We start from the raw sequence: 113,979 nt of genomic DNA on the forward strand, positions 1-113,979 counted from the left end.
GAATTTAAAATGTATATATTATAATTTGTTTTTTATTATTATTATTTTTTAATGAGAGATGGGAAAATCGTGGAATGGATTTTTTTCTGACCCTAGGGGAAACGTTTTAAGAATAAGCTTACATATATAAGTTTTAATGAGAAATAAGATTAAATAAAGTAAAAGTGGATGATTAATTGGTGAAAGAAAGAATGGGAAACTACAGTATAATAAGATAAGATATAAGGATAAAAATAAGGTGAAGGATTTGCTGAAATATCTATATGAATTAGAATGCAAAGAGGGGAGGTGTGAGGAGGTCAAGGAGATAAGTTAAGAAAGGGAGTTATATTAAGGTTTAACTTGTTCTTTTGCTTTTCTTTTTTGTTTTTTGGATTGTGTGTTTTTTTTAGTTGTTTTTGCTTTTTCTATTTTTCTATTTTTATTTTTCTCTTGGATATTGTAAAGGGAATTGGGGTTGCTCGTGCGTAAGTGGGCTGCTGCTCTAGGCAACGTTGTCCGGCTAAACCTTTCCCTGGCTGGACAGCCCTTTCTCCGTGGCTGTGTCAGTCACTGGCAGTTCCCTGACAGATATGTTTTGTCTTTACATATTGTGTTCTTTTTTGTAACCTTTTAAAACTTGAATAAATATTTTTTTTTTTTTTAAAAAAGATATTCCCCATCAGATACACTGCACCTCAGGGTGGGGCGACCTCAACTTGAGACACAATGATTTTCAAGAAAAAAAACTATAATAATTTATAGTTTTGGCCTGTGTGGCTTTTTAAAAAATCCTCCATGGCTTAGCTATCTGTTTATTTCATTCTCTCGTGTTTCCCGAAGGTTCTAAATGAAGGTCTCCAGTTTTAAAGGGGACCAGAGTTCAAAAGATCTCCTTCCAAAGTCGATATCCAGCAATCCTTGTGTGGCCTTTCAGACCACACACAAGCTGTTTTATTGCACGCAAGAGGCAGGCTTCCAGAGGCGGCCGAAGGCCAAACAGGCAATCACAGAATTAACCATAACTGTTAAGCGTAGCTCAGTGCTAGAGGAACAGCTTTACGGGCAGAATGTTGCAGGTTCAATCCCTACTATCTCCAGGTGGGACGAAGAGGGATCCTTTATCAGAATCCCTGGAAAAGTGCTGCCACTCACTGCAGTAAGTTTGTGCATTTAATGTTGGGAACTATTATGAGATAAAGGTAAAGGGACCCCTGACCATTAGGTCCAGTCGTGACCAACTCTGGGGTTGCGGCGCTCATCTCGCTTTATTGGGCAAGGGGGCCGGCGTACAGCTTCCGGGTCACGTGGCCAGCATGACTAAGCCGCTTCTGGCGAACCAGAGCAGCTCACGGAAATGCCGTTTACCTTCCCACTGGAGTGGTACCTATTTATCTACTTGCACTTCAACGTATTTTCGAACTGCTAGGTTGGCAGGAGCTGGGACCGAGCAACGGGAGCTCACCCTGTTGTGGGGACCTTCTGATCGGCAAGTCCTAGGCTCTGTGGTTTAGCCCACAGCGCCACCCGTGTATCTGTGTGCAAAAGTCGGAAATTGGGCCTAGCTACCGGAATATTAGGGACGCGGGTGGCGCTGTGGGTAATACCTCAGTGCGTAGGACTTGCCGATCGTCAGGTCGGCGGTTCGAATCCCCGCGGCGGGGTGCGCTCCCGTTGCTCGGTCCCAGCGCCTGCCAACCTAGCAGTTCGAAAGCACCCCCGGGTGCAAGTAGATAAATAGGGACCGCTTACTAGCGGGAAGGTAAACGGCGTTTCCGTGTGCTGCACTGGCTCGCCAGATGCAGCTTGTCACGCTGGCCACGTGACCCGGAAGTGTCTTCGGACAGCGCTGGCCCCCGGCCTCTTAAGTGAGATTGGCGCACAACCCTAGAGTCGGACACGACTGGCCCGTACGGGCAGGGGTACCTTTACCTTTACCTTACCGGAATATTATCAGCAAAAGTTGATATTAGATTATTATTAAACACAGCTTAAATTTCACTTAGTGTACAATACACTTTCATATTGTCAACCTCAGTCCCAAACCATTTCACACACTGCCATATATGAAACTCTGGGGTCTACACGGATGTCCTTATTTTATTGGAGAGAAATGCTGGAGGGTATGGAGTTATCCGACCCCCGAGCCATCTGGAGGCAGAAATGTGTACAGGGAAGGTTTTTTTTTTAGTGTTTTATTATGTTTTTATATATGTTGGAAGTCTTCTTCTTCTTCTTGATTAGGGCGTCCCTATTTTTATCAGGGAAATGTTGGAGATGCATTTTTGGTTCCTCCATAATGTGGGAACTTCTTTTGTGATTCAACCAACCTACGTGATTCAGTTATTCAAATGATGCTGAAATTGGGTGAAATCCCTCCCTAATGACTCCTACATCCCCCTGGTTAACAAACAAATTAGATTTAAATTATTAGACCAAACAGAGGGGGAACTAGTAAAAACTAGAACCACTTTATAATTCTGAAATCTTTTTGTAGCTCCAGCACCACATTGGTAATGTGTGAGTCAGTCTTCAGCACGCACTTTTTGAACCACTTTGTTTTCCCTCCCTAGAAAGGATGTTTCAGCAGGGAGTGTTGAGCAGAGCAGAGTTAAAGTTTATATGAAATTCAGGGGGCATTTCATCACACAACCAGCTTAAATCCAAGAAGCCTAGGTGAATTTAAACAGCACACATTCTCTTGATACCTCCACGTCAAGTACTGTTACGTGAACTTCAAAGGAATTTTTAATAAAACCGTAACATCTTTGATCTATATTTATAAAACTGAGCTCAAGTATAAAGTGGATCATGTAAAATAGGAAAGCACATATACGAATGGATTAACACTGGAATGTGCGGATGAGCTGCCTGGAAACTGAGCCAAGAAAGAGCAAACACACACTTTAAAACCAAGGTAACACATTATAGTCCTTCCAACAAGTTTCCCAATCTTCTTTAAGGCCTGATTTAAACATCTATCCAGCCGGGCAGGTGACTGTGGGCACTTTGAAGCTGTTGGTATTTTTGTGGGTGAGATTCAACAGCATACCTGCAAAATCAATTTTGTGCGGTTAAAGTGGATTTGGTGCTTTTGAACAACAAATCTGCTTTTTCCAATGAATTTTTTTTCCAGGCATGGGGAACTACATTGGAATGTGTGGAATATCTACTGTTTGATAGTACGCTGTATAGTCTTCCTGCAAACAAACAAGGATGAACGCTCAGTAAACAGGTCATCTGGAAGTGACCTGCTTAAAGCATAGCCCTAAGAAGAAGGCCATTTATTTGCCTCTTCATGCTATTTGGACCATGCGTCTTCACAAGTTTTTTGCTCCACTCAAAAGATGCAGATTGTGTATGCTTAATACAGTGGTAGCTCTGGTTACGAACTTAATTTGTTCTGGAGGTCCGTTCTTAAGCCGAAACCACTCGTAACATGAGGCACACTTTTGCTAATGGCACCTCCCGCTGCCGCCGCGCTGCAAATTCCACTCGCATCCCAGGGCAAAGTTTGCAAACGGGAGCATCTACTTCCGGGTTAGCAGAGATCGTAACCCAAAGTGTTCACAAGGGGGATGGTACGTAACATGAGGTTCCACTGTATGCTGTCCCTCTTGTCTGTGCAAGGGGAATGCCTCTTCAAATAATTTTGGGCGTACCTTTCAGAGTGCTTGGAAGGAAGTTGTGGGTTTTGGGGACACACACAGAGAGGAACAGCCACCACCATTCCTCAAACAGAAGCTGCTGCTGCTTTTGCACACTAGAACTGTCAATGGCTTCTGTAAATAATGTCGCTGCAAAGAAGGTGACAATAGAAGCATCTGCTGGAGCAAATGGCCTTCCATAAATGGAAGGACCCATTGGAATGAATGCGCCTTCGTCACATTTATACAAGACGCATCCCTTATGTGTCAGAGGTTGTGTGTCCACTGGGAGTCGGGGCCAGCACAGTTCTAAGAAATAGATATATTGCACTAAACACAATCATGCTACAAGTCTTAAAGGGACATAAAGATGGGATGGATCTGGAGGAATTCTCGTGTGTGATGTGCACAGTCAACTGGTTTTTAATCTTGACATTTGAGAAACCATTTGCTAACCACTACACTTGGCCTTTCTATTTTGATCTAGCCTGCCAGATTGTTTATTTCTTCAGAGGTCGCTCTGTGCGAAAGATCAAAGAGCAGCCTTGGAATCTGCATTTCTGCTACTGAGAGAAAAGAGGCATGTCATCATATTAAGAGTTGGTCCTTAGGTGGGCCTCCCTTCTCCCTTGAGGACCACCTCCTCTTTCTTCAGCAACATACTGAAGTGTTGGGCTGCCTTTGGGAATAGAATTATTAGGAACATTCCCGGCTCATTCATGCTTGCCAACAAAACACAAGCGGGGAGGGAGTTCCTTATGAACGCTGATAAACAAGCAATGGAGTTAACATTCTCTATGGTTGCCCACAATGTGCTTTGATGTTCTGTGTTTGCGAGACAGTAAGGATGGCTCTTGTAGGAGCAGGTGACCACATGAGCCAATGTGCCTGGGGACAGCTGTCCAAACTCTACCAACAACCCTACAACTCATAGGGCAGCACAAGGGGGAGGGAGGTGCAATGATATGCAAGATGGGTTGAAGGTCTGCTTGCCTTTCACTAGAAAAGATTTAATGTGACAGCAACAATCGCAGAAGAGGTAGATGAACAGTGAGGTGAAGCTAGGGATGAGTGCACCTGTCAGTTTCGGTTCCTATTGGTTTCTCATTTTTCATTCTTAAGCTCAGTTCTTCAAATTTCCATATCAGTTCGTGGGTGTAAGGTTTAGTGTTCCCTTCGTGTATACATTACAGTACAGTCGTACCTTGGAAGTCGAATGGAATCCATTCTGGAAGTCCCGACTTCCAAAACGTTTGAAAACCAAAGCTCCTGCAGCCAATCAGAAGCCGCGGAAGCCCCATTGAACATTCGGCTTCCAAAAATAGTTCGCAAACCAGAACAGTCACTTACGGGTTTTCAACGTTTGGGAGCCAAAACTTTCGAGAACTAAGCTGTTCAAAGACCAAGGTATGACCGTAGAGTCTTGCCTATACATCTTACTGTTCTGGATATAGCTACTTTTCTACTTATTTATAAACTGCTTAATTGCCAAAGTGGCTTCTAAGCCATTTATATGATTTCTATAGTTGTAGTATAGAGGAACATTTTAGTTCTGCTTGGTTGAGGGATGCCAAACAAATCCAGTGAATGATGACAGGCACATGTACATCAAACATTACATATTCATCGAGAGAACTTTATTAGTGGCTTAGCATGGAGGGCATTTAAAAAAAAATCTAACAGTCTGACTTCTTCATTAGGCAAATTACATAAGTAAAGAACAATGGGTTCATTGCTTTTAATTTCATTTCATATTTGCCATCTCACAAACTTTTGGTTAACTGGCAGGTGATTTCTGGGTACCTTTTGGTATGATGAGCCACACTTCTCGGTTACTTTCAGTTAGGATATTACTAAATATTCTATGTTTGTACATACTCTTTACCTTTTTGACATTGCTATACGTTGTTCTTAGAAATCTACATACTCTACCTCACAAACATGGTACTATCTTGAATGTGTTGCTCCAGAACATTAGAATGAGGGATCTATTTTAAGCAAAGGTCTCAAGCAAATGTTCTGTCCGATGTATGCAGATTCTCAGCACAGAAGGCCTGCAAATTTGTTACTGATGTAGCGAGCTATACCAATATCACAACGGTCCCAAATTCTTTTTTCCTTTTTTTTTTAATCCTTAGCCTTCGCTATAGAGAGCTCTTTGTATTTAATCTCCATCGAGAGATTACAGTAACGAAAGCAAAGGCTTAACTCTAAATCCATTTTTCTAAATAACAAATCTTATTTGTAGGAACAGAATACTAACACATTTTCATTGTGATACTGATTTATGTTGCCTGTAAAACAAAAATCAAAACCAAACAGAAATTGGACTTTGAGTCAAGGAAATAGTTGGATGACAAGGAAAATTAGGGCCGAGGTGCAAAAGCACTCAGAATTTGCCACCTCTTTCTTAGGTAGCAAATGTGGGGTTACTTTTTTGTGTGTGTGGGCGGGGAGGGGTGACTGAATTGGTTCATCTGATTTCCGGTGAGAGTTGCCTACCGTAGAAAGATTAACTTTTCCTACATCTTAAAATACGCTGTCTGTGAGGGTGATGGTGGTGATAAGTTCCATCTCTCTACCAACTGCCATTTGAACCTTAAACCTCAGTGAACAGTGAACAGAATATGAGATCCAGTCCTGGCATGAGTGGAGAGAGGCCTGCTGTTGCCATTCTCACAGTCAGTGGCTTTAAAAATAAAGAAAAGACGGAAATATCCCTACTAGATTAAGCATTCCCCACTGGAACTAGATAAATCTGTCATCCCCCTCAATCCTGTCACAGGCTTTTTTAGGGCGAGTAAGAGGAAAACTGGCCACATACATCCCAGCCCTAAGCAATATGAAAAATCAAAAAGAAATATCTCCCACTCTGTGCAAAACAGCGAAGAAAATTCCTTCTTTTAAAAAAAGTTTTACTTTCCCCCAAAAGTAAAATCCCTTTAATTAGAAGACTTGACACTACAAATACACTTAAAAAACATACGCATGGTCATGCTTCACCTTAGCCAATTTGAAGGTGGCTCTTTCAGAATTTTATAATCCACCATATGATCTGGCCATGAGAAACTTCTTAAAACTTCCAGTATATGTCACACAGATTGCTTAATTCTTTACTAAAGAACGCTAAATGTCTTGGGGGCAATATACCCAGTCACCAAACAACTTTTAATTCCCACCGATTTCAGTGTGAGAATTAAGCACATCCATGTCTTCAACAAGCCTGCTTTCAAACTCTAGTAAATCAAGGGAAAGACATTCATTTCCCAGCCGCTATATTGACAACTGTAGTAGTAAAACAGGTGTTTTTCATTGTTATTGGCAGTGTAAATAAAAATGAAGGCTACAACAGGTTTCTGTCCTTGCCCTGGAAATGTCCATCACAAAGCATGCTGATGGGGATAATTATTAATGAAATGCATTTTAAAAACAACAACAAGGAGGAAGCCTAAATTTCTAAATGAGAAGGCACTGAAGCAGTTATTAAGCTGAATTAATTGGAGATGCTTTCAGTTAGGGCCATCACAAAAATATCATCTGATGAAGGCTAGTTATGAGTAGCTTTAAAAATGGCTTTCCCAAACGTTTGTCAGCTTCCCAGTGTAAGCAGCTCGTTTTCTACTTTCACCAAGCAGAAGATAAAAACGAAACAACAGTGAGGCTTCTAAAGACTGGGCAGTTTTTGTGGACTGGGCACTGGTGCATAAAGTACTATTGTCCATTAGTGATTAAAGTAGAGCTTAGTAAAATTGTTATTTTCCTCTGCTTCCAAGACCTCCAACAATGTTGTCAATTGTTTTATAACTAGTAATCCACCCAACACTAAATTCTCATGTGTGGGTGTCTTGTTTTTGTTTCCTTAAAAAAAGAAAAACAAAAAAAAACCCTTTCAGTTCCATTTCAAACCACAGAGTGATCATTACTACACACTCCGGCCAAGATGGTGTGGTTGAGCGAAGAAGCAGATCGGTCAGAGCCTTCTGTTGGGCCATTAGCATTTTCGTTCCGCTGACAACAAAGAATCTGTTTGAAGGTCGCGCTCATTTCCTTGTCCCGGTAAGAGTAGATGATGGGGTTCATGGCAGAGTTGAATTCAGCAAGTAACAAGAAGAATTTTTCATATGCCAGGACATTGCACTGCGGGCAGCAAACATCGAGGAGCAACAAGACTAATCCAGGAGTCCAGCAGATTATAAAAGCACCTGGAATGAAGAGGGAGAAATAATATATATGAATATCTCACGAGTAAGACTATGGGCTAAATTGAACACCTCAAGCGTAGACAGAAGATTATTATATCTGATTAACTGCCTTTTTATGACACTGTGCTGAAAGTGTGTTGCTCTACAAATGGCCAACTTACAGGATCTGTACCAGCCACAAAGGGAGTCAAGCAAGGATGCATTTTAGCTCCGGCATTCTTTAACCTGTACATAAGCGACATGGTCCAGTGTCTAACATTTCCAGAGTTCCATGCCCCTAAACTGGCCTCAAAACCAATCTCTGTACTATTATATGCTGATGATGCAGTTCTCTTATCCAAAACAAAAACAGGCCTAAAAAGATTGATAAGAGAATTCTCAGTGTATTGCCAGAGAGAACACCTGGTCGTAAACTATCAGAAAACCAAAGTTATGGTTCTCTCAAGAAAATATAGGCCCCACAGTTGGCGTATGGAAAATCAGCCAATCAAACAGGTCAAAGCTTTCAAATATTTGGGCCTTATCTTCCAGTCCACTGGGCCATGGGGAGCACACCTTTTCTGCATATACTGTAATGCTTTACAGTTGCTATGGCCATTGGCTAATGCGAATAAAGTTTTATCTGTCTGTCTGTCTATCTATCATCTATCTATCTATACACATATTCTGTACACATTCACCACATTTTAAATATTATGCCTTTACTCCAGGCGCTCAATGCCACGCATGGTATTCAGTTATGTTTATTACTTTCAATAGGTCTACTGTGAGTGAAGACTAGTTAATCCTCAGCTTTGTGTGGTAGGCTAGGCTGAGATATCGATTAGCACAGAGTGCTTCAGGACTAAGCAGGGATTTGAATCCAGTATCTTGGTGCTGCCCAGGTATTTTTAGAAGCAAAAAATAATAATAAATACTACGATTTTTAAATGGACAGTGTAATTTATAAGTTTGGACCTGTCATGCCAAAAATTGGCTGAAGCTACACCAAAGTCATCTTTGGGTCTGCCATTTTGTTTCAAAATGGTGGCCAGCATCCCAAAGTTGTCGAAGACCTCCCCTCACCCCCATTGGGAACTCTCATGCCAAATCTGGCGGTGGTACCTCAAGAAGCGGCTAAACCTACAGAGAACAAAGAGACAAACCATATTCCAAAATACATGTTGTAAACCTCCTTGTGACCATTTTTGGTGAAAGGTAGTATAGAAATCTTTTGAGTGAACAAACAAGCCTCAAAATAGGAAATAACCCATTTCATATGCCTTTCAGGGAAAGTTTGCAAGACACATTCAGTGGAACATGGGATGGGATGAAATGGGGGAGAAGCAGGGACAGTCATATTTCTGATCCGCGTCAGTTTTTGTACTGGTTGGTTCACTTCCGTCCTCATAAATATGTGAATTAAAAAGTAAAGCATGAAAAGCCACATTTAAATTTGCATTTTATCGCAAAATACATTTTAAAAATGTATTTTATCTCAACATACGCATTTCTAAAGGTATTTTATCCCAAAATATGCCATTTAAAACACAAACAACATTTCGGTGTCGTCGTCCCCCGCCAATAAATGCATTGCAAAATTTGGATAAGTGTGGAATCTAAAAGGTAGGAATGTTCCAACCTGTATATTCATTCAGCTTGCCCAAATATGCTCCCCTAAACCTCAGGGTGTTTGCAGCCCCCTTTTATGCCAGATGGCAGTGTCTTCAACTCCTCTTGGCACGAAGAGCCTCAGCTCATCATAGGGTAGGACAGAAGACAGCCTCTCTCTTTCTGCTCCCTCCTACAAACCATTAGCCACGCTCAAAATCTTCCTTACAGGTGTGTTTATGCCCGCTCCACTACACCTAAGCTTGCTTTCTCCGGCCTCGTCACATAGGCAGACCAAACAAAATTCTCCTCTAGCCATAATAATGCCATTTTTCCTGAGGACTGCGAGAAAAGTAACCTTCGTACTCTTGCATTAATCAGATTTTCCTTTTTACATGCTTTTGCAGAGGTGGCCATGTGAAATGAATGATTCTATCAAGGACTGACCTTCCAAGATTCTGGGCCACTTACTATAAGTGAGCAAAAATCTAATCTATTATTTGACTTGGGAACATATCCCTTCAAAACAACTATGTGGATTTCTGGAGCACAGCTTCTCAACATCTATTAAAATACCTGCAATAAAGATAAGCAAGATTACCTATTGTCCCCACATTTTGGGGGGTGGCAAGCGATTTAGCTATTCCTTGAAGGCAACTGCTGTATTGAACTGTTTAAGCAAGCCAGAGGTAACATAACAAGAAGGTTGGTCGTGGTGTATGCATAGGAATGGTTTTCCCAGTAGTGATGTATGGAAGTGAGAGCTGGACCATAACGAAGGCTGATTGCCAAAGAATTGATGCTTTTGAATTATGGTGCTGGAGGAGACTCTTGAGAGTCCCATGGACTGCAAGAAGATCAAACCTATCCATTCTTAAGGAAATCAGCCCTGAGTGCTCACTGGAAGGACAGATCCTGAAGCTGAGGCTCCAAGACTTTGGCCACCTCATGAGAAGAGAAGACTCCCTGGAAAAGACCCTGATGTTGGGAAAGATGGAGGGCAAAAGGAGAAGGGGGCGACAGAGGACGAGATGGTTGGATAGTGTCTTCGAAGCTACCAACATGAGTTTGACCAAACTGCGGGAGGCAGTGGAGGACAGGGGTGCCTGGCGTGCTCTGGTCCATGGGGTCACGAAGAGTCGGACACGACTAAACGACTAAACAACAACAACATGCATAGGAATAGTTCAGTTGGTAGAGCACAATACTCTTAATCTCAGGGCCATGGGTTTGACTGCTACATTGGGAAAAAGATTCCTGCATTCCAGGGGCTTAGATGGCCCTCATGGTATATATTCCAACTCTAAAATTCAAATATGAATTTGAATATTTCAACACATGACTAAAAAGCAAGAGCTGCGACCATCTTGAAATGAAATCCATACATAAATAAGGAAAGAATATGGCATGCTACCGGCTCCTGGGCCAAAAATATGAAAAGGATCTGCTGGGATGCTGGATGCAATAATCCTATACACGACTGTGACATGTTTGGGAAAGTCTTGCTCTTAAGTTTCGCTCCTGCACACAATACTGCACAAACAGTACTAAGACATTCACTCACCAGTTCAGCTCACATTGAGTTCAGGAAAACATTGTACCTGACTTGTTCTTAAAGCATAGTTGACCACATCTACGGATGAATGCTATATCAATCACTAGTAAAAGTTTAATTAGGAGGTCTTCATGCCTGTGTGATTCTGTGTTCCCTTTCCCACCCTGTAATCCATTGGTGATTAATGTAATCTTTGCTTTGTACTTGTGTTAACCAATCAGCAATAAGCACATATGTGGCAATGCTGTAATACTCAATAAAAGGGACTCCCCGAGACTTGCTCGAGAGATGCCTCCCAGATGACACTCGCTACCTGTCTGTCGTTATTTCAACCCAACATCTGGTGACCCCGACGTGCCAGATCCCTCACGCAGCCAAACCCCTGTACTTCACTCGACTGGAAAAGTCTCAGCGCGCTACTTCGTGAGTATGGGGGGGGAATTGACTAAATTCCAAAAAGAGCATGCCAAGGAGCTACTCTATCTCGTTAGACAGCGGGTGGCGGGTGTTCATATTTCTTTAAAAGAAATTGAACAATTGCTATGTGAGATTGCTTGCCAATGCCCTTCCTATCCAGAAACTGGTTCTTTGGAAGTAGAAACTTGGCAAAAGATCGGAAAAACCCTTTTTGCAGAACCGAGGGCTCTGATTCATTGTCTGCTTACTTGGCAGAAGTGTGCAGACGCCGTCGCTAAATTAGGACCTCAGGCATCTCCGACGGCACCTGCTCTTTTGTCAGTTGCAGACAATCCCCCACCTTACCCCAAGATTTTACCCCCATTGCAACCTTGCCAGCCCCTCCCTTCGTCTCAGCCCACATCCTCCCTCCCTCCTTCCACCCCTCCTTCGCCTGCTTCAGCCCCTGCTTGCTCCACAGGAGCTGTGCGTGCCGCGCTTTCCTTAGCTAGGCAGAAAGGGCTCCTGTCCTTGGAGGAAGAGTCTGAATGGGCTGGGGAAATGCCATCTGCTTTCCCTATCTCCTATACCAACCCAGGAACTGCTCAACAACAGGTGTTGTACGAGGCACTTCCTTATTCTGTCATGAGGGAACTAAGGAGAGCCATTGCTGATTCTGGTTTAAAATCCTCCTATGTGATAGGGATGCTGGAGGGGATAGCAAGCGGTTACACAATGCTACCCCAAGATTGGAAAGATTTGATGCGCATGCTTTTATCTCCAGCGCAATATGTAGTTTTTGAAAGTGAATTTAAGCATAGCGCAGCAGCCCTGGCTGATCCACAGCATACAGCCAATCAACTCTTTGGTGCTGGTCCGTATGATAATATACCAGCCCAGGCGACACTAACACCTTTGCATTTCAGTCGCACCGCGACCTGTGTGCAACGCGCCTTTCGGAAAGTCCCTGTCTCAGGACAACCACTGAGCTCCTTTGTTAATATTAAGCAACAACATTCGGAACCCTACCATCAATTTATAGATAGGTTGAAAGAATCAGTCACTAGGCAGGTTGATAACACTACAGCCCAAAATGAATTGATGAAAAAATTGGCTTTTGAAAATGCAAACACCGACTGCAAAAAGGCATTGCAGTCAGTTATACATCGCCCTAAATATGACCTGGCCGATATGATTCAAACTTGTGCAGAAATTGGAAGCCAGAGTCATGCGATGTCCTTGCTTGCCGATGCCATCCAAGCTGGCAATAAGCCAACAGGCAATTGCTTCAACTGCAAGCGCCCAGGTCATTTTGCTAAAGGCTATCATTGGCCAAATCAGTGCTGGAGTTCGGGAAACTCCATGGTGGCCCCACTCTCGGGCCAGGACAAATAGAGAGGAAAACAGAAATAGAGAGCCCTTTGCCGTCAGTTTCCACTATTGAAAATTTTCCTAAGGAAACATCTTCTGATTTCACCATTGATTTAATTAATCAGGAAACCAAAGACGCTGTTTTACCTGGTGAAATCGTGCTCATGCCCACCCAATTGGCAGGCCCACTACCTCCTAAGGTCGCAGGCTTGATTTTACCCAAATTCTCTGCAGCCAAAGAAGGAATCATGGTTATTCCGGGAGTCCTAGATCCTGACTATGTGGGCACAATCATGGTTCAACTTTGGAGCCATCTGCCCATGCAGTTAAAAAAGGGTGAGTCTTGGGCACATTTGGTAGTGCTCCCTTCTCATCCTACTGCTTCTATTATGGATACTAATTTGCACCAGCTCTCACCTCTCTCTCCACAGCTATTAGCTGTAATCCAGAGGATCGGTGAACAGAAACCTCTTCGTAAGTACAAAATCAATGGCAAAGTTCTGGAAGGCTTGATTGACACAGGCGCAGACATTTCTGTCATATCTAGTAATTGCTGGGACCCCACGTGGCCCCTTGAGTCTGCCTCTGCAGTTTGGGGTGTGGGTGGACCTCAAACCTCTTCTAAAAGCGTACAGTGGCTGCCTGTTTCTCTGCCTGATAGCTCTGAAACCATTGCATATATCCAGCCCTGTGTGCTGAAAATCCACCTCAATCTGTGGGGCAGAGATTTGCTACAACAATTGCAAGCTACCATTCAAATTAATGAGTAAGCTTGCACTCCCCCATACTGTGTGAATCAAGCCCTCCAGCCTTTCCGTCTTCAGTGGCCAAATAAAATCACTCACTTCAAGCTGAACAGTTTAGAAAGGAACAGCAGCTGGAAGCAAGCCCTGATAATTTGCTTCTGTGCTTCATTTCGTGCCTTAATATAAATTCCATGATAGTGCTTATTTTCAGTGTTTTGTTTTTGCCCCTTTCTGCTTCCGCTCCTAATGGCGGTGATTCCACACCAATTAATGTGTGGGAATCTTTTGCAAAAACCCTCAATGTTTCATCCTTCTGCCTAACTCAACAGGTATCAATAGGTGAAATCCTTGGGTCTTGCCTTCCATGACCCTCTCGATTTGCAAAATGATACCTGGTTTTATTCATCCTTACCCCAAAATGATTCTCTCCGCACCCTTGGTTATTCTGGTTACCATAACTGGGGTAACCAAGTGCGCAGACGCCCATCTCTAGCCATTGATTTGTTGACCCCATACGTGGCCTCTTTTAATATCACTTGCGCCCGTATGGTCAATTGCACAAAGCCCAACTGTGTGACAATGGGCAAGGATAATTTTAACTGCTCTGATTATGTAAATATTTCCTATGTATATAAATATACAGAGCTGCCTGAAGGCTGGTTCTGGTCGTGTCCAGGCTACACATTCAATTATATTCCAGCAAATATTAGCCATGGCACACCTTGCTGTTTAAGCCGTTTGTCTATCATATTACCCAAAAAGCATCATTTATCTCACTCTCGATATCGACGTTCTGTGGAATTGACTAATGATTGTGATGATTCTGTTTCTCTCCCTAGCAGATCTGAATATATTTCTCTAGCTGTCTCTCTTTTAGGAGTCCCTGGATTGGCTGCACGGAATAGGAATATTAACTCTTTAGCTTGCTCTGCAGCAAAAGCCTTGAATTCTACTTCACAAGCTCTTCACCTTTTGAGTAAAGAACAGAGTGAATTGCGTCACGGACTCTTACAGAATCGCGCTGCAATAGATTATTTGCTAATGCTTCATCATTATGGTTGTGAACAAGTGAATGATATGTGTTGCTTTAATATTACGGACAATTCCAAGGCTATTCAAAAGCAAATTTCTCATTTGCAAAATCTCACACATCACATCAAATAGGACGTTGGACTTTCTGGCCTCTGGGATTCGTTTACCCAGTGGCTCACCGGCTGGTTACCAAATATGAATTGGCTTCGCAATCTTTTTCAATATGCTATTATCATAATATGTATATTAATTTTGCTATGTTGTTTCATCCAGTGCATCCCTGGTCTCATACGCCTTTGGTCCCAGTGTTTTTCTCCTCCTCAGCCACCCAATAAAATTATTGCTGCCTACTTTGCGAAATGGCAGCACCAACAGTAGACATTAGGGGAGATGTGGGCAGAATTATCTTGGGCATGCGCTGGCAAACCACGTATCCTGAGGTATTTTTTGTCCCATTCACCCTGAACTCACATAACAACATCGGTGGGCGGAATTATTTTGGGCATGCGCTGGCAAACCACGTATCCCGAAGTACTTTTGTCCCACTCACCATTAAATAAATAAAGAAAGGGGGAGATGCTGGGATGCTGGATGCAATAATCCTATACACGACTGTGACATGTTTGGGAAAGTCTTGCTCTTAAGTTTCGCTCCTGCACACAATACTGCACAAACAGTACTAAGACATTCACTCACCAGTTCAGCTCACATTGAGTTCAGGAAAACATTGTACCTGACTTGTTCTTAAAGCATAGTTGACCACATCTACGGATGAATGCTATATCAATCACTAGTAAAAGTTTAATTAGGAGGTCTTCATGCCTGTGTGATTCTGTGTTCCCTTTCCCACCCTGTAATCCATTGGTGATTAATGTAATCTTTGCTTTGTACTTGTGTTAACCAATCAGCAATAAGCACATATGTGGCAATGCTGTAATACTCAATAAAAGGGACTCCCCGAGACTTGCTCGAGAGATGCCTCCCAGATGACACTCGCTACCTGTCTGTCGTTATTTCAACCCAACAAGGATCAAAATAGTTGTCTCGGTTCTCAGTGGATCATCTCTCAGCATGGAGATGCTGGATAACAAGGCTCTACACTGCAGGTTAATCCCCACGGAAGCCTTAAAACAGAGGTATTCAAGCAGTTCAATTGCCAGGGGCCCATTGCCATGACAGATCCCATTGCTGACAGTGCACTGACATACATAGCTATCCTGTTCCCCAAAGGTAGGTTAGGCTGAGAGTGAGTGACTGGCCCAAGCCCACCTAGTGAGCTTCATGGCTGAATGGGGACTGGAACCATGGTCTTCCAGGTCTTATGGTGTCATGGTCCGGTTCATGGGTGATCAAAGTCCTGGCAGGGGACATCAGGACTGGGGGCAAGATGGCAGGGTGGGAGCAGGAATGGGTTTCCAGAAGCTAGGAGTCAGGAAGCCAGGAGTCAGAGGGTCAGAAAGCAAGGAGTCACGAAGTCAGGGGTCCGAGGATCAATAAGCAAGGCAGGGAACATGTTGCTGTGGCAAAGAGCCGAAGGAAAATGCTGACCTTATACCCCTCCCTGGCTCTTGCCACCAGGTGCTGTGAGTTACCAATCGGCCTCACCTGTGTGGCCGCACCTTGCCTCTTCAGAACAAGCTTAGGAAGGCCCCAGTGCTGCAAAGTCCTATTGGTCACAGGGCCCGGCTCTTGCACGCGCACCTGACATATGGTGACATTCCAATCACATTGATCTGACGCTACTTAAGAGTGTTGCTGCTGCCACAGCCAAGTAAATCCTCCAGGACCTACTGATAGATGAGTAGGCTTTCTCAAGAGCACAATGCCTAGGGACCACTCAAACCTGGAACTGGTCCCGGTTTCCAGAATAAGAACAGCTCCATGAAGTACTGCTCAGTAAACCAAACAGCCTGAAAGATAGGTTTTCCATTGTTATGTTTCTTCCCCTGCAATGTGCATATATATGGTATGGCATGACTCACTTTGCATGACACAACAGCTAGATTCAACATGCCTGGCCGCTGCTGTGGACAAACTAAGACCCGATTTAAATGTTGCACCAGGGATGTGAGAAAAAGCCATGTGAGGTTCTATACAAGTTGGTTATATCACTCATGCATGCAGCTGTACTACATTATGGATCGACGATCTCTATAGGTGTTCAGTACATGGTGACTGTGGTCTGGGTCAGTTGAAACAAGAAGCAGCAGGTAGAATGCCGTTAAGTGTCTTGTTTTCTTTTGGTTTTGTTTTACATTTCCAGTGTCATCTTTTAATCAGGCCTAAGCATGTGCTCTAGGGACGTGGGTGGAGCTGTGTGTTAAACCACAGAGCCTAGGACTTGCTGATCAGAAGGTCGGCGGTTCGAATCCCCGCAATGGGGTGAGCTCCCGTTGCTCAGTCCCTGCTCCTGCCCACCTAGCAGTTCGAAAGCACGTCAGTGCAAGTAGATAAATAGGTACCGCTCCGGCGGGAAGGTAAACGGTGTTTCCATGCGCAGCTCTGGTTCGCCAGAAGCGGCTTAGTCATGCTGGCCACATGACCCGGAAGCTGTACGCCGGCTCCCTCGGCCAATAAAGTGAGATGAGCGCCGCAACCCCAGAGTCGTCTGCGACTGGACCTAATGGTCAGGGGTCCCTTTACCTTTACTTTTAAGCATGTGCTCTAGATAGAATATAGTGGAGGTTCTTTTGCTTACAATATGCAAAGGGTTCTCCAAGGATATGAAATCTGAAATCCAAAAGCTCAAAACTATCCCGTTTCAACTCTTGTACTAATTGCAATGGGACAATATTCTTATTTCAAATGACAGGGTAAGAGTCTGTTTGAAAAGTTATCCAACAAACAGCTGAGGTATCTCTCAAGCATGACACATTTTATTTTTCTTATGGGGTAGGATTATCTGGTGACACAGGAATGTGCCTGCGCTTTCCAAATCACACACCATGGGGAGTCTACTATTCTAGGCTACTCCCAGTTCCAAAATATTTCATTCCTTACTCCTGAACATGAAAAGAGGATCAGCATTTTTCATGAAACAAAAAAGGATTATTTTTTTGTTTCGCTTGGAGAAGGAATCAATGAGGCAAAACTAGAAGGAATGAACAGATGGTGCCAAGGTAATAAAAACCTTAAAGGTGAGCATGGCAGAAGGGAAGTTATTTCAAGGCTTTGATAAAAAGAGAGAGAGAGAGAGGAAGCATTCGAAAGGGCTCAGTTACTCCTACATAATTTATACCTCCTGGCTTCTAGGCCTGTCATATCCAAAGGAATCTTGTTTTTATCATCATTGCTTCCAGATTCCTAAACAAGGGAATAATAAGGCATGGGAAGAATGTTTGCAAATCCAAAGTTGTGGACCAATTAGCTTCATCCGTGGAGTGAAGCAATGAAGTCTAATGGGCATGGCTGAGTTGGGGCTGACGGGATCCCTATGTAGGCTTGAGAAGATGGATGGGATAACAATTGGATTGATACGTGTAAATAAAATAGGTTACCTAATTCATTCACCACCTGCTCAAGAGTGCCTGTCAAGTAGATCTGGCCTACTGTGGGCTCGCCAGTTCTTTGAGCATATGTTGCAGCAATTAAAAAGTACCTCTTTATACTCTGACTGCAGTTGGGTTGCGCCTAACCCACAGGTCAAGGCAAAGTCGTGTGAAATTGACCCTAATGACCAGTCACCCAGAGCGAGGGGGGAATATGCCTGAAGCTTTTCCACGAATCCAACTTGGGAGTTTCTTCTCCACGTTTCAAACTAACATTTATTTCGGTCACATGTTTTGGGACAGGAGTGATGCTCAAAAATACTTCTCGGCATGCTTAGCATAAAAAAAGAAATACGGAAAAGCCAGGAACATTGTATTAAGAGGAAGGTTTTTGCACAAAATAAGGTTCTGGGAATATCCCTCTGCTGTGCCACTGATTTCTGCACAAACCATATCACATTATATTCTAAGGTTCACAGTATAGCTTAGGCAACACCACTCACATCTGAGCTGAGCTAAGTAACAGGCTTCACACATATAGTGGTACCTTGGTCCTCAAACTTAATCCGTTCCAGGAGTCCGTTCAACTCCCGAAACCGTTCGAAAACCAAGACACAGCTGATTGGCTGCAGGAGCTTCCTGCACTCAATCGGAAGCAGTGTTGGACATTTGGGTTCTGAAAAATGTTCCCAAACTGGAACGCTCACTTCTGGGTTTGTGGCATTTGGGAGCCTATTTGTTCGGGAGCCAAGCCTTTCAAGTACCAAGGTACCACTGTACATGTAATGATTTTTATTTTTTAAAAGAACCCATTAACACAGTCTTCTTTTATGGAGCAAAAAGCCATAGTTCGTAGGGTGTCACGTAGAATGGAATTTATATTTCAGTATCAATTGGGGAAAACTGAAAGCACTTCAAATGCTAGGGCTGGATTTCTTAATGACGCAGGTAAAAGTAAGTTTTCATTCTCCAGTTAACAAACTGAACTGCTTAGATAAACAGAGGAACTTTAAAGAGGACAGAAGTATTTGAGTTAGGACAGTCAGGATTTTCAATGGTATCTAAAACCAGAAAGATAATGTGAAACTAATGTTATGAATGAGGCCCAGCTGTTGTCAAGACAATTTGAAGCATTTACCCATTACAAAAGTTATAATGCAGTCCCCATGGAATCCCATCCCTGCCAAAACTCTGACACTAACAGGAAGTGTTTGTGTCTTTATCATCTTTTATCAGTTAAACAACTTCTCTGCTGTGCTGCTTCAGTGCAAACGCTATTTAAAAAGTCCGAGATAAGGCATTAAAACATATGAGGCATTTGGCCAGTGTTGGTGCCTATAGATTATGACACGAGTTTTAATTTGATGCTCTATGAGCAGCCAACTGGGGTTAAAAGGGGACTATTTTGCTATTTTCAATTTCTGCTGGCAATGTGACTATACTCCTTAAATACACCAGAATAAGAGATATAGTTGATGTAGAGCAATCTCAAGTTACAGAACATCAGGAATAGTGGTGAGCTGGAAAGAGAGGGCTGAGTTTCACAAAAATTTCTCCCTTCCTCAGCGATTTTTGTGTGAAAGTGTTAATGGGGTTTACTAAAACACTGCATTGTTGCACTGCATTGGCAGTGTCCTTGGTTTCAACAGTGATGGGCCAATACATTTGGGCAAATAACTAAGGCATCTCAACTTTGCCCTGTTGAGAAGGCAACCAGGCCGACACATTGCCATGTCCCTGCACCATTCTGATGATGATAATTACATTTATATCCCACGTTTCTCCAAGCAACTCAATGTGGTGTACATAGGCTCACAATAACCATTTAAGTAGGTCAGGAGAGAAATTCAATTTAGTTTGCATTTAAAGGTGAATCCAGCTACCTTGCATTTTCTGAAGCAATACATGAACTGAAACACAGGTCTTAGTATAACCACTACACACCACACGCGGTGGCGCTCTGGTCTAAACCACTGAGTGTCTTGGGCTTGCCAATCAGAAGGTCGGCGGGTCGAATCCCGGTGACGGGGTGAGCTCCCGCTGCTCTGTCCCAGCTCCTGCCAACCTAGCAGTTCGAAAGCACAAAGTGCAAGTAGATAAATAGGTACCACTGTGGCGGGAAGGAAACCGACATTTCCATGTGCTCTGGTTTCCATCACAGTGTTCCATTGCACCAGAAGCGGTTTAGTCCTGCTGGCCACATGACCCAGAAAGCTGTCTGTGGACAAACACCGACTCCCTCGGCCTGAAAGCGAGTTGAGCGCCGCAACCCCAGTTGCGTAATGAGGGAAACGGCACCAGGCGGCAGCACAGAGGGAAATCACAATAATGGGAAACAGCCATAGAAAAAGAATATTAGGTTTTTTGGGGGTGGGGGTGGGGGATGGAATAAGACTGAAATCCTACGTGCACTTACTATTTAAAGAAGTGTGACTTAATTCCAGATGGTATGTATAGAGTTGTACTACATGTCTTATTAAACTCAGCGAGGCTCATTTCTGAATAGGTTCCTTTAAGGTTGTCTCAGTTCTGGCCTTGTGGGAGGGGAAATGGCGGAGGTCAGAATAAGCTGGAAGTTCCAAGGTTTTAGTTTGCCACACAACACAATAGACCCTAGCTGTTACTCTTAGCCATATGTTTTTGTGTAGCTCAATGTACTTCATGCTCTATAAGCTCCTCCAGTATAATGGAAGTTTGGTTGCTTCCAGATGGGTGCTTATTGTTTGATCGGTGCTCCTCGCGCATGGAAATTCCCCACAGCTTCCATATGTTGGCATCAAACTGGTAGTCTGTATTTTCCCCTCACTTAATCCTGATGGGCCCTTTCCACAGAAAATACAACCAGTTATTTTAAAAGGGAACCTGTTGCCAAAAACCCATTTACAACATCTGTACTGTCCTTCCACAGCAGGCATCCCCAAACTCGGCCGTCCAGATGTTTTGGGACTACAATTCCCATCATCCCTAGCTAACAGGACCAGTGGTCAGGGATGATGGGAATTGTAGTCTGGAGAGCCGAGTTTGGGGATGACTGTTCTACAGTACAGTGGTACCTCGGGTTAAGTACTTAATTTGTTCTGGAGGTTTGTTCTTAACCTGAAACTGTTCTTAACCTGAAGCACCACTTTAGCTAATGGGGCTTCCTGCTGCTGCCACGCCACCGGAGCACGATTTTTGTTCTTATCCTGAAGCAAAGTTCTTTACCCGAGGTGCTATTTCTGGGTTAGCGGAGTCTGTAACCTGAAGCGTATGTAACCCGAGGTACCACTGTATTAAGCTGCAAGCATCCTTGGTGCTGGCAACCCATACATCTGGATACTCTTGCTAATTCATTAAAAATGTTGAGGCATAAGGGATTTTGCGTGAGTGCAAGCAGTTGCACTGGGTGATCTTCCAGCTTTCTGAGATACTACTACCTGAAAAAATGTGGTTGTTGAAAAACAAGCATGAGGAAATTAGTGCAGCACTTTCTGTCTTTGGCATGAACCAAAGTACTGCCACTCATTAGGCATCGGCCAAAATAAAGGCAGGCTAATTAAAGGATGCAGATTACTGGGCTGGGAGCAGAAGGAATTCAGGGGGCCATTCATCGCTTCTGAGCTACAGTGTTGAACTGGGTCCATTAATTTACTGATAGCTGAATCAAACAATGCTCAGCGGTCCCACATTTCTAAGCACTGTTTTGGAAAGCTCCACATCCCTGTAAAAACACAACATCTAGATGGGTTGCCATCTAAAGCTGCTCCTTAACGCACTGATGGAGCTGACATTTTCCCACAGCAAACAACAATGGTCTAAAAGGGGCATGCTATTTTCAGAAAAATGGCAAGCAACCCTCTTTTTTAAAAAAGCCATTCCCCAGATGAAAACATGCAACTTAGGCAAGCTGAATAGCTTAACCACCTTTCAGGATTTAATCCAAATACATTCAAAACACTACAAAACACTTGCCAATTTTGCTTTAAGGACAATAAATACACCAGCTCTGTGAATGCAAAGATATTTTGAAATCGGGGCCACTGCTGGAACAATCTCCGTGGCAATGAAGCAGCAACACAACCATGTTATTGCAAGATCCATAGCTCACCACAAGAGGTCACCTGAAGCACAAAGTGAAAGTCAGAAATAATTGGCTCAAAGGCAATATTCACATTTGACTTCTCAAGTGTGTGATAAATATATCTAAGAGCTTTGTCATTTCTCTAGTTTATCCATCACAGGGCAGGGGGCTACTTTTAAAACCGTTAAGTCTTATATTTGCTACTATTTTTTAAAGTCCACCTTGAAGTTCAGCAATATATTATTATTATTATTATTATTATTATTATTATTATTATTATTACAGATTCCTTATTGGTGCTGCCTGGGAACTTGACCCGAGGGCAAGTCCCTTTGAGTAATCTCCATGCTACTGATGGGGATGCCCTTGTTTTCATTTGCACGAGTGAACCTCTGGGTAGATTTGAATCCAAGCAACAAACCCCAAACTATAAGGCAGCTTGCGCACTGGAACAAATTAAAACCACCTTTCTTGCTTTTAAAAATATAGGCCTGCCAACATTTTCCTGTGTTGTTGAAGTATCGTATTTTACTAATGCTTTCATGTCATATTGACATTCAATCCAAAGCACATATTGGCCTATATTTAGAGCCAGCTCTTTCTTAGCTTTTATATTAGGACGCAGTACTGTACCACAAAGGTTGGACTCCAACTCTCATCAGGCCCCCAGCCAGCATGACCAATGGTCAAGGATGCTGGGAGCTGTAGCCTATAAGCACTTGGAAACACTCCTGCCATATAAGAACAGTGTTAGCAGTCGGCCAAGGATGTGACTCAAGAGCTAAGGGGTTGGTCAGGTTGGATCCCACCAAGGGTGGAAGTCCAGTGGGGGGGGGCACACAAATTGTGCCTCTCTGGCTCTCGGAGTGGCTAGGAGCCCACCTGCCCGCTCCCTGGGCTGCTCCTTCGCTGCTCTGGGCAGCCGAGAGAGGTGCGTAGGTCCTTTGTCCGCCTTGGCGGAGGAATCCGGTTGCGGGCGTGGGCCATTACAGCAGCCCTGTGGGGCCCCCTCCCCAGTCAACCAGTGGTGTTATCAAAAGTATGGGTAGAGCACCCAGTGAGCCTGGGATGGAGAGAGCAGGAAAGAGCTGCAGGATGAGGAAAAAGCAAGGTAAGGAGGAGGAAGGAGGGAAGGCAGTGAGTGGAGGGATGGATGGAGGCAGGCAGGCAAGCCGACCAGCAGTGTAGGAGGAGTGGAGGCGGAGTAGGGCAGACCTGACCCCAATGGCCGAGTGTGAAAGGCAACAAAAAGTGAACTTTTGGAGTTTCTGGTCCATGGCCTCTCCCATAATTATTGTAGGAAGCTGCCTTATAACGAGCCAGCCCATTGGTCCATGTGCTTAGTATTGTCAACACTGACTGGTGACGACTGCCTCCCCCCAGGTTTGAGACAGGGTATTCTCAGCCCTATCTATAGTTGCTGAGGGTTGAATCTGGGGTCTTCTGTATGCAAACCAGGTACTCTGCCAGTGAGTTTTGGCTCAGTAATTTCTATTAGTAATTTCAACAGCACTTTTCATTCAGTGTTAGAGCTCAGATACTCAACGAATAACTCTGAGGCCACATTATACTGACCTCTGTTGGTAGGCACGCCTTTGTAAACACCCTAAATTGAGTTCTAATTAATATTTTCTGCAAGGAAGAGGAATATATCAGAAAAGAATAATATCTCCTTTAAGAATGTATGGGTTCAGTGGTGACCCTGCAGTAGTTTTCCTTATTCGAAAGCCTTTATTCAGTGTCTGTTCTAGAAACAGTCTATTCTGGAAGTATCTCTCAATTCACAACACATTTTTTGATATTTTGATATATATTTTTAAAGAGGGGTTTAAGTGGGTCAAGTACAGCCTGTAAGCCCCAGCGCACTCCTTAGCATTCCAGAGTTACTATGGAAGTTTTCCACTAAAGAGAGGGGATTTTAAATGTAAGAGCAGCCATGCCATGTGGAAAAGCAATGGAGGCTCCTAATGCTTGGTTGAGCTGAAATAACAAGCACTGTTGATGAAAAACCCAGCTAAAAAGAAATTAAATAGTTCTTCTCTTTCAGCAGCCATCCACTCAAGAATGTCTTTTCTCCAGCTTCAGGCTTTGCCTAACTCAGTAAAATCTTCTGGAGCTGTGCTATATCTCAGAGATGGTGGTTAAGTAAATAATAATAGTACTAGTATTGATAATAATAATAATAGGCAGATGAGTGCAAAAAGAATTCACCCTAAATGGGGGGGAGCAGCATGGGGGGGGGGGGAGAGCATAGTGCACAAAAGCCAAAAAATACAGCCACCAAGGAATCTTGCTGCAGCTTACACATCTGTTTCTATCATTAGAATTGTAGCTGCCACTCATAGAACAACAATTTTTATGTCCTTATGGGTTTGCCTGCAATTTAGATGGCAAATATAATAAGAAACACTGAAACAATAACATGAGGTCATGGATTAACCGTTCAAGGGCTGACTCAAGGTTTGCTAAGACTTTAGAATGTTGCTTTAGCACGCTCTCAGTTGCTTGGCACTGATGATACCCGTGAAAATAGTATGCAGATGTATGTTAATGTATGTGTACCTAAGCTTACAATTCAGCCACGCCCTCTTTATTTTTGATATGGCTCTTCTGCCTAGAATTCCTACAATGGAACTGAGGAGTTTCCTCACACCATTAGTTATGGACTCTGGTCCAGACTTCTATCATTGCTGCACTTCTGTACTGCACCTATGGCATTTTCTGAAAGCTCTTAATTTTATTTTGGGGGAAATACACTTCTTTCCCTGATGCATCCTCGCCTGTTGTAAGCCTTGTGTCAACTGCTCCATGGGAAAGTACCATAGGCTCTCTGTTGCTGGAGGAACCTTGTTTCAGAAGAGCATGAGATGTCAACTGCCCATTGTTCCTTGGACAATTTTTGAATGTGAGAATGAGCTAGTGTGGACATCCAAAGATTATTAGATCTTCTTGGCCCTTTAGTTTTGTTTCGTTTCACAGCTTGTCACCACATCTTTTTCTCTTTTTTATGAGTAGCAATGCTGCAGAGCCTTTGTCACCTCTGAAAGACAGCTGCTTTCCTTTGGTTCCATTAACACACAGTATTATCTTTATTTTTAAAAGCCAACAAAGCATCACACTGCCAGATAACAAAGAATGCTCATGTCATGACCTAACCTTGCGTCACTCCAGTCAAATATTCACTTTAGCAATATACCACCTTTTTAAAATTTAAAGTAAATAAGAGTTGAAGGCGGAGGGGAAAACATAAGCAGGAACTCGATCAGTTCTGACGTATTCACTGTTAAGTTGTGGGTGAACATATCAGACGACACAGCGATTCTTCAAACAGCTCTTCTTTATTCACAGGCCAGAACAGAACTGAACTGAGGAGCTCAGTCAGCCTGCTTATATAGAGCTCCAGAACTACGTAACTGTAGCAACTTTCTAAAACTATCCAATCACTGAATGTCACTTTCGATCCTTCATTTGCATAACTATCTACAGTATCTTCCTGCTGGCCCAGGGTGAGAACTTCAGTACATAACATTCACAATTCATAAGTGGGGTGCCACAGGGATCTATCCTGGGCCCGTTGTTGTCCAACGTCTTTGAAAATGACTTGGATCAAGGAATTGAGGGGGTGCTCATTCAATTTACAGATGACACCAAACTGGGAGGGTTGGTTAATGCCACATATGACAGAATCAGAATTCATGATGGCCTTAACTGATTGGGGAACTGGACCAATATGAACAAAATGGATTTCAATATGGACAAATGTAAGGTTCTACACTTAGGCAGGAATAACCAGCTGCAGAAACAGAAGATGGGAGGTCACCTGGCTTGCCAGGGGTACATGTGAGAAGGATCCAGGGGTCTTGATAGACCACAAGCTTAACATGAGTCAATGGAGTGTTGTAGCAGCAAAAAAAGCTAGTGCTATTCCAGGAGGACCTTTGTGAAAGTAAGAGCTGTTTGACACTGGAACAGATTCCTTCAGAAAGTGGTGGACTCTTCTATTGGAGATTTTAGGCAGAGGTTGGATGGCCATCTGTCCTGCATTGCAGGGGTTGGACTAGATAACCCTCAGGATCCCTTCCAACTTCACAATTTTACAATTCTATGGCCATTGCAGTCAATAATCAGGAAGGGTTGACAAAACAGAAACAGACATCCAAACTTAAAGCTGCTGTAGTGCTTTCCACTCAATTGCAGCAGCACCTCTTCAAATTCTTCCCTTTTTTATATATCTAAAGAGCAATTCACTGAACAGATTTCCATGACCTCATATAGATACTTTACTGAAAATAACTACCTTCCACTTATGTCACTAATCCTCATTGAAGCTATGAAAATGTAGCATTTCCTTGAGCTGTACAGCAAACAGATAGTAAGGCCTGCATGGCGAAATGTCATCTTCAATTTGCAATGACAGCAAAGGGTTCTTGCTTGCATGGGGAGGTCAGAAGTGGGAAATGGTCAAAACTCCAGCATGCCTTGTTAAACTCTTTCCTATTGGAATTGCCCTTAGCTGATGTGTTGCACTGCTGAAATTACTGGGTCATCGAAAACAAAGCTTTCTTTTTGTGGAGGAATGCAATAATGAAGGTGTACCTGCACCATATTCAACACCTTAACTTGTAGCTTGTCAGGAATAAAGGTGCTTGTACTATACTGGCCATGTGGCCAGCATGACTAAGCCGCTTCTGGTGAACCAGAGCAGCGCACGGAAATGCCGTTTACCTTCCCACCAGAGCGGTACCTATTTATCTACTTGCATTTTGACGTGCTTTCGAACTGCTGGGTGGGCAGGAGCAGGGACCGAACAACGGGAGCTCACCCCATCGTGGGGATTCTAAGCGTCGACCTTCTGATCAGCAAGCCCAAGGCTCTGTGGTTTAGACCACAGTGCCACCAGCGTCCCTTTACCTTCTTTTAATTGTTTATTCCTTTACAAATATCAACATTAGCACTCATCACATTTTAAAATGGGCAATTTTTATAATATTTCTTCTAGTAACAACAGATATGGATTAACTGGATCTTGTACTTCATTGTTCCAACAAACGATAACCAAACTCAATTTTTTCTACAAATATTGTCATTCATTTTGCCTTCCTTTTTCTCTAATTGTGTCTGTCAGCTTGACCATATATAGACAGTTTCCCATACCTTAGAAATCCAAGTGTCTATAGATGGTGGTTTAGGTTTTTTCCCATGTTTTGACAAATTAGCATTCTAGCTGACATTAATAAATAAGACCACCTTTTCAAAATCTTCCTCTGATGTAGTAGCTCTAAGATAACCAAACAAAATCCCAACTTGATCCCATAACCAAGGATATTTCTTATTTCTTGTAAAACAGCTTGCCAAAAGGTCTTAATTATGGGACATGAAATAGATCTGTACTGGACGCTTTGCATCTCCAACAATGATCAGTCCAAGTTGGATAAATTCTATTCAGTCTGGCTGGTATTAAATCCCACTGAGTGATGGTTTTACTAAGAAAAATCCTGAAGATTCTTACAGAAGGTAAATCAGGGAATATATTTCCATATCCATTTTTCTACTGGTGTTATTCTTAGAATGTCTGCCTTCCATTTTGCCTGGTAATGGCTACTAAGCATTTCTGATTCTGCAATGATTTTACAAATTTGTGCTAAAGTTCCTGGCAACTGATTTACATTTGTAATTAACAGTTCAAAAATTGTCTAATTTATTACTAACCTGTATCTTCTTTTTAAGTTATTTAACATATGCTTTACTTGTAAATACTGGAGAAAACCAGCTGTTCTACTTGGTGGCATTTTGACTAATCAATCTTTCATTAAGGTTCTTTGTTTGACCAGCCTACTTTGCTTTCAGTTTCACAAGTGATTTCAAACTAAACTATTAGGTGAATTATTGTTAACAGTTATGGTGATCAGGCAGCAATGAAAACAGGTAATATAAAATATATGAGGAGACTAGGATACATGCTTTTTAACAGAACATGTGGGTATAAAACGGAGCTATTGTGCAAAGGAAAAAACCATCCTCCTTTCTCTCTCACTCACACACTTCAAAGTACTTGGAATACCCACTCTTAACAGGCATTCTTTCACTGCAGCTGTGCAAACAATGATCTGCTCCATTGGCCATTCAAAAACCCTTACAAAACCCAGTTATCTTCCAAAATCTCTAGGAACACCAACGCTGCTGTGTCAGAGGTCCTCTTGGGAGCCAAATTCAATAAGGTGAATCTTTTATTAAAGACAGTGGTCCCTGTCTAAGCCAATGTGCATATATATATGTCTGTACAAAATTTATTCATGCGGCGCATTATTGCAATTGACTCAGTATTCATCTCATAATTTACTGTATTTTTCGCCCCATAGGACGCACCGCCCAATAGGACGCACCTAGTTTTTTTGGGGAGGAAATAAAGAAAAAAAATTATTTCCCCCCCAGGCACGGGGCTGGCGCGGGGGAAGCCCAAGCTTCCCCCGACCCCAGCCCCCAGAACAGCCTGCTATCCGCAAGCCTAGGGAGCCGCGCCGGTCTCCCCAGGCTTGTGGACAGCTGTGTGAAGCCCGGGCGCGCTCTTCAGCGCGCCTGAGGCTTCGGAATACAGGCAGCTCTGCACAACCCACATTTCCCCTTCATTTTTGGAGGGGAAAAAGTGCGTCCTATAGGGCGAAAAATACGGTAAGTCGCTGTGTACAATTATTTATGGTGCGAAGCGTGTAGACAGAGACTCCCTCTCCCTTTCTTGCAGTACTGAACCTCAGATCGTCCACTGGAGCTGAAGAGTGATGAGATTCAGGACAGACAAAAGGCAGCCTGCAGTGAAACTACAGAATTCAGTGCCACAGGATGTGGTGGTGACTTGCTCATGCAAAGTAAAGCAGGAGAAGGCTATCAATGGTTAGTAGGATCAGAGGCAGCTTGCCTCAATTACAAGCTGTTGGGAGACAACAATATGAGTGATGGCTACTGCCAATATGCCTTGCTTTGACCTTGTGTGGGGGAGGGGAGGTGTGGCCATCACCTGCCCCTCCATGCTTAAGGGTATTCCATTAAAGGAATCCGGGGGTGTTGATCTAGTCTGAAGCCCTGCTGGGGGGGCTAAGGCCTTGACACGACCCCGACGGGAACACCAGGGGGAGCTTGAGTTGGTTCGCATCAACAGGCCCCCCCCCACCGGTGGCTTACCCTTACTGGGACTTCCTGCACAATGGGCAGGAGTCAGATATAGTCAGGTCCAATCAATGCCTAAGCCAATACCACTCACATTCTGTAATTTCAATACAGTGGTACCTCGGGTTAAGTACTTAATTCGTTCCGGAGGTCCGTTCTTAAGCTGAAACTGTTCTTAACCTGAAGCACCACTTTAGCTAATGGGGCCTCCTGCTGCTGACGTGCCGCCGGAGCACGAATTCTGTTCTCATCCTGAAGCAAAGTTCTTAACCTGAAGCACTATTTCTGGGTTAGTGGAGTGTGTAACCTGAAGTGTATTGTCAGGGAACTGCCATCGGAACTGGAGGAGGAGGCGAGGCTCCACAGCGATGCTGGAGAGGGGCCAAGCAGGGAGAGAGGCAGGTCTCCGGCTGGGGAAGAAAACCAGCGCAACACCAGGGATAGAGGGGGGCCGATGGGGGAAGCAGAGAGGAGGCTCCAGGACTCTTCGCAGGAGACCAGCGAGGAGAGCACAGGTCCTCCGCTGCCCACACCCACCCTGCGCAGAAGACTTCCGCGCAGGGAAAGTAGGCGGCGACTTGGCGTCAAAGAACTTCTTTGCTGGAAGAGGTTCAAGAAACGCCCACTGACGGATTCTGCTAGCGACTGAACAGCCACGGAGTGGATGGCTGTCCAGACAGAAACGGTTTAACCAGGCAACCTAGCCCAGAGCGGCGGTAACTTACGCAAGAGCAACCCCTAAAGCCATTACATGTATGTAACCCGAGGTACCACTGTAAAGTTGTGGCCAAAATTTGCCCAAAAACATAAACCTAATATCCGTGTCCTTGTGTGAGTTATTTCCAACGAGGGGGTGGCTGCGGGGTCTCGACACGCAACAATATGAGTGATGGCGATTGTCGATATGCCTTGCTTTTGGGCTCTCCATAGGTAGCTGGTTAGCTACTCTGGGAAAGAGACTGCTGGACTAGTGATAAGACAGCTTTCATTTTATGTTCATTGCTTGCACTGCATAAGGGGACATTTATTAAATGGCCTAGTTTTCACATAACATTAAGCCACGGTTGTTTAACAAACCACAGGCTAGCCTCCAGATGATCAAACAAGCCATAGCCTGTCTCTTCACAGCTTGATCTGCCTTCCAGCTGCTCTCACACCTTATAGTTTGGTGAACTTCTGGGGTGTGGTGGTCAAACAAACTATGGTTAAAGAAATGTGGATGGGTTTGTTCAAGCATAATGCCAAGCCATACTTAAAACAAACCACAGTTTGTAAGGCAACAAGAAGCTATGGCTTCAGATCATGGTTTATTGGCAGTAGACAAACCAAAGGTAGGTAGCTGTGTTGGTCTGTCCTAATAAATAACAATGATGAAAGATTTTTTTTAAAAAAAATTATTGAAAGATGTTCCAGTAGCACCTTAAAGACCAACTAAGTATAAACATTCTCAGTGTGAGCTTTCTTGTGTATACACACTTCTTCAGATACTCTGAAGGAGAGGTCACTATAACCTTATAAATGTTGATGACTGTTAATGATGGCAGTTGGTTCCACAGGGAAGGGCAAGGGATTTTTAAAGGGATAGATGATCAAAATTAGCTTTAGCATGTACAATGGGACATGAATCCAATCTCTCTATTCAGACCAGGTCTCTCCATAGTTTTTAGTTTGGTAATGAGTTGTAATTCAGCAACTTCTCTTTCAAGTGTATTTCTAAAATTCTTTTGCCATGAGACAGCTACTTTAAGAACTTGTATAGAATGTCCTGAGAGACTGAAGTGTTCTCCTATTGGTTTTTCTGTTTTATGATTCCTGATATCAGATTTATGTCCATTTATTCATTGGCGTAAGGTCTGTCTTGTTTGTCCAATATAGAGAGCTGAAGGGCACTGTTGGCATTTGATAGCATATATAATGTTGGAAGATGAACACTTAAATAGGCCTGAGATGGTATGTTTGATGTTACTGGGGCCAATAATGATGTTGTCCGGGTGTATGTGGCAGCAAAGTTGGCATCTAGATTTATTACAAAGTTAAGTATGTGGGAAGTGAGAGCTGGACCATAAAGAAGGCTGATTGCCGAAGAATTGATGCTTTTGGATTATGGTGCTGGAGGAGACGAGAGTCCCATGGACTGCAAGAAGATCAAACCTATCCATTCTTAAGGAAATCAGTCCTGAGTGCTCACTGGAAGGACAGATCCTGAAGCTGAGGCTCCAATACTTTGGCCACCTCATGAGAAGAGAAGACTCCCTGGAAAAGACCCTGATGCTGGGAAAGATTGAGGGCACAAGGAGAAGGGGACGACATAGGGCGAGATTGTTGGACAGTGTTCTCGAAGCTACCAGCATGAGTTTGACCAAACTGCGGGAGGCAGGGGAAGACAGGAGTGCCTGGCGTGCTCTGGTCCATGGGGTCACGAAGAGTCGGACACGACTAAACGACTAAACAACCACAAGTATGTGGGCATGGTTGACGCATAATGCTAAGCCAGTTTAATAAACCATGGTTTAGTACTATGTGCAAACCAGGTGAAAATATTTGTTATAGGGGTGCCTCAGAAAATGCCCTCCCAATGACAACTGTTCCAACACTGTTCCAAAGTTTTTGTAATGTGTGATGTGGCCAGTCCACTGCAAATTTCCTCCATGCCCCATTAGTGGCATGAGACAGAGCTGTGTTTAAGTGGCTCCTGGGCTGCCTAGCTAATGTACTGAGTGCATTTTTATTTGTCTTGGAAATTCCATAAAACTAAAAAAAAAAAATAGTCTTTTAACACCTGAATCCTGGACAAATTTACTCAGAGGGCCTTGGATCCAGTAAAGGATGCCTAGTATTTCAATCTGCTTGAAGCACAAGTATACTGCACCAACCATGTTCCCGTAAGCTCTCTTTTCTAAAGCACATTTCAAATTTAAAACTTTTCTGTTAGGCTTGGAATCAGTGCCTGACCAGGGTCCATTTTCATGCCTATGTATGCTATATAAATCAATTTCTATGTAAGCCCCAGAGCAAAGAGGCATGCTATGGAGAAGGAGTTTTATGTTCTCCATTACTTTAGCTATTTCAAAAGCAGCCTTGTTAAAAAGAGAAAAGAGCTCAAACTATGAAATCATTTCCTTCTGTTTAAAATATTTTACTCAGGGGGGGGGGACACAAAAAGAGCATGAATGGGGGAGGGGGCATCTCTTCTGTTTTGACTTTGCCCCAAGATTAAACATTTCAGCAATTCTGTGGGATGATGCAGTGTGCCAGCTCCCGACTGCTCCAGCCAGAGGTTCAAGTCATCTTAGTCATAAGTCAAAACAATGAACCCTCTTGTGAACCTCAATTGGATCCCACATCACTCATGCCACCAGGAGCAGATTTCCCCCCATCTGGAGAAGGGAAACCATCCTATTGGAGCAAAGCGAGGCTGTAAAAGAGATGGCAGGCACAATGTCAGGCATTTACTGGGCAGATAAACAAGATTCTCTTGTTTGGCCCTTCTATGAGTACAGAGGGGATGGATGAAAACGCTTTTCTGTTCATTGGAAAGATCCGTGTGTGTCCCCCCCCCCTCAACTATACTAAAAAGGGAATTACTTCAGAGAGAGAGAAAGAGAAGTTGCCTGTATACAGTGTGGGTTTAAATGGATTCACAGGCTCTTCAAAAACGAAAGCACTTAACCTCTGATCTTAAACTCATTGCACAAAAGCACATCTCCATGACATGAGTGCAGCTTCCTTTTTGAAGAGTCACCATATTCTATACATGCAAGTGAAGACCATACAGTGGTACCTCGGGTTAAGTACTTAATTCATTCCAGAGGTCCGTTCTTAACCTGAAACTGTTCTTAACCTGAAGCACCACTGTAGCTAATGGGGCCTCCTGCTGTTGCTGTGCCGCCGGAGCACGAATTCTGTTCTCATCCTGAAGCAAAGTTCTTAACCTGAAGCACTATTTCTGGGTTAGCAGAGTCTGTAACCTGAAGCATATGTAACCTGAAGCGTATGTAACCCGAGGTACCACTGTATTTCGATTGTCGTTAGGACGCCTCCTCTTTCAATGTCCAAAAGCTGTTGCGATGGCTGAATGACTTGCAGCATCTTCGGATTATGTTCCTAGCTGTGTGAAGGGAGAACTCGCACACTTATTTATTCTGTCACACGAAGGCCATGATTCTAAGGCATTCTTTGCCACACATTCATGCAACAGACATTAAAATGCCATTTATCCAGTAATCGGATTTGGTGTGTACCTAATTCTCCCAATATAAAAAGAGTTAAGGCAGCTCAAACTTTGTTTAAAAGCTAGCTGCGGGGACTTTTCCTTTAAAAGAACACAAATATTTATTTTTCCCCTTTTCCTCCTTCGCAGCAAGAGCCTTCATTTTGTCTCAGATAACAGATGCAACAACCAGGTGCTAGGGCAATGGAGAAGCTGGAATACTTCTCTCTCTCTCAACACAGTATTGTATACAAGGTTTACTGATGCATAAAGCCAAAAGTTTATTTGGAAAAATCCATGCAACATGCGGATAAACATTCAGTAATCTTTTCCACACGCATGTCTGAGAGCATATATTAGGCCTATTTAGCTTTTCCAAGACTAGGAAATACAGTCTTGGCAGGGACAGATTGCTAACATTGCCATTCATGCTGTACAGAAAGAAATGCCTGAGGTAGAATGCAGAACTTTCCACTCATTTGCTCTTTCAATGATGGCAGCTCTTTAAAAATGAGGGATAATTGGCAGGTTGACCTTCTACTCGGGAACTCCATTAAAACATTTCAGTTTGGAAGAACCCAAGTGCTTGATAAGTTATGGAAGTCTAAATCTGAAAGTCCAAGCAGAAAGTATTATGCTCCCACTTCTCTGAAGCCTACTAAACTGGTGATGAACGCCATACAGCCATGCTTCTGACACTAAAAAATAATGTATACTTGGGGTACTATTCAAATTTGTTAATTGTCTGAACAAAAACCACAGCTTTTGGTTTGCAGGCAGATATTGGGTAGCCAGTACAGTGGTACCTCAAGTTAAGTACTTAATTCGTTCCGGAGGTCCATTCTTAACCTGAAACTGTTCTTAACCTGAAGCACCACTTTAGCTAATGGGGCCTCCTGCTGCTGCTGCCGCGCTGCCGGAGCACGATTTCTGTTCTTATCCTGAAGCAAAGTTCTTAACCTGAAGCACTATTTCTGGGTTAGTGGAGTCTGTAACCTGAAGGTATGTAACGCGAGGTACCACTGTACAATGTGGTGCTTAGAGTCCAGTTTCAGACTAGGACTGAGGAAGCCTAGTTAAAATTCCCATGCAACCATAAAACTCACAGGGCTAGTCATAGTCTCTCAGTCTAACCCATCGGTAGGCAAACCAAGGCCCGGGGGCCGAATCTGGCCCAATCGCCTTCTAAATCCGGCCCACGGATGGTCTGGGAATCAGTGTGTTTTTATATGAGTAGAATGTGTCCTTTTATTTAAAATGCATCTCTGGATTATTTGTGTGGCATAGGAATTAGTTCATTCCCCCCACAAAAAAATACATTCCAGCCCCCCACAAGTTCTGAGGGGCAGTGGACCGCCCCCCTGCTGGAGAAGTTTGCTGACCCCTGGTCTAACCTATCTCACAGGACTGTGAGGATAAAATGGGAAAACCACACACAGCACCTTGAGTCCCTTGAAGGAAAGGTAAAGAATATAAACCTAATAATAACCAGTGCTATATTCAGATATGATGTGACAGATCTCAGTAGCTATTTATTCTCAATGTGTTCAGTAGAAGTTTTTACAAGTTTTTAATTATAAAATTGCTTAAGCTTTCGTAGAATTCTAAAAATATGGTCTCAGTAAACCATCAAACACATTTCTTTCTTCTTATTAAAGATTATTTCCTTATTAAAGATTATTTCTTCTCCTTATTAAAGAAACCTACCGTATTGGCCTGAATATAAGCCACACTTTTCCCCCAAATTCCAACAGTGAAAAGTTAAAAAGCGGCTTCTATTTATGACCTTACGCCACCGGCAAAGCGGCGTTGCTCCCCCTCTCCAGAGAGCAGCCTGGGACAGCGGGGCAGTGGCGCACAGTCCACCCACCGCTCCCAAGCCATTGGAAAGAAGGAGGAAGGAAGCAGCCCAGGTATTGTCTTTTTTCTCTCCCCCCCCTTCAGTTTAAAAGGTGTGACTTATTTGCAGGTACGGCTTATATTTGGGCCAATACAGTAATGTTTTTATTCTATATATTTAAAAGTTATCACCTCTGAAAAACCAGGCAACCTCTTCTTGTAAGCCATCCAAACAACATTTGCACTTGGCATCCCCTGGTGTTTGTGTAAAAGGTAAAGGTAAAGGGACCCCTGACCATTAGGTCCAGTTGTGACCGACTCTGGGGTTGCAGCGCTCATCTCGCTTTATTGGCCGAGGGAGCCAGCGTACAGCTTCCGGGGCATGTGGCCAGCATGACTAAGCCGCTTCTGGCGAACCAGAGCAGTGCACGGAAACGCCATTTACCTTCCCGCCGGAGCGGTACCTATTTATCTACTTGCACTTTAATGTGCTTTCGAACCGCTAGGTTGGCAGGAGCAGGGACCGAGCAATGGGAGCTCACCCCATCGCAGGGATTCGAACTGCCGGCCTTCTGATCGGCAAGTCCTAGGCTCTGTGCTTTAACCCACAACGCCACACGCTGTTTAAGCATGCCACCCGTGTTTGTGTAGTGCAGTCTTAAACATGCTTATTTAGGTCCCATCTGTGCTATGTAATGACTGCTTAAATTGGTATAATACTGCTTTAAGAGCATAGTGCAGATGGGGCCTTAGATAACAACGGGGTGGTGGCACTCACCAGACCCCAGGTTGTCCGTGTCACTTCTGCTTTCTGGGAGGTAGAGGGGCAAGGCGGTGGTGAGGTGCAAACACACTAGCAAGAATGCCAGACTGGCTCTGTTGGTGTATTTGCAGTGTTGGCCTTGCCCCTGCACCTCCACCTTCAGGTAAGTGGCAGTGATGCAACTGATGAGGGATCAGGTGAGTGTTGTGGCTGCACCATGCCATCCGCTACTGCTTAGAAGTAAGTACCATTGTGCAGCACAATCCTGAACTTGTTTATTCAGAAGTTAATCCAACTCAAATCAACAGGCCTTACACCTTAATAAGTGGAATTAATTTTTCCCCCTTTGTGTTGATATTTATGTCCTGTCTTTCTATGCCAAAGGCAAAGTCAACTTAGTATCTCTCCTTGAAATTAGTTTTCGCTCATAGGCAAACACCAATTCCTGAAAATCCTTTTCTTTAGTTTTAACTTCCAAGATTTTTAGCATAACACGTTCAAACAGCTGCCTAAGTTTCCTGTATTTCTTACAATATTGCTTGTAGATATGTTAAGGGGAAAAGAGGGATAATCTTCTTTTCTATAGCTAGCAAAGTTATTGTTAACAGCTTCATAAACAGAAGTACATCTCAGTCCCACAGACAATAATTAGTAAAGGATAATGGACCATGATTAAATTCACATCCCTGTGCATGTAAACACTGGAGAGAGACTGTAAAATGAAGGCTGATGCTGCTGAGAGCTATGTGTGTGTTTAAATATTTTGAAAGCCACAGCACGTGCTGGCTCCGGTCCTAACAATTACTATCAAAACAATGTAGGAATCATCACTGTTACTTAGTGAGGCTTAGTCGGGTATGACTAACATTAACATGCAAAGCCTTTGTTATATTTTCAGCAGGGGAAAATGAGCATTTCACTCCTATTAACTGCCTGAATGTACATCCAGCTTTCAGAATGCAGTTATCTTCATACTGAACCAACAGAACAAAAGGATGCTGAATAATAGCCAACAAACCATCTGGCGCCAAGACATGCTAAACTGCACATGCTAGGCATTAACTATCAAACAAAAAGACCCTAATATAATATCTTCAGATAGTTATTTTGTTGTATACCATACCAGTGCCGAGGGCCTTCTGGCGGTTCCCTCACTGCAAGAAGCCAATTACAGGGAACCAGGCAGAGGGCCTTCTCGGTAGTGGCACCCGCCCTGTGGAACACCCTCCTCCCACCAGATGTCAAAGAGAAAAACAACTACCAGACTTTTAGAAGACATCTGAAGGCAGCCCTGTTTAGGGAAGCTTTTAATGTTTAACAGACTATTGTATTTTAATATTTTGTTGGAAGCTGCCGAGAGTGGCTGGGGAAACCCAGCCAGATGGGTGGGGTATAAATAAATTATTATTATTATTATTATTATTATTATTATTATTATTATTATTATTATTAAACATGAAAGGGCTTTTTATGCCTTAAAAGTTAAGTGTCCCTTCCAATGAGCAAGGAGGAAGTCAATGCAGTGAGCCTCCTTTCCACAGTACAGTGGTACCTCAGGTTAAGAACTTAATTCGTTCCGGCAGTCCGTTGTTAATCTGAAACAGTTCTTAACCTGAAGACCACTTTAGCTAATGAGGCCTCCTGCTGCCGCCGCGCCGCCACCACACAATTTCTGTTCTCATCCTGAAGCAAAGTTCTTAACCCGAGGTACTATTTCTGGGTTAGCAGAGTCTGTAACCTGAAGCGTCTGTAACCTGAAGCGTCTGTAACCCAAGGTACCACTGTACTTTAGTAGCATCAATAGCTGGAGCTCATGTGGAAGGCCTTCCACAATTGCAGCAGCACTTCCACCTGCATGATAAATGCTGGATACAGCTGGGGTGCAGGACGGAGGGAAGTTAACTCTGTAACTTGTACAATTTAAAATGCTGGTGTTAAGTGTTGGTGAAAGTGATCTTATAAAAATAGGAATGCAAACTGAGCAAGTCATTCATCCCAGCAGTCTATGACTTGGAAGACTTAGGAGTAAACAGTCACAGAACAAGGCACAACTGAAATGTGTATTTTACATCATGAAATACTTTTAACACACAGCATGTTCTTGAAATGCAACACAACAAGAGTATTGACGGGGAATGAGTCCTCCATCTTCCCAGCAAGGATTGAATGGTGTCCCATTCGGGATGGCTGTGAGAAAAGAAAATCTGCAAATGTACTCACCAAGCACAATGACCACAGTCTTCAGAAGGCTCATCATGGTATCCCGATTCCTACGTGGTCCAGAACTGTGCCTAGACATTCTCATAGTCCTCTGGCGCACGTACCCAAAGATATGAGCATACAAGACCACCATGACTACAAAGGTGACCAGGTTGAAAATAGCCCAGAAGACCAAGTAAGAGTCACTATAGAGTGGTGCCATGTTGGAACAGTGGGCAAGGTCACAGATGCAATTCCAGCCCACACTTGGTATGGCGCCCATGACAATAGCCATAGTCCAGATGACAACAATTACCACCACCACACGCCGATTACTCATCCGGGTATGTAGCTGCATGCGGAACACTGTGATGTGTCTCTCAATGGCGATAGCCAGCAAGTTGGCAACAGAGGCTGTCAGGCTAGTGTCAATGAGACCCTGGCGAAGGAGCCAGGTGCTTACAGTCAGTCTTCTAGTGTTGGGTCCTGTGTTAAACATTAGGTAAAAATACGCCAGCCCTGCAAAGAAGTCCGCAGCAGCTAAGTTAGCCATTAGGTAATAAATAGGAAAGTGAAAACGCCTGTTGACGTAGATGGCCACCATAACTAAGAGGTTGGCTAGCATGATGAAGACACATACTGTAATCCCGAGGCCCATCACAAGCTTGCTCACAGTGTTCCATTCAGTGGCTAGGTACTTCCCACTTCTGTTATAAAAGAAGGCAATGGTTTCGTTGTAGTAGCACTGGGGTTCGCTCATCACTGTAGACTGAAAAGAAGAAGACAGAGCAGAATTAGAAGTTAGGATATGGAAGTACTGCAGTGCTAGAAAACTAAAGACCACAAGAACAGGCAATCAAAATCAAAGAACAAAACAAAAACAAAACAAAAGCTTTAAAATTATGGTTATAAAAAAAGAGAACGTATGGAAAATGACATGTTGGTGGAGCTGAATCTGTCTAATTTAACAGGTGGTATAGTATATGTCAGATCTGTAGTCACTGGTCAATTTTGTTCTAGATACTATTAATATATTTCCACAATAAGTATATGCATTGAATAGGGATGCTGGTAAACCTATCTGGGCTCAGGTCTGGAAACAACGCCTTGCCTCCAAAAAAGAAAAAGGGAAAAAACTCAACACATTCCCAAGCCCCAAGTTATAATCTGAGCCGGAGAAGAATTCCCAGTTTCACTCCTACCCTCCACACCAGTGCATGCAATTCCCAACCCACCCTCCACTTTAAAGATAACTTACCAGGCTGCTGGAGGTGAGAGAACTGGTAGGGGAAGGGGAGAGAGATGCGGGGAGGTTTGTGTCACATAACTATGTGCCAGGACCAAAGACCTGGCGGACCGGATGGACCTTGGGAGAAGCTGCAGGAGATGGAGCTCATATGCCCAAGAGACTTTAATCTTGTCCTGGAGGGATAGATTCCTCTAATTCTCTCTCCCCATGTGCTTCTGCTTTCAGTGCCACTAAACTTGGCCAGTTTTCCTTAACGAGAAGGGCAGTCCAGGGCATGGGACTTGTTTTGGAAATACTGTAGCTCAACTCATTTCTGAGCTGAACTGACATGAGGGAGAGGGAGCTTGCCCATCTTTAATAGTAACGTGTGGTATTGAACAAAAGTTACCTCTATGGTTAAAAAAATATGTAACAGATAAAAGCCTTTTGAGCTTAATTAATTTCCCACCTTGCTGTCTAGTCAGTGGTGAAATAAATTGCGTAAGAATTACAAGCCACTGGAAGAGAAAATTCAGCTACCGTATTTTTCGCTCTATAAGACGCACCAGACAATAAGATGCACCTAGTTTTTGGAGGAGGAAAACAAGAAAAAAAAATATTCTGAATCCCAGAAGCCAGAACAGCAAGAGGGATCTGGCTTCTGGGATAGGTGTTCTGTTCTGTTCTGTTCTGTTCTTGCTGTTCTGGTTTATGGGATAGCTGCACGCAGCCTCTCCTGGGCAGGAGGAAGAGGCTGCGTGTGGCTAAGCCAGAACAGCAAGCGGGATCGCAGCGCAGCGATCCCGCTTGCTGTCCTGGCTTATGGGATAGCAGCATGTAGCCTCTCCTGGGCAGCGGGAGGAAGGCTCCCTCAAGAGCTGCGCTCCCTTTAAAGAGCACACAGAGCGTGTGTGTGGCTCTTGGGGGCTTTTCCCCTAGGAGGGAGAAGGGCAGCCCTTCTCCCTCCTTGGGGAAAAGCCCCTAAGAGCTGCACACACGCTCCACACAGCTCTTTAAAGGGAGCGCTGAGCAGAGCCTCCTGCCTGCATTCGCTCCATAAGATGCACACAGATTTCCCCTTACTTTTTAGGAGGGGGAAGGTGCGTTTTATAGCGTGAAAAATACGGTAATTAGGTTTCACACCAGTACTGCATTAACTATCACTGCACTACAAACGTTAAGACTTTTGTTAATAAACAGTTTTATTGTATTTTTCTATAGGTACAAAACAAGGAAAGCAACAACAAAATCAAAGGAGGGGAAACATAAAAAGATAAAGAACCAAACATCTCCCTAGGCATGTATGGTACAAAAGAATAGCAATGAATGAATAAAGTAGTTCAGTTACATAGTACCCTCAGAATTAATGTGAGGAAAACAAAAAGTGTCCTGACAATTTAAATATATATCATTCCAGTTTATGTGGGGTAGCTTGTCCCGTACAAAGCTAAGGAACATCTTTTGATGAAATTGTTGCATGCTAGGGACGCGGGTGGCGCTGTGGGTTAAACCACAGAGCCTAGGACTTGCTGATCAGAAGGTCAGCGGTTTGAATCCCCGCCACGGAGTGAGCTTCCGTTGCTTAGTCCCTGCTCCTGCCAACCTAGCAGTTCAAAAGCACGTCACAGTGCAAGTAGATAAATAGGTACCGCTCTGGTGGTAAGGTGCACTGCTCTGGTTTTCCAGAAGTGGCTTAGTCATGCTGGTCACATGACCCGGAAGCTGTACGCCGGCTCCCTTGGCCAATAAAGCGAGATGAGCGCTGCAACCCCAGAGTTGGTCACGACTGGACCTAACGGTCAGGGGTCCCTTTACCTTTACTATCAGTTAGCGAACTCCAAGTTTCCTTGCAGAATTATAGTTCTAAGGCTTCTTTAAGAAAAGGGAACAACTGCTAAACTAGTTTTGTCTGTAATGTAATTGTGCCTTCTAGTGTGGCCATATGTATGCATGCTGTAAGTAATTAAGAGAATGCAATGTGTAATATATGTCTTCTAGCAGGATTACACCTAAGAACATCAGTGGATTTCAGTTTCTAGCTAAAAGACTATGTGGAACTAGCAAGTCTGAAAACTATTCAGTGGAAATCTTACAGGAGCTGAAAAGTCAACAGGAGTATGCAATCTATCACTGCCTCTGTAATAGACTAAGTTATTTGAAAGGCTTCAGCTAAGAATATCCCAGCACAAAATATTGCCTACTTTTTTCAAAGTTAATTACATTTGTACCTTGGAAGTCGAATGGAATCCGTTCTGGAAGTCCGTTTGACTTCCAAAACATTCAGAAACCAAAGCCTTGGAAGCTTCCGAAAATCGTCCGGAAACCAGAACGCTCACTTCTGGGCTTCCATCATTCAGGAGCCAGTTTGTTCAAGATCCAAGGTATGACTGTATAAGCAACAATTTTTATTCCGAGACAATGCTGTGAACAGATCCTGATTAAAGGATGCAATTCACTGGGTTTGCTACTCTCGGCTGTGTCACCTATTTATGGGTGGTATTTAAAGGGGGGGAACCCTATTACTTAGGTGCAGAAAACGTAAATTCTCAAGCCTGCTTGCTCTATCCAGCTGCATGACAGTAAACCTTACACTGTATAGACCGTGGGCAGAGGCAACATGAAAATTTCATTTTATGGAATCCATGCTGTTCTCTTCTGCTCACGCTGTCCGTTAATGTTTGTTTATCTTTTGCGCCAACTATCTATCTCCATTATCCTCTGGTTCTCTTCATTCATTCCATTCGCATAATAAATTTGTGTATATTTATATTTAGACATTTTTAAAGTACCAGAACATACCACTTTCAGTCATTTCAACTATTTATATCCCCCGCTTTTGGTTTTGCAAGGACAAAGAAGATTTGCACTGTAATGGGCTGGGAGTCAAACACTTCTGTCCTTGGCAAATATGTACTGAGTTGTATGTCCCCTATATTGCCTGGCTTACTTCAAGTGCTGAAAAGTCACAATAACCTAACAAATAAATAAATAGGAATGAAGAGCTGTAGGATGAGAAAATTGGATTGTGGTTTCCTGTTCTTCTGATAAGCTTTAAAAACTTGCTACTGTTCCTAAATTTTGGTTCAAAGCAAATGGTATGCTAGGTTGGATTTCAGTAGAAATATATTTTTAAACCTTGAAAATTGTGAGATAGGGACTTTTTCTTCTTTGTGAAAGGAATTTAAAAATAAACAAACTCTAAATACAGTCTATTCAATAAAATATAAGATACACAAACTGTAATTTATTTTAAGAAAATAACAATATGCCAAATAAGATTCCATTATCCTTCAGTCATTGATCCAGCCAGCTACTATTCCAAAGCAGTCAGCAACTGCAAGCAAACAGTTCTTCCAGCTAAAGTATTATGTAAAATATGGCCACAGATTTGAACTCCAAGCAGAAGGCATTTTAAGACACCATCTTCTTGATTCTATGTTTACTTGTTTTATAAAAAGCAAACCAACTATTAGCCTTTGAAGGAAGTTCTGGTTTCGACATCTTGGTGTTTGAATCTTGTCTTGCACCTCCTTGCTAGTATTTTAGAAAGCAGAATATTATTGTTCCTATCTTCAAGGACGAAAGGAAAAGTTCAAGAAAATCCCATTATCTATTTTCTCCTATTTGCATTTTAGTTTGAAACCTGAGTATATAATATGCAGCAACTGTCGAAGAAAGTTATATGAGCTGGACAGTTGTGTGTGACAGAGGAGCTTGTCCAAAGTGTGCATTACCAAAAAGGGATTTTTAGCAACTGGGAGTCCGTGGAAACAACTGTGTGTCAAGGAGGTCAGAGACCTCTTTGGAAGCTATGATTACAAACCATAAGAGACCCTGTTGGAAGCTATGATTACAAACCTCCACAGACTGTCAGGAAAAAACCAAATAGGGTGTTGACCTTCCATACTATTTATTCATTGTCAAATTACTACAAAGGAACAACAAAATGAAAATAGCTTGCGAGGAAGAGAGAAATAGAACATACACAAGGAAGTCATATTGTCCTTAACCCTCAAATGGCTTTTTTCTTGAGAAAGAGTGAGGGAATAGCCTAAACTCAAAGTGCCACATTCCCTAAGGGCTACTTCCAGTATTTTATCACTGTCATTTATACAAATAACATAGCACACTCTTTCATCAGGGTTGACATTGTGTTAAGCTGAATCCAGGGCCAGCATACAAAAATAGCGGTGGCCAAGACAGTGATGACCCACACGACACACACTCCGAAAGAATTTATGGAATCAGCAGAAACCCTACTGTGCTCATCTGGGTTACTCCACCTCTTGCCCTCTCTCCTGCCACACTTCCTTTTCTGCTGCGGTGTCAGAAAGCCAAGCATGGGTCTCATTCCCTTAGAGGTGGGACAGCCCTGTCACGCTGATTCAAACCAGAAAAAAACAACAACGCACTGCCTATTCTGGCCTTACATAATCAATCAAGCTATGATTTTTAAATGTGGTTAGCATTCTCAAACTCACAGTCTGCAACTATGTAATAAAACATGCTAACTATTATTCTGTGTATATTATTATATATTATTCTGAGAGCCAGTGTGGTGTAGTGGTTAGAGCGGTGGACTCGTAATCTGGGGAACTGGGTTCGCGTCTCCGCTCCTCCACATGCAGCTGCTGGGTGACCTTCGGCCAGTCACACTTCTCTGAAGTCTCTCAGCCTCACTCACCTCACAGGGTGTTTGTTGTGGGGGAGGAAGGGAGAGGAGAATGTTAGCCGCTTTGAGACTCCTTCGGGTAGTGATAAAGCAGGATATCAAATCCAAACTCCTCCTCCTGTGAATTGTTCAGCAAACAGCAAGAGAGAAGTCCATGCCCCACACAACTGGCTTGTGGTGGTGGAGGAAACCGGTAGAACCTCCAGAACAGCAAGTGGGGAGGTATAACAACAGCAACTTATTATTTGCACCACACCCATCTGGCTGAGTTTCCCCAGCCACTCTGGGCGGCTTCCAACAAAGATTAAAAATGCATTAAAATGTCACACATTAAAAAACTTCCCTGAACAGGGCTGCCTTCAGATGTCTTCTAAATGTCGGGTAGTTATTTATCTCTTTGACATCTGATGGGAGGGCATTCCACAGGGCGGGTGCCACCACCGAGAAGGCCTTCTGCCTGGTTCCCTGTAGCTTTGATCCTTGCAGCGAGGGAACCGCCAGAAGGCCCTCAGCGCTGGACCTCAGCGTCCGGGCAGAACGATGGTGGTGAAGACACTCCTTCAGGTATACTGGGCCGAGGCAGTTTAGGGCTTTAAAGGTCATCACCAGCACTTTGAATTGTGCTCGGAAATGTACTGGGAGCTAATGTAGGCAAGATTGTTCTGAAATGCTTGTGCAGTGGAGGTGTTCAAAACAGTGCAAAGTTGAGTAGATCTGCACATCACATTTAACCACAGTTTATTTTAAACATTTGCTCTTCTTCATCTTCAGAGAAACAAACCACAAATAATGAGAAGGCCTTCTTGTAGTTTGTTTCCTCTGGTACACCAGGAGTAGGGGAGGAACAACTTATTTTAAATTATGGTTTAAAGTGATGTGGAAGTGGGTTTTTCAATGCTGCCTGGTTTTTATAGAAATACACTCCTCAGTATGAAATACCATAACACTCAGATGGTAATGAACAATCAACTTGTGAAACTCATGGAATGGCAGAAAAAGTAAGCAAAGCCATTATCAAGACCCCATTAAGTTATATTTCCTTTGGACAGGAGACAGAAGGTTTTAGGGGGCATGATCATACCACTCAACTTTTTACTTTAAAAAAAATCCTGGCAGTATACTAGACTCTTGCAAACATAGATGACATTCAACTAAGGTTTACTTGCTTTGATGAACCTTCCCAGGGGAAAAAAATATGTAAACAGCATATACAACTAAGTAAACAGAAATCTGAAGCCTTGGAAAAAATGGGTTTTCTATCAGTGACCCACTGAGGTCAGGTCAGGCAAGGAGACCACAATTTCATTATAGCCTTAGTGTTCAATATATGCATTACGTGCTAACTATTCCACATCATGAAGGGGAAAATACTTGGCATTCTATAAAGCATTGCTTTTGGAGGCTGCCCTGGTTGTTTCAATTTGTTTGCTTTTCACATATTTTCCATCTTATCTTAAGCCACTACAATTCATCTTCATGTAACTTTGGAAGGTTAATCATTTGGGGGTGGGGGTGGGATTTGACGGGAATGAATATAAAGTGCAATTACTCTGCTGACAAGCATATTCTGTAACAGGCATACCAAAAGTGAAAAAATGCTGTCAGAGGATTACTTCTCAGGATACACTACTCCTTAGCAATAACATTACAGAATTTCACGAACATCTTTATCAGTTTACAGTTTATCAACTGTACATTTTACAGTGACAGTTTATCAACGTCTTGGATATATGTTTTATTTCAAAATCATGTGAGAAAGGCTTCCCTCATTTTGTCCTTTAAGAATGGATATAGACATTTCACAAAGCTATATCTGTGTTGGCTTCTAGCCAATTTACCTCCTGTACTGCAAAACCAGATATGGTCCTACCTATACTACATTTGCAAAATGTTAGCTGAATTAAGTTAAGTCCCTCCCCCACCCCAAAAAAACACCTCAGAAACCTTATCAGCGGTGGTAGCTAGAAAAACCTTAAAATATGTCACAGCTTGGGGTCCTTTTCAGCTGACCAACTGTCAACTCTCGCCATTTAGTATGGTACATGATTGTTTTACAATGAGAGCTTAGAAATGTAAGCTTGACAATTGCACAGACATAAAAATTTAGCAGCAGAGCTTAGTAAAAATCTTGTAACTGTTTCTGCTTACCTCAATTAGCTGTGGTTGTGTGATCACAGAAAAGGGAACTTCGGCTGAAGGGTCTGCCATGGTTAGTGGTCTGTTAAACCCCTTCCTTTCACGTATCAGATGTTTAAGTAAAGTCTTGAGATTCTGAGTCAGTTCTCAATCATGCTGACATTTGGGTCTAGAAGACAGAAAACAAGTTTTAGAACCTTAGAAAAGTCAAAATAAATTACTAGATGGATTAACGTGACAAACCTGTGTGAATAATCATTTACGCAAAAAAAACCTAAAACTAAACGAAATACCATTTTTAAAACATAAAACAAGAAAGTTGAACATAAAAAGACCAAGTGCTACTTCCAACAGCCATTTTCATCCAACATACACAGCAATACATTACTTCACACAAGGAGAAAACCTACATAGGTTTCAGAAATCCTTAAAAGATGCATATTCAAGTTAGATTTCAGAAAACCTTTAATGTGCTAAAACTCCAGTTAAACAAAGCTGTAACTGCAAAGGTGTTTTGAGATCCCAAGTACAGTATGCCCCAACTTACGCTGGTTGGACCCACATACTGTATAGTCAAAACACATTGGGTTCAGTGGGAGGTGGGACTGCCAAAGTCCTTTTCCTCCTGAGACGCTCGCTCCCTTTCTCTTTCTCTTTCTCTTTCTCTCTTTTTTTGCTAAGTGCATACAGCTAAATATGCGTAAGTTGCAGGCTTTCTGTATACAAATTTGCAATTGCAAAGCATATTTCAGAATTGGGTGGTGGGTGTACCAGCGCCAGTGCAGGATACAAACTACCCCTTCGATTTTGTGCTGCAGCCACTGCACCTTAGCTCATATTTGGCACAGCTATATTTATGAAAATCTTTAGCTATTTCTATGCAAGTAAAGTTTGTATTTTCATTTTAGCCAACTGAAAAATCCTGGATATTGAAATGGGTCTTACTTCTTTGAGCTACAAAAGTGCTGAACTCTGTATGCTCTCCTGGCATCCTTCTGGAACGTCTAGAGGAGCTGGGAGCAAAGTTATGCAGCGGTTTCGCTCCTTTCTCCTGGGCCATGTCCAGAAAGTGGTGTTGGGGGATGAGTGTTCGGACCCCGGGTCTCTCACTTGTGGGGTGCCTCAGGGCTCCGTCCTCTCCCCCATGCTTTTTAACATCTACATGAAGCCGCTGGGAGAGCCCACCAGTATGGAGCTGATACCCGACTCTACCTCTCCTTCAAATCAGAACCAGTGAAGGCGGTGAATGTCCTGTGTGAGTGTCTGGATGTGGTTGGCAGATGGATGGTGGCTAACAGACTGAGGTTGAGTCCTGACAAGACAGAAGTAATGTTCTTGGAGGACAAAGGGTGGGCAGGTATGGGGGACTCCCTGGTCCTGGGTGGGGTAACTGTGCCCCTGAAAGACCAGGTGCACAGCCAGGGAGTCAGTTTGGACTCACAGCTGTCCGTGGAGGCACAGGTCAATTCTGTGTCCAGGTCAGCTGTTTACCAGCTCCATCTGGTACACAGGCTGAGACCCTACCTGCCCGCAGACTGTCTCACCAGAGTGGTACATGCTCTAGTTATCTCCTGCTTGGACTACTGCAATGCGGTCTGCATGGGGCTACCTTTGAAGGTGACTCGGAAACTACAACTAATCCAGAATGCGGCAGCTAGACTGGTGACTTCTGCTGGGATCATATAACACCGGTCCTAAAGGATCTTCACTGGCTCCCAGTACGTTTCCAAGCACAATTCAAAGTGTTGGTGCTGATCTTTAAGGCCTTAAATTGCCTCAGCCCAGTATAGCTGAAGGAGAGTCTCTACCCCCATTGTTCTTCGTTCAAGGGTCTTCTGCTGGTTCCCTCACTATGAGAAGCAAAGTTACAGGGAACCAGGCAGAGGGCCTTCTCGGCAGTGGCACCCTGCCTGTGGAACACCCTCCCATCAGATGTCAAGGAGATGAGTAACTATATAACTTTTAGAAGACATCTGAAGGCAGTTCTGCATAGGGAAGCCTTTTACAGTGGTACCTCGGGTTACAGACACTTCAGGTTACAGACGCTTCAGGTTGTAGACTCTGCTAACCCAGAAATAGTGCCTCGGCTTAAGAACTTTACCTCAGGATGAGAACAGAAATCGCGGCAGCATGGCGGCGGCGGGAGGCCCTATTAGCTAAAGTGGGATCTCAGGTTCAGAACAGTTTCAGGTTAAGAACGGACCTCCGGAATGAATTAAGTACTTAACCCGAGGTACCACTGTACAGTGGGTGCAATGAAACCAACTTGCACTCTCTCTCTCTCTCTCTCTCTCTCTCTCTCTCTCTCTCTCTCACACACACACACACACACACATCTCAGTGCTCCAAGCCACAATCTGAATGATCATCTGACTTCAGTTTGTATCTAAAGATTCCACAAAGAATCTTCCAAAGTAAAGGATTTAAGACAATCAAGTATTTTTCAGTTGAGATTGTCTGAGTTGCAAAGCTCAATAGCTGACTGGCATTAGAGAACTTACCCAAGTCTATTGAAACCGAGCTACATATCACTTCAGTGAAGATTGCTAACAGGTTTCATGTAACGGCTGCAAAATGTGCAGATACAAATGCATGGAACTTAATTCCACGACAGCTGACAAATTCTTCAGCGAAAGTGAGCTCCTGCAACAACCTTTTGCAGGGTATTCCCAAGCCCCAACAGAACGCTCCTGTTCAGGACACCAGACAGCCTTGAACAGAAGCTTTGTACTACTGTACTATTTATGGCTTGCAGAGAGCATTTTTTTTCTTTCCACTATTTCTGTGCTGTTCAATAAAATGTTAAATGTGTTGGTATCAGAGCTTGCTTTCACCCTTCACTCAGCGCAAGCACTTTATTTCTCTATAGGAAGTGGGGGAGCATAGGGTGATTTTTAAAAAAAAAAAACCTCACGCCCTCAATTTCCTCCATTGTCCTTTTCTTAAAATGACACTTAACACATTCTGTGTCTCAGCTGCCCTCAAACACAGACTTGATTGCTAGACTTGCGCAATCTGCTGACTTCTTGAAATATACTCAGAGTCGAGAAATTTCTCTTTAGATAAACATACCCAGATTCAGTTCCTTCCTAGCACTATGTTACTGATGCTCAGGCAATGCTAGTTTATTACCCAGGACATTCTTTCCTCTGATTTTTTTGTTGTTGTTGTTTAAAAAAATGTTGAGAACTTCCCATACTGATTATATATGGGCATTAGCCCATTAGATAGATAAGTGATATTTGCCATGGTGCTCATAGTATAGATTGATTAGCACCAAGAAGGGTCCTTTCTTTAAATATCTTTCTAGCATTACTAGCTGGGACACGGGTGGCACTGTGGGTTAAACCACAGAGCCTAGGACTTGCCGATCAGAAGGTCGGTGGTTTGAATCCCCACAACAGGGTGAGCTCCCGTTGCTCGGTCCCTGCTCCTGCCAACCTAGCAGTTCAAAAGCACGTCAAAGTGCAAGTAGATAAATAGGTACGGCTCCGGTGGGAAGGTAAACGGTGTTTCCGTGCATGGCTCTGGTTCGCCAGAAGCGGCTTAGTCATGGTGGCCACATGACCCGGAAGCTGTATGCCAGCTCCATCGGCCAATAAAGCGAGATTAGCGCCGCAACCCCAGAGTCGGTCACGAGGTCCCTTTAGCATTACTAATGATGCCCAGTGACAGCCCTGCTTTTCTGAGTCAAACCAACAATCTTAAGCATCACATGCCATGGTGGAATCTACTTCTGCCTCCTTCTTGCACACGGTTGTTATAACACATTTTCTTCAGTGTCCTACACACTTCCCAATATTCCATGAGCAAGGAAACTTTTTCAGCCTGAAGGCCATATTCCCTCATGGAAAATCTTTTTTTTTGGGGGGGGGGGCAGGGCCAGAAGCAAAATTAGGCAGCGCAATGGATCAAACTCTTGCCTTTGTAGTTGGCTATAAGTGAGAGCTGGACCATAAAGAAGGCTGATCACTGAAGAATTGATGCTTTTGGATTATGGTGCTGGAGGAGACTCTTGAGAGTCCCATGGACTGCAAGAAGATCAAACGTATCCATTCTTAAGGAAATCAGCCCTGAGTGCTCACTGGAAGGAAAGATCCTGAAGCTGAGGCTCCAGTACTTTGGCCACCTCATGAGAAGGGAAGACTCCCTGGAAAAGACCCTGATGCTGGGAAAGATGGAGGGCACAAGGAGAAGGGGACGACAGAGGACGAGATGGTTGGACAGTGTTCTCGAAGCTACCAGCATGAGTTTGACCAAACTGCGGGAGGCAGGGGAAGACAGGAGTGCCTGGCGTGCTCTGGTCCATGGGGTCACGAAAAGTTGGACACGACTAAATGACTAAACAACAACAACAATATTCTAGCCACACACACACACACAAGGTAGAGGTTTCAATTCTCCATCTAGCAAAGCGAGAAGCATTATCAGAGTTCAAGGCCACATTTCCGCCAAAAATGCTTGAGAATGATGAAGAGAAGGGCCAGTAAGGGCTATGGGTTAAACAGGAGACTGTAGGGCTACATTCATCCCCCAGGCCTGAGGTTCCCAATCCATCATTCTTCTTCAAAGGTGCATTATTTATTGGTATTTTTCAAGCATCATCATTTTATTTTTCTTATTAGGTGTGGAAGGATAAATAAATGCATGTTCCACTCATGCTTCCAGGTTTGTTTGGAGAGGCAAAGTACCCAAAGGGCAAAATAGCATGTTCTAGGAGTGATGACCTTCCATTCCTGAACTCAGTTTAGCTATTGCACATCCATTCTTCTCCCTTGCCTCTACATACCACAGCCTCTCCCTTGACCTAGCAAATCTGCAAGATTGTATCAGGTCATTACCCATGAGCTCTCACTCAGCCACTTTGTATAATTGTTCATATTCATTATTTTGTTTATCCTCACAAGATATTTCAAAACATGCACTTCAGCATTAATCTGTTCTGGAGTGCACAATTTGTGAGCCACCAAACCAAACATAGTCTACCAGCAATTTTGGCAGCCCACCAGGAGATCCATAAATCTCCTATTTTTTCTACCTAGCGAAAAAGCTAAACAAGAGAGTTTGAAAACACACTTTGCCAGTCCCCATTCATTGCTGGATAGACTGTCCAAAACAGGCCTGCATGGTCTACAAAAAATTGCGAAACAATAGAAGATTGCCTCTATGATTCCAGAACCACTGGACAAGGCTCCTGTTGTGGAATTAATCTGTATGTTGGTTTCATTTTGCCTCAATATCTGTGAAAATGTGAATAATTATTGTTAAGAAGATCTCACCTACAGCTGAATACCTACAAAGCCGCCTAAAACTATATGGCCCAATTGATGTCCATGAATATTACCAGTGCTAAGGTTCTAAATGTTGTTCTTGTCCAGCTCAGCATCAATGAATAAGTTGCTGGCAAAATATGGTCAGTACCTGTGATGGCCTGGGAATCCGATTCAGAGGCTGAACCGGAGGAATCCCAGCCTGCACAGGAGTCCCCGCCTCCAGGGCCGGCTGAACTGGGGCAGGGCCTTGATTCTGAAGCGCCTGCACCTGTGCCGGATCCTCAGGAGCAGGCACCAGGTGAATCCACTCTAGCTCCAGAGGTGGTTGAGGACTCAGTGCCTACAGGTGAGTCTCCCCCTGGGCCCAGTAACCCTTCAGCCTCTCCTGAACTGCAGAGGCTCAGGGCAGAGAGGCGAAGGGAACTGGTTTCTCCCAGGAGGAGTGCTCGCCTTAAGGCCAGGAGAGGCGGGTCTCCTGGGGGCCGGGACCGCCCCTGGCCTCAGAGAAGATAAAGGCCAGTCAGCCCGGTCCCAGGTTGCGGGAGCAACGTCGTTGAGTACCTGTTCCTGCCCGGACCCAGACCTGACCCTCCAGTGTTCCTGTCCCCGCCCGGCTTCCTGCTTCGGACCTCGCCCCGCTCCTTGTGAACTGTTTCCAGGCTAGTGACCCAGGACCGGACTTTGACTACGCCAACGGTAACCTTCCCCCCGGGACCAGCACAGTACCAAAACCAAGTTCCTTTTTAATGACATCATGGATTGGTAACCTTTCATATTCAATTTGTGATGTGGATAGTGTAGTTCTGCTAGTGTGGACGACTGGAGACCAATTAAACTGGGGTAGACATCACCTTGCCAACAAAGGTCCGTATAGTTCAAGCTATGGTTTTCCCAGTAGTGATGTATGGAAGTGAGAGCTGGACCATAAAGAAGGCTGATCGCCGAAGAATTGATGCTTTTGAATTCTGGTGCTGGAGGAGACTCGAGAGAGTCCCATGGACTGCAAGAAGATCAAACCTATCCATTCTGAAGGAAATCAGCCCTGAGTGCCTCCTGGAAGGACAGATCCTGAAGCTGAGGCTCCAGTGCTTTGGCCACCTCATGAGAAGAGAAGACTCCCTGGAAAAGACCCTGATGTTGGGAAAGATTGAGGGCACAAGGAGAAGGGGATGACAGAGGATGAGATACCTTCCTGAAGAAACCAGAGGCCTTTCTCCTGGGCATGGTTGGCCAATTGGTGCCAAAGAAGGATAGAACTTTTTTTATGTATGCAACAACAGCAGCAAGAATACTTATAGCGAAGTATTGGAAGACACAAGAGCTACCCACCCGGGAAGAATGGCACATGAAGGTGATAGACTATATGGAATTGGCGGAAATGACTGGCAGAATCCGAGACCAGGGAGAAGAGTCGGTGGAAGAAGATTGGAAGAAATTTAAAGACTATTTACAGAAACATTGTAAAATTAATGAATGTTAAAATGATGTCGGAATGAAATTAAGTGGTTTTAGCAGCAATGTTATAAAGGAGTATGTAAAAATGGATTGTTAACAGGTGAAAATGTAAAGCTATAATATATTAAGATAAAGAATTAAGATAAAAACAAAGAGGGGAAGGATTTGCTGAATTAACCATTTGAACTGGAATACAGAAAAGGGAGGTGTGAGGAGGTCAGGGAAATAAGTAAATGAAAGGCAAGACATGGAAAGATGGATTTATTTTTAATTGCTTTTATTTTTTCTGTATTTTGTATTTTCTGTTTCTTTTTTCTATTTCTTTTTTACTTTTGTAACTCTTTCTGAAATTCTAATAAATATCATTTTAAAAAATAAAATAAAAAATGAGATGGTTGGACAGTATTCTCGAAGCTACCAACATGAGTTTGACCAAACTGCGGGAGGCAGTGGAAGACAGGAGTACCTGGCGTGCTCTGGTCCACGGGATCACAAAGAGTCGGACATGACTAAGCGACTAAACAACAAGGCATCTGTTCTGCAGCTTGTCCAAAATACAATTCTCAGGAACTGGTACAAGGCAGCTACAACTGAGATGTAATTTTCAGGTCTGTTCATAGCTTAAATTTGGAATACTTTTTTCAGAAAGGAAAACCACAAATTCTTCAGAAATTATTTATCTACATTTGGAACTGAGGACTTTATTTTAAAGCCCAAATATAAATATGGCCCCCCAAAAGTTATGCACAAGGGAATTTTTCAACCTAAGAGGTTCCACAGCCTTTGTGCAAGTCAATACAGGTACAGTCAATACAGGTGACTCCCCATTTACATGGGCGTTACATTCCAAACCCAAAGTGTGTGTCAGTGAAATTGCATAAAATAGGGAGTCACCAGTTTTTTCTTTCAGGAAATTTATTGAAGCCAGAGGCTTCTAAAGTTTCTGCAGGTGCTGTTTCTGAATCCAATGGTGTTTTTACTTTTAGGTTTGGTTAAAACCCTTTAAGCTGGGAAATGAGTAGGCGAATGGGCATTAATGTAGCAACTGGCTATAAAAATACATTATACTGACTTTTACAAGTAAGTAAGTAAATTTTTATTTATACCCCGCCCTTGCCGGCTAACATCACATATCAAATACATTAAAACACAATCAAACAATTGATTAAAATACAGCTTAAAATTAGAATCAGGATAAAATTAAATGACTGCACATGAATTACAACCATAGGGGTCGGGAACCTCAAGTATTCATCAGGGCTAGCTATCCATGTTGGTCCCACATGAGCTGATAAAAGGGCCAAAATGGTAACTTACAGGGTCCCATAGAGGGGGGTCAAACTGGGCCCAGACTGAAGGCCAGGTGGAACAGCTCTGTCTTGCAGGCCCTGTGGAAGGATGTCAAGTCCCGCAGGGCCCTGGTGTCCTGCAATAGAGCATTCCACTAGGCTGGGGCCAAAGCTGAAAAGGCCTTGGTCCTGGTTGAGGCCACTTTAACCTCCTTGAGGCCTGGGACCGCCAAGATATTATTATTTGCAGACTGTAAGGTCCTCCGCAAGGCATACCGGGAGAAGCGGTCCCATAAGTACGAGGGTCCTAGGCCGTATAGGGCTTTAAAGGTTAAAACCAGCACCTTAAACCTGACCCTGTACTCCACCAGGAGCCAGTGCAGCTGGTATAGCACTGGATGAATGTGGTCCCATGGCAAGGACCCCGTAAGAAGCCTCACAGTGGCATTCTGCACCCGCTGGAGTTTCTGGGTGAAGCGAAAGGCTTTTATGCAAAGTGATAATTTAATATGCAAAACATAGAGAGATTCCCTAAGTATCTGAATAGCTTCTATACTGGGCTACTAATGACTTTCAGAAAAACAATTAAATGAATGGCAAATATTACTAGATTGATTCCTGGGAGTACACAGAGCTTTTGACCATCACTTCTTGAAGCATGCTCTTACCTATTTCCTTTTATTCTAAAAGCCCAAGATGCCAATCCAACACCACTGCAGTTGGAGCTGGGGACACTTACAGGAAAAATAAGCTTTCAGTTAATTGTTCAGTAACTTCTGCAGAAAAGTTGCAGCACTTCAGTAAATAAGTATGTGGCTTCTCTGCAGCAAGAAGCCTTCGGAAATTCATGTTATTTCAGATCCTTAGAACTGTTTGGGGGATAAAATGAGATCAGAGGCCTGCTGCAAATGGTGACTTAAAAACAACCAATGACTGATTAATGCATGTCCAGAAGATGTGCAATTGCACACACATGTACGGTGCAGAACCTGGAAGTGACCCAAAAATGTCACTCAACGTGTCATAAAAAGGGTATAATGGGGGCATGGCAGAACAGGGTATAACAGGGTGGGACACAAGTCTATGCGCTCCACTTATGTGCACAAGGGCCAGGAACAGAACCCCCATATGAAATGGTCACCACCTGTATTTATTTTTAAAAGTATACTGTATTTTGCCAGCTCCACAGAGGAGTTGCTCAAAGTGGCGTACAATAAAGAGAAGCATAAAAGCAACAATCATCCACCCGTGAAAACACAAAGGATAAAGAGCAGCACAAACAAAAACGCTAAGAGGAGCACCAGCAATCAAAACGTTAAGCAGCAACAGAATCAAAAGCCTGTTTAAAAAAGAGTATTGCAGAATATAAATAAAAACATCTTTGGCTTAAACCTTTAAAAAGTAACTTGTGAAGAGGCTTCAAGTAACTTTTTTAACGTCAGTAAACGTTTTGCATTTCTCTGCAAAAATGATACTAATATTCAACATTTCTCCCTCCACCCCACAGGAATACATTTTGTATTCACAGAGCAGCCTGTGCGCCATACATGACATCAGTCAAATTATGAATTGATGCTTTGTGTACAGATACGGAAAACAGCACTGTTGTGAGCTATTAGTACTACCAAAATGCTTTTAAAGCTCTGCTCACTAGAATAAGCAAAAAGTTGCATCAGAAATGAGTAGGATATTTTAAGAGCTCAACAAATGGGGCTGTGCATGTAGGCAGTAAGTGGGGCCTCTGAAGCAGATCACATGGTATAGGCAAGTTGGTTTGAATAAAGGCAGTCCTTCAACTAACCTGATCTTAAACCACTTAGGTCTTTAAAGGTACAGTGGTAATAATAATAATGATGATGATGATGATAATAATAATAATAATAATAATAATAATAATAATAATAATAATAATTCATTATTATTTATAATCCGCCCATCTGGCTGAGTCTCCCCAGCCACTCTGGGTGGCTCCCAATCACATGTTAAAAACAATACAGCATTAAATATTAAAAACTTCCCTAAACAGGGCTGCCTTCAGATGTCTTTTAGAAATAGGATAGCTGCTTATTTCCTTGACATCTGAAGGGAGGGTGTTCCACAGGGTGGGCGCCACTACCGAGAAGGCCCTCTGCCTGGTTCCCTGTAACCTCACTTCTCACAATGAGGGAACCGCCAGAAGGCCCTCGGCGCTGGACCTCAGTGTACGGGCTGAACGATGGGGGTGAAGTTAAGTACTTAATTTGTTCCGGAGGTCCGTTCTTAACCTGAAACTGTTCTTAACCTGAAGCACCACTTTAGCTAATGGGGCCTCCCACTGCTGCTGCGCCGCCGGAGCACGATTTCTGTTCTCATCCTGAAGCAAAGTTCTTAACCCGAGGTACTATTTCTGGGTTAGTGGAGTCTGTAACCTGAAGCGTATGTAACCTGAAGCATATGTAACCTGAGGTACCACTGTAATCACCAGCACTTTATACTGGACACAGAAACGTATTGATAACCAGTAAACCAGTAAATAAAGGCACAATGTGTCCCAACTATCTACTATCAACCAGTATACAGGCACATTTTTCTGAAGAAACATAAGAAGAACATCAGGCCAAAGGTTGATCTATTCCAGCACCCTGTTCCCAGCGGCCAACCAAATGCTTATGCAAAGCCCACAAGCAGGACCCAGAACCTTGTACACAGAGTCTCTAAGAGCTAGCTCATTCGTACATGATTTCGTCTAATCTACCTTTAAAGCCTCCCATGTTGGTGGCCATTACTACACGCTATCATGATTGTAGAAATTGCAGTAGCAAGCAATCTTTGGGTAGCAAACTCTTCACTTAAAAGATATAGACATATTTTTGTCATTAACCTCTTGCGTGTCGAGGTCCCCAGGGCCACCCCAATAACTCACACATCACACAGAATTTTTGTTTAAGATTTTTTGCATAATTTTGGCCACAACTTTATTAAAATACAAATTTGTGAGTGGTTGCTTAGGCACTGGTTGCGACTATCTGCCCCCACCATGGGGGACAGACTGACATTCCGCACGATGCGAAAGTCAGAATAGGGGAATACACTTGGGGGTAGCGTCGGAGCAGGGAACCTGCCCTCAGCCCTCCCCAAATGCAACCAGGAGCTCATTGCTATGGCCCGAGCCCCCTTGACAGAGTGGACAAGCAATAGTTAGCCCCCAATTCCTTTAACGGAATCCCTCGCAGCAGCAGCAGCATTAGAGGGGCAGGCACAGCCAATCCATGCCCCTTAACCAACCAAACCATAAACCAATGCCTAACCACAACCTTACAAGTTGTGATGATTTGCTACGCAGTAGGCAAAAACCAAATGGCCCCAGCCAATCAGCCAGATGGACAAAATTCCTACCGGGCCCCTGCCCCAAAGCAGACGACCCCATGACAGGCATAGCAAGGTCAAAGCGAACAACCCTATTCTAGGGAGGGAGGGGCAATCCAATGCACGGTCGAAAAGAGGAAGCCCTAGCCTCGTGAAAGAAGTTTTAGCATTTCTGGCTGTCAATCAACAAATGGTAACATTAACTTCTTCCCAACAACAAGGGAAGCCCCAATCGCATCAGTGGCCAACGGTCAATTAGCCCACCCCCAACTTTGGAGTGTCCTGGCGGCCCCCACCGCAACACGTGCTCTTTCTCAAAGTTAATGGCACTGGACTGGGGTAATGCAGCTTCCAAGTGCTTATCAGCATTCTAGAATAATTAAACCAAAACCCATAATCCAAACATCTTCAACTGCAATTGTTTGTTATAATGCTACTTATTAAGGGGCATTCAATATCTTTAAAATTAAAAGCACTTCTGAAAGATTTGCTGTAGGGGACTATTTAAAGGGCTGTAGCACTCCCCAAAATTGCCAGAGTTCCCTATCCAAAATAATAAAGAATAGATACAGTATAAGTAAAATGTTCCACTGTTCTAATCTTGACACCCATTTGGTTTACATCCACATACTGTATGTAACCTTTTACAGATACTGGCAGCTGAATGAACTATTTTAAATTCTCACCCGCCTCTGATTCTGGCAGGATAAACAGTGATAAACTTTATTAGAAATATGTGGAAAACAATCCCTTCTCCTTTGTGCACTGAATTGATTTCTGTCTCAAAGAATAATATAAAAATTAACTTAAGCAGCATATTTCCCAAAGCTTTGTGTGCTCACTAAAAAATAAATAAACGAATGATAGGTAAGCTAGTGTACTTTACAGATGAATGGATACAGCTGTAATTCAAAGGTACTTTCCTCAATTAGGTTGCAGACCAAGATATTCTGAACTCAACATTAGCTACTGAATAATCTGTAACCGTTTAGCAGACAGTAACTTCACTGTGGCCATTAAAATGGAAAAAAAGGGTGATGGGAATAATTCAAACACAGGCTGGGCAGCAATAGGATGTGATGGAGCAGCACAGCCAGCAAAGAATTCAAAGCCTGGGCAGAAGATGGCGGCAAAGACTAGCCTGGACCATTATGCCAGCCTGGAGGTGGTGTAGAGACTGGGCCTGGATTAAGTCAAGTGATGACAGTAGGGCCAGCTCAGGATACAGGAAATCGCAGGCAAACTCAGCCCCTCCCCTGGAACACTCCAAGTTGGGTCTTTCTGCTGGCAGATAGTTCAGTTGGTTAGGAAGCTCCATTTGGTGAGTGGAACAGGGCTCCTGCCCTTCAGAGTGATACTAGTGTCACTTCACTGGCAGGGCTGGGCAAATGGGTCTGAGGGCCCTGAAGGAAATACAGGCCTGATTTAAAGCTCCGAAGTGGGATCCAAAGTAATGCTCTTGTTTTCTTTCCATCCCATTCTTCAGAAGCCTTTGGAGGTGATGATAGGAGGGGAGAAGAAAAGCTACATCCCTCCCCACTTCTCTCCTCCTCCAAAAAGGATTTCTGGGAAACAAAGTAAGCTGACTAAAGTAAAGGTAAAGGGACCCCTGACCATTAGGTCCAGTCGTGGCCGACTCTGGGGTTGCAGCGCTCATCTCACTTTACTGGCTGAGGGAGCCGGCGTACAGCTTCCGGGTCATGTGGCCAGCATGACTAAGCTGCTTCTGGAGAACCAGAGCAGCGCACGGAAATGCCGTTTACCTTCCTGCTGGAGTGGTACCTATTGATCTACTTGCACTTTGACGTGCTTTCGAACTGCTAGGTTGGCAGGAGCAGGGACCGAGCAACGGGAGCTCACCCCGTTGCGGGGATTCAAACCGCCAACCTTCTGATCGGCAAGTCCTAGGCTCTGTGGTTTAACCCACAGCGCCACCCATGTCCCGTAAGTAAGCTGACTACCACCACCCTTAAATGTTTGGTGTGTTTTTTTCCCCAAAACCAAAAAAGAAAAGAAAAATTACAAACATCAAATTCAGCATCCATATTCGTTTCCTAGCACAAACCTGTTACATGATTAATTAAATCAAATATACCTAATTACTCTAAACGTCTCTTTGCTGTATACAAATAAATCACAGTTAGACATTTTATATTTAAACTTTTATCTTATAAATAATATTTCAAATTCCCCCAAACCCCCCACTCCCCTTCACCCATGTGTGATCTCAATTTTTTTGCTTCTTCCGAAATGTTTGGGGGTTTTTTTGTTTGTTTTTTTGCTCCCAAGCATTCTAAAATGGAAAAAAGGGGGAGGGGGAGCAAGGGGTAACTAGGCCATCACATGTGTCCACAGATTGCTCCATAGTTTCTATGGAGGTTACTTCACAGCCAGTGTGGAAGGTTGTAGGCCTTGGAATTACTATTTTGACCAAGTCAATAACATTTTGAACTCTTGAATGTGATATCTATATCATTTAATAAACAGACAAATGTCTTTTATGAAATCACATCTCTGATTTGTTAAATTTCCAGTTTTAAACTGTGAGAGTGTCTTTTTTGTGGTCCGATGTGCATAAAACAAGTTGTGAAACTTAGCAAATGCCAAAAAATTAGCACATGCCTAAATTTGAGGCCCTCTCTGAGCCTGAGTCCCGAGGCCAAGTGACCCTCCTGAGCCCCTTCTTATAAGGTCTGTGTGCACCAGAAGATTGTGGCAGTGGGCACAGACCTGCTTTATCCTCATGTTGTTGTTTAGTCGTTTAGTCATGTCCGACTCTTCGTGACCCCATGGACCAGAGCATGCCAGGCACTCCTGTCTTCCACACTGCCTCCCACAGTCTGGTCAAACTCATGCTGGTAGCTTCGACAACACTATCCAACCATCTTGTCCTCTGTCGTCCCCTTCTCCTTGTGCCCTCCATCTTTTCCAACAACAGGGTCTTTTCCAGGGAGTCTTCTCTTCTCATGAGGTGGCCAAAATATTGGAGCCTCAGCTTCAGGATCTGTCCTTCCAGTGAGCACTCAGGGCTGATTTCCTTCAGAATGGATAGGCTTGATCTTCTTGCAGTCCATGGGACTTTATCCTCATGTGTTGTGTCAAATGGACACCCCTAGAGAGAACACCATGGAACACCAATGGGCTTGAACCCATGACCCTGAGGTTAAGAGCCTCTTGCTTTACTGACTGAGCTATCCCAGCATTAATAGAATAATAGACGCTGAATAGATTGCAATGCGGTATCTTAAATAAGGCATCTAAAATACTAATGACCAATTAAAGTTCGATTTTACTTGTTAGGAATACAGCTGCTACCGCTCAGTGGAACTGAGCCTAACTCTATTTCCCACTTCTTCTGAACCTGCCATCTAAATTCTTTAATCTTTTGTAACCTAGTAATTAGATGTATTTCCATCAGGCAAAGTAGGCGGTATTCTGGTTAACTAGAGTCTAGTGCAAAGGTTAAGGCAGTAAAACATTACCTCAGGCTAAGGAGCCAAATTGGCATTTACATCCTGCATTAGTGTTTTATGGCCACATCAAAGAGACATTCTTCCATGCGAAGGAGCTTCCTTCACAACTATGTACACAGTGTAAAACAACCTTCCCAATCATTCAATCAATCACTGAGAATCACTGAGAATCCACCTGCCTTGCGGCACTTGCAAGATGCACACTAACATGGCAACTGTTCTGGAAACTGGGAAAACCAGGGAATTTCAAAAATGAAGCGACTGTGAAAGAGCTTTTTGTCTGTCAAGCTGTCTTGTTATCTTCTCACTCACACCTTCCATCTCTCATACGATGGCTTAGAGAACCAGGCAGGGGGATGGGAGTTGCAGTACAAACATATATTTGAGGGACACTATGATTACCTAACCATGATTGCAAATGTTAATGTTAAGATCAATACATACACAATGGAGGGAACATAAGCATAATGGTCTGGCTGCAAGACCTCGTAAGCTGATACAGTCATACCTCAGGTTACAGACGCTTCAGGTTGCGGTTTTTTGGGTTACAGACCACCAAAACCCGAAAGTACCAGAACGGGTTACTTCCGGGTTTCAGTGGTCGCGCATGCACAGAAGCGCTAAATCACAACCCATGCATGCACAGACGCGCTGCTGCGGGTTGCGAATGCTGTGGGTTGCGAACGTGCATCCCGCACAGATCACGTTCACAACCCGAGCGTCCACTGTATAGTACTTGGGAGTCTTGGACTAGGACCTGGAAAACAAGGATTCAAATCCCCCCTTGCCCATCATGCTCACTGAGTGACCTTGGGCCAGTCACAGCCGCTCAGCCTAACCTACCTCACAGTGTTGTTGAGAGGATTAAATGAAGAAGGGGAGAACCATATATGCCAACTTGAGCTCCTTGGGGGGGAAAGGTGGGATGTAAACGAAATAATAATTCAACCTTGGGTTCCCAGATAACAATTCCACCCCATCTGGGGACCACATGAATGTGCATGTCAGCAAAAAGGCCCTAGGTGGATCAAAGGAATTGCAAGCTCCTCTCTAGAAGTCTGCCCACCTCCTTAGCTATCTCACCAAGTCAATGCTTATGCGAACCAGCTCAATGGTAACAATGGAGGGGGGGGGGGATTCCTACACTACCAGGGAGGGGAACATCAACATTCAGAAAACTCCTGATGTCCTAGTCAATAGGAAATGTCATGATGGCCCACATATGAAGGGTACTATTAATTATATCATGCAGAGCAGTAAGACAACTTTTGTAAAAACTCACAATAAAACCACACTGATATGTGTATGAGAGGAGAAAATGCACAAGACTTACTTAGGGCTGCAATACATCCAAAATAACCATGATTTGTCCATTGGAAATGGCGTCCGGGTATGAAATGAGCTGAAACATCTGGGAAAACCTGGGTATATGGCAGCTCATAATGTTGAAAAAAACTCCACAACTTTGCCAAAAGAAATATGGCAACCCTAACTTACTTAAATAGTAATAATTAAAAATGTGAGCTTATAGGAAAAGTGCAGGTCATTTTTCCTAAAGGTTCAAATAACTTCTCATACCAGCAAGTCTGAGAACCTTCAAGTATTATAGGCCAGTATTATTATCTACATACTGAGGAAGAACTGAGTTGTCTAAAGCCACCTAGTGAATTTGTGGCTGAGTTAAGATTTTTCATTTTTGCTAGAACAAAATATTTGATCCAACAATTTTAAATGGGGTACATCAAAAACCATCACAGAAGACTGGGTTAGTTTTGGGTGAGGGTGAGGCTGAGTGAGTAGCAAATTTCTATTTACTTTGTCTTACCTTATTAGGTATTATCAGAGGTTCCAATTATTTTCCTCTTTCTTTATTAAAAAACCCCCCAAAACATTGCTGCTTGAAGGTTTTTTTTGATGCTACAGTATTTGATAAGACAACATTTTGGAAAATTCATCACTCCCCCCAAAATAGCTGATTATCCTATGTGGAGGACAAATGGCCTGCAAAAGCGTGGGAGGTAAGATATTTGGCCCAGCTTTAATTTGAACCAGGAACTTCTTGGTTCATTCTCTAGGGGAGCACTTAGCGAGTAATTCATTGAATTCAGCAGCACTTGTTTCCAATTACGCATACATAGGACTGGGCTCTTGAATCACTATGTTAACTCCATTTTCATTTTCATGCTCTAGTTCAAAAACAGGGTAACTGTATGATTAAGTGTAATGTACACAATCTATGGAAATTTAGCACATTTTTTTTTAGCCAACCAATGATCTGTCCACAAAAGCTATCTTTATTTAAGCAACTTATGCTGTTTAAGTTGAAGATAAGGAAGAAAAAGAAAACAGAACAGATGTTTTCCATACTTTACTGTATCTTCATTTATTTTAAAAAAAAGAGGGGCGAGGAGGCTAATATGACCTATTTCCAATGCTTACATTTGTTATTTTGAACATAGTGCTGAAACCGTGCAAATTAACTGGCAATCCTTCCATGTCTTTTAACACAGCTATACCATAAAGATAAACCAAGAAAAACAAAATCTAAATCCTAAGAAATGTAAACAGCAAGAACAGCCGTTCTTTTTCAAGAGGTGCTGTTTTCTTCACAGCCACAGTCAATACTGGGCTTGATCCAAGCATATCTGAGATGCAGCAGTTTAAAGGAATCACAGAACTTGCAACTTTCAAAACCGATTGCAAAACAAGATTCTTAGCATAGCAGCTCTACATCATGGAGCTTAAATCATGGCACAGAACAAAAAAGTAGGGGCTCCATATTACATAAAATCACAGGTGTTCAAAGGCAAGGAATTCCCATCTACCTCAAGCAAGCAAGTCAAGCCACGGATGGCAGTATACAACCTTTTACATTCTTTAGCCAGTACAACCAGATAGTAAATTATTTCCTAGCAGCCAAATATGTCTATAAATTACGGGATAAAAAATACCGAGGCACCAAGAAAAAACCTTGGTGTAGCTCATGATTGGATGCGGGTGGCGCTATGGGTTAAACCACAGAGCCTAGGACTTGCCAATCAGAAGGTCGGCGGTTCGAATCCCCGTGAGGGGTGAGCTCCCGTTGCTCGGTCCCTGCTCCTGCCAACCTAGCAGTTTGAAAGCACGTCAAAGTGCAAGTAGATAAATAGGTACCGCTCCGGTGGGAAGGTAAACAGCGTTTCCGTGCGCTGCTCTGGTTCGCCAGAAGCGGCTTAGTCATGCTGGCCAATAAAGCGAGATGAGCGCCACAACCCCAGAGTCGGTCACGACTGGACCTAATGGTCAGGGGTCCCTTTACCTTTACCTTTAGCTCATAATTACTGAGGAAAAAGCTTGACTGCAATTCCTGATTCAGATGAAATGCTAAGCCAAATCCTACCTTATGTAGGTAGCAAAAATGACCAGGAAGGAAGAAGAAGAAGAAGAGTTTGGATTTGATATCCCGCCTTTCACTCCCCTTCAGGAGTCTCAAAGCGGCTAACAATCTCCTTTCCCTTCCTCCCCCACAACAAACACTCTGTGAGGGGAGTGAGGCTGAGAGACTTCAAAGAAGTGTGACTAGCGCAGGGTCACCCAGCAGCTGCAGGTGGAGGAGCGGAGACGCGAACCCGGTTCCCCAGATTATGTGACTACCGCTCTTAACCACTACACCACACTGGCTCTCTGTGTGAGAGCAGAGCAGCAGTGAACTCTCTCCTCTGGGAGCCAATAAGACTTCCATGCCCCTGCTAAGCCACAGTTTAGCTTAGCACAGGTGTAGGCAACCTGAGGCCTGGGGGCCGGATGCGGCCCAATTGCCTTCTCAATCTAGCCCGCGGACAGTCCAGGAATCAGCGTGTTTTTACATGAGTAGAATGTGTCCTTTTATTTAAAATGCACCTCTGGGTTATTTGTGGGGCATAGGAATTTGTTCATTCCCCCCCCCCCAAAATAGTCTGGCCCCCCACAAGGTCTGAAGGACGGTGGACCGGCCCACGGCTGAAAAAGGTTGCTGACCCCTGGCTTAGCATGATGTTTGAACCAGGCCACTGTGAAATACAGATGCAACCATATGAAAATGCATACTGAAAAGAAACAATTCTGCATTGTGTGGAAATATCACACATTAAAATCCCACAACTAAATAAGGACTAGTTCATCCTTAAGTCTAGTTCATCCTTAAGTTCCTCTGGCTTGCATTATTCATCTAAAAGTTAGAGAAAGTAGAGGAACATTCCCAACTAAAAATGGTATAGTTGTATACATCACTATAATATCTCTAGTCATTTCTGTGTCATATTAACTCCCTTGTGCTCCCTGAAATTCTAAATTTCAGAAAGCAGGGCAAAAGAGTTATTAGACTACAGCAGGGTATGTTTGAAGTTCGAGGTAATGAGTTATACATTTATAAGTTTGAAAATTAATAGATTGCTACTGAGAAACTCTGTGAAATCTGAGATTGCAGTCAAAGGCAAGAAATTCTGTAAGGGATCTATGGAAATTAAGGCTGTAATCCAATGCACATTTGCCTTGGAATAAGCCCCACTGAATAAAGTGGGGGCGGGGAGCGGGTTTGAACTGTGAGCATACACGGGCCTTACCTATGTAAGCACAGTGTGTGTTTTTTTCAAATGGCCATGCAGAATCTACAGACCTACAGTGCTTTTTTTTTTTTAATTAAAAAGGTTAAGATAAGCTAAAACTACACCTCTGTATTTGTATAAATAGCAGCCATGACATGAATTCCATGAGCCAAAGTTCCAAATGCTAAAAACAGATATATGTATATATTTCCTGCATGATAGCCATGCAAGACTTTTGGCCCACAACAACCCCAGCAGACTCCAGAGCCAACAATTTTCATTGCCAAACTGAAATCAAATTCCCCAACCTGGAAAAATGAGTCACTGCAGAGCAGAACACACAATGCAACAAAAATATGTTGGCACCAACGAATGATTTCCCACTCCCTGCTCTTAAAGATATATATATATAGAGAGAGAGAGAGAGAGAGAGAGAGAGATACCTATATCATCTATATCTATATCAACTATATGTATATCTACATCTATCTATATCTCCAAGTCAGAAGCACCTAGAACTTGGTCAAATGAAAAACTTGGTCAAATGCACAAATGACCAAAATAGGGGTGGTGCATTTTACCCAATATTTGAGTTTCGATTTATTGACATTAAAGAAAAGGCCCAGAACCACTGGCTAGACCTTTTTGAAAAAGCTTATAATTGATGTATTCATTCATTTACTATGTTCCATTTCTTTTCCACCATTTGCCAAACACACAGCTAGGGTAACAAAAAATTAGGAAGAAGAGCATCATTGTACCAACTTGCTCAGATTCCACAACCAGATTGTTGACTGAGGTCAACTTATTGGGAACGTGAAACTCCCTTCCTTGTTATGATAAAACATATTCACCGGCTGACTGTTTCTATCTGAGCACAATTCAAAGTGCTAGCCATGACCTTTAGATCCTTAAATGGCTTGGGATCAATATGAACCTTCATGGGTTTAAAGACTCTAAAGACAGGGATGTGAGGATGTGGAGGTTTGCAGGCTCAGGCACCCCCTTCCAAGAGAGGCTGTTTTGGCCCCTTCTCTGATGGCACTCTAGTAGCAAGTGAAGACCTCCTTGTTCAGGCAGGTCTTTGGCCTGTTGCAAACCTCTTCCTATGTTCTTAATTGTGGGGCAGCCTCTCTACATTCCCATGCTTGTTTGTAATTGACCCATTGGTGATACACTTTGTTGATTCTGAAGGCCATAATATAATGAAGAAAATAAGTTGGTCTCTGAGGAATGTAGATATAGATATGGAGGACCTCATAGCAGTAGTGTCCAAAACACAATGGGGAACTAACACAGTTCTTTTCTGTGATCAAAAGAGCTGGCATGTTCTATACAAACTGATGTTCCTGAACAGTCACCAATGACAGTCCACATCGAGCACGCAAGTGACAACAGACTACCTTGAGGTTACAGAGGCATGAATTGTCGTCATCGTATCCTGGTCAAATAGACAAGCATGTGAAAGGTGTCAAACAAAATTATTTCAGTCTAGTGTGGTTCAACTTCAGTTAGCTCACCTACTTCCAAAATGTCACCATGGCAAGAAACACAGACTCTGTAGGACCCGGGTCAGATTAAAAAGAAGCACAGCTGGGTGACACCAGCATATGCATCCAAACCTCCATGCAATCTCACTACACAGTCAAAAGAAGTGTGAACGAGATGGAGCCCTCTAGGAGTTCAATGGGAGTAAATGGGGTAGAGATGCACAGCTGGCCATTTTAGCCCTCTGTCTCTTCTTAACTGAAATGAGCAGAAATCGTAGACTTGTGACACAGCTCTGGAGTATGAAGCCTACAGGAAGATGTAATGATCGGTGCCAAGCAATGGCAATTATAAATTGGCATAAACCAAGAAACACAATTTCTCTTACTTTCCCCCTCCGTGCAGGGTTAGCAAACATGATGCCCTCCAGCTGTTGAACCACAACTCCCATCATCTCTGACCACTGGCTATGCTGGCAGGGTCTGATGGAAGTTGTAGTCGAGCAAAACATCTGGAGGGAACCACGTGGTCTGCTCCTGTCCTAGTGAGTGAAGCCAGCGATCATAAATCGTCAAGAGCTGTGGCTGTTCCCATTATTGTTTAGGGAAATCCCTAAAAACAGAAATGTCATGATTTAATGGGCAGAAATGTAAAGCGGAAGAGATCCTATCAACATGTGGTGGGATGGATTAATATAGAAAAATACTGTATCTAAAACAGTCAGAGAACATGTAGAGCAACTTGCACGAGTGTGGTACTCTCCAGATGTTTTTACTACAACTCATATCAGCTTGAGTCGGCACAACCAATGGTCAAGGATGATGGGAGTTGTAGGTCAAAACAAATGGTAGGCACCCTAGGATGATTTAGAGACTTCACTTGAAGTTAGATTCCCAATTTGACTCACAGGAGAGGGGGGATAGAAATACAGTGGTACCTTGGGTTACATACGCTTCAGGTTACAGACTCCACTAACCCAGAAATAGTGCTTCAGGTTAAGAACTTTGCTTCAGGATAAGAACAGAAATCAGGTTACGGCGGCACGGCGGCAGCAGGGGGCCACATTAGCTAAAGTGGTGCTTCAGGTTAAGAACAGTTTCAGGTTAGGAACGGACCCGAGGTACCACTGTATGGATAAAGATGGTCAACTTTGATTTTAACCTTTCTTTCTTTCTTTCTTTCTTTCTTTCTTTCATTTCCAGTTTCTTCTTCTGATCTAGACTATGCCTGGTTATCCTTGTTCAGCCTCTTCAAGCTTAAGGAAATGAAATTGGACAAAAGACTTCTGTGTATACATTCTTATCCTGAGCTCCTCTGCATTTTTACAAAATCATGCTGATACTTTTTTCTTCTTCTGTAGTTAAGCAAGCACATGTATAAAATAGGAGAAAGCACGAAAGGACTTAAATCAGCCCAGAATTTGTGACGCTATGAATATTAATTTTAAAAGTATGCAGCATTTAGTCCACACAAGCCTCATTGCTTTGACGATTATTTCAACTAAAATGCTTTGTCCAAGGCAAGACAGCTTATGAAAACGCAGTGCTTGAAACATGCTCTATCTACACACTTTCCTTTATACTTAGCAGACCAAACGGTGCATATTTAAGACGAAGTCCTTATTCAACTTTTAATAAATTAAGGCCGCAATATTACACATATGCCTGGGAATAAGTTCCATTGAACTCAGTAGGACTTACTTCTGAGTAGACACGCATAGGATTGTGCTCTAGGAGTAAAACTCTAAGTATGTTTACTTAAGAGTAAATTTCACTGGCTCAGTATGATTTATTTCTGAGTAAGCAAGCCTGGGATTGGGCTGCACAGCTAATTAGGACCAGAAAGAGGCTTATATTTCATGTTAATGGAGAATTATCATCATACAGTGACTAAAACATATCAGAATTGTCTGCTGGGGGGGCGGGGGAGAGAGAATCAACCATTTCACAACTTTTCAACCACCCTGACTGCAAGAATAACTTAAGGTGGTTAAAACGTGCTGTGGGATTTCTAATCCACACCCAACAATATTGTCATAAATTGCCGAAGCAAGGAAGCTGACAATGGGTTAATTCTTGAGAACTGAATCCTTATGCATTTCCAACACCTCAGCTTAGGCTGAGAGCAACACTCCCAGGGTGTCGCCACTCTTTAAACTTCAAAAATACCATATGGCTCCAAGGAGCGGTGGTTGGGGGGAGAGGAGGAGGGAAATACCTAGGTTTGGAAACCTATTGCAGAGTAACAAATTTCCAAAGAAACCAAGATGGGATCTTAAACCTTAAATTCCAAAACTGGGCGCCTTATTTTTATTTTTTTTACCCCCAAGGGGAAGAACTCAAAACTCCCGTTTGGAAAAAGGGGTGCAGAACTTGCAGAGAGTTGTGATTCTTGCTAGACAGAGGAAGAATCTTGTTTACTATGCAGCAAATTTCATCTTAAACAAGGATACTCGAGATTGGGTTGGGGAGCGGGGAAAACGACAGCTTGACTTGGAACGAAACTACTCACAGGGGTGCCAACTTGAATAAAATATAGAGGGGGGCCTGTAAGCCCCGCTCCACATAATCCATCACAGGGCGCACAAACACCATTTGAATGGCAATGCCCATTCACGGGGAGGGGCAACCCCCAAATATTTTATAGGGGGGTTAGGGGTGCCAACTTGGAATAAAATATTGGGCGACAATAAGCCCCGCCCCCACATCCCAAGATCGGCAATGCCCGTTCGCTAGGGGATGGGGAATATTTTATAGGGGTTTTAGGGGTGCCAACTTGGAATGAAATATTGGGAGGGGGGCAAGTCAGTCTTGCCCTGGATAATCGATCACATGACACCATTGGAATGGCAATACTGTACAGCCCACCCACTTTTTATTGGTGGAACCCCTCGAAATTTTGGGGGTGCGCGCGCGTAAGATGACACCCCCCCATCCTCGGAGTTGTCTCCTGACCTCTATGGCCACTAAACTTCCCCACGAAGTCGCCCTTAAAGCCCCGAGAAGGAGGAGGAGAAGAAAACGAGCGGATCCGTCCAATCGCACCCATTTAAAACCCAGCGACGTGGAAGGAAAATCCCTTTTTTTTTCCTTACCCCCCTGGCGAAATGGAAGCGAGAGAGGAATAGAAGAAGCTATTCGAAAGCAGGGAGAGAAAGCAGACATTCTTCCACCGAGGAGGGAAACTTTTTTGGCGAGGTGGAGAGGAAAGGGATTTTTAAGACCGACGCCTGGAAAAAATAAAATAATGATTGCCGAGTATTAGAGAAGCCGATTTCCACCCCCAAAAAAGTGTGTTTGCCCCCCACCCACGGGAAAAATCCACCCACCCCCTTACCTCCCTCCCTCCCCCCCCCCACTCCGCGTTTACCTGGGCCAGGCGATGCGCCCCGCAGCCCCACGGACGGGCTGAGCCGGAGGCGCGTCTTCCCGCCGCCTCTCGCTGCTAATGCCGCCGCTGCCTCGTCCCAAGTCGGCCGCCGACTCCAGCCGCTCACTTCGCGGCGGCGGGGCAGCGGGGAGGAGGAGGAGGCGGCGGCGTCAGCAACACCATCCTCTCCCCATCTCCATCTCTCTCTCTCTCAGAGGGGACTCGGAGGAGAGGCTGCGCTCCCGAGCAGAGCGGTGGCAGCGGTTGTGGCGCGCTCAGCCTCCAACTCTCCTCCGCGCCCCCCGCCTTCGCTGCTGCTTCTTCTTCTTCTTCTTCTTCTTCTTCTTCTTCTTCTTCTTCTTCTTCTTCTTCTTCTTCTTCTTCTTCTTCTTCTTCTTCTTCTTCTTCCCCACCCCGCGTTGGATCCGCGTGCCCCGCGCAAATGGCGCTGCTGCCCGCCTCTCTCTCTCTCTCTCTCTCTCTCTCTCTCTCCCTCTGGGGGGGGGAGAGAGTTTTGAGGGTTAAGTATAAGCTGGATTCACGTATAGGCTAAACAAGGCTATAGCTGAGGGCCCCACTCGCTTGGGCCCCCCCCAAAAAAAAATTAAAGGAGAAAAGAAAACTGGATGTACATTTCCAAAATACAAAATGTAAGATTAAAAAAAAAAAAACACCTACATACAGCAACAGTGTTTTGTGTTGTGTAGGCTCCTATGATGTCCAACAGGTAGGTCGTGATCAGGTAGATCACTGGTAGATCATTGGCTCCCCCCAAAGAAGCTGAACAACTGTGGCTCCCTAAAAAAAAGGTCAACATTTTACCTCCTCCCTGAAAAAACTCAACAACTTTGACCCGAACCCCCCCCCCCATGGGCCTTTCTCGTTCCTAATTTGTGTCTGCACAGACGCAGACGGCGGAAATCACGTCTGCACAGACGCCAGTGCGGGAAATCGCACACACACACGCAATCCGGCCCACGGAGGGTTCTTCGCTGGAGTGATCCGGCCCTTGAGAGGTAAACCTTGCCGACCCCTGGCATAGACAGGATTTGGGGGTATAGTATAGCCAGAGACAGTTTGACATGTTTAAAAAATTCACCTGGACAGAAATTTTACCCCTGGAAAAGAGGACGTGTCCTAGAAAAAGAGGACACATGGCAACCCTCTAACACCATCTCCAACTCCTCGAAAGATTCCATCAAGGATGTCTCTGATTTTTTTTCCATATCACTTGGGAAGACAGGCAAACTAATGTCAGTGTAATGGAAGTAGCAAAGATCACCCACGTCAAAGCAATGATTCTTCGTTGGACTGGTCATGTTTGGATGCCTAATTATTGTCTTCCAAAGCAACTACTCTATTCTCAACTTAAGAATGGAACGCAAAATACCAGTGGGTAAAGAAAGAGATTTAAAGACTCTCTCAAGGCAAATCTTAAAAAACTGCAGTATAAGCACGGATAACTGAGAAACACTGGCCTGCGAGTGCTCCAATTGGAAAACAGCTTTCCCCAAAGGTGTCGTGGACTTTGAAGAAGCACGCACTCAGAATGAAAGGGAGAAGCGTGCTAAGAGGAAGGCACGCTTGGCAAACCCTCACCGTGATCAACTCCTACCCGGAAATCTATGTCCCCACTGTGGAAGGACGTGTGGATCCAGAATTCGCCTCCACAGTCACTTACAGACTCACCGTTAAGATCATGTTCATGGAAGACAATCTTACTTGATTATGAGTGATTGCCAAAGAAGAGAAGAAGATGGTGCTGGTGGTGAAGAAGAAGAAGAAGAAGAAGAAGAAGAAGAAGAAGAAGAAGAAGAAGAAGAAGAAGAAGTGTGTGCTCCCTTTACACAAGGAGTGTTACCCACCAAAGGTGCCAACTTGAATAAAATATTGGAGCAAGAGCAACCCCATAAAATGGATCACATGACATAGCACATGCACACACCATTGGAATGGTAATGCCCATCAACTTTGGGGGGACAGCCCCCTAAAATATTTTATGGGGGGCCGGCCAAAGAGACCTCAGCCTGTAGGAGTTCAGCCACCTCCGCTTGACCTTACACTAGATGCAACCCATCAGCGGTGTCAACTTGAATAAAATATTGGGGGAGGCAAGTAAGCCCTGTCCTACATAATCAATCACATGATGCGGCGCAAACACACCATTTGAATGTCAATGGCCATCAACTTTTGGTGGAGGGGAAGCCCCCTCAAATATTGTATGGGGAGGGTGTGAAGGGACCTCGGTCCCCAGGAGTTGGCTCCTATGTTCCCCAGCCACCTTTGTTGACCATACACTGGTTCCAACCCATTATTATGATTATAATCTTACTACCGCTCCCCTGACACCCCTTACACACCCAAAACATGTACAGTGGTACCTCGGTTTACAAACGTAATCCATTCCAGAAGTCCGTTCTTAGACTGAAACCGTTCTTAAACCGAGGCGCGCTTTCCCTAACTAGGCCTCCCGCTGCCGGTGCCCTTCCACCATTCGGCTTCCATTCATAGACCGAAGTAAAGTTCACTAACTGGAACACTACTTCTGGTTATGCGGAGTTCATATACCGAATAGTTTGTAAACAGGGCTGTTCTTAAACCGAGGTACCACTGTAAACATAGTTTACTATTATTATTATTTATTGCTTGCTTTTCACCATTAGGTCCCAAGACAGCTCACTATGGCATAAAATACAATATTAAAAACAGTTCAAAACAAATTGCAGTCGCTACTATAGTAGGTCCTAAAAAAAATACACCTTTCAAGTATCAAAGGCCAGGGTACATTTTGTTCCATTCACTCTCCAGGAGTTTGGACTTGAATGGATACATCTAAAGTAGTTCTTTGTATGCCTATATATATATATATATATATATATATATATACTGCATAGATACAGATATATAATTTGACAAACAAGAAGGAATTCATCAGTGTCTAACTGATACTAAGTTGCAAGCAGAACATTAAGAATAAAATACAATTCACGTCTGTTAGATTGTTTATTAAATCTTCTAGTTACTTTACCTTGCCCAAGGCAAGCCAAAGCAACTTACAACCAAACAAGCATTCGCACAAAACAAAGTTGCACAACAGAAACACTGAAATATAACCCAAAGGAGGCAAGAGAGCCAATGCATGCATTACTGATGTGGCATGGGAGCCTCTTCCCCATGGATCAGGTCCAGTGCTGCTGTGCTACCATTTCCTTGGAGGAACCACATAGTCATGAGAAATGATGTTTCTTCCAAAGCCAACTTCACCCAATACTGTATAGCCATGGGAAGGAAGCAAAGATATGCTTGGCCCTTCCTACAGGTGTTTCTAGATGGATGTTAATTGTGGAATTGGTTTCTGCCATCCACGTGATGTTGTCATCAAAATGCCAGCTCTTAGCTATACTTTGTTTAATCCAGATGTACCCATCCCACAGAAAAACTGATTTAAAAATAACCCGTTGTATATCTGCAATCACTGCTGGTGTATAAGCTCATAAGAACTTTTTTTAATGGGTGGTTTGTCACACGTGACTTACCTAAGCGCACTGTAGCCATTTCTAAAAGGGTGGCCATGACTGTGCCTATTTCAGCATATTGCTGCCTGCAAAAGGCACATTTGAATTTTAGCAAGCCAGTTAAGAGCAGCTGGTCCGTCAAGATCTCTGCACAGTATAACATATGAGGGCTTAATCCTCAGAGACTGTCTTTACAGTACATATATTAGGGGTTTGGGTGTGTGGTGTTTTTTTAAAAAAACCACTCTTGTGGAAGCCTTAGGCAAATTCAATCTTGCTCAATTCCTCAGTATTATTCCCCCTCCCCCCAAGAAACAGAAATGCGTTGTGCCATTCTCCAAAAGCACAGTGGACGCTCGGGTTGTGAACGTGATCCGTGCAGGAAGCACGTTTGCAACCTGCAGTGTTCGCAACCCACAGCGCCGTGTTTGCACACGCACGGGTTGTGATTCGGCTCTTCTGCACATGCGCAAAGTGCGATTTAGTGCTTCTGCACATGCGTGACTGCTGAAACCCAGAAGTAACCCATTCCGGTACTTCTGGGTTTTGGCGAGTCTGTAACCCGAAAAAACACAACCTGAAGCGTCTGTAACCCGAGGTATGACTGTAGAAGCTTCCATCCCTCTCCATTGTGAAACACGGTTACTAATGCTTGTTTTTGCGTACTCTTGTGCACAAAACCTGGTTGGTTTTTTTTAAGGTGCATATACATAGGTGTGGAATTACCTGCAGGTATGCCCTGGTTCTGAAGAGGATTGGGTGAGGTAAGAGTTGATTGAGACAAGGGACAAAAAACAACAACACTACCTGCATGTTTTTTGTCATACTTTGTCCACTAGTGTGGATTGCAAGCTGTGGAATAACAATTGATCCTGTGGCTGAAAATATGTCAATGTGTGGATGCTCGCGTATCAATTGCACATGCAAAAAATAAAATAAAAAAATGGACCTGAATGATCTGTTTGCAATATATGATCTCTGCCTGGAAGTAGCCCAGGTGATTCCTCTATCTAGAGTTCTGCTGATCAGGAACTTAATTTTACAGGAGGGAATGGCAGCTTCCTTCCATGATCTGCTGTTCCCACAGCCAACAGTAGGCCTATTTGATACCTTTCTTGAATCTAGGAAGGAGACCTGGCATTTCTTAGGGTGCAAGATGTGGCCATGGGCCTTGAGTTGGTGATCCCTGATTTAAATGTTACTGGAGTGACATGCAACTAGATTACAAGGGAGTAACTCTTCAGACACTGCTTTAATGTATGGAAGAAGTCTTAGCTCTCATTGGTCTCCATTTTTCCTGTCTGTCAGCTGCGTGCTCAAAATACTATAAGTGTGCCTGCCCTATAAACTTCCTTCTGCTTTCTAATAATTCATTATGTGTTATTGTTGTTCTAAAATAACCACAGCTTTTCATTCTTTATTTGGTGGAGTTCATATCCACTTGGTTATTCACTACATCCCTTTTCATTGTCAGTGTGTTCCCATTTCTTTTTCCAGGCAGCATAATATGCATTGTTTGCTTTCAAAATGAAAAATGAGAATCGCCATAGCAAGAATACTGTACCAGCATCAGTGCATATTGTTTATGTACAGTTTGCACAATAAATCTCAGATTAATTCATGGAACCGGTGGAACAAGGGATGTTTTTTGTATTATTTAATTTTACTAATTAAAGATACATATGTGTGAATATAGAAAAAGGATCATGTATTTTACATGCACAAAAGTTTTATTATAGACCTGGTTGAATATACTGTATTATCTCCCTGCTATTATGTTTTGAAAAATCAGCAATGCTGTGGACCTCAACCTCTTCATCTCTTATTAGGTAGGCTGAATGTGAATGTTAGCTGTCCTGTATAATAAACACATAAAGTCAAGGTTAATTATCAGCTGTGAATAGCCCCAGATTACATAAAGAAGAAAAGCTAAGCTTGTTTATCAGTATTGGGTCTGTCCCCAAGAAAACTTAAATTGCTTAATACTATTAGATTGCTGGAAGTAAGAACATGTCTTTCCTTTCCTTTCCTTTCCTTTCCTTTCCTTTCCTTTCCTTTCCTTTCCTTTCCTTTCATTTTGATGGAAGCTAAATAATGAAGTAGTATTGGCTAAGGAGTTCACAGAGAATTTTTACTTCATATTAAGGTATCTGCACTTTCTAATTTATAGATAAGGGTAATAGTTTAATGAAATGCCTCTCTGCCCCCTCCCCACAAAAACCTTCTGAAGCATCTGTCCTCAAGCTATCCAATATTTGCCAACCTGGTGCCCTCTAGATGTTTTGTCCCATGGCACAAACATCTGCAAACATCTGCCTGTATGCAAACAGTGTGCATGAAAACTAGCCCTCTGGCTCCATTCCACCAATCAGCTGTTCAGCAGAGACCACGTGACCTGCTTAAAAGCGCAATACAGTCGTACCTTGGAAGTCAAATGGAATCTGTTCCGGAAGTCCGTTCAACTTCCAAAACGTTCCGAAACCAAAGCATGGTTTCTGATTGGCTGCAGGAAGCTCCTGCAGCCAATCGGAAGTCGCAGAAGCCCTGTTGGACATTTGGCTTCCAAAAATAGTTCACAAACCGAAAACACTCACTTCCGGGTTTGCAGTATTTGGGAGCGAAAACTTACGAGAACTAAGCTACAGTGGTACCTCGGGTTACATACGCTTCAGGTTACAGACGCTTCAGGTTACAGACTCCGCTAACCCAGAAATAGTGCTTCAGGTTAAGAACTTTGCTTCAGGATAAGAACAGAAATCGGGCTCCAGCAGTGCGGCAGCAGCAGGAGGCCCCATTAGCTAAAGTGGTGCTTCAGGTTAGGAACAGTTTCAGGTTAAGAATGGACCTCCGGAACGAATTAAGTTCTTAACCTGAGGTACCACTGTATTCTAAAACCAAGGTACGACTGTATTAGAAGCTCAGCTACAGTGCCAGATTAAACCCTGTGGAGGCCCCTAGGTAGTCAAGATCTTGGGGTTTCCCTCACAAATTATGTCCTAATGCGTTTTTTGTTTTACTAACCAACAAGATCAAGATCAAATCAATATTATTTTGATCCATTGTCTCAAGGGCCCTAAAAGGCCTGGGGCCCATAGGCCAGTGTTGTCTACTTTGCTCAGCTAGAACGCACAAATCAAAATGGTACCACCGGGCAAAGAGAATGCCAGTATTGTTAACAAGTAGAGTCAAAGAAGCTATCAGAGGTAATAAGGCTTCCATGTCAGAGGAGCAGAAACTTATGCACGGCCAGTGGCGTAGCGTGGGGGGTGCAGGGGGGGCCGGCCGCACCGGGCGCAACATCTGGGGGTTAGGGTTAGGGGGCGCAAATCCACGGGTTAGGGGGCGCAAATCCACGGGTTAGGGGGCGCAAATTACTTGCCTTGCCCCGGGTGCTGACAACCCACGCTACGCCACTGTGCACGGTGCAGAAAAAGTGGACAGAGAAAAGTTTTACTTCCTTTCTTAATAACTCCAGAACTTGTGAGCAACCAATTTCTGCAGACTGTTGGAATATTCAGGACAGAAAATCCTCTGTCACGCTGTGCATAGTTACACAATTCAATTTCCTCCCACAAGAGGCTGTGATGGCGACCAACTGAAATGGCTTCAAAAGAGGTTTAGACACATTCATGGGGCATAAAGACTATCAAAAGCTGCTTGCCATGAAGGCTTCCACCGTCCAAGACATTAGGTGCTTCCACACTGTTGCTATTTTGGGTGCGATTCAATCAAACCAGCTAATTCAGGTTGCACAATTATAGCTGGTAGGGAGGTCATGTGCAACAAACCTGTTCTTATGAGCTGCATGGCTATACTTCGCAATCTTTTTTTGCAAGGTATGTAATTACAGTTTATTCCTCTTCAAGGAGATCTTCCGTAGGCAGAAGCTCACACTGCACGAAGATCAAGTGCTTGCAGCTTTCATATTTATTGCAAAACTTACTGAAGAGAACAGGTAAAAAATATTGTGTTCCCCTTCTCCATCAAAGCAGAGATAATGCTCCAACATGTGCTCTTGCAAATATACAAAACATTGTTACTACGTATTGGAATTGCATGCATGCATATTTTGAAAGGCAATTGCCCTTTTATGTTTGTAAGATAGCTGTAAGATAATGTTTGTTGACATTATTTGCATTATTTTTTTCTAGAATTACTGTGCTCTTTTTGTCTTTACAGGACGCGGGTGTCGCTGTGGGTTAAACCACAGAGCCTAGAACTTGCCGATCAGAAGGTCGGCGGTTCGAATCACTGCAATGGGGTGAGCTCTCATTGCTCGGTCCCTGTCCCTGCCAACCTAGCAGTTTGAAAGCATGTCAAAGTGCAAGTAGATAAATAGGTACCACTGGGGCGGGAAGGTAAACAGCATTTCTGTGCGCTGCTCTGGTTCGCCAGAAGCGGCTTAGTCATGCTGGCCACATGACCCGGAAGCTGTATGCTGGCTCCCTCGGCCAATAAAGCGAGATGAGCGCCGCAACCCCAGAGTCGGTCATGACTGGACCTAATGGTCAGGGGTCCCTTTACCCTTTACCTTTACTTTTTGTCTTTACACAGTAAAGACAGATCGATTTTTGAAGGATCTGTTCAAATGCAGTGTTTCCACCCACCCAGCAATGGAGTGATAGTAGGGAGAAATGTTGTCTTTTGCTCTTACAGAGTAAACAGGGGTCCTTATCTCTGATCTCAGCACTTTGGTACTTGACCCTCAGATTGGAGATAACAGATCCCTCAGACTGCCTTTCATAAAAACAATCTCCAAAGAGTAGGCAGAGGATCTTCTATCTCAGATTTCAGTGCAAAGTGCCACAGCGCTTAGTTCTCTACCTTTTTCTTTTTTAAAGAGGTGGCCTTTCACTCACCTGCAACAGACTGAAGGAAAACCTGCTTTTTATATCCCGTCTCAGTGCTGTGGTGCTTAGCACTGAGGGAAGAAGTAAAATCCCCTTCTGACTACCCTTTAGAGAGGATGGCTGCATGCACACCACATATTGTGAAAGCACATTTAAAGTATATTACTTCCCCTCAATTATCCTGGAAACCGTTGTTTGTTAAGAGTGCTGGGAACTGTAGCTCTGTGAGCCATAAATTACAGCTCCCACAATTCTTTGCAGGAAACTGAGCCAGTGTGGTGTAGTAGTTAAGAACAGTGGACTCGTAATCTGGTGAACCAGGTTCGCTTCCCTGCTCCTCCACATGCAGCTGCTGGGTGACCTTGGGCTAGTCACACTTCTCTGAAGTCTCTCAGCCCCACTCACCTCACAGAGTGTTTGTTGTGGGGGAGGAAGGGAGAGGAGATTGTTAGTCGCTTTGAGACTCCTTAGGGTAGTGATAAAGCGGGATATCAAATCCAAACTCCTCCTCCTCCTCCTCCTCCTCCTCCTCCTCCTCTTCTTAAATGTGCTTTCAGTGTACAGTATGTACACAGCCAATGTCTAAATAATAGTCAGAGGGATATTTTATACCCCATTCAGAGGGCTTTGGTCTGGTCTCAGCACTGTGGTGGTTACACCTTAGACTGGAAGGAAATGTTCTTCTTGTTGTCCTTTAGGATCACGAAAGAGTGATTAGAGAGATATTTTATCTTCTGATCAGTGGACCCATCTACAGCCTCAGCACTGTGTTGATTTGCACTGAGCAGGGCCGGCCCACCCAGGAGGCAAGGTGAGACGACAGCCTCGGGCAGCCGAATCCACAGGGGCAGCAGATCCCAATGTAGATCTTTATTCCCGCCTTGTTCCTGATGCAGATCTTCACTCACCTCTTCTTCTCCGGTGGGAAGGAGGACGCCGCTTTGTGGTTCGCCTCAAGTGCCAAAATGTCTTGGGCTGACCCTGGCCCTAAGATATAAGATCCCTCTGGTGTCCATTTATTGTGAATTGCATTTTGTATTTTATTGTTTATGTTAACCAACCCAGAGAACCTGATTGGAGGGACAGTAAACAAATATAACAATAGAACACACAAATAACAATGTCCCAACATCATTGGTTTAGATTCTCTGATGTCCATGAAAGGTTGGACAGCTAGGCAGCTGAAAGTTAGAATGTGGAAAACCATGGTATTTGAATTCTAGGATCCATGAGGAATTTGTGTTTTATTGAACCAAATAACTGCTGCCTCCATGCTATGGGCCGTCACGCAACACCTTCTCAGCACAGATTTGTTGAGTGGTTTTCCAGTCTTCAGATGAAAGTAAAGAGACAACAGTTTCTGCTTATGTATGAGATTTCAATCAGCTTCTTGCATATGGGAGAAAGGGGAAACCATATGTTTTTAAAATACTTAATAAATTTAACTTCCATTACATCAGGTATACACAGCTTTAAGAATGAAGCATATTTATGTAATTGTACACAGATGCGCACGATGTGATTAATTATGAAAGCTACCTCTGGCATCTTGAAGTCTTAAAAGCTGGAGGAAGGAACAGATTCCAAATGAATATTTTTGCACTGACTTAGATTAAAAGTTCATTTTATACAAATATGTGAATTTAAAAGAAAGCACGGCATTTCCTACAAATCCGGAAACTTGTGAAAGTAATACCTTTCCTAGATTTGTTACTCAATTCTGTTCCACATTATTTTTTACTTCTTAAAAAAAATTACTTTGTTTGAGTGTCTGATTTATGCTCACAAAAGGCAGGAAGATAAAAACTAAGATGAAAAGTCTGCTTTCTGCCCACTCAATGTCTGTATAATATTACAAGGTTCTTTTAATGTTGATTTTTAGTTTTGAGGCTAGTACCTTTAGGCACAAGAAATTTAATTAAGGAAAAGGTTTCAGCTTTTAACTAGATGCAATCTGTTTTATGTACGGTCAGAAAGCCTGAATCCAGATTCCCCCAAACGTGTCTGACCATAGTTGTCTTCCAACCAATCCATTAGAAATTTATTAGAAAAAGCCATTGTTTACCAGAAACATATAAGCGGTTCTGAAAAAGAAATTACAGTCAGAGCATATTTTAATGATTTCTGATTGCCATTAGTGCCACACGTTACAGAAAATGGTGATGTTCAGCAAGTATGATTCACATAGTATTTCTGTAAATGTTTTTTCCGAGACTTAAATTGGATCTATTATATTTACTGTCAGAAATTACTAAAAAAAAGCACTTAGTGAAGGCTTGGCTTCCTTCCCTTTTAGATTGATCTAACCAAATAATTAGCAGGGCGACAAAACAAAACTTAGTAGCTATCTTAGAATGACAGAGAGACCAAGACAGAGAAGGAAGTGGATGAGGAGAGATCTCAGGGGCAGACTTTGTGGAAATTTTGCTATAAGTTCTCCCAGTTATAGACTTTGAAAAGCCTGGAAGAGGAGCAAATTGGATCAGAAGCATAGCATTGAGGGAAGAGAATTTCACTTTGTGCCATTAACCCAATATAAGTGCCTGCCCCTGAAGCTGCTATCAGCCATGACATACCCTCCAAAATTTCTCTGATGAAAACAGGGATGTCCTAGTCCAGGGGTCAGCAACCTTTTTCAGCCATGGGCGGGTCCACTGTCCCTCAAACCATGTGGTGGGCCGGACTATTTTTTTTTGGGGGGGGGGGGAATGAACAAATTCCTATGCCCCACAAATAACCCAGAGATGCATTTTAAATAAAAGCACACATTCTACTCATGTAAAAACATGCTGATTCCCAGACTGTCTACGGGCCGGATTTAGAAGGCAGTTGGGCCGGATCCGGCCCCTAGGCCTTAGGTTGCCTACCCCTGCTCTAATTAAATGGTAAAGAGAGAGAGTTTTCCCAGGGAGAGCGGCAGAGCAAATGGGAAACTGCTGAAAAAGCAAGCAGCCCATGGAAAACCACTTGGACCCACGTTTTCTAGTTGCGGAGCAAGCAAAGTGTGGAGGAGACCTCAACATTGACAGCCTTTCCCTTCCAGATTGTTGATGAACAATACCTGTGCCTACATGGTATGGGTTGCTATGAAGAATATACTCTTCAATTGCGAGCTCTGGAATTTGCTGTTTTTGCTCTATCAGAATGACAGTACAATTCTACACACATCCACTCAGAAGTGAGTTCCATTTCGTCCAGCGGTGCTTACTCTCAGGTAGAGATGGCAGAGAATTTCAGGCTGGTTCACCTTTATGTGCAAATCTACCTAATTCACACTGTCCAGAGCAATGCAGACCAAAATACAGATAACCTTCACAATTCGCATGTCCCCAATTTTGCAATGCAGTTCTCTACCTGAATCCTATGGACAAAATTGCATATAATAATAATAATACCTTTATTGTCAATGTACAACCTGTGTACAATGAAATTAAATGTGTACAATGAAATTATACTCAGATAAAGTGAGCGTATATGTGCAGATATGAGTGAAAATAACATAAAAAATGAATTATAGTAGGGGAATTTCATGAAAAAATAGAACAATATGCTCACATAAAGTGAGCGTATATGTGCAGATATGAGTGAAAATAACATTAAAAACGAATTATAGCAGGGAGAATTTCATGAAAAAAATATTGGGAGAACAACATTAGAAGCAATTTTCTGAGAACTTTTTTTTTTTTAATAGCAAACTGATGTGGAAATGTGGAGAAGATTGGAAAAAATGAGAAATGTAGGGAAACAAAAATGGACATATTTGCCCATGCACAGTCTGAGGTGAGTGGGAAAAGGGGTTTGCTGCTAGATACATGAAGACTCCTTGCCTTTGAGGAAGACCTATGGTCAAAACATGTTTGTCATGAATCTTCGTAAAATAAGTTACTACTTCCTTTGTTCCTCTGTTTTTGTTTTTGGGACCTGAGTGAGTCCTTGTCCCTCTGCTCCAAGGCAGGGCTGCTTTCTGGTCAATTAAGTTAAAGAAGGATGTATTTAATGTAATACGTAAAATCTGTGACTTCTTTTGTTTACTGGGCAGTCAGAGCTAAGAGGCAGATTAAAAAGCATGCCAGCAATTGTTTAATATGATGTATGGTGCTGGAGGAGACTCTTGAGAGCCCCATGGACTGCAAGAAGATCAAGCCTATCCATTCTGAAGGAAATCAGCCCTGAGTGCTCACTGGAAGGACAGATCCTGAAGCTGAGGCTCCAAGACTTTGGCCACCTCATGAGAAGAGAAGACTCCCTGGAAAAGACCCTGATGTTGGGAAAGATTGCGGGCACAAGGAGAAGGGGACGACAGAGGACGAGATGTTTGGACAGTGTTCTCGAAGCTACCAACATGAGTTTGACCAAACTGCGGGAGGCAGTGGGAGACAGAAGTGCCTGGCGTGCTCTGGTCCATGGGGTCATGAAGAGTTGGACATGACTAAACGACTAAACAACAACAACATTGTGCTGTGGATTTATTACTTTGATTTTGTACCTGCTGGTTTCATGAAGGCCTTGGCTGAAGGGAAAACAATCTCCTTGATCCTTTCCTCAGCGCTAAAGGAAGTACCAACCCATATTTGTAAATCCTTGGCGGAACACTGTGAATTCTGAAAAGTCTAACATATATGGTTTTTTTCTTTTCTTTTAAAGCCAGCACATGCTGGTTGCTTTGTTTTAACTCCTCTGTAGTTAACAAACTCACAGGAAACTCACACAGACAAGTAATTTGAAACTGATCTGTAACAGGAAGTCTAGACTAGTATTTCACATGTGCAGTAGAGTTTATTTCTATCCATTTTCGTGATGGCTGTTTTCAACAGAAGCAGGATTTGTTCTTTTGGAGAACGGGATCTTTCCAGGCCTAGGTGGACTTGCATGAATAATTTGCCATCTCATTCTCTCCCCCCCCCCCTTTTTTTGCTGCTGAAATTGCAGGATACATAATGTCTTCCACCGACTACGGTAACAATGGAAATGTATGAACACTGATGGACTGGGAACCCTCAAACTTTATAGAGATTAAAAATAGCGAAAGGGTTTAGCATGTGTGAGGCTGTAATATTAACCAGCTACAAAGTGTTTTGATATATGTAGTTAATGAAAGCCCTTGCTTGGAGGTATGAGTGGGTCATTTATGTCTGCACAATAACAACCCCAGCCAGGACCATATGAATGCCAGATGGCTGGGACTGTTCCATTCACCAACTGATATATCTTCATTGTTTTGAATTTGATTTTGTAGCTTTTTTGCCGCCAGTTATTCAGTCGCAGCCTTTAAAAGTCTTGCTAATTTCTCCCATAAATTGCAGGCCATTCTGCATCCTGCGTTCCTGTGTCCCATTGGTGTTACTGATGTGTAGGGGATGTTGCAATTGACCAGCACTTTTGGAAGGGCAATTGATGCCTACACGTAATTCAACGTTCCTTGTGTTTCACTGGGACTGGAATTCTTTGCGTCTTGTTCATGACTTTTGCCACTGACCTTGGATTGGTACCTTTACATATGATACCTTTATTTCCTTAGTTGCACTGATTTGTGTGTCTTGTGGGATAGACTTCATCATAAGTGTGGAGGGCGAGGGAGAATCCTCACTCTCATAATAATACAGTGGTAACTTGGTTCTCAAGGGATGCGGGTGGCGCTGTGGTCTAAACCACAGAGCCTAGGGCTTGCCGATCAGAAGGTCGGCGGTTCGAATCCCTGTGATGGAGTGAGCTCCCGTTGTTCGGTCCCAGCTCCTGCCCACCTAGCAGTTTGAAAGCATGTCAAGTGCAAGTAGATAAATAGGTACAGCTCCGGCGGGAAGGTAAACAGCGTTTCCGTGTGCTGCTTTAGTTCACGGCTTAGTCATGCTGGCCACATGACCCGGAAGCTGTCTGTGGACAAACGCCGGCTCCCTCAGCCTATAGAGCAAGATGAGTGCACAACCTCAGTCATCCACTGGACTAAAAGGACAGCTTTTTACCTTGGTTCTCAAACGCCTTGGCACTCAAACAACTTGGAACCCAAACACTGCAATCCCAGAAGTAAGTGTTCCGGTTTGCGAACTTTTTTTTGGAAGCTGAACGTACTCCATTTTGAGTGCCACACTTCCGTTTTGAGTGTTACAATTCCTATTTGAGTGTTACGCTTCTGTTTTGAGTGCCACACTTCCATTTTGAGTCTTACGCTGAGGTCTGTCTGTTTTTGCTATTTATTTTGTGGTTTTGTGGCTCTTCGTTTTTTGTTTTTGTGTCTGTGTGGAACCCAGTTCAGCTACCGATTGAATGATTGATTGATTGATTGTGTGTGTGAATGCAGGACATTGTTTATCGCTTTCATTTTATGGATCAATGGTCTCGTTAGACAGTAAAATTCATGTTAAATTGCTGTTTTAGGGGTTGTTTTTAAAAGTCTGGAACGGATTAATCCATTTTGCATTACTTTCTATGGGAAAATGTGCCTTGGTTTTGGAACGCTTTGGTTTTGGAACGGATTAAGTTTAAGAACCAATGTACCACTGCACTACAAACTGGGATTGCTCAATAAAGCTGACCGGAACTCACCACCACAAATTGGGATTCAAACCACTGACACAGATGGCTTCCAAAAGAATGAGAGAAATAGAGGACAGTTCTACAAGACGGCAACCTGGCCCATACCTACCTGGGAGTAAGCACCACTGAACTCGGTGTTTATTTCTTCTGAGTGCACTGTCAGGGGACAGGCGAATCTGATCATTTGTCTCATTTTTACACTCTTAAACTTAGCTCTCCATACGTCAATGTCAGTTTTTGTTTTAAAAATTGCAAAGCAATTTCCCCTAACAATGGTATGTTATTTCCACCAATATATGCATTTCTGTGCCACACTTGACCCTGATATACGCATTTCGGTATGCATTACTTGGCTAGAGGAGGGCAGTGCAAAATTCAGGAAAGTACAAATACCAAAGGATGCCTGTGTTATGGTTTACACATAGTTTTGGAAAGTGGGGATTGGGTAGGTTTGTATTTGCATCTGAACTGTATCAAGTATCTGCCCCATCCCCGCTGTCCATATCTATTAGGACTAATAGCTAGATGGAAGTTCTGAGTACAGAAGCTGTCTTTTCTGAATAACAGATGCCAGGTTCAAGATCACCTTCATAGGTTGCCCCTGTGGAGAGGGTCGCACAGAAACAGCGGCACACGTCCTCCTGTCTTGTACTCTCTACAAAGACCTGAGATCATCACCCCACTCGTACGAACCATCCCAGGGAGCTTAACCACTACCACAATGTCCTTTCTTCTATCAGATCAAAATGAGCAGATAACAGCAAAGGTTGCCAGGTTCATAGCAGGGGCAATCAGAATAAGGGCCACTAACTGATGGCTGATTCAGGACTTTAAATTGTGCTCTTATATCAAATTTTCTTTTCTGCGTATACTGTAATATTTACTGTCGCTATGGCCATTGGCTAATGCGAATAAAGTTTTATCTTATCTTATCTTAGGTTGGCTGGGGAAAAAGAACATGATGGAAATAACAAAGAAAAAGATAGAATAATAGAATCGTAGAGTTGGAAGGGACCCAAGGGTCATCTAGTCCAACCCCCTGTAATGCAGGAATGCTCAGCTAAAGCATCCATGACAGATGGCCATCCAAACTCTGCTTAAAAACCTCCAAGGAAGGAGAGTCCACCACCTCCTGTGGGAGTCTGTTCCACTGCTGAACAGCTCTTACTGTCGGAAAATTTTTCCAAATGTTTAGTTGGAATCTCCTTTCTTGTAACTTGAAGCCATGGGTTCGAATCCTACCCTCCGGAGCAGAAGAAAACAACCTTGCTCCATCTTCCATGTGACAGCCCTTGAGATATTTGAAGATGGCTATCATATCTCCTCTCATTCTCCTCTTTTTCCACATGCTGGAATAGCAGAGAAAAAGATGCTTATTTTATGTTTCTATCATTTCTCAATTTCACATTTACAATTTAACCTGAAAAGATGCTTGGCTATGTTGGCTTGAGGTTTTTCACCTCCCTCATCTAGACATACAATTTCTTTCGGCGTACTTTATGACAGAAAAGTGCTAATTTTATTTGAGGACCATGTGAAAAGTAACACTTTGACACTTTGCATATCGTTGGTTACAGACATGGAAAATTAACACCACTAGACCCTAAAATATTATTTCACACTTGCCATGAATTTGTAATTAGTGGAAAATTAAAAGGATGCACGTGGTTCCTTTAAAAAGAAGGAATTGGATACTGAAGAGACGTCACATTTGGCAGAATTTGGATACATGCTTCTATGGCGCAGGGTGGGGAAGAAAAAAGAAACTAATGAATGACAAAGAGATGAAAACTGAATTCACTCATTTGGGTCCCCCTCAAAGCCTTGGCTCTCTGGGCATTCTAAAACATGCTAAGTGTTGGGAACGTGACAATAATACTTCAACAGTTTTGGTACATGTGGTTTGGGAAGATATCAATGCCAGGATCATTTGCTGTGTCTTTTAAATCCAGAGCTGTCCTCCAGTCGCTTCATACATTCTTTGATTTGGAAGCTTCCTAAAATTGCTAGGCCTTGAACTGCCAGGCCTCCACTAACAGAAAAGTGTTTTATTTTCCAATTTCCAAAGTCTCATCTTGTGCTTGTAACTGAAACTTAGATGGAAAATCATCCAGATAAGCCCATTAAAGAACAAATAAGGTTGACCATGTGAGAATTCCAGCCCACAGAGATGGATGTTCCTTAGGTAAAGGGTAAAGGGACCTCTGACCATTAGGTCCACTTGCGGATGACTCTGGGGTTGTGGCGCTCATCTCGCTTTATTGGCCGAGGGAGCCAGCGTCCAGCTTCCGGGTCATGTGGCCAGCATGACTAAGCCACTTCTGGCGAACCAGAACAGCGCACGGAAACGCCGTTTACCTTCCCGCCGGAGTGGTACCTATTTATCTACTTGCACTTTGATGCGCTTTTGAACTGCTAGGTTGGCAGGAGCAGGGACCGAGCAACGGGAGCTCACCCCGTCGCAGGGATTCAAAATGCCGACCTTCTGATTGGCAAGTCCTAGGCTCCCTGGTTTAACCCACAGCGCAGGCAACAAATTAAGAGCAAGTGGGGTGTTAGGAAAACAGGAGTCATCTTGAATTCGCCCATCCTATATCTGTCCTCCCTTATATTAATTAAAACGTATATGGTAACCTAACTAGAAAAGAGTTTATGTTGTAAGGTTTCCTTCTCAAACAAAGCCACCAGACTTATTTATCTTGCAAGCGGCCTTCATGTGTTCTTGTGCTGTTATCTAATTCACGGTTCAGGCCTGGGAAAGTGTGAGTTATTGTCTTGATGCTTGGTGACCTATTAGAAGAAGCCTTATGTCATCCACTTCCCCATGAAATCCTTCCTTCTCGCTTCAAAGTCTCAGGATGCCCCATTGAACGCCAACACTGAAACAACTTTGGGATGCTTGCTTCCTGTGGGAGCAAAGCTCATGTAGCACTAAGGTAGCAAAACACCACAAGAGCTGTGCTTAGAATTAGAGGGTGTACCATAGTCTGCCTTTTTGAGAAATGTATGGTCTAAAGCTGGTCCAAATATCTCCCCTCTCATACTTTCATGGGATAATTCATTGCCCGCAGAAGTGTAATATTTATGGCGGGTCAATTCTAAGACTATTCAGGGTAGGTGGACAACTCTGTCAATTTTGGTTTCCCTCAGTTTCTCATGTTTCCAATCTTAAATTCAGTTGTCCATATCTCCACATCGTTTTCATTTCTTTAAAAGTTCTCATGAGAATTCATCAGCGTTTGTGTGCAATTTTCTCCTAACAATATACATTCGTATGCAATTTTGCTTAATATACAACTTTTTTTGCAAAGCACTTTCCTCTAAAATAGTGCATTTTGGTGTGTTCTTTTCATGAATATATGTACTTTAATGAATGCATTTACCCCAGAATATGCATTACAGTATACCTCAGGTTGAAGTAGCTTCGGGATAAGTATTTTTGGGTTGCGCGCTGCGGCGACCCGGAAGTAACGGAGTGTGTTACTTCCGGGTTTCGCCGCTCGCGCATGCACAGACGGTCAAAATGGCATCACGCGCATGTGCAGAAGTTGCGAATTGTGACCCGTGCACTCGCAGACGCGGGTTGCGATCGCTTCTGGATACGAACGGGGCTCTAGAACGGATCCCGTTCGCATCCAGAGGTACCACTGTATTTAGCTGGAGAACTTGCATAGAGGGTCCCTCCAAGACGATATGGTGCCTGAGGCGAACCATAAAATGGCACCCCACTCTCCACAAGGGAAGAAGGGGTTAGTAGAGATCTGCATCAGGAACAAGGAGGGGAATCAGGAGGAGAATAAAGCTCTAAATTGGGATTCGCTGCCCCTATGTATCCTGCCACTTGAGGCAGACACCTCACCTTGCCACCTGGGTGGGCCAGCCCTGCTTGCAAAATTCAGAGAGGTGAATTTCAAAGGATGGCTGAATTTCAGTTCTCATATTTTTTGAGAAAGAGCAAATTAGAAGGGCTCACATTTAAATGTGAACCAAATCAAATTTCTCCCCCATACATAGTGGGTGGTCTTAATCTTTAAACCCCATGTGACTGAGGATATTTCTTATATTTCTTATATAGGATATTTCTTATATTTTCTGAGAATCCTCCAGAAAAACAATCTCTCAAAGGACCTGTTGATGGCATTTTAGCATTGCGCTGTGGAGAGTGTATTAACTTATGGTCTCTGTGTGTGGTTTGGGAGCTGCACAGCCAGGGAAAAAACAATGCTGTCCAGGGTTGTAAAGACTGCAGAGAGAATAATTGGGTGCACTCTTCCCACCTTAGATCAAATCTATGCTGCCAGGTGCCATAAGAAAGTGCCGGAAATAGCGCAGGATAGTACGCACCCTGGAAATGATCTCTTCCAGCTTCTGCCTTCTGGAAGAAGGTATAGGGTTATAAAGACTAGGACTAGCCGTCTGAGAAACAGTCTCTACACAAATGCAATTCTGGTTCTAAACACAGCATAAGGGGTCTCTATAGTATAGTGTATTTTAAAATGGGGTTTCAGAGTTTTTAGGGGTTTTTGAATGTTTTATGTAGTTTTTCAGTTTCATTGTTCAGCATGGGACAATGACAATAAAGATATCGTATATTTTAATTTTACCTAAATGAGGAGGAGGAGGAAAAATCCTTGCTGCCACTGCAAATGAAGAAGATGTTGCTGTTTTTAAGCATCTCCTCCTGAAAACATGAATGGCACAGCAGTTTTGGAGCAGGCCTATTTACCAGGACATTTTCTCTGTTGGTTATGGAATCTTGGTTTTATTTCACGTTAACAACACTGAGTCCCACATTCTACAGGGGAACGAACACTTCATAGCTGAGCTAAGGGCAGAATACAAACGAGAAAAGCATTTTCCAAACAATGCAACCTCTCAACTTTGCCCACATTATTTTGTTGTTTGAAGGAAATAAGTAGCATGCCATCTGGGTGAGCGGCCCCATCACCAAGGGAATATGTAAATCCCCATTCCGACAAACACTTCCTGTCCTTCAGGAAGGATGAGTGCTTTCTACAGGAACTCTGGGGAAGAGTGTCACAGCTAGAGATAACATGAAGGAAATGTAAACTCTGGTCCCTTTTTCCCAACCACCCATCCTAATTACCCACCACAGCTTCAGTTATTTAACTGAAGGTCATAACCCTACTCAGATGGTATTTCGCCCTTAGGAATGGTTGGCGGTCAGCTTCAGATCCATCTGTACCTTCTCCCTACTCTCCTGACTGTGTTTTGCACGTAAGACCACAAATAAACGAATGATATGGAGCTCTTGCCTCAGATAAACTGGAACCGCCACCAGTGCTTTTTCTGGGAGTGCATGCAAAATACCCTTTTGGTGGCAAGGCATTGATTTTTTAGCAGCAGCTAAAAAAGCCAATGCAATTCTGGGCCGCATCAATAGGAGTATAGCATCTAAATCAAGGGAAGTAATAGTGCCACTGTATTCTGCTCTGGTCAGACCTCACCTGGAGTACTGTGTCCAGTTCTGGGCACCACAGTTCAAGAAGGACACTGACAAACTGGAACGTGTCCAGAGGAGGACAACCAAAATGGTCAAAGGCCTGGAAACGATGCCTTATGAGGAACGGCTAAGGGAGCTGGGCATGTTTAGCCTGGAGAAGAGGAGGTTAAGGGGTGATATGATAGCCATGTTCAAATATATAAAAGGATGTCACATAGAGGAGGGAGAAAGGTTGTTTTCTGCTGCTCCAGAGAAGCGGACACGGAGCAATGGATCCAAACTACAAGAAAGAAGATTCCACCTAAACATTAGGAAGAACTTCCTGACAGTAAGAGCTGTTCGACAGTGGAATTTGCTGCCAAGGAATGTGGTGGAGTCTCCTTCTTTGGAGGTCTTTAAGCAGAGGCTTGACAACCATATGTCAGGAGTGCTCTGATGGTGTTTCCTGCTTGGCAGGGGGTTGGACTCGATGGCCCTTGTGGTCTCTTCCAACTCTATGATTCTATGATTCTATGATTCTATGATTAGCAGAATGGGCCCAAGTAATCAATATTGGCACTAGCAATGTTTAACCTTTACCTTGAAGTGTTGTTTACCCCAGAAACCCCCACCCTCACCCCCCAAAAAAGCATGGACTGTAAAAGCAATATCCGTGGTCACCATTCTGGGCAGTGGTGCCTTCCCTGTGGAACACCCTCCCACCAGATGTCAAGGAGAGAAATTAACTATGCAACTTTTAAAAGACGTCTGAAGGGAGTCATGTATCAGGAAGTTTTAAATGTATGATGGGTTTTATTTTATTTTATGCGTGTTGGAAGCTGCCCAGAGTGGCTGGGGCAACCCAGCCAGACGGGCACGGTGCAAATAATAAAATTATTATTACTATTATTATTATTATTACAGTGGTACCTTGGGTTAAGAACTTAATTCATTCTGGAGGTTTGTTCTTAACCTGAAACTGTTCTTAACCTGAAGCACCACTTTAGCTAATGGGGCCTCCCGCTGCCGCCGTGCGATTTCCGTTCTCATCCTGAAGCAAAGTTCTTAACCCAAGGTGCCATTTCTGAGTTAGCAGAGTATGTAACCTGAAGCGTCTGTAACTTGAAGCGTCTGTAACTTGAGGTACCACTGTATTCAGGTTGGCCCGCTTTTTAGACCCTTGTACAAAAGTTATTTTTCGTTAGCCCCTTTCTCTCTTTGAAACTGTCAAATGAGGCTGGATAGCTCAGTTGGTTACAGCGTGGTGCTGATAATGCCCAAGCTTCGGGGGGTGGGGGTGGAATAGAGGATCTTCAGGGTCCCTTCCCACTCTACAATTCTAGGTTGCTCAGAAACTATGTGATAAAAAATATGACTTTCTGCACATGTGCAGGCTGACCCAACATGTGCAGACGCTCTTTCAGGTTAACCCCATCCACTTGATAAATCTTCTCAAATTGGATCATATCCAGCCACTTAATTCTTTAATATAAATATTTTACATATGCCACTGGGCAATATTTGTAATTAGGTCTCCAGGGCAGAGACCCAAATAAATTTAGCCAGACTAAAGTTGCCTTGAAATTAATGGGAGGTAAATTAGTTCCACTAGCCCTATCAATTTCAATAGCAATTGATGATTGCTTCTTTGATTAGCTCAGGCTAGTTACTTGAAGACATATCAGTCTTATTTTGCCACCCAATCAGAAAAGTTAATTTTTCCATACGGTTTTTATACTATTCCATATAATAAGTAGTTTGCATAAAAGCATGAAAATATAACAAGGGCATTCAGTAAAGTTTCCTAGCAACTTGGTAGAAGCAGAGCAAAGCTATACAGTCGTACCTTGGAAGTCGAACGGAATCCGTTCCGGAAGTCCGCTCAACTTCCAAAACGTTAGCAAACCAAAGTGCGGCTTCTGATTGGCTGCAGGAAGATCCTGCAGCCAATCGGAAGCTGAGGAAGCCGCATCGGATGTTCGGCTTCCAAAAATAGTTCGCAAACTGGAACACTCACTTCCCTGTTTGCGACGTCCGGGAGCCAAAACGTTTGAGAAATAAGCTGTTCAAAAACCAAGGCATGACTGTATATCATAGATAAAACTTAGCTGCGTAAGAAACAACAAAATTGAAATTTTAAGAGTCTGAATCAAGGAAAGTGTGAGTAAATATTTAAAAGTAATGACTGTCTCTTAGTGGTGAAGCATATGCTAAATGCTCCATAGATCTCGGAGCAGTTGTAAACATAAAATTACAACATAAAAGACACAAAACACAAAATAAAAATAAGAGCAAAGCCAAACCAATAACCCCCTGCTCCAACAACACATTTAAAAGAGCAGCAGATGTTAACCAGCCAAAGGCCTGGTTAAAGAAAACTGTTTTTGCCTGGTGCCTAAAAATATATAATGAAGGCACCAGGTGAGACTCCCTGGGGCAAGCATTCCACAAGTGGGGAGCCACTGCAGAAAAGGCCCTTTTTCTGGACCCCCTGCACCCCTCACGGAGGAGGCACGTGAAGAAGGGCCTCAGGTGATGATTGCAGGGTCTGGGTAGGTTCATATGGAGAGGGGCAGTCCTTGATATTCTGTGAAGGACACTTGCTACCAACAGCAAAAGTGCGTGCAGGAGCCAGGCCCTGCGACCAATAGGACTTTGCAGGACTGGGGCCTTCCTAAGTTTGTTCTGAAGAGGCAAGGTGCAGCCGCACAGGTGAGGCCGATTGGTAACTCACAGCACTTGGTGGCAAGAGCCGGGAAGGGTTATAAGGTCAGCATTTCCCTTCAGCTCTTTGCCACAGCTACACGTTTCCTGCCTTGCTACGTTTGGTTTCTTGCTTCTTGATCCTTGGACCCCTGACTTTGTGACTCCTTGCTTCTTGATCCTTGGACCCCTGACTTTGTGACTCCTTGCTTCCTGACCCTCGGACCCTTGGCTTCCTGACTCCTGGCTTCTGGACCCCCGTTCTTGCTCCCAACCCGCCATCTTGCCCCCGGTCCTGACGTCTACTGCCGGGACTTCGATCGCCCATGAACCGGACCGTGACACCTGGTAAACTCCTAGAGCTGGTCGTACCTACCGCAAGTGCCCCCAATATTTCCAGCGGCGGAATCAGCCCCGGATACACAGTACTCAGTGAAATGGTTTGGAGCACCAATGTATATAATTTAATTTGAATCTGTTCTCTAACAAGGAGTCTGCTGAGCTTAAAAAACAAAACAACAAACCTTCATCTTTCAGCTTGGAAACGTCTGACTGAAACACCCCCCCTCCCAGCACCCCGCCTGCTCTACAAAGGCAGAGTGGAGCCTCACAAACGGCACACTGCAAAAACTGTAAAAGGCCCGGAAGCCATAAAATAAGCACAGCTGTATTCCATAAAGTCTCCCTTCAGTGCTGAGGCCACTGTTAAACTGGCTGGATGCTGAACACTTTAGCATTTATTTTGATAATTTGCAGGGGTAATAATTTCTAAAGAAGAGCAAAGACCAAACCAAACCCAGACCTCTCTTTTGCTGAATTCCGCCAATATAACTTTAAGGACAATTTGCCAGCCATATTTGAGGACTCCCCATAGCCAATGAGGCGACGTCTTCTGTGCACCATGGGAAATGGAACCAGGTTTCTTCTATATTAATTTTCTAAAGCACAACCTCCTGAGGCCCATAGCAGTTTAAAATATGTATATATGATCAGTGCTTTTTTCTTGGGGTGAACACAGGGGTATGCATACCCCTAAACATTTTGTGAATCTTTGTACTTTTGTCCATTTACTGTATTTATTTTCCCCGATTTGAACTATAAAATGGTGATTTTCTTGAGTCAAAATGAGAGTACCCCTAAACATTTTTTTAAAAGAAAAAAAGCATTGCCTCTAAACATTTTGTGAATCTAAGTTCTGCCTCATTGAGGGGCAGTATTTCAATATGAGTAGGAGAATGATAGTACCCCTAAACATTTTTTAAAGAAAAAAAGCACTGTACAGTGGTACCTCGGGTTAAGTACTTAATTCGTTCCGGTGGTCCGTACTTAACCTGAAACTGTTCTTAACCTGAAGCACCACTTTAGCTAATGGGGCCTCCTGCTGCTGCCGTGCCGCCGGAGCCCGGTTTCTGTTCTCATCCTGAAGCAAAGTTCTTAACCTGAAGCACTATTTCTGGGTTAGCGGAGTCTGTAACCTGAAGTGTATGTATCCTGAAGTGTATGTATCCTGAGGTACCACTGTATATGATACATGTGTTTGCATATTTGCAATTTAGTTGTGCTTAAAGATGGAAATAGGTTTGGTTGGCAGAAGCTGGGACCGAACAATGGGAGCTCACCCCATCGCAGGGATTCAAACTGCTGGCCTTTCGATTGGCAAGCCCAAGAGGCTCAGTGGTTTAACCCACAGCGCCACCCGCGTCCCAGCTTCTGCCAACCTAGCAGTTCGAAAGCACACAATGCAAGTAGATAAATAGGTACTGCTCCGGTGGGAAGATAAATGACGTTTCTGTGCGCTGCGCTGCTTTCGTCAGAAGCGGCTTAGTCATACTGGCCACATGACCCGGAAGCTGTCTGCGGACAAACGCCGGCTCCCTCGGCCTTTAAAGTGAGATGAGCGTCTCAACCCCAGAGTCGTTCGCAACTGGACTTAATTGTCAGGGGTCCCTTTACCTTTACATTTAAGGATGGAACTACATGACAAAAATCAGTTCCCTGTTTGCCTCAAAAATGCTAATCTGAGGAAGGGGATGCATTTGCAGGAGAGAATTGGTGGCTGGGTTCCCAGCCCTTCCCAAGCCTGATTATCTTCCCCTGTAAATGTATGCAAGCTGAGTTTTGGCTACACACACACACACACACACACACACAAACACAAACACACACACCTCCCCCTCCCTGCAGCTTGTAGGTAGTTAGACCCAGTGACAATTTTTTCACTTGAGCCTACAAACTGCCTGTAGTCACTTTGGATGAATGAATGCAACATACAAAGGTCATCCATGTGTATGTGGTGCAAAACGTATTATCTAGGGATTGAAAATAGGTAGTTAACAGTCCCATTTAGCCAAGAACTGCTGGACTATTTGGGGCAGAGCCCTATACTTGAGAATTATCCATCTTTCTCAAGAATTAAAGAGCACAGCTGGTTCTTGTATTTTTAATAGCCGAGGACTGTTTCTTCTCCTACCTGGAAAATGTATCTGGCAGAGCAATTTTAAAAGACGATCCCCTGGCGATTTTCAAGAAATGAGGCACTCCCTTTCTCCCTGCAAGAAAACAGGATGGAGGGAGCCCATAACAAAATGTGCAGGAGCAGAAATGTTCCTTCATTAAGGGAGCAGTTCGGTGGAATGAGTGAGATATTCTGGCAGTCAAAGGTTAAGGCAGGGTTTTTCCTGGCTTCCAAAGACTGGAGCATGCTGTCTTCGGAATTAAAATGGGAGACGTTCTTCACTCTTACACTCTCGACACATTTAAGAAGTACTCAATATAAATGGAGCCCATCTATGTTCATGAGAATCATTCTTCTGCATGTTGTCCTCCATTGTGCATTAAGATAATGAAATCGAATCCAGTTAGTTCTCCAGACATTCCAAGTGTCCCTATTTTCCAGGGACAGTACCAGATTTACAGAAGCCATCCCGGTGTGTCTGATTTGATCCTGGAATGTCTCACTTTTCCTTAGGACGTCCCTATTTTCATTGGAGAAATGTTGGAGGGTATGGAGTTATGCAACCCCCAAGCCAAGGAGATAAGTAACTACACAACCTTTATTTGTTTATTTGATAATTTTTCTTTTCATGTCTCATTTTACAGATATTATCACAAAAATAAATTTACACAACCAATTTAAAATATCAAATCATCCGCCCTCTTTCTGCGGTTAATTATGTTATATCTTTTACCACTGCACATCCAATTCATTTCTATGTACTGTTTATCCTTTATGTACTGTTTAGGTTATTCTCACTGCACGTTCTTATGTCAATCCTACAAATGATTTCAGTTGTTTGCCGTCATTAATCAAATATTCAATAAAGTTTCCCCATTCTGTATTGAAACAGCCCTCTTGTTGGTTTTTTAATCTTCCGGTAAATTTTACCATTTCTGCATACTCCAACAGTTTTTGTTGCCAATCTTCCTTAGTTGAATCTGTTTCCTCTTTCCATCTCTGGCCATATATCATTTGAGCAGCTGTGGTAGCGTACACAAATAATTTCCTTTGGGTACCTCCAAACCTATTACTCCTAAAAGAAAAGCTTTGGGGTTTTTAGTGAATGTTATCTTGAGCATTTCCCCCCAACTCATTATGGATAATTTCCCAGGGAACCAGCCAGAGGGCCTTCTTGGTAGTGGCACCCATACTGTGGAACACCCTCCTATCAGATGTCAAGGAGATAAGAAACTATACAACCTTTAGAAGACACCTGAAGACAGCCCTTTATGGGGAAGTTTTTTAATGTGACTGGGGCAACTGAGTCAGATGGGTAGGGTGCTACTACTACTACTAATTGAATAGGATGTCCCTATTTTCTTTGAAGAAATGTTGGAGGGTATGTTTCTGTCACTACCTGATGATGGAGGTGGTACCTAACTCCTACTAAATTACAAAAATGTATAGAAAGAAGGCACATTTTACCACATGTGCCCAAAGATGGAAGGAGGACAATCTACCTACAAAAGAAGAATGTTTGATAAAGATGATGGACTGTGCCGAAATGGTGAAAATAACTCGGAAAATCAGAGATTTAATAAAGAATGGGGAAATTTCATAAGTTACTTAAAAGAATGCTGTAAACAATTGAAAACATTGGCAGGATTTTTTTTTTAAACACACACTTGCAATGAAGCAAGAACTATGGTAAGAATTGAGTTTTAAGAAAATATGGAGAAAATGATACGATGCAGTTTGAAAAGAGTATCTAGGGAAACTGTGGAGGGAAGTCTTGGGATTCTGAGAATCCTACTTGTAAAATGACTATGGTTTATGTGTCATGACAATTGTTGAAAGTGAAAATGAATAAAAAATTATATATAAAAAAGATGATGGAGGTGGTTTTCAACTGGTGGCCCCAGAGTTATGAAATAGGTGAGGCTCCATTGGCAATGACCATCTGCTGGCTCTTGAGGACACAGTTGCTGCTGCTGCTGCTGCTTCTTCTTCTTCTTCTTCTTCTTCTTCTTCTTCTTCTTCTTCTTCTTCTTCTTCGTACCCTAACCATCTGACTGGGTTGCCCCAGCCATTCTGGGTGGCTATTGCAAGTGGCTATCTGATGTTCCAGCTTGAACTTCCTGCTTTGGTTGTTGATTGTATGCGTCCTGCAATTGGTTTTGTACTCGTAAACCCCTTAAGAAGCCGTGGCGATTAAGTGGCGTGCAAATTTAATAATGAAATGAAAACGAACATGCCTCCTGATCGGAAGCAGCAGATCCTACCAAGAAGCAACGGTCAGCCACCTCCGAGTTCTTCTACATCAGGAAGCAATTCGACGGTCAGAACTCACCCCATGTGAAATTATTTGCCCTCAGCAGAGGCTGCTTGGGAAGAAGGGAGGTGAGAGGCAGGAACAAGCATTTTTCACAGAGAAGGTTCCAAACTCCCAGCATTTCCACTATTGGCCAGAGGAGATGATACTGGAAAAGATGGGAAATAATCGGATCTGGGATAAGGCAAAATTCTTGCAAACTCTTCAGAGATGGAGCTGATAGCCTCTTTTTAGAGTGGGTGCTTGAGCTCACGGGAAATTAAATTATTGCTTGCAGCACACAAACAGCAGTGTCATGTCCAATAACTTAGGAATTTCTAGGTTAAGGTCTTAGAAGTAGACACAGGCAAACATTCCATCCACACTTAATTATTTCAACTATCCTGACTCTTAAACCTACGTCATCCTCACTGGTTTCCTTATAACTCTCCCGGCCTCTTTTGTTTATGCTGAAATCTGGAGAGTATGCAGACGCAGGGAGAATGTCTAATTTTGTTTAATTTTTAATTATAATTTTTATTTATACAGTATACATCACAACAATTATTTTGCCAAGTTTTAACATTTTCAATTTCGACTCCCTTCCCCTTCTTTCTGCAGTCCCTTACGTTTATTTCTGTCCTTTCCTGCATACTCCAAATTGTCTTAACTTACTCTTTTATTTGTCTATTCTAATCAATCTGTCTTTCTATCTATCATCTATCTACATGCACTGCAGGTTTTTACAATAATCCTGCCAATGTCTTGATCTGTTTACAGTTTGTTTGTAAATACTCAATAAACCACTTCCATTCCTTTCTAAAAAGTGTTTTGTCTTGATTTCTTATTCTTCTGGTAAGTTTTACCATTTCTGCATTAGTTTCTGTATCCAATCTTCTTTTGCCGGGACCTCTTCACCTTTCCACTTTCGAGCAAATAACATTCTTGCAGCTGTAGTTGCATAAATAAAAACAATTCTATACTGTTGGGTAGTTCTAATCCTATAGTTCCCAAGAGAAAAACTTCTGGGTTTTTTAAATGAATGTTATCTTAAACATCTTTTTCAATTCATTATAAATCATTTCCCAGTAAGCTTTAACCTTATGACAAGACCACCACATGTGAAAAAGGTACCTTCTTTCTCTTTACATTTCTAACACTTATTTGACTTTGATTTATACATTTTTGCCAATCTACTAGGCATTGGGTACCATCTTTATAGCATTTTCATACAATTTTCTCTTAAACCATAGCACGCTGTAAATTTTATATCCTTGTTCCACAATGCAAGGAGACTGTCTAGGCCGGGGCAGACAAACATCTCCTTCATATTAAACTTTGGCTAGAAGCGGGCTTTTCTTTTGATTCCTTGTAGAAGAACCCCCTCCTACCAGTTGTGAAAGGTGAGCAGAAGATCAAAGGAACCAGTCTCCAAGTTGCCAGACAGCAACGTCACCGAATACAGATGGAAAATCCATTATTCCTCCAAAAACAAACAAACAAAAAACTGAACAAGCCAAAGCCTTGTTTAATGGGGTTTGGGGCTAGCTTGGACGGAACATAAGGAGCTATTTACACATCTCAGCCATGTTGTTTGTTCTGCAGAATATTTTACTCACATCCTGGCAGCCCTAGGCCGTAGCCTGGCTTAAGGCTCATGTGGCTCACAGCTGCTTTAACACAGCTGTACTAATAGTGCTCGTCGCACGCTGATTTTTACTGCCCACTTGCACCCTCTTCTCCAAGCAGAAGGGCTATGGAGATCATTTTTACAGCTTACGCTACAACAGCACAGACAACACATTAAGGTTATGGGTGCAACTTCCCCACAGTTAGGCAGGCCGTATTGTAACGGTTTGCCAAGGAAACAAGAACCAGCCGTTTCGTTGGGGAAGGGGAACATTTGTTCCAAGTTCCAATACGTTCACTATTGAACTTATAGCAGTGGCGTGCGACCAAACGTTTCGTAGGGGAACAGGTAGGGTATCCGATATTTGGCAGGGAAAAGTACAGAACAGCTACGGACCCTCCAAGTGTCCCTATTTTCCATGGACAGTCCTGGATTTACAGAAGCCATCCCAGGTTCTGATTTGATCCTGGAATGATCCGCTTTTCCTTACAATGCCCCTATTTCCATCAGAAAAATGTTGGAGGGTTGTCCAAATCCCAATCCATCTGAAGGCACCCCTGTGTAGGGATGGTTTCTTTTTAATGTTCAACGTTTTATTGTGTTTGTGTGTGTGTGTCTGTTGGAAGCCGCTCAGAGTGGCTGGGGCAACCCAGTCAGGTGGGTTGAGTATAAATAATATAATTATTATTGTGGAATAGGATGTCCCTATTTTCATTGGACAAATGTTGGAGGGCAGCCACCTATGTTTTAAAGCAATTCCTATATTTAATCTGCAAACTGCCTTGAGTCCCTGTCAGGGAAAAAGATGGGCTATACATAAACATAAAAAGATAATGAATAAAAAATATCCAACAAAGAAAGTAATGTTGTTAAGAGGATAGTGCAATCATAGAGTGACAGAGACAGGGAGTTTTAAGTCAGAAGGGAAACCTCACCCAGGAGTGGGCACTACACAAAGAAGCCTGCTGTTTGAGGGGCTCCCCTTATCAACTGCAAATACTACTACTACTACTACTACTACTACTACTACTAATAATAATAATAATAATAATAATTTATTATTTATACCCTGCCCAAAGTTACACAGCAGCATGGGATTTGTAGTGTTTGTTCTTTATTGACTTAAGCGTCTTGTATATCGCCCTCTGCCAACAGGCCCCAGAGTGATAAATGTATAAAACGATACAGGCTGCTTAAACATCACCAAACCAATTAAACCCCACTAATGAGGCAGAAGTCTGAAGCCAGAGAAAATACAGTTGCTTAAAGGGCAGATAGAACCTGAGGAGGAAGGCCTCTATATGAAACCATCTATGACCCAATAAAGCATATCAAAGAATCGCTGGTGCTATGGAGACCTTGCAGTATCAATATTTGCTCAGGGGGGAAATGCGTTATCACTCAAGCCGGCAGCACTCATGAAAGCAAACCGTTGCATGTTTATGTGATAGGAGCTGTATCTGGCACCAAACCAGCATTCACCGTTGAAAACCAGTGCAGGCACAAAGGAGTTCCTGAACATCTACTTCAGTAGTCTGCGAGTACTCCTGGATTCCAGCTTGTCACTGAAGTCTCAAGTGGTTTTTGTGGCTAGAAGTACTTAATAATAATTGTAATCATAATCATAATAATATTTATACCCTGTCCATCTGGCTGGGTTTCCCCAGCCACTTTGGGTGGCTACAGTACATATAAAAACATAGCAAAACCTCAAACATTAAAAACATCCTGATACAGGGTGGCCTTCAGATGTTTCCTAAAAGTTGTGTAGTTCTTTATCTCCTTGACATCTGATGGGAGAGCGTTCCACAGGGAGGGCACCACCGCAGAGAAGGCCCTCTGCCTGGTTCCCAGTAGTTTCACTTCCTGCAGTGAGGGAACTGCCACAAGGCCCTCAGTGTCGGGGCTGGATGATGGGGGGTGGAGACGCTCCTTCAGGTCTACTGGGCCAATGCCGTTTAGAGCTCTAAAGGTCAGCACCAACACTTTGAATTGTGCTCGGAAACGTACTGAGAGCCAATGTAGGTCCGATGTTATATGGTCCTGGCTGCCTCTCCCAGTCACCAGTCTAGCTGCCGCATTCTGGATTAGTTGTAGTTTCCAAGTCACCTTCAAAGGTAGCTCCATGTAGAATGCATTGCAGTAGTCCAAGCGGGAGATGACCCGGGCATGCCCCACTCTGGCGAGACAGTATGTGGGCAATCATAGATCGGGGGTAACCTGGTCTCAGTTGTCCATCGCCCAGTAACTTCCTGTTTGGACTACTGTAATATGCTGTCTGTGGGGCTGCCCTTGAAAATGGCCCAGGGACTTCAGCTAGGGAAGAATGCAGTGGCTAATAGGACTGTCTGATAGGACCCTGTGTCACCAGCCCTGAAAAAGTGGCACTGGCTGTCATTGAATTTGAGGTGTTAATGACCGCTCCCCACATTAAATGGGGGGCACCCTTTGCATGGTTGTGCACAGCCCCCTGTACCCTATGCGACACCATTAGCACAGGCTTGGCTTTGCCTCCCCCCAAGTGGGATGCCTGGAGGTCTCCGCCTACCTAAGTCAGTTGCCCAATCCTGCCTGGGGAGGTGTTGCCAAGGTGATCAGGCCAGGTAGGGGGATGGACTACCTGCCCACACAATAGGGGGAGGATCTTACCTGGGAATCGTCAGTTGGCTCCAGAGCTTCTCCCACCCTACCCACCCTCAGTTCAGACTTCTTTTGCAGTTTAACCTTTTCATCACAGGTACGCGGACACTGCTACGTCAAGGTCGCTGTTGAAGGGCCGGAAAGGAATTTTCCTGCATTGGCAGGTTTGCCTTTCCCGTAGCAAAACGTCACAACTTTGCCGGTATCAGGCCTTGGGCGGAATCCTTTAGTCTATCTTCCCTAATGGGGGGGATGCAGCGGTTCCCCGTTAAAGGGGTTGTTTGAGGGGAAGCTTTGGCCGTACGCCTAGAGGTCGCCATTGCTTTCCCCTGCGACGGCAGTGTAATGGGGGCAGTCTCTCTCTGCTTAAACATATGTTCTCCAGAACCAGCCCATCCGCCCCCTCCCTCCACACACTGGATAGACCTGATGTCCCCCAGTTCCCCTGTAAGGGACTGGGAGGGATAAAAGCCCAATGCTTGAGCCAAGGTCTACCCACATCTGAAACATAATAAAGTTGTAGCCAATTTTAATTCCATAGCACGTTGTCTTGAGTCGTTATTCCACACGGGGGCCGCCTAGGGTTTGGGGGACTCTCCCTATCTACGCAATACTAGCATATAAAGACCTAACTGTCTTAAAAACCTGGTAGGTACTCAGAGAAGACTTTGCACAATATCAACCACCTCAGTCCCAATAATAATAATAATAATAATAATAATAATAATAATAATTTATTTTCCCCCCACCCACTCTGGGCGGCTTCCAACAAAATACTAAAATACAATAACCTATTAAACATTAAAAGCTTCCCTAAACAGGGCTCCTTTAGATGTCTTCTAAAAGTTTGGTAGCTGTTGTTCTCTTTGACATCTGGTGCGAGGGCATTCCACAGGGCAGGTGCCACCACCAAGAAGGCCCTCTGCCTGGTTCCCTGTAACTTGGCTTCTCGCAGTGAGGGAACCGCCAGAAGGCCCTCGGCGCTGGACCTCAGTGTCCGGGCGGAATGATGGAGGTGGAGACGCTCCAATGGCAGGTGAGGTCCTGGTGATGTCACCACGGGGCCTTCCCCATTTTTCAAATGTCCTCTCTGGTGAGGTGTGTCTCACTGCTTCCATATTGGTTTTCAGGGAAACATTTTTTAAAGTTTTTATTTATACTTTTCAAGTTTATACATTTTATCAGTTTTACAATCAATTTAACATTGCAAAATTTGACTTCCTTCCCCCTCTTTCTGCGGTTCCTGAAATTTATTTCTCAATATCTTCTGCAAATGCAAGTTCATTTAATTTGCTCATTTATTTATCTACGTTAAATACATACTCTTATGAAACTGCAGGTTATTACAATATTACAATTACAATAAAGTTTTTAATCTGTTTGCAATTTATCTGTAAATATTCAATGAACCATTTCCATTCTTTCATATTAAAAAATTGTTATATTGATTTCTTATTCTTCTGGTAAGTTTCGTCATTTCTGCATATTCCATAAGTTTTTATATCCACTCTTCCTTTGCTGGGACTTCTGCTTCTTTCCACTTTGGGTCAAGTAGCATTCTTGCTGCTGTAGTAGCATACACAAATAAATTTCTATACAATTTAGGTAGTTCTGTCCCTATAATTCCCCAAAGAAAAGCTCTGGGATTATTATTTTTTACAGGGTAAGAAATTGAAAACATTCCTTTTTACATAAGCATTTGATGGCTGATAAACAATGCAGCCCTAAGATTACTGGCTGAATTTGTTAAATTGTTTCTAGAATGTTTGTAAGTTGTTTTTAGAATGCCAAACACTTTCTCCTCCACCTCCTAACGAGCTTGGAATGATGCATTTAAAAGCAGAAATTCATTGACTCCAGAGAGCTTTATGGGTCGCCCTTGCCTCAAACTCTCTTGCTATATATATCTCCTGTCATAAGACGAATCCTCGGCAACATTGGAGACGACGTTCATTCACAACTTGCAGCTGTTTGACTTCTGGCCAAAACGAGATTCCCAAAACCTTATGCATTACGAAGCGTCAAGGTCCCAGTCGAGCTCCCTAAAGGGCAGGGAAGGAAAACATGTGGGTGGAAATATGGATTCTTGTGCGTTGTTGCTGGCACGGCGGTGGGCGTTTTGGAGCCCTTCTGAGATGGGCTGACATTTCACCTTAAGGCACGAAGCCTTCAGCGCTCCTGATGTTAATGTAAACAATTAATAGGAAGAGCTGTTGGCCTCAAGAACCACGCTTTTTCCTTTTCTGTTTTTGGCAGCGTTTGGGGGGAACTAAGAAGTTCAGCCATGCAGTTCTGAGAACTTATGTCACAGGGCCATTCCATCAGCAAGATTTGGCTCATTCCCCCCCCCCCCAACTGTTTCCATCCCAGCTAGTTCTTGGTAACTTTAAGAACTAGTGCCTTAGTTTGCTTGTTTCCCCTCCTTCCCCATTGCCTTTTCCGTTTGTGTCATGTCTTTTAGGTTGCAAGTCCTCTCTCCCTCCTTTTTAAAATCAATTTGTAAGCTGCTCTGGAAGCCTTTTCCACTCAAGATCAGGGTGAAAAGACTTTAAGTAACCAAGGAGCTAACCTTCTAGCTTTTGACAGGCAGAGAGAGGCGAGGATGTAGAGGAAGGGCCTTAGTTCAGTGGGTGAGCATCTGCTTTGTAGCATAGCTGTCAATTTACAGATTTGAAAATAAGGGACCAGTAGCCTCAAAAATAAGGGATCAGCAGCCAAAATAAGGGATTTTCCAAGCACATGTTCAACTTCTGAGCCCCTATGAGCCAAAGGCAGGAAGCCCAGCCAGCAGCTAAACGAAGCCTCAAGCCTCAAGGAAAACCACCGTCACCACTCAGCTGGGAAGCGCTGAGCAAAGGCGAGTCCCCAGGCAACGCAGCCGATTTGATCGGCACAAGGCATGCAAGCCCCACCCCCCAGTCGTTCTTAGACTTCTTATTGGGTGAGCAACGCAGCCAAGCAACACAGTTGGAGCCTCCCTCCTCCCTGGCCGGCAAGGAGGCAGGGAGAGGAGCTGCTTCCTTTGAAACCCGAGAAATTTAAGGGACATCATCAATAAGGGACAGCAGCAGGACACGGCGCTGGGATAAGGGACTGTGCCGCTAAATAAGGGACGCTTGACAGCTATGCTTTGTAGGCCGAAGGTCTCAGGTTCGATCTCCAGCATCTCAAGTAGGGCTGGAGAAAGTCCCCTGCCCGAACCCCTGTCCGTCAATGTCGACAATACTCATCTAGATATTAATATGCAAGATGTTAAATTGTTTTTATATGCAACAGCGGCAAGAGTATTGTTAGCCCAGAAATAGAAGCAAGAAGAAATACCGACGAAAGAAGAATGGCAGACAAAATTAATGGACTATGCAGAATTAGATAAAATGACAGGAAGGATTCGAAACCTGCGGGACCAGAGATTTACAGAAGATTGGAAGAAATATACAAACTATTTGAAGAGCAGCTGTAATCAACAGTGCACTACCCATATATAAGATGACCCCAAATTTTGAGCATGATTTTGGAATAAAAAAACATGGTCTTATACATGGAAAAGTACGGTAGTTTAAAAATAACATTTGAAATGCATTATTTTAGGGGAAGCTGCTTTGAAAAAACATGAGACATCATTTCATAAAGAAATGTGCATATTTAGAGAAAATTGTGGCAAAATACTGGCACTGTGGGGCCATGGGGTTGGTTCCTGCCACAAGTTGGAGATTGTTATTGGTGGCTGCTGCAAGGGCTGTTGTTGATTGGCTGTCGCTGCAGCAATTGGGCAGGTGATTTGCTGCTTTTTTTGGCAATGGGACAGACGATAGGTTGCATTGTTGACACGGGCAAGCAGCATTGTCGGTCTGGTGGCTGAGTGATTTTTGGCATTTCCCCTGAAAGAAAGCTCAACAACTCTGACCCCTCAAAAGCTCTACAGCTGTGGGCAATTCTCCCCCCCCCCAAAGCTCAACAACTTTGAGGAATCTCCCCCCCCCAATTTTCTTAATTTTGAGTCCCCAAAAATAGGGGGAGTGTTATACACGGGGGCATGTTATACACGGAAAAGTGCGGTAATTTATGCATTTTAATATACTTTGCCCTACTCCATGCTTTGTTGAACATATTACTCAGCTAGAGAACTGCTCTGAAAAATTCAGAGAAGGGTGAATTGTTAAAAGATGGATATGTTTCACTTTGCATATTGTTTTGGAAAATGCAAATCACATAGATTTGCCTCTAAATGCAAACTGATCCGAATTCCTCCTTCATCCCTAGCCCTTGGTCAGATGATCCAGTAGGGCTGTTTTTAACGTTCTTAAGACATTACCAAAAAAGAAAGAAAGAAATGAGTTGTGGAAAAGCTGGTGTTCAGTTTCTACCTTAATTTTATAGGCTTGGGAGGTTAGTTTGAGTGAATACCCCCAGACATTTGGCAGTGTGTTCAAATCCAAAAAGAAGCACTGATGAGTTAGCCAATTCTGATTGTTCCCAGCTGTGGCTAAGGCTGTGTTTCTGTCATGCAAAACCTGTTGCGTTCACCTGTATACAGCTATTATGTTCCCCACATTGAAATGTGCATAGGGCTCACTTAAGTAGCATGAAAAGAGCTGTAATTTGTTGCAGTTGTTACCTTTTGACCTATTCACAAATTTGTGTTTAAGAGATGAAACTTACCAAACCTCTCTCTCCCTCTCTGTGTTTAATATTGTGACAGGAATCTTGGGCATTTCAGCCCTTTATTAAATAAAACAATTTCACAGAGATTTTCAGAATTTGAAAATATTCACAATTAGGGGTAGACTCATAGAATCACAAAATTGTAGAGTTGGAAGGGACCCCAAGCGTTATCTAACCTGGCAAAGAAGATCACACACAGGTGGAGGGAAGTACTGGGCTGTGGGGGAGGGAGGTGAAGGGATTAATTGAAATTGTTAAAGATTGGTATAGGATTTAAGAGATTTAAATTTGCATAAAGATTCTACAAGTAAAGCAGAAAGCAGCAAGAAATATCAAGTAAAGGTATGGGAAAGGAGATCAGTGTAAATGAAAACATGAGACTTATGGTTTTGCTATATATGATTTTATTTTGGAGTTGTCTCTTGTAAAGAATGTATATTATGTGAATAAAATAATAATAAAAAATAATTAAAAAAAGAGTCATCTAGCCCAACCCCCTGCAAGGCAGGAATCTCAGCTAAAGCATCCATGACAGATGGCCATCCACCCTCTGCTTAAAAATCTCCAAGGAAGGAGAGTCCAAAACCTCCCAAAGGGAGTTTGTTCCACTGTTGAACCACTCTTAGGGTCAGAAAGTTCTTCCTGATGTCTAGCTGAAATCTCCTTTCTTGTAATTTGAAGCCATTGGTTCAAATCCTACCCTCCAGAGCAGAAGAAAGCAACTTTGCTCCATCTTCCATTTTGACAGCCCTTGAGATATTTGAAGACGGCTGACATATCTTCTCTCAGTCTTCTCTTTTCCAGGCTAAACACACCCAGCTCCTTCAACTGTTCCTCATAAGGCTTGGCTTCTAGACCCTTGATCATCCTGGTCGCTCTCCTCTGCACATGTTCCCACTGTTTGGGCAGGGTGGGCCCTAAAATGTTTTGTACTTTAGGGGCACAGGGCAGCACCCCAAAGTTCCCTATGTGAGACAAACGGGCAGAATTTTGGCATGCAAAACTAGAGAAGACCTAGTAGTTTCATTGGTAGGTTCTGGGATAAAACAACTGAGCCATGGATGGAGCCATGCCACAAGCTGGTGGGTGGAGCCTGGCAGAATATAGAGGACGGATGGGGAACCACAGGGGTTTGGTGGGGGTGTGAATGTGGTCCCCCAGGGCTCCTAATCCAGCCCTCAAGACTCTTCAACAGCCCTGACTCGTCTCCCAGATGCATTCTGATATCTGAACCATAGCTGTCAACTTACAGATTTAAAAATAAGGGACCAGCAACCTCAAAAATAAGGGATCAGCAGCCAAAATAAGGGATTTTCCAAGCACAGGTATGTTCAACTTTTGAGCCCATCCGAGCCAAAGGCAGAAAGCCTAGCCAGCAGCCAAACGAAGCCTCAAGCCTCAAGGAAAACTACCATCACCCCTCTGTTGGGAAGCGCTGAACAAAGGCGAGTTCCCAGGTAACGCGGCCGATTTGATCGGCACAAGGCATGCAAGCTCCACCCCCCAGTCGTTCTTAGACTTCTTATTGGGTGAGCAACACAGCCAAGCAACACAGTTGGAGCCTCCCTCCTCCCTGGCCAGCAAGGAGGGAGGGAGAGGAGCTGCTTCCTTTGAAACCCGGGAAATTTAAGGGACATCATCAATAAGGGATAGCAGTGGGACATGGCGCTGGGATAAGGGACTGTCCCGCCAAATAAAGGACGCTTGACAGCTATGACCTGAACATATCCACGGTGACCAGTAGGGATACTGCCAGCAGTAGCTTCTGCCCAACCACCACCTGGGAACATTCGCTGGAGCTCTTCCGGGGCACCCTGCCATTCATTGAGCTTCCCCATTGGCTGGACCTCCACAATAAGGGCAGTATATCTCTAAATGCAACCTTCCTTCCCTGTTCTTCATGAGCTCCCCCAGAGATATCTGGCTGGACACAGTCGGAAGTGGAATAGTTGATTTGTGGAATGTTGGACTGAGCCATTACAGCTCTATTTATATCTGGAAAATAGGCTTTTTTGATGATGATGATGATGATGATGCTAGAAGGTTCGCTTGTGGATGTGTCATGTTCTCCTCCCCTTTCTCCTTGGAGCTGATTATTGATTCCTCATAAACAAGAAAGCCTGCGATAAATGGATTTCTGTGGGCACTTGGGGTGGAGTGGAAATAAACTTCCTCTTGTTAACTGTTTCCAAATTTCCCAGTAGCTAACATTCCTTTAAAGATCCCAGCCCCCTGTCAATTGGGTCTCATTTCTCTTTGGAGTCAGTTTTGGCTGGTCTGTAGTGCCACCTTTGACCTCCAATGTGAATTCCATGAAAAAGACCCATTCAGCTTATCTTTCATAGCTCTGTATTTTCATCGTGGACACAAGCCAGGGGTTTCCTCTTGCGACTGATGGAGAGGCACGATAAACAGAAGACATGCATTCCCGAGACATTCTCTTCTCTCCCCCTTTCTTCCCGTTGTGTGTGTATGTCTCTCTCTGTGTGTCAAAGCCTTTGAAAGCCTGTCATGTAGGATGGAAATATATTGCTTGTGGTCTGGACTGGAACTGAAAGCAGATATTCACCATTCTCCCTCTTACAGATCATTTGGAACATGGGCTGGCAACGAAAGCTCAAAAGGCAAGCCAATTCTTGGATGCTGAAAGGAAAATTGGAGACTCGGTTCCCATTGTAGCCCTCAGTTTTAAGTTACATTGTTTTATAAGAAACGGAGAACATCAAACCTGGACATGTTTCTGCTGGTAAATCAACATCTTGTAGGAATGAATATTCTGAGGATCTTATTCCTGTTTGCTCAGGAAAAAGTCTCACAGGTACAACTGCAGTTACCTCCTGCCCAGTGGGTGTGGTTAGGACTGCAGTCTGTTCAGAATTCCCCACTCAAGTGTTCCTCATAAGGCTTGGCTTCTAGACCCTCAGTCATCTTGGTCACCCTCTCTGCACACGTTCCAGCTTACCAATTTTGTTGTTGTTTTTAGTCATTTAGTCATATCCGACTCTTCGTGACCCCATGGACCAGAGCACGCCAGGCACTCCTGTGTCCCACTGCCTCCCACAGTTTGGTCAAACTCATGTTGGTAGCTTCGAGAACACTGTCCAACCATCTCGTCCTCTGTCGTCCCCTTCTCCTTGTGCCCTCCATCTTTCCCAGCATCAGGGTCTTTTCCAGGGAGTCTTCTCTTCTCATGAGGTGGCCAAAGTATTGGAGCCGCAGCTTCAGGATCTGTCCTTCCAGTGAGCACTCAGGGCTGATTTCCTTCAGAATGGATAGGTTTGATCTACTTGCAGTCCATGGGACTCTCAAGAGTCTCCTCCAGCACCATAATTCAAAAGCATCAATTCTTCGGCGATCAGCCTTCTTTATGGTCCAGCTCTCACTTCCATACATCAATACTGGAAAACCGTGGCTTTAACTATACGGACCTTTGTGTGCAAACACACCTGTCCATTCTTTCCTTCTTTCTTTATTTTCTTTCAGCGGTTGGAGGATGGATGGCAGCTAACAGATTATGGTTGAATCCTGACAAGACAGAAGTACTGTTTTAGGGGGACAGGGAGCGGGCAGGTGGGGGGGGTCTCCCTGCTCCTGAATGGCCCCTGAAGGACCAGGTGCACAGCCTGGGACTCATTTTGACCTCACAGCTGTCTATGGAGGCACAGATCAATTCTGTGTCCAGGTCAGCTGTTTACCAACTCCATCTAGTACACAGGCTGAGACCCTGCCTGCCTGCAGACTGTCTCACCAGAGTGGTGCATGCCCTGGTTACCTCCCGCTTGAACTAATGCAACACCCTCTACATGGGGCTACCTTTGAAGGTGACTTGGAAACTACAACTAATCCAGAATGTGGCAGATAGACTGGTGACTGGGAGTGGCCACCGAGACCATATAACACCAATCCTAAAGGATCTTCACTGGCTGCCAGTGCATTTCTGAGCACAATTCAAAGTGCTGGTGCTGACCTTTAAAGCCCTAAATGGCCTTGGCCCAGTATACCTGAAGGAGTGTCTGGACCTCCATCATTCAGCCCGGACACTGAGGTCCTCCTTCAAGGGTCTTCTGGCGGTTCCCTCACTGCGAGAAGAAAAGTTACAGGGAACCAGGCAGAGGGCCTTCTCTGTGGTGGCACCTTCCCTGTGGAATACCCCCCCCATCAGTTATCTGAAGGCAGCCCTGTATTGGAAGCTTTAAAATGCTTGATGTTTTTATTATGGTTTTTAGATATGTTATAAGCCACTCAGGGTGGCTGGGGAAACCCAGCCAGATGAGCGAGGTATAATAATAATAATTTTAACAACAACAACAGCAACAATTATTATTATTATTATTATTATTATTATTTCAGTTCCTTCCAGTTACTAGGGCAAGATTTGGAAAGTTGCTGGAGGGTTTCATTTTGTCTCATCAAATATTATGGCACTGGAGTCTGATGCTTGACCTCTTTGTTGATCTTTCCAGTAGCTTTATTGCAAGATAAATTTGCTCAAGAGAACAGCTTGGTACTGTTGGGAGACAAATGCCACAGATGGCACAGAGTACAGAGCAGAAGGCTAGGTAAAGTTTGTAGTTTAAAAGGGGGCAGATCTCTCTTGACTATGGTGAGTGATGTTTCAAGACAAACAAAATATCTGATAGCTTTGCACAGAGAACAAAGAATGCTTAGGAAGCAGTCGTGTGGCTTTTCGAGTCCTAAGATCTCCTTCTCCCTTTGATGCCTGAAAAAAAATCCCACTTGGTTTAATGAAAATCATGCAATTTCAATGAAATTATTTATTATTATTATTATTATTATTATTATTATTATTATTATTATTATTATTAGAATTTACCAGCTAGCTGCAAGAAATATGCTGTATGTTTATTTTGTTGATTTTTCATATTTCACATGCAATTATAGCCTGTTATTAGCTATGTTTTTCACACAAAACATTGCGTGAAAGTTTTCTGAGAAAATTTGCTAGTCATGTCGGAAACACTTTCAGCTTTCTCGGGGGCAAAAAACCCCAATATGTTTTGACCAAGGAGGAACCTCCACAGGGATCTCTGAGAAATTTCACTGGACTTCTTAGATTCCTGTTGACTGCCCTCAACAATTCTCAAATTTATCTTAAAGACGACTCCCCAGATTCATTTTGCATTTCCTATTCGGCAAATTTCCAGAGACATTCCTGGTGGTAATACTTTACATGCAGACGACTCCAGGTTCGCTCTCTGGGACCTACAGTTTAAAAAGAAGATTATGTACAGGCACTGTGGTGTAGTGGTTAGAGGATCTAGAAAACCAGGGTTCATATTCCCCACTCAGTCATGAAGCTCACTGGGTGATCTTGGGCCAATTCCTGCCTCTCAGACTAGCCTACCTCAGGGGGTTCGGGTGAGGATAAAATGGGGTGAGGGACACCTTGCACACCTTGAACACCTTGGAGGACCTTGTGCACCTTATGCACACCTTGAACTCCTTGGAGGAGGTGGTGATTAAGTGCAATAAAATAAACAAAAATAGTGGGTGATGTGTTACCATGCTTGCTCAGACATGTGAATCTTAACCCATTTTTTAAATTTTAAATTTTATTTTGACAAAGTAATAACCATAAATAAATAAGAATAAAAATGTGCACCCCACCACTGAGACCATTCCATTGTAACTCCCCAACCTCCCAAAATTTTAACATCTCTTGTGATGGTTTGACCCCTTTCCGTTTCAACAGTACAAATTCTACAAACACCCTCCATATCTCCTCAAAATCATTTCGTCTTACCTTAATGGCACATGCTGATTTATCATTTAAGGACTACTTTTAAGGCCTGCATTTCTGCATTCAGGAAATGAGCCCTTCTGTGACAGGAATGACCGGGGGATTTTTAGCTGATATGTGCTCATGGAACAATTGTTTCGTGTTTAGGGAAGTTTTTAATGTTTGATGTTTTATTGTGTTGTTTTTATTATTCTGTTGGGAGCCTATTGGGTGGGGTATAAATGAATAAATATATTATTATTATTATTATTATTATTATTATTATTATTATTAATTTCCCTCTGCACTCCGGCTTCATTCTGCTGGTCAGGTTACTCTCTGTCTAGTAGAGCTGATTCAGGAACTTTGTGAATATAAACAGGAGGACAGCATTTATCATTTTACAGTGATGGCCAAACTTGGCCCTCCAGCTGTTTTTGGACTGCAACTCCCATCATCCCTAGCTAACAGGACCAGTGGTCAGGGATGATGGGAATTGTAGTTCCAAAACAGCTGGAGGGCCAAGTTTGGCCATCACTGATTTAAGATAATTTAGTCGAGGTAAAGCACTTGGGAAGGGACAGAAATGGGAATCAGAGCTTTCCCTGAAATTGTGTTTTTCTTGGTGTCGCAGGAAACACCCCCCCCCCCAGTCATTCAGTTTGTACAAAGTTCACACACACACTCTCACACACTACTGTTATAAATTCATAGAAAATCAACCATACATCGGATCCGCACTGTTCCACTTTTATTTTACTCCATGAATGAAGGACTACAAAATGGGGAAGGTTTGATACAGGCCAGCCATAATCCCTTGAGCATACCAGCACATACACAGGAGGCCCTGCCCAGTTGCTATGCCAACCCTGATGGTCCTAGACAGAAGACCATCAAGATCACAAAGAACTTGCATATGGGAGTGGATTCAGCATGGACTGGAACAAAGGACAATGATCAGCTCTTCCCTCTGGGGGCAGGAAACTGCA

At 43.4% G+C, this 113,979-nt stretch overlaps 1 protein-coding gene across 1 annotated transcript; it reads right to left on the reverse strand.

Moving 5' to 3' along the window:
* Positions 1-5,241: 5,241 nt before the first annotated feature.
* Positions 5,242-71,199, reverse strand: LPAR1 (lysophosphatidic acid receptor 1). Its single transcript, XM_083593790.1, has 4 exons — positions 70,529-71,199; positions 46,287-46,443; positions 38,260-39,007; positions 5,242-7,828 (listed from the first exon to the last, which is right to left on the reverse strand). Exons 2-4 carry the CDS (start codon positions 46,344-46,346, stop codon positions 7,527-7,529), a joined length of 1,110 nt encoding a protein of 369 aa, XP_083449916.1. The 5' UTR covers positions 46,347-46,443; positions 70,529-71,199; the 3' UTR covers positions 5,242-7,526.
* Between the last annotated feature and the right edge of the window lie 42,780 nt (positions 71,200-113,979).

The sequence above is a fragment of the Podarcis filfolensis genome (genome assembly GCF_964270895.1).
Source record: "Podarcis filfolensis genome assembly, chromosome: 17".
In the NCBI taxonomy this organism is placed as follows: Eukaryota; Metazoa; Chordata; class Lepidosauria; order Squamata; family Lacertidae; genus Podarcis; species Podarcis filfolensis.

What these genes read in the sequence shown, in the direction of transcription:
- LPAR1 (XM_083593790.1), bottom strand. Translation starts at nt 46,346, where the DNA reads ATGGCAGACCCTTCAGCCGAAGTTCCCTTTTCTGTGATCACACAACCA. An exon ending in CACAACCACAGCTAATTGAG is followed by an intron (nt 39,008 to 46,286) that starts GTAAGCAGAAAC and finishes TCTTCTTTTCAG; the next exon opens with TCTACAGTGATGAGCGAACC. An exon ending in GACTGTGGTCATTGTGCTTG is followed by an intron (nt 7,829 to 38,259) that starts GTGAGTACATTT and finishes TCTTCATTCCAG; the next exon opens with GTGCTTTTATAATCTGCTGG.